General features: G+C 40.2%; 3 protein-coding genes across 5 annotated transcripts; all 3 read left to right on the forward strand.

The window, feature by feature from the left end:
* The first annotated feature begins 1343 nt into the window (after positions 1 to 1343).
* LOC127627034 (transient receptor potential cation channel subfamily M member 4-like) lies at positions 1344 to 61469 on the forward strand. 2 transcript variants are annotated; one of them, XM_052103236.1, is made up of 28 exons: positions 1344 to 1583; positions 3601 to 3662; positions 4102 to 4279; positions 4829 to 5009; positions 5680 to 5849; positions 7687 to 7855; positions 10530 to 10594; positions 10678 to 10911; positions 11173 to 11275; positions 11442 to 11563; positions 11982 to 12218; positions 27021 to 27122; positions 27642 to 27770; positions 27873 to 28002; positions 28105 to 28250; positions 32191 to 32303; positions 32606 to 32710; positions 32832 to 32878; positions 33173 to 33414; positions 40894 to 41009; positions 49361 to 49493; positions 50046 to 50220; positions 50316 to 50481; positions 50866 to 51047; positions 55573 to 55705; positions 57975 to 58047; positions 58129 to 58222; positions 60420 to 61469. In XM_052103236.1, exons 1-28 carry the CDS (start codon positions 1527 to 1529, stop codon positions 60446 to 60448), a joined length of 3693 nt encoding a protein of 1230 aa, XP_051959196.1. In that variant the 5' UTR covers positions 1344 to 1526; the 3' UTR covers positions 60449 to 61469. The 2 variants fall into 2 exon arrangements, with proteins under 2 accessions (XP_051959196.1, XP_051959197.1); XM_052103237.1 differs by having other exon boundaries at positions 1504 to 1583; positions 4061 to 4279.
* A 4104-nt stretch (positions 61470 to 65573) lies between these two features.
* On the forward strand, positions 65574 to 76593 carry LOC127627082 (sarcoplasmic reticulum histidine-rich calcium-binding protein-like). Its single transcript, XM_052103320.1, has 6 exons — positions 65574 to 66623; positions 69524 to 69624; positions 74246 to 74314; positions 74832 to 74886; positions 75875 to 75911; positions 76082 to 76593. Exons 1-6 carry the CDS (start codon positions 65756 to 65758, stop codon positions 76101 to 76103), a joined length of 1152 nt encoding a protein of 383 aa, XP_051959280.1. The 5' UTR covers positions 65574 to 65755; the 3' UTR covers positions 76104 to 76593.
* Positions 76594 to 93550: 16957 nt separating this feature from the next.
* LOC127626989 (carbonic anhydrase 4-like) lies at positions 93551 to 101979 on the forward strand. 2 transcript variants are annotated; one of them, XM_052103167.1, is made up of 9 exons: positions 93551 to 93621; positions 94024 to 94096; positions 94276 to 94302; positions 94409 to 94579; positions 96568 to 96719; positions 96828 to 96929; positions 97021 to 97093; positions 100039 to 100205; positions 100316 to 101979. In XM_052103167.1, the coding sequence occupies exons 2-9, from the start codon at positions 94024 to 94026 to the stop codon at positions 100523 to 100525; spliced, it is 975 nt and encodes a 324-aa protein (XP_051959127.1). In that variant the 5' UTR covers positions 93551 to 93621; the 3' UTR covers positions 100526 to 101979. The 2 variants fall into 2 exon arrangements, with proteins under 2 accessions (XP_051959127.1, XP_051959128.1); XM_052103168.1 differs by lacking the exon at positions 93551 to 93621 and adding an exon at positions 93793 to 93913.
* The last annotated feature ends 9778 nt before the right edge of the window (positions 101980 to 111757 follow it).

Consider the following 111757-nt stretch of genomic DNA (forward strand, 5'->3'; position numbering starts at 1 on the left):
TACTATATAAAATTTTGTAGGTCTTTGATAGACTTTCTTTAGGCTGCTCTTATTGTATAAAGATGGTTGTATGTATTGTAAGCAAAGATTGTATATAAAGATGACAAAAGTATTAAAATGAATAACACAGATTTTTAAAGACTTCATGGGTCCAAAAAATTGCATCCTATGACAGCTTCATCTTGCTTGTCTGCATAAGTATTGATCAGTTCAGGGTGAAATAAACCAGGGCTTGGAGCAAAATGTTTACTTAAAAACAAAACAAAAAAACATGTTATCTAACATTCAATAAATAGCTCAAAATATTCTGTTTTAGGCCTATCTAGTTTTAGGTTTACTGCATCAGCAGGCACTGTATAGTGAGCTGTGGCTGTTAGATATTTCTCTTCGCTGTCCCAAGAGCAATTATTGTTGCATGTGTAGCTACTACAGGCTGATTATTTTTTTTCATGAGAAAAAATTTAAATCAGCTCTAAAAACATACAGAAATCACACTTTTAAAGGGACAGTACACCCAAAAATGAAAATTCTCTCATTATTTACTAATCCTCATGCCATCCCAGATGAGTTTGACTTTATTTCTTCTGCAGAACACAAACAAAGATTTTTAGAAGAATATTTCAGCAATGTAGGTCCATACAATGCAAGTGAATGGTGGTCCAAAAAGCACATAAAAAATTTTGAAGGACCAAAAAACACATAAAAGCAGCAGACAAGTAATTTATCTGACTCCAGTAGTTATATCCATGTCTTTTCAAATATGTGGCTTAGAAAAAGTTCAATATTTAAGTCCTTCTTTACCATAAATCTCCAATTTCACTTTCACATTCTTTTTCTTTTGTTTTTGGTGCATTCTTTGTATGAATCACTACCTACTGGGGAGGGAGGAGAATTTATAGACATGGATTAAACCATTGGAGTTGTGTGGATTATGTTTACCCTACCTTTATATGCTTTTTGGAGCTTCAAAGATCTGACTCCCATCAGATTTGCTAAAAATCTATGTTTGTGTCTAGCAGAAGAAAGAAAGTCATACACATCTGGTATGGCATGAGGGTGAGTAAATGATGAGAGACATTTTGTGTGAACTATTCGTTTAACTTCAAAAAAGGAGCTGTATTCCGATCTAGTGCCAAATAACTGTTTGTGCTTATCTGCATAGTTTACAGCTACTGTATGCATTGTTGATTGTTTTATATGGTAAGATACGTGTGTTTTATATTTTGACCAGACTTGTGCTCATAGCGACAGTCAGTTGGGAATTCTGTCTCTCATGACACGTCATTTCTTCTTACACACACAAATAATGAGACCAAGGGCAAGTCTCTTCCAGCTCTTCCTTCGCTAACCACACCCTTACAACAGTGGTAGCTCCTGAACGCACAGGTAGAACAACACAGAGTTCTCGTGCGATATACCGGACTTCCTCAGTCACGGACATGGACGTTATGCTCGGCTGCAAAGCGCTTTAAAGTGAAACTTACGACAAACTTAAGTCATATTAAAAATTACAAAACCACACAGAGATGGATGAGAAGGACATCGAACAAGGTGGAGTGGGCGCAATGTCGAAAACAGATCTGGTAGGTCTCTCAGAAAGTTGAAAGCACCTTCGTTAATGGAGGGATTCTACTGTACATGCTATTGTAATGTTACGGGGAAAATTGCTGATGATGAATTCACTCGCACCAGCCTGCATAACACAGCATCGTGAAAGTTGGCTATGAGCAGGATTGCTGGAAGTTTCTTTAATCACCAAGGAGTAGATACAAGAATATACTGTTCACGTGCTTCTTGAAGCTTGTTATTGGTCACACTTTTCTGCTATGGTTATGTTACAGTGCAATTACATTTGTTGTACTTTTGTAATGGAACAACTTGCATTTAAAGGAATATTCTGGGTTAAATACAAATTAAGGTCAATTGACACAATTTGTGGCATAATGTTGATAACCACAAAAATAATTTCCACTTGTCCCTCCTTTTCTTTACAAAAAGAAGCAGCAAATAATCGAGGCACTTAGAATGGAAATGAATTGGGCCACATTTTGAAGGGTTTAAAGACAGAAAGGTGAAGCCTTTTATGAAAGCACTTACATACATTTTCTGTAAAAACTTGTTTATCACAAACAAGAGATTTTTAGAAGAATATTTCAGCTCTGTAGGTCCTTAGAATGCAATGGTGACCAGAACTTCGAAGCTCCAAAAAACACATAAAGGAAACATAAAAGTAATCCATATGACTCCAGTGGTGTAATCCATATCTTCAGAAGTGATATAATAGGGTGTATAGTATAATGTGGGTGAGAAACAGATAAAAATGTAAGTCCTTTTTTACTCTAAATTCCACTTTATCTGTTTACTATACACCCTATTATATCGCTTCTGAAGACATGGATTAAACCCCCTAAATCATATGGATTACTTTTACGATTCCATTATGTTATTTTAAGTGCTACAAAGGTCTGATCACCATTCACTTACCTTTCAGACCGACAGAGCTAAAATATTCTTCTAAAAATCTTCAATTGTGTTCTGCAGAAGAAAGAAAGTCATACACATCTGGGGTGGCATGAATGGGATTACATATTTAAAATACAAGTAACGGTATTCCACTACAGTTGCAATTTAAATCATTGTTAATTTGAATAAAGTTACATTCAAAAAGTATTTTGATTACTGAAGAGATTACTTTGCATTTTAATATTCCTTTAATATGCAGTGTTGGGTAAAATAGTAGTCCACTGCAAATTACTAATTATTTTTCACTTTAAATGTATTTATTGTTTGAAAAAGTAATCCCATTACTAATTACAGTACTTTACCTATATAACAATTTTAACAGAAAAGTTTTTATTTTCAATCAACAAATTAATAGTAATGTGTATATTTCCACAGAAATACAAACAGACGTATACTGTATTTGAACATAATTCATGTTTTGAATGTTTTACATAAATTATATTATTTTATAAATATGTAATGCTTGTAAACTAAGTAATGTACTGAAAAGTAATTAACATAATTGAAAGTCAGTAAATGTAATCTTAAAATGGAAGTCACACTACTTTTGCCTAAAAGTAATTAGATTACAGTAACTCATTACTTTGTAATCAGATTACACCCTTGCCTATTTTTGCCTATTTTGTGTAATGGCAAGCCTATTGAGTAGATCAAGGAAAGTGGGTGTTACATAACAGAATGGAGACATGAGAATGGTGATTGGAAAAGTAGGGCTTGGTGATGTCAGTCAAAAAGGAACATTGTTTCAGAAGCAGAACAAGTCATATATTTTCATAAAAGATTCCAAAAGGCAAACATTTGTTTTATTTGGAATAATAAGACCACAAAGGTGCAATAAGATAGTAAATATGGTCCATTTAAATTTTGTGATGACTTCAGTGAGCCTTTATTTTGAGCTGTAACTGATATCTGTTTGAAGTGATCATTGAATTGAATTACTAATGCATTTTTTGAAAGTGATCCCTAAACAAACAATATCACAAACACTTGCTGAAGTATAGTATCAATATAGTTAGTTTTTTTGTATTTTCAGTGTACATGTTTACCAGTGTATGGAAATTATGTTTCTGATTTTAGAGCTGGATTCCAGAATTCTTTAAAAAGAGAGTGTGCACAACATTTGTGGAGGACTCTTTCAGGTGAGATGTCTTGATTTGGAGTTTGCTTTTATTCGTGCTATGTGGGAATAACTGTACACATCAGTATAAAGACAGTCTTTACATCCAAACACATTCTCATAAAGAAACTTAGTGACCCGTGGTCCATACTGTAAATGTCACTCTGGTGCATTATTCACTCGTAATGGAGCATTTTTGTCAAATACATTATTGTGAATGTACCACCTGTTATGTGTTTATATTGTTGAGAAGTGGTTAGGTTAGGGATGGGGTTAGGGGATGGAAAATGTCTATATAATAGTATAATGTAGCTATACCAATTATGATGTACTGTAAGTATACTGTAATAAAACATATTCTGATAAATACATAATATCTGAAGATTGCCAAGCTTAAGACGGAATATGCTTTGTGTATAGCTACAGTATAACGGATTGAGCCACCTTCTATCAATCTGTAGTAATGGACGTCTGTGTCAGTGTGGGCTCGCACGAGACACTCACCAGTCTGTGGCTTTGGGCGATAACTTCAGCACGGCCATGGTCAGTCACTGGGACAGCACACAGCACTCCTCAGAGCAGCCAACGGACGCCTTTGGAGATCTAGAGTTTACCGGAGCCAGCAAAAAAAACAGATATGTGTGTTCCCACTAAACAGGATAATGATCTGTTCAAATGTAAATTTTGCTATACTTTAATTGGCCTATATGAATCAAGGACCATATACAGTATATAAACCTTCCTGGACTGAACTTTCATGTCATAGTGTGCTGGGCCATATGGATCATTTGTGGTCAGCTTTTATGCTGTTATTTATGTGTTATGCATAGAAACTTGATACCTTTTTATATACAGTAGGTACAGTGTGAAAAATAAATTGAATAATCATCATGAATTAAAAGACTCCACAAGTTCAAGTGCAAAACCTGATATTCCAAATAGCAAGGGAAGCAAAGAAATCTGACCTTTTGAACACAAGAGTTCGAACGTTCGGATAGACCGATTTTAGCAAACAAAACAATCAGAGGTGAATTCACTTTTGCGCATGCTATTTCAGTGTAAGAACCTGCATCTAATTCACTAACCGCCCACAATCTAGTTTAAGCAGGTGTGTCAGATTGCAGTGGTCTGCTGCATCCTCCAAAAATGTATTTTTTGAGATTTAGATTTTTACTCCCTTTCCCACAGTTTTTGCGTCTCTCCAGTAGCACACCCCCTTCTAGGGTCTTTGAAATCATGAAAGTACACTGGAAACTGAAACAGCCCAACCTGGTGGTGTCAGTTGTTGGTGGTGAGGGGAAGTTAAAGATCAGAGGCTGGGTGCGAGACTTGCTGAGGAAGGGACTGGTTAAAGCAGCACAAAGTACAGGTGCCCTCGCTTTCCTACCACACATTATATTATTCATGATCTCATTTTTTTATTCCTATTGTCTCCTGTACGGTCAAAGGTGTGAAAGTGGTCATATCTGGTATAAGTTTTAGAATTATTGTCAAGTTATTTTAGAGTTTAGATTCTCATGAATGAGCTTATTTATGTTATTTATACCCTTTTTTGTGCAAAAATGCAGATGCCATGTGACTAATTTCCTGTTGAGATGTCACTTGAATGCACTGAATAGATTGAAATGAGAAGTGTGTAACCACAGTGACTTAAGGAAACCCCTGCCATAACTGTGCCCAGTATTGTCAACTAACAGGATCCAAGCAGTTATATGAATCATGCATTTATTTCTATACTAATTGCATATAATTAAAGTCCCAATTTCACAAATTAATCCTGGATTAATTATATAGTCAACCAGGATTATAGTTTTTATTTTACACTCTAGCAGAAGAGAAAATCTGCCCACCTGTCTGCCTGTCTGTCTGTCTGTCTGTCTGTCTGTCAATGAAATAGTAATGAAGAATATTTTTGTGTATTATTATATGATAAAAATAAAATGTCTTACATTTTGGACAGATGAGGCAAAAAGAAGTTAAAATAAAGTTAATTTTGGACAATGTATGTGATGTGCATATATACTGTATACTGTACACAGGAGCATGGATCATAACTGGAGGACTGAAGGGAGGCATTGGGAGGTGTGTAGGAGAGGCTGTGAGGGATCACGTCCTTGCAACGTCTTCTGTGTACCTCAATAAAGTAGTTCCTATAGGCATCGCTCCATGGGGTCTTGTACAGAACCGCCAACAGCTCATCAACCCTGAGGTAACACAACATATTTATAATTATATATGTAATTATTATTATAATATACTGTAAATTCAAGTTGTTATTATATACATTTTAGGGACAGCTCACTGAAAAATGAAAATTTCTCACCTTAAATTTTGAACCCCCTCTTGACTTTCTTTTTTTTGTAGAACACAAAAGGAGATATTTGGCGTAAGTCTCTTGTGTGCAAAGCGCAGTGCTATGCGTTACGATTGTTTTATCCAATTTTCGTGACAGCGCTAATTCTAAGCTCAATTTTAATTGCCAGCGCAAAGCCGACTGGGCATGGGTGGGAGTGTTTGTGGGTGTATTTTATGTTAATGAAATGGCGCAAAACTTAATTTGCTGTTTCCTGATAATTTGGTCATTGCGTTAAGACGTTTAAATACTAGCTCTTATCTCAGCGCAAAGTCTAAATTCATTTCCAGCATTTGCAGTTTGGAGATTTCACCAGCAGGAGGTGTTGAAGCAAATATGAGATATGTGTAACATTTTCTAGAGGTCATGGCTTTCAATTATTATTATTATTGCTATTCTTATTGTAATGTTAAAGTCACTGCAAAAGGGGACGGTGGAAGGAAAGAGAAACATTTTTTGATTTGGTATGATTTTTTTGACCGCCTCGTTATTTTGATTTTACTTTTATTTCATTTGAAGTGTAATTTGAATTAAGAAATATTTTTGAATAAATTGTTTTGTGTTTCCAAAAATTTATTACATTTTTCAAAATCAATGTCGACCTGTAGAAGTGAAGTGCGTGCCGATACAATCACTGTTAATACTAGCCATGATTTGAGTGTCAGTAGATGAAAATGATTAGAAAATTACCTTGAGCAAGGCCCTTGAACCTATCTGGTCCAGGGGCGCCGTATCATGGCTGACCCTGCACTCTGACCCCAGCTTAGCTGAGATATGTGAAAAATAAATAATTTCACCATGTTTATGCAGAAATGTATGTATAATGTGTGACAATTGATCAATTTAATTATTTTTTTAACATTTTCCTTGTGTATCAAAGGTTCCCTTTTAACAATTACGCAAAAAATAACATAATCCATATTTTTATTCTTCCAATTCATTGCATACAGTCCATTTCTTATGAGGTTCTACCATCTTTGTTTATATCACTGGTACTTGACAGGGACTGAACTGTATAATAAGACGAAGACTGTGCCAGGGAAGAACCTGATTGACCTGATTAGCGCCTTGCCAAACCCACTTGCGCCTAGACTTAGCAACACTTCATGGCCATGCCCATTGACTTTGCTCTTATGAACTGAGACATTGTGGTGCACTTAATGCTTATGCGTTTAAAATAGGGTGCAGAATGTTAGGGAGCATTCAGTTTCTTTGCATCTTTTGTAATACAATGAAAGTGAAAGGTGACTAAAACTGAACATTCTGCCTGACATATGCATTTGTGTTCCACGGAAGAAAGAAAGCCAGATGGGTATGCACAAATATGATAAATAAAAATCATAGAATCCTTTTAAGAAAATATTTTTATATAAATTTAGATGTTGGCTCAAAAATTTCACAACTTTTGGCAATCTAATCAAATTATGAGTCAAGAAAGAGATCTTAAAAACATTTGATTTCTTTTCATTTATCACATTGAATTTTTTTTGGCAAATGTAGTAAATCGTCCACATATTCAGTGCAAAATGTACATAATCTGTACAGTATATGCTACTTTTAAAGGTACACTGCTCCAGAAGAACTCAAATGCTTATAATCATGAACCAATTTAAAGATAAACTTGCAAATGGATTTAAACACAGTTCTCAATCCATCACAAAAATGGTTTCTCTCTTTTTTCTGCTTCTATTAGGGAAGTTTTCCTGCAAAGTATTTTGTCTCAAACACATCTCGTGACACTTGTTATCTGGATAATAACCACATGGCCTTCCTCCTTGTGGATGATGGGACCACTGGCCGTAGAAATGGTGAGGTCAGCTTTAGAGTGCGTCTGGAGGACTACATTTCGCATCAGCGTCCAGGTACAGTGAGGATTATAGAGAGTATTAAGAACAGTTTTAAAATATAGAATTACTTACAACTATGCTCAGCCCAGTTTCATTCTAAATACTACATCTTATCTATATAATATCTACAGCTTATCTATGGTCTATCTACTTTCTATGGTCTGATGTTTAGATTATTTGGCCACCTAATGGTGATTTGGAGCTATTGCAAGAATAAGAGATCATAGAATAAAAGACAACATGGAGGATTATCTGTCAGAGTATATGACCTGTACAAGACATTTAGAAATGGACACAACTATGATATCATTTGATGAAGTCTGACAGTGTTTTAGTTTGTAAAAGGTCAAAGAGTTTTCAAGAGAATGTGTAATTTTCTATATATCTTGAAGACATTCTTTTAAATATTTTATAATCAAATGACAATACTAACAATATCAAGTTAACCTTCAAAGTATTGTAAACATTTGTTTTATCATCTTCTTTTAATTGTGTGGAATAATTTGTGTGTAACACATCTGGGCAAAAATAAGTTGAACTGGAATTGTATTAGTCCAATGGAAGTTTTGTGACAAAATGTAAATAATTATGCCATTCATTTTGACTGATTATGTCTATTTATTTCCTGATATGAAGAATAGATTTGTGATGTGTATAATTAACCCATCCTATGTGTTCAAAAGAACAAAATCGTCACTTTCGGAGAAATAGTAGTAACTGACTTTTATTAATAGAATACTCATGGTTTAGAGCACACAGACAAAACACTGTAAATAACGTTCATGTCTCATGTCTGGGAGCATTATGTGTGTGCGTTCCTCCTTCCTTATGTCTTTGCCATGCTGATCTATAATATATTTTTCAAGTGTCAGTAAACCTGCTTTTCTGCTCATTTTAAATTTTTGACTTATTTGTTCTTCAAACTCTTAGCAGGCATTAGATTTTCTAGACACATTTATGTCAGGATGACCACAGCAATATTTCAGATATAATGATTGGTCTGCTGGTTAGTCCAGAAATGAACGAGTTATTGACCAAGTTTACGTGCATTTAAGAAAACTGTTTATTGGACGTGGACGTGATGTTGGAGAAGTTTGGCTATGTTATCCACTATTGTGTGGATCCTCTCAGCGGTTAAACCTGAAACCCCACGTGATCTTTTAAGCCCATCTGAGACTCAGCTCACAACCTCAAACATCACTTCTGGATCAAGAGAGGAACATCAAACTGTAATGAAGGAACTCGAACAGTCCAGACCGACTTGCCTTTACAAAGACGAATGCTTCGTTTCGTGAATGGCAGTGAGTTTATGGTGGTGTAGAGAAAGCCACACTTTTATAAATCGATGATGTGTATTGACATCATTAACAAATGTGAAGAAAGTGGTACCTGCTTTTCTCAGTTTTTTAACCTTGACATTTAATATCTCTGTTACCTCCCTGTTTCCGCATTCATGCTTTCATTTCCTGCGTGCCTCAATCACCTCCTCTGTACTTGTGACAGTGATTGTTGATGCATCTTCATTCAGGGAGATGACGCACATTTTTAAATTTAGTAAGAGACTTAAAGATTGGCTGCCGGGCGGCTATGGCTCAGGTTGTAGAACAGGTTGTCCACTAATTGCAGGGTTGGCGGTTCGATTCCTGGCCCACACTACTCATGCCGAAGTGTCCTTGGGCAAGTCACTGAACCCCAAGTTGCTCCCAATGGCAGGCTAGCCCCTTGCATGGCAGCTCTGCCGTGATTGGTGTGTGAATGTGTGAATGAGTGAATGAGACGCAGTGTAATGTGCTTTGTGGGTTTTTGCAGAAAGCGGCATTCGGAAACATCATGGAAACAAGAATGCAAATTTGTTAATGCCATTTAAGGGATTATGAGAAAGCGATTTAACACACATAGGTTTCTCCTCGAGAACGCAGCTTAATGTGGCCATGTAAAGGCATAAGCGGCGTTCTGATGGATGTTTGAAGAGTACACACGTGCGTGAACAGACCGAATAACAAACGTCATAGGATGGAGCCCAGCAATAGTGGGAAAAGCACATACACTTTTAATTATACCCATTTATATACAACAATGTAAAATATTGACAGTCCCTCACGTCCATGTATATGCAGTTGTACATTGGGGGAATTCCAGAGTTGTATGTAAGAGGGAAACCACACTAATGCAGTGCAGTTCCACTGCAGGTCACGATGAAAAGTTAATGAAACCAACACAGCAACAACTCTGGAATTGAAGCAATGGAGAATAAAATAGTGAAGTCTTCCTCAGATAGCCTGTTTGTTTTTTAAAGCACTGCAGATAAATTACTGTATGTTGATGTGAAGAAAGCTGCTTCCTGACTTGACTGCATGTATATGGGAGTAAAGAGGGTGCTGCTTATACAGTGCATATAAACCTTAATTCTGATTTATCGAAATAAACCACTTTCTCGTAATAAGCCGCTTTCTGGTGTCCATGTAAATGTAGTCATTTAGTCACATGACTTTTTGATGTACATCTTGTATTACTATTACATTCAATAGGATTTTATTTGCATCTTGGTGTTTCCATCCAGATGTTTTAATACGCTTTCCCAAAATGTGCATAAAAATAAGTGGAAGAAACCCAGATATTTTTTATAAATAGCAAAGAGGGCTGACCGATAAGCCTATTGATTACTGTAAATTTGTATTCTCTTGAGCAGGCAGTGCAACTATCGACATTCCTGTACTTTGTATGCTGATATCTGGAGAAGTTGCCATGCTAGAGGTGAGCAGGTTATAGTTATACAAAACACACAAGTTTTCTCTTCTATGTCTCAAACTTTCACTTTCTGTGTTTCTTCACCTCAGACAATAGATTTATCCCTTAAGGCTGCTATGCCTTGGTTGGTCCTTGCTGGTTCGGGCGGGCTTGCCAATTTTGTGACCGACATTGTGGAGAATGTGCAGTCTGCTTCAATGTCTCCATCTGGAGGTGCTGAGAAGGAGGAGGGGAATGCTAACATGGAGCTCAAAGATCGACTAGCAGAAAGAGTGAAAAAACATTTTCCTGCAGCGAACGAGACCGACAAACTGGTTGATAAGGTAAATATCATAGTTAGGGTTCTTTTTCCCTTGAATATATCAATCTGCTATGATATCAAAGAACAAAAGTGAAAGGTAAAACAGTTGCGAATCTTATCAAAGTTGGCAAGAACTTATGTTTTTTATTACCAAATTATTAACTTTTATAATTCAAATAATTGTAGTGACAGCCCTGGTTATTGGTATGAACTACTGAAATGTTGGTATCGTAACAACTCTACAGAAAGGTGTCTTTTCTGTTTCTTGGCTGATTCCCGATAGGTTGTAAGCATCTACCAGAACAAAGACCTCATCTTTATTTATCACGCAGAGCAAGATGGGGCAGATGATTTTGACACTGTGTTGCTTAAAACTCTAGTTCAAGGTAAACACACCCATCTGCAGAAAGTGATTGAGATGTACACGCAGAGTGCTGGTCATTAGTAATATCTGCTATCCCTCAATGACTGGGCTTTAGTCTACTGTGGATTTAGATTTTTATACATTCTATTTTCATGTATATAATTTCTGCCGTGTGTGTTTTGTGTTAGCGAGTAAACAGCGTGTTGCGGAGAGTGCTAATCCTTACGCTGATGAGTTGAGGCTTGCTGTAACTTGGAACAGAGTGGACATTGCCAAGAGTGAATTCTTCAATGGAAACATCCAATGGAAGGTAGGGCATTGGGAGAAATTACATTTTGTTATAAAACTAGGGCAGTAATTTTATTAACTCTTGTTGTTCAAACCCATATGACTTTATTTTCTGTGTGGAACACAAAAGGTGAATTTTTAATGAATATCTATGTCCATCTGTTCAGTACAATGTCAATGTCAGTTTAATGTTGACATCCATTTCGTGTTCATGAGCACTAAGCTTTATTGTTAAAAACAATGCAAGTTCTTGCATGAACTTGCTTGACACAGAGAAAGAGCTTCTCATGCAGAAAGTGGAAAATGGTCATAAAAAACATATATTGTATAATGTTTGTAAATTACTTTAATAACTGTAATAAATTAAAGTTATTGCAGTATACACTGTTATGTAATTAGGAATGTGGTCATAATCTGGTACTTTTCACATGGCAATGCAGTATGGAGACCTGGAAGATTCCATGACTGATGCACTTGAGAACAATAAACCCAAGTTTATTCGTCTCTTCATTGAAAATGGTCTGAACATTTTGGACTACCTTACTTATGGCCGCCTGGAGAAACTTTACAAATCCATCCCTGAAAACTGTCTGGCCTACTCACTGCTTCAGAATTTCCTCAATGTCCGCTTGAATGAGTCCAGCGCTGATCAACAATACAGTGTCAGTCTCTATGAGGTGAGGATAAAAGATGAGACATTACAAAGAATTTGTGTTTGCTATGATGACCAACATTTCATTTGCTCTACCAAATTTAAAAAAAGAGAAAATAAATTATTCTGCTTTCCTTCCATAATCTTGGCTTTTTAAAGCAATAGAAGTCAAAAATATGTGTGATTTCAAGTTTATTTGCAAATAAATTGGTTAAACTGCTGATTTCATGTTTAAGAACTATGCTAGCCATAATTCTAAAGAGAGATCCACCAATCAGAGAAGTCACTGTTACCATGGTAATGAGAATAGCACCATAAGAGCTCTGTGTAAGCCCGTTTTGTCCATGGTTTATTAATTTTTTTCTCTCTTGTTTTCTCGTGATCACAACCTAAATTTCTTGTGATCTCGACATAACAAATTTTGTTCAATTTCCTTTCGTTGCAGACCGCTAGCGGCAGTACTGAAAGCACTAGAGGAAAACTCTTGCACTTGCACTTTTACCAAGAACCCCCCTTTACGCATGACATGTTTTTAGCAATAAAAACCCCTGAACACGTCAGCTCGACCTCTACTTCATTCTCGCTTCACGGAATTGATTGTAACAATATTTTATGCAGTTTGTTTTTGAAGAGTGCTTCAGCTGACATCCGCAAAATGTTTTGTCACCATGCTTACGAATTGGATTACGAGTGGTTTTCTCCACTGCTAGCTACCAGTAAGTGCGGTTTATGAGCGATTTTCTCCGGAATTCGCTGCTCGCTATCTGGAAGCGCTGTTTACGAGTGTTTTCTCTAGGGAAGCACCCGTGAGATGGTCTTGTGCTTCTGAAAGGTTTCAAACTTCTGGTTGCCTGTAAGTTTTATACCTTTGTAAACATATACCCTCTGAAGCCCTGGTTGCCTAGGTTTAATAAGCACTGGATTTAAACTCATTGGATTGCTTTTAGGTGAGTGTTGAAGTTAATATGGATACATTTAGATGTTCTACATGCCCTAATGTGATGGATATCATGGATGGACATAATCAGTGCCCTGCCTGTCTTGGTGCGGACTATCTTAAAGAGATGTCTGATCCATGCTCTGAGTGCTCTATAATGCCTCTTGTTGTGCATCGAGTGTGACTGGCATGTCTGCATTCCTCTGCAGAGAATTTGCTGCTTTCTTCAAGCATCCCTATGTCTGATCGTAAGCAAACACTTCAGCATGACAAAAGGAATAAAAAAACTATAGAAGAACTTTGGTTCTGTAGAACTTCTGCTGCTCCTGGCCAGAGCTCAGCCTACAACAGAGGCACAGGATAAAGTGGAGCCAGAATCATGCACACCATTGTCACCAGCTATGTATGCAGAACAGTAGTTAGATGCAGTGTCATTGGCTGCCTCTAAATGGCTTTTGGCGCAAATCCGGTCACAACCTTAGTGATTGGTGAAAGTCTGCCTGCGACCCAGTCACACCACTCTGACAGTGATAATGTGTCTGACAAATCAGGGGGGTCATCTTCAGTGGTAACGATCTTGGAGGGAACGTTGAAAGCGATGCTCACCCATATTTATCTGGAACCCCCACAACTAGCAGTGGGCTCTTAGAATGTTTTTCTGCGACATGCATAAAGAGCCTCCTTTATGATTCCTCATTGTCGTGATTTTACATCCGTAATGGTGTCTGCATGATGGAATTCAAGACATGTCATGATCAACTGGCCGCACACTGGCTGTGATGCATGACCCGGAGGTAGTGGGTCTAGGCAGCATGATACCTGTAGGACCCAATGTTGCTGCGCTCATCATGTCTCCTGATGAGGCACTCCGTGATAACATGTGCTGCCCCAATGTCGAGTGCAGACACAAAGATGAACTGCTGTCATGGGTATACAACTCTACAGCATGTCTTGGTCCTGTTTCTAATTCTTTGGCGCATATGCTTGTTGTGTTGAACTCCTTCCTGAGTGCAACATCCTCTGACCCATTAGTGATGGATCTAACTGAACTTGTGAACAGCTTTGGGCACTCTGGTGCAAGCACAGCCCCAGGTTTGTTTGGCCAAATCCCCTTTGCCAGAGGTCTGTCGGAAGAGTTGCCGCTAGTACCTGGTTGAATCTTTGGACCTGCAGCACAGGAAGCTCTGGATCGGTGTGTTTCAGTCTCAGAGACTCGTTCCCTTCATGTAGGGACAGCTTCAGCCCCCAGTGCACCTGCAGCAACCCCTGTTGCTCGCTATCAGATTGTTGGTGCAAAACCTACATTTAAGCCTTCTCATCATTTTTGTCGACTGTGGGCTGTTTTATGGAAAGTCAGCTGGCTCATTGAGGGTCAGTAACAACAAACCAGTGGCTGCTGACTACCCTCTCAAGAGGCTATCGTATACAGTTTCGCTGTCAACCCCCTGTACACACTGGTGTGAGACCCACAGTAGTTCACGATCCACACCAGGTAAAAGCCATAGAACTTGTCAAACCCCAAGTTCATATGGGGGATTCTTTTCCACTTATTTTCTGGTCACAAAGGAAGACGGCGGGTTTCGGACAATCTTAGATTTGTTTTATTTTTATTGGAAGACAAGATGGTAACATTTACATGTGACAAATACTAAGTACTCATGTTACAGTGAGGGAGATAGAAAGGCAGCAAGGTGAATTTAAAGGAATTTAAATCATTTCCTAATGTTCTTGCCATTCCGAATGTTGCGCACGGCAGATGTTTTACAGGCCGTTATGTCTCAAGATTGGTTTGTGATGATAGATTTAAGGGACGCCTACTTTAATTTTCCAATTATTCTGGAACACAGACAATTCCTTTGATTTTTCATTTATGGGTGAAATATTTCAGTTCAGAGTTCTCACGTTTGGCCTCTCTCTGGCACCAAGTTTTTTTTTAAAGTGTGTCCAGGCTGCACTACTCTGTGTGGCATCACCACAGCAGGCAATGGATCAAAATGTCCAGTTGCTGGACCACACTACAGCTTTGGTGTTCACAGTGAATTGGGACAAAAACATGCTTATCCCAACTCAGTTGACCCATTTTATAGGTCTGACACTCAACTCTCCCACGAAGCTGGCCTCCCCCACACCGGAGAGGGTACTTTAAATTCTGACAGCATTGAAGCATCTTTGGGTGTGCCAAACGCAATGCTACATTACTTTAATGAGTCTCTTAGGGAAGCTCACAGCTGCAACAGCAGTGGTGCTACTGGGATTGCTATGGCTGAGACTCACACAGAAAGAAGTTCATACTTCATGGTAACAGAAAGAAGTTCCTCCTCAAAAGAGTTCCACTGGATCCACCACCTTTATTGTGGGAGGTAATAAGGACAGATGCCAGTCTTCTCAGATGGGGTGGAGTCTGGTGCTGGAGAGTGAATGGCACTTGGAGTGGGGCTTTGTGCACAGCACATATAACATTTTTGAAATTGACTGCAGTGTTTCTCACTCTACTCCATTTTCAGACGGTGCTCAGGGACAAACATGACTTAGTGCAGATGCTCTCTCATGTTGCAGGGTGTTACAGGGAGATTGGAGACTACACCCAGAGGTACTGCAGATGATATGGAAGACTTATGGGACCACAGTAGTCGTTGTCTTTGCAGACAGTCAGACAACTCACTGCCCTTGTTGCTGCTCTCGGATGGACGAGCCAGGCTCAGTGGGCCTCGATGTACTGGCTCACGATTGGCCGGACATAACATTGTATGCTTTCCCCCCGTTACCATTGATTTGGAGAACCCTGTGCTTTGTGCATGACTGCGGCCAACGTCTGCTGTTAGTTGTTCCTCAATGGCCTGTGATGCCATGGTTTCAGACCCTCCTGTCATTGTTAGCAGAGCCAACTTGTCCCCTACCCAGCAGATCAAATCTGCTAACTCAGTTGGAGGGGAGAGTTTGGCATCCTCACCCAGACTGGTTGGAATTGTGGGTGTGGATACTGTGTCCCCCGGGCCTCTCTTTGAGTGTTCACAGGGAGCCAGGGACAATGAAAATTGTATTCTAGTAAGTAGAAGGTGTTCTGTGACTGGTACACCAACCATGCCACTTATCCACTACACTGTTCTTTTCTACACTGTTCATCGTTCTGTAGGACGAATTTTAGATTTTTCGCAAGATCTTTTGGTGCTTGGATATTCTGCATCTACACTTAAGTTGTATGTAGCAGCTTTGGAAGCCAACCATTCTGAGGTGAGCGGTGTCTCACTTGAGTCTGACCAGTTAGTTGTGGCCTTTTTGAAAGTGGCTAACTGTCTGTGCCCTCCGCGGGGTGTGCGAAGCCCAACATGGGACTTGAGTGTGGTGCTCAATTCCTTATGTTAAGCACCATTTGAGCCTATAAATGGCTGTCTTTAAAGACTGCATTCCTCTTGGCCATTACAACAGCGAAGTGTGTGTGTGAGCTCCATGCATTATCAGTGAGCGCTTCCTGCTTGTGCTCGGGGCCTGATTTTAATAATGTTTCATTGTGGCCCAATCCAGCATTTTTACCCAAGACATTGTCTCCACAATTTAGGAATCAACCCATTATTTTGGCTGCTCTGCTGCCAGATCAGACTGACATGTGGGTTGAGCGATGGGCCATAAGGTCTTTGAAGGTTTACATTGACAGAACAGCAGCCTGGTGCAAGACTGACCAACTGTTTATTTCCTTAATTGATGCACGCAAAGGGATTGCACTCTCCAAGCAGAGCGCAAGACTGAATGTGACTCTCCTGCAAGCAGTGTGTGCTGCGGTGCTCTCTACCTGCTCTCATGACTGCTTAGGTATTTGTCTTCCACTAGTGCTTTCAGTACTGTATCTGGTGGTCTGGAACGAAAGGAAATAGAACACTGGTTACATATTTTACTGTGGTTCTATGACTGAGTGGAAGACCGCCAGAGTCTCAGGTCACTCGGAATTTGCAGGAATGATCTACAAATCGAGCTGACGTGTTCAGTGATTTTTACAGCTAAAGACACATCGTGCGTCATGGATGCTAACTTTATCATTCGATTCTCAGTCCAAGCGCAAGAGTTTTCAACTAATGCTTTTAGTCCTGCCTTTGGTGATCTTCCACTCAGTCATAGAACCAAAGTTACATACGTTACCAGCATTTTCTTGTGATCACAACTTAATTTTCTCTTGATCTCGTCATAACAAATGTTGTTTCTCATGATCACAACCTAATTTTCTTGTGATCTCAACATAGCAAATGTTGTTTTCTATCAGAAAGTCTTGTAGACTTTGTAAAGTTGACATTACATTTATTTGATGAAATGATATTGAACCACAGAACATATTTTCTATTTTGGCGGATGCCCCATCTGGCGGTCCGATGAGATTGCTACTCGAATCATCAGGAGACAGGAGGCAGGGGGCCAGGAACCTACACCAAAAAGGTTAAGAACTGGGTCTTTGTGGCTGAATTTCCATTCTGGAGAAGAGAAAAAGAGATGTGATAAATGAAATACAATGGTGTGAGAATTATGCAATAACCCACCTGTTTGTGGATTATCTTTGCCAAAAGATGAACAACATAACATAAAGCCCTATAATAAGGGCAGCATTGTAGTGCAATACTTTTTGTTGAAATATGAACAACATTTACGCATGAGCCCTTTGATAAGGGTGAGCTAGGCTTGTGCAGTACCTATGCAAAAGAAAACCATGCTTGGGATTGTGGAAGCCCTGGCGAGGAGGGCAGATATGATTGCATGATATCCTTGCAGGAGGATAGACATGCTTGAATTTGATAATTGTGTGAAATGGAATGTGTGTGGATGTAAAAGTGAGTGGCCCCTGGCTGCCACCTGATAAGCATGAAACTTATGTCTGATGTGATGATTTGAGGGATGGGTTGAATGTGTTTCCGGTATGATGAGGAAGGTTAAGCATTTTGATTGTGGATTCTGATAGTCCTTGATGAGCAGCGGTTGTGGCCGCAACGATTTTAATATAGTGAATAGGGAAGGTGGGACAGTGTTTGGGGGGTCAGATGTGAAATGTGAACTAGTTTGCAGATATTTAACCATGGAGGTGTAGGGGGCAGAAGGAGCTAGAGATTATAGATATCATTATACTATGACTGCACCCCGAGTGTTCTGTTTTGTAGTGTTTGAGAAACGGGAGAAATTAGTTTGGACTGGATGAGTCTTTTCTGCATGGATTTTAGCAGAATCTAAATGGGGGAGGAGTGAGGGGCTTAGTCATACAGAAGGTCTGAAATGTGTAGTGAGGGAATAGGAAGTGTGCTGGTGGGGGGACAGAGTTGATGAAGCTCCTGAAAATAAGATAGAGAGTCAGCGATTGAATTGAAAAGGAGACAATGAAGTGCAGTTGATGCTTTGCCATGTCAGATGTCTCAGTAGGGGCATAATGAGCCTGGAGGAGGACTGGCCTTATAGAGCACAGTGGTAGCAGTGTTGTCGCAAAAACAACGACATGTTTGCAGGCAGAGAGGGGACCCCATAATACGCTGATGATGATGATGGGGTACATTTTGAAGATGCGGATGAAGGTGAGCTGAGCGAGAGAGTGCTAAATTTGTGTGGCCATTTCCCTATGAACCATGTTCCTATAAATTAGCCTCCAAGACCTACGGAGGGTCCGCGTCCATGAAAAAGGACATGCCGTCTGAGGTTTCTGGGTTTTCATTATGAAAAAGGGAAATTGTGTTCCAGTGATATAGTAATTGGGACCAAAATCGGAGCTCTGATCAGCAGCCATCGTCAATAGATAAATTGTTTGAGTGTTATCAACAGAAAGGGCTAGTGTGAGAAGGTGAGAGATGGAGCGGCCTAAGGGACTGGAGATCACATGTGGAAACTGAAACTGGCGGGAGTAAGGAAGTGCAAACTCGGAAGTTGAAGCGCGAGTGCAATGACGGAAAATACGAGCAACGTAGAGGGGCTTTTTTTCCTCCTCCATTGGAGAGGGAATGCCCAGCTTGTGAGAAAGTTGTTTAAACATCCAGAGTGGAGCTGTCAGTGGCACGGGAATAGAGGAGCAGAGGATTGGACCGGGTGTGTATGTACGGGAGCTTATAATATTGGAATGATCCAGCATAAGCCTTACGACAAATAATTAAATGTGTGGAATACTTCTACACCCAATTGTAAGCTGGAAAGTAAAATTTGCCACATGATGCCAAAATGGGCCAGTCAGGGGGTGAATGGGCATGACTTTTGGAAGCGTCTTGATGTCTGCTTTGGTGAGGAGGGTGCCGTGCCCAGCCTTGGATGGGGTTGAAGTATGTAGATGCAAAAGATGATGAAGAAAAGTGATGTTTGAAGGCGAAGCTCCTGATAAAACCTGGCAACTTACATGTCATGGACCATGCTTCACAAGCTTCAGTCGACTGAATATTTGGTATCTGCTTCGCAAGAAGCTCTAATCCGGCACAGGTTTTATCCAAGAGTGTGGTGCGGAACAGGTAACGTGGCGTTGGGAGGCACTGTAGTGTCCCGAGGCTCTGGTGCTGAGAATAAACTCAAAGCACTCCTCCGCGCACCCGGCGGGGGGCGGGTTCGTGACTGAGGAGGAGGTCTGATGCTGGAGTCCTCTGGACTCGTCTGAACTGGCCGGCCGGGGAACAGTCGTGGGGCTGAGGGCGTGGACACCGCTTCCAGGAAGACGGAACTGTTGAGGCCTGAAAGCAGAGTGCCGTGAGAATGGCATTTGCGGGCCATGTGACCCAGAGGTAAAGGAAATAGCTCTTTTATTGAGAATTTGGGTACCGCAGCCCCTGTTAGGTGGTGCGGCAAATGAAAAACAAAAGATTCTCCTCCAGGCCCTCCACTGGGGGACGGAGCGGTCTTACCACCTCCGGAGCTAACTTCTTGCACGCCTGGGAGCCTTCCGGGTCCTTGAAGGGGTCCACGAGACAGGTTGCGTATGCTTCCCGCGGTTTGCTCGACGCCGGGGCTGAGAGCTGGGCCCGGGTGTAGGCAGAGCAGGAGGTCTTCTGGCCGCGGGAGGACACCCTCGGTGAGCAGATGGGGCCTGGGCCATGGCGGCAGGCTTGCAGCGAGGCATGATGTGAGAAATGCCCTCCGTCTGCTTCTTCACCAGGGAGAACTGCTGGGCAAAGTCCTCAACGGTGTCGCCGTAGAGGCCGAACTGGGAGACAGGGGCTCTGAGAAAGCGATTCTTGTCAGCTTCACGCATCTCATACAAGTCCAGCCATTGCTGACGTTCCTGGACCACCAGTGTGGCCATCGCCTGCCCGAGTGCCTGTGCTGTGACCTTCGTCGCTCTTAGGGCAAGGTCGGTCGCTGAGTGCAGTTCCTGCAGCGTGTCGGGATCAGGGCCACCCCTGTGTATGTTTCGCAGTGCCTTGGCTTGGTGGGCCTGCGTGAGAGCCATGGCATGCAGGGCGGAAGCGGCGCGTCCGGTAGCGCTGTAGGCCTTCGCGGTGAGCGAGGATGTTGCTCTACAGGACTGGGAAGGGAGTACAGGACGACCCCGCCAGGTGGTAGCGCTTCCGGGGCATAGGTGGAGCGCAACAGCCCTATACAGGGAATCTCCGTGTACCCGTGGCGCGTTCCGCCGTCGAGGGTGGCAAGGGCGGATGAGCAAGTGGCAGTGTGACGAGTGGAGAGGGGTGCTCTCCACGAAGACGTCAGCTCATCATGCACCTCTGGGAAGAAAGGAACCGGGGGGGGCGAGGCTGTGAGCGGCGCCCAACACCCAAGAACCAGTCGTCCAGCCGTGATGGCTGTGGGGAGGATGGAGGGTTCCAATCCAAGCCCACGCTGTTGGCAGCCCGGGAAAGCATATCGGACATCTGTGCGTCGGCCTCTTCCTGGCCGTGCAAGCCCGAAGGCGGCAGCCCAGAGGAGTCCTCAGCATCAGAGCCCACGCCCTACGATTTTGCGGCGAACTCGTCTGCTTCCATCGCAAGAGGGTAGGTAGACTGGCTGTGAGGCGAGTCGCCGCCACCTCGAGCGGGGACGGGAGTCAACGAGCGTGCCGGGGCGCGGGTGGTCCGAGGGGGCGTACCCGGCGGAGCTGCACCCGCTGCCATCCCCGAATCGCCTCCATCGCCAGCCGCATCGTCCTCAAACCCGTGGAAAGAAGGAGCGACGCGGGGGGCGGCTGGAGTGGCTTGCTTACGGTTGTAAGCAAGCCGCGACCACAACGTTGTCATGGTCATGTTCTCGCAATGAGAACATGAACCATCCACAAGCGCAGCCTCGGTGTGATCGCTACCCAGACACACGAGACAATGCCTGTGGCCGTCGGAAGCGGAGAGTACTCTACCGCATCCAGGAACAACACAGGGGCGGAAAGGCATCTTGAAAAAGACGCGTCCTTAAGAGGACGTTCAACGGCGCTGTGTTTCACTCTTTTAGAGGAAATTACTCTTTTAAATGAAATCACTCTTTTATGATAAAAACTCGTGAGAGTTCTTTAATCTGCACTGTCGAAGCACCCAGGGGCAGGAAGTGCACAGCCGTGCAACAAGAGAAAGCCGCTGTTGTGCGCCATATAATCCAACAGCATGCAGCAGAGGGATAGCAGGAACTCGGTGTGTACACGCAGCAGTTGCAGACACGACCATCGGCTCCGAAGAAATTTTCTGAATGAACTCCCGTATTCCGGGGGTGGGACATGCAAATACTGGTCAATCTCATTGGCCTTTTTTCATAGTTCAGAGGTGAATATCGGCGCTCAAGAGAGACCCCTAGTGTTGCTTTTCTGACACAACGTGGAGAGAGCGACAGAAGGGGAACTATGATTACCGGAGCCTCGGGCCGCTTCACTGCCTCCCGACGCCGCATTACCTGTTCCGCACCGCTATGAAGTGAGTTTAGAGGCGTGGCTCTCACTGCCCAACCCATCACGCTGTCTGCACCGGACCATTCGACTCGGTTACGCAATTCAGTTTGCCAGGCCTCCGCCCCCCTTCGTGGGCGTCCATTCTTCCACAGTACAGAAAGGCGGCGGCTTACGACCGATCTTGGACCTGCGAGTTTTCAACCGGGCTCTGTCCAAACTCCCATTCAAAATGCTCACCCAGAAAAAAAATTCTATCTGCCGTCCGGCATCTAGATTGGTTCGCAGCGGTAGACCTGAAGGACGCGTACTTCCACGTCTCAATCCGCCCTCGTCATCGACCCTTCCTAAGGTTCGCGTTCGACGGCCAGGCGTATCAGTACAAAGTCCTCCCCTTTGGCCTGTCTCTGTCCCCTTGCGTCTTCACGAAAGTCGCAGAGGCAGCTCTTGCCCCGCTCCGAGAAGCCGGCATACGCATACTCAATTACCTCGATGATTGGCTCATCCTGGCCCCCTCGCGAGAGTTACTATGCGCGCACAGAGACCAGGTGCTCAGGCACCTCAGCCGCTTGGGGCTTCAGGTCAGCAGGGAAAAGAGCAAGCTAACCCCGGTTCAGAGCATCTTTTTTCTCGGCTTGGTGTTGAACTCAGTCTCAATGACAGCACGTCTCTCCAATGAGTGTGCTCAGTCGGTGCTAGAGTGCCTCGCTTCCTTCAAGTCAGGCATCGTGGTCCCTCTAAAACGATTCCAAAAGCTCCTGGGGCATATGGCATCCTCCGCGGCGGCCGTGTCGCTGGGATTGATGCATATGAGACCACTTCAGCACTGGCTCCAGACTCGAGTCCCGAGACGAGCATGGCGCTGCGGCACGCACAGTGTGGAAGTTATCACCGCCTGCCGCCAAACCTTCAAACCCTGGACAGACCTCTGCTTTTTACGGGCAGAAGTACCCTTGCAGCAGGTGTCCCAACGCGTTCTGGTCACAACCGACGCCTCCAAACTGGGTTGGGGCGCCGTGTGCAACGGGCGCGCAGCCGCAGGCCATTGGAACCGGGCCCCGCTGCGTTGGCACATCAACTGCCCAGAGTTGCTGGCTGTTTTCTTTGCCCTGAGGAAGATTCTCCCGTTAATTCGAGACAAACATATCCTAGTCAGGACAGACAGCACTACAGTGGTAGCCTACATAAATCGCCAAGGCGGAGTACGCTCCCTCCACATGTCACAGCTCGCCCGTCGTCTCCTCCTTTGGAGTCAGTCACTCAAGTCACTGCGCGCCACTCACATCCCCAGCAACCTCAATGTGATAGCGGACGCGCTGTCAAGACAAAGCTTGCCCAGCGGAGAGTGGAGGCTCCACCCCCAGTCGGTCCAGCTGTTTTGGAACCGGTTCGGCAAGGCCCAGGTAGACCTGCCTGGAGTTCGGTCTGGCAGACACGTACGTGATCCTAAGACTGCGACCGGGCTACGTGCCCAAGGTTCCTACCACGCCCTTCAGAGACCAGGTAGTGAACCTGCAAGCACTGCCCCGGGAGGAGGCAGACCCAGCCCTTTCGTTGCTGTGTCCGGTGTACGTGCTTTGCATATCTATTTGGACCGCACTTAGAGCTCTAGACGTTCTGAGGAGCTCTTTGTCTGCTTTGGGGACAGCAGAAAGGGAACGCTGTCTCCAAACAGAGGCTCGCCCACTGGGTTGTCGACGCCATCTCACTGGCTTATCACACCCAGGCCGTGCCCCCCCACTTGCGGGTCCGAGCTCACTCCACCAGGAGTGTTGTGTCCTCATGGGCACTGGCCAGGGGCACCTCCCTAGCAGACATCTGCAGAGCAGCAGGGTGGGCAACACCCAACACTTTCGTGAGATTCTACAATCTCCGAATTGAGTCAGTATCGTCCCGGGTTTTCTCAGGTCCGAGCCCGTAGAACTTGGTAACACGCTGACGTTCTGGCCGGGTGAATCGCTTGTGCCTAGCACCCTTTCCCTCAGCCGAGTTAAAATAGTGCACATTTGTTCCCAGGAGACCCCATCCTCGGGTCCCTGGTTGATACCTCCCTAGCCTTTTTGGGTCCGCAGTTCAGTGGAGGAGCTCGCCGACTCAAGCCACTACGGGTACTCAATCTACCCTGTACTGGAATAGGTGCTCCACAGGTTAAGGCCTCCTGTTCGGACCCCCCTGTGTGTAATTCCGCGGTACTGTCCCCTCACGAGCGGACTCCCGTGTCTCCCTTAGGCAGTTACAGCTGCCTCGGTTGCCGTGCTGTAAGCTTCCCCCGTCTACGAGGCTGGATCTACCACTGCGCCAACTTTCCCACATAGGTCCTAAGCGGCCATGTGATGTATTCACCACTCTTTGCCTCCCCTGCAGGGTAGGTGTAGTCTCCGCAGGGTCTTCTCCCCCTGAAAGAATAGGAAACGGGGTATGACCCCCTTCCCTTAATGCATGTAAGGGCCCCGGCCGTAGTTGCTCTATGCGAGAAACATAGAGAGAAAAGAGGCCCAGCCAGGCTTGGCCCGTTCCCAGGTTGGCAAGCATCACCTTGTTCCCCTCACTAGGGTAACCAGAAGGATTCTGATGGATTTTCTGGGGCTTTGGGGAAGGGTACATGCAGCCTGATACAGCTGGTCACCTTTGCACGTAAGAAATACCTGCCTGCTCCTGTATCAGCAGTTCACGTACACGGCTCAGCACATGGCACGTTTAAAAGTGGACCCCTAGTGTCGCTTCTCTGACACAACGTGGAGAGAGCGACAGAAGGGGAATGTCTGGGTTACGTATGTAACCTCCGTTCCGTGATGGAGGGAACAAGACGTTGTGTCTTCCCTGCTACGTCGCTGAGCCGAGCCACTGTTGTGGCCGGACCATTTCCGGCTCCTCAGAAAAATCCTGAATGAACTCCCGTATTCGCCCTGCTTAAATACCCGTATGTCCGGGGGCGGGATATGCAAATACCGTCTGCCAACTTCTCATTGGCCTTTTTTCATAAGACAGAGGTATATATCGGCGCTCAAGAGAGACCCCTAGTGTCGCTTCTCTGACACAACATCTCGTTCCCTCCATCGGGGAACGGAGGTTACATATGTAACCTAGACAATTTCTTGTGATCACAACTTAATTTTCTCATGATCTCGACATAACAAATGTTGTTATTTTGTGATCGCAACTTAATTTTCTCATGATCTCGACATAACAAATGTTGTTTTCTTGTGATTGCAACTTAATTTTCTCATGATCTCGACATAACGAATGTTGTCTTGTGATCACAACTTAATTTTCCCGTTATCTCCCCATAACAAATGTTGTCTTGTGATCACAACTTCATTTTCTTGTGATCTCCACATAACAAATGTTGTCTTGTGATCGCAACTTAATTTTCTCATGATCTTGACATAACAATTGTTGTTTTCTTGTGATCGCAACTTAATTTTCTCATGATCTCGACATAACAAATGTTGTTTTCTTGTGATCGCAACTTAATTTTCTCATGATCTCGACATAATGAATGTTGTCTTGTGATCACAACTTAATTTTCTTGTGATCTCCCCATAACGAATTTTGTCTTGTGATCGCAACTTCATTTTCTCATGATCTTGACATAACAAATGTTGTTTTCTCATGATCTCGACATAAAAAAATTTGTTTTCTTGTGATCGCAACTTCATTTTCTCATGATCTCGACATAAAAAATATTTTCTTCTTGTTATCGCAACTTAATTTTCTCATGATCTCGACATAACGAATGTTGTCTTGTGATCACAACTTAATTTTCTTGTGATCTCGACATAACAAATGTTGTTTTCTTATGATCACAACTTAATTTTCTCATGATCTCGACATAACATTTTTTGTTTTCTTATGATCGCAACTTAATTTTCTCGTGATCCCGACATAACAAATATTTTCTTGTTATCGCAACTTAATTTTCTCATGATCTCGACATAACGAATGTTGTCTTGTGATCACAACTTAATTTTCTTGTGATCTCGACATAAATGTTGTTTTCTTATGATCACAACTTAATTTTCTCATGATCTCGACATAACATTTTTTGTTTTCTTATGATTGCAACTTAATTTTCTCGTGATCTCGACATAACAAATATTTTCTTGTTATCGCAACTTAATTTTCTCGTGATTTCGACATAACAAATGTTGTTTTCTTGTGATTGCAACTTAATTTTCTCATGATCTCGACATAACAAATATTGTTTTCTTGTGATCACAACTTAATTTTCTCGTGATCTCGACATAACAAATATTGTTTTCTTGTGATCACAACTTAATTTTCTCGTGATCTCGATATAAGAAATATTTTCTTGTTATCGCAACTTAATTTTCTTATGATCTCGACATAACAAATGTTGTTTTCTTGTGATCGCAACTTAATTTTCTCATGATCTCAACATACAAAATGCAGTTTTCTTGTGATCCCGATATTAATGTTGCTTTATTATGATCACAACTAGTAAGCTGCTGTGGCTGACAACGTTTTTAAGCAATGAAATGCATTATTAATGCTAATATGCCATTTTCCTCTTTTGTTAACTAAAGTAAGTGTTTATAGATAAATATGTAATAACCAAGTGAAGGTTTAAAGGCTTCATATATGAGTTAAGAAGTTTCTGTGTTTGGTTAAAAAAATGTCTGAGAGTAAATAAACAACTGAATATTTACACTTCAGTTGTGATCTAGAGAAAATAACTTTTGTTATTTTGTTATGTCACAGTCTTGAGAAAATTAAGTCATGATCATGAGAAAACAAGATTTTGTTATGTTTAGATCATGAGAAAAACAAAAAAGTTATTAACCTGGAGAAAGCGGTCTCTGTGTGTCAGTCGTCCTGTACTATGAAATAACTTATGTGTTTGTATATATTTGAATATTTTACAATAATCTTGTAATACAATAATAAATATATTGGATTTTATAATTCAATCAAAAGCTTAAAGACAATTTCTTTTATATTTGACTCTCATTTATTATATGATTAATTTGCAATGCTTCATAGAAAGAGAGGTTAATTTGCTCATAAAATAATTTAAATACCCTGTCTTGTAAGTTATTGTTATAAGTGTCACTGATTTCTCTCCTCAGGTATCTCAATTGTTGGAGAATCTGTTAGGGGATGTCTGTCTGCCCTTCTACACAACCTTATTTGAGCTGGACACAAAGTCCTCCAAAAGAAAAACTTTTAAGGTATCAGACATCACTTTTGATCTATCTGGTTTGAAAATTCAATTTGTACACTATATGGCCGAATTAAGTGGACACTCAAACATCACATCCATAAGTGCTTGTTGAGCAATTACTATCAAAACCTTTAATGGGGAGTTGCTCCTCCCTAAAAGCTTCCACTAGTTGTTGAAACGTGGTTGCAGGGATTTGCAGGGCCTGTCTCACAGTAGCCATTATTTCATCCCAAAGGTGTTCAGGTCTGGGCTTTGTGCAGGCCAGTAAAGTTCTTTCACACCAGACACATTTACCCATTTCTAAATAGACATTACATACTAGAACAGACCCATTCTACTAAAAATGCTTCATTTTAACCACCTGCTTGAAATGGGTGTAGCTGAAATATCCATACCCATTAAATAGAGGGGTGTCCACGTACTTTTGGTTGCATGCTTCCATATTTTTTCACAATATCCGATCACTACCTGCAAATGTATGTCATTAAATCTAAAGTACCATCTTGTCTTGAAATACTACCTTTAGAAAGCATTTAAGTTGCTGCAGGAGAGTTGCTTATATCGTGATATACCCTGTAAGCACCCTTGGTTATGTCTCTTCATCTGGGCAGTGCTACAGAACCGATGTGAGATGGCTGTCTTCTTCTGGGAAATGGTATGCTTTTGATCTTGTCAAGCCAGTATATTTAGCTTGTCTTTTCTGAGATTTAAATGTAGTGGCATTACCGTACTCACCTGTACCTTCACAATCTCTCAGTGTGGTGAGTCAGTTCTGACTGCTCTGGGAGGTTGTAAACTGCTGAGGGAGCTCTCAAAACTGGAGATTGAGACTGAGACCAAGCTTTCCATGAGGGATTTGGCCCTGAAGTTTGAGTATATGGCCCATGGTAAGAAGCATGCAAGTGTTTAGTTTTTTATGCACACCTTCTAAAACCAGTAATAAACAAGAACGTTTTAACCCTCTTTCTTCCTACTGTCATTATTGACAGATGTGTTCAGCATGTGCTACCAAACCAAAGCGTGCCATTCCCTTCAGCTTTTGATTCGGAAGTCTCAGCTGTGGGGTAATGCCACCTGTCTGAAGATGGCCTTGGGGGCTGATGCTCGCCTTTTCTTCAGCCATGATGGAGTGCAGGTCAGTCAGCAGTTAGGATGGGTTAGGATATTCAACTTATCGTCCAACAACTGACTTGTCCAGGGGGTCTTCAAACTGGGATTCGAGGACCCCTGGTGGGGTGCTGAGGGTCCATGAAACATTTCAGAGAAAAAAGGGCACAAAACCAAATATTAAAAAGTAAACAGGTTAACATGTGACATTATTACTGTTTCATTCTGGTTTCTAAAAGGACTGGATTTTTTTTTTTTTTTCAATTGACAGACATAGTTTTTAAAGGGGTCATGTCATGAGGAATCAAATTTTCCTTGATCTTTTGACACATAAAATATCATTGTACTATAAAAATATACTGTAAGTTTCAGAACTCTAAACTTTAGACGACTATGCTCTGACAATGCATGATCACTGTGGTAGAAATTTGCTTCTGACCGCCTCCACAACAACACATCAACGCCTACTTTACCTTTAAGCACTTCCATAGTCTGTCTAGTGGCAGTGAGCAGTGAGATGGCAAGGAGAGCAGGTCAGTCAAGAGCAGAGTGCTAATCATAACAGTGGAAGTTTAATGTCAAGCCTTAAAGGAGAAGCAGCACCACAACCAAGTGTTTTTGACAGAGGGTCAGGATGAGGGTGGAAAATTACCTTGTTTAGGAGGTGGTAAATCTGACATGCTCTGCTTCTATCCGTTCGTTTCACCTCATAATCGATTTTTCCAATTCGCTCTGTGACCTCAAAGGGTCCTTGCCACTTGGCAAATAATTTAGAGCGCGTTGTGGGGAGCAATACAATGACTTTATCTCCCAGTGTAAATTCCCGTAGCTGAGTACCCCTATTATACAGCTGGATTTGATGTTCTTGAGCCTGGAGAAAATTATCCTGTGTTAATTGCCCCAGAGTGTGGAGTTTGGCTCTCAGGTCAAGAACATATTGTCAAGAACATATGGTCGTTTTAGCAGTTTGAAGGTCCCTCCTCACAATTTTCCAATAGGATTTCGAGAATGGCGTGTGTCGCCGCCCATACAATAATTAAAATAGGGAGAACCTCGTGGAGGCTTTTGGGATGTCTCGAAACTGCAAATAATAGGGGCTTGAGCCACTTGTCTCAATATCGAGCATCCTCGTGCAGGAACTTACGAATCATTATTCAGGGTCTGATTAAATCGTTTGACCAAGCCGTCCATTTTGGGGAGGCAAACGCTGGTCACAATAGATTTTATCCCCAATAATCCGTACAGTTCTTGGAGGGTACGTGACATAAACGTAGTGCCCTGATCATTGAGGATTTATTTTGGAATCCCCACTCTGGAGATTATTCTGAAGCATGCCTCCGCAACATTTTGCGCTGAAGTGTTGCGCAGAGGCATGGATATCACGTTGCGTAATCCAACAGAACCAACATAATGCAATGCCCACATGCAGTCCGCTCCAATGGCCGGATGAGGTCCATGCCAATTCTTTCGAAGGGGACCTCAATTAGCATGAGGGGATGCAATGGCGCTCTTGGGGTTGCTGGCGGATTCACCAGCTGGAATTCATGGCAGGCCCATGAATGCCTGGCCAAGAGAAATGGGCAATTAGATATTTCAGTGTTTTTTCCTGCCCTAAGTGACCCTCCATCGGATTATAATGAGCTGTCTTGAATAACATTTCCCAATGGCTCTTCGGTATCAACAATTGGGTTGGATCATCCTTTGAGTGTCCTGCGTGACATGAGGTTCAGCCATAGGTCCGGGGTCATGGCTAATGACCACTCCTGGTGTGCCAAGTTCCTTAGCACCTGCTGGTCCTTGAGCCTGGAGGAGCACCTGGAACCGCTGCTCCTGTCCCATGTGCAGCTCAAGCAGAGACTGATATTGGACTTGGTGGATGCTGGCGAAGGTCTTGAATACTTCAGCCTGTGGTGAGGACTCCATGACAGCATTTTCTTCCTCCTAATTCCTGGGTTTCAGCACCACTGTGATAAATCTCATGTTCTCTTCTCAAGGAGGAAGCGAGGGCCGGGTAAATGTCCAAATTAAGTCTTTTTATTACATATTTTTCAGTGTAACAAACAGGTTTGCTTTCCAGCACAACATAAATGAATGGACACGTGATAAATCTCATGTTCTCTTCTCAAGGAGGAAGCGAGGGCCGGGTAAATGTCCAAATTAAGTCTTTTTATTACATATTTTTCAGTGTAACAAACAGGTTTGCTTTCCAGCACAACATAAATGAATGGACACATCAACACTGCTGCTTGTCTCTCTCCCCTCTGGTGGTTTGGACTGCCCTTTTATCCCTCTCCAGCTCTCACTGCAACACAAAACAGCTGTTAGAGATAATTTTCCACAGGTGTCAGTCCTTACCGATCTTCCTCTACCTGCCTCAATCACCACAGTCCTTGATCGGTCACAACCACATCACCACAGTTTCTCTTCTGGTTTCTAAATCAAATGATTAATTTATTTTGTCTTTAGTGCAATAAGGTATAAAAGCCAGTTGTTTAATAATAACATGTCTTTATAATATCATGCCAACTTTTTTTCTCACACAGTATAAATATATTTTAGAATGGGGCACCTTGCAAAGTTTGAAAACCCCTGAACTAGTCGATTATTGACTTCGACTAGTTAGTTCCTCTAGATTTATTTTCTAGTTGTAAACTTGTTTTTAGCAGTATAATGTTTTTTTTTATTGATTTAAAAACATTTTGAAACTTCTCAGAACAAATTTTAGCATTCTAATAGTAACTTCTGGACTATTGGCAATGCAAGAACCTTATCTGAGAAATTAGATCTCTCATTCAAAGCAACAACTTTGTAAAAAAATTAATTGCCATTTCAAGACTTACTATCGGACTTAATTCTATATTTTTAATTGTTGGTCTATGTTTTTTTAATCCTCAGAGTCCCTAGCTTGGACATGATGATATATTTATTTTTAAAGTGTTTTGGGGAGAATTTTGTGTGACATTAGCAAGATCTTGCCTTCAATATTTTTAATATTTGTATTATATATAGGGTTACATGCCTTTTATTGCCAATTTTCTCTTTATTTTTTGGAGTAATTTCTGTGTCTTTTTTCTCCTTGCCAAACGGAAAAAAACAGTACAGAGTGTCAGCTACCTGTAACGTTCCTGTGTTGTCTGCCCTATGTTCTCTGTTTCACCCATCACGTTTATGTCATGTTTCCGTGTGGTCTGCTCCGTGTTTTCCGTTTCACCCGTCACCGATCCCGTTCCATGTCACGTTTTCCCTGTTGTCCACCCTGAGTCTCACTGTCTGTGAAGAAAACTTCAATTCCCACAATTCCCGGCCTCCCTAACTGCCTGCACTCATCATTGTTCTCACCTGTGTCTCGTTTAGTCTTTATTGTGTCCTTGTGTATTTAAACCCTGTTTGTTCCTCCATTCCCTTGTCGGTCGTTGTATTTGATGTTCCATGTTTCCAGTGTTTTATGCCTGCTCTTGTTCCCTTGTTTGATCGTTCGTGGATGTTTCGTGTGTTCGTGTGTTTATTTCATTTTCCCATCGTGGACTTTTAATTTGTTCCAGTGTTTTGTGTTCCTCTTATTATTTAATAAAACTGCTTTTGGATCCACACCTCTCGTCTGTCTTGTCCAGCTTCCACACCATTCGTGACACTACCATTATGTGTAGTTTTTAAATATTTCCAATAAAAGAAAAAAGGTATTATTTAATTGCTTTAATTTAATATTGCCTGCATTCTATTCCATTCTACTGTGATTCGTCCTGATGTTTTTTGAATGCAATAACATGTCCTATGTAAACGACCCTTAGGAAATTAAATTATAAAGGTCTTCCTTAGAACCGACTAGATGATTAGTCATTAAGGCCACCGATTAGTCGATTTTGAAAGTGTTTAGTTTTTCACATCCCTGTCAGCATGCAAACAATTATTCATATATATATATATTATTTTTACATAAAGTGTGTTCACAAAGGTGTTCTTTTTTTTAGTCCCTGCTGTCACAGATCTGGTGGGGTGACATGGAAAGAAGCACTGAGGTGTGGAAAGTCATCCTGACTATGTTCATTCCTCCACTCTGCTACACCAACCTCATCAATTTCAGGTAAGCAAATCACCAACATTTACTTCACAGTTCAACTTTATTCACATTTATTTCTGTCTGTCTGAATTTATCAATGATTCTCCCTGCTGGTCATTAACCTGGTAGCAAGCCTACCCCTGGTCAACCAGCTTCATTGGAGAAACAATGCAACCTGGTCAACCAGCATTTTTTGCTTGTGCAATACATGCCTATGCTGGTCCACCAGCCAGACTGGCAGCAAACCCACACTAACCATTATAAACCTGTTTGTAGCAGCATAAAAATTCATGCTGATCTAAGATGATCTGTTGTGTATTTCACAGGAAATTGGAGAATGTGGAAGAGAAGATAGTAACACTGGTGGTACCTCTTACCTCAGAAATAGACTGCCACAACAAAGTCTTCTCCTTTTCTGAAATCAAAAACAAGTAACATTACCTTTTATTTAATAAATCAGGCATAGATATAATATAATATAACTCTGTGTTTGAAATATAAATTTGTAAACACACATGTCTTTATCTGTTACCATTTTACTATATTTATCAGCGAAGTTGAGCAAGAGGACTCATTTAATATCCGACGCCCAACAAAAGGTTTGAATTCTGATTTTGAAACCCATGTGTTTGTTCATTTACATCATTCACATTTATTCAAATCTTATTGCCACTAGTCTTTATGCATTTTGGGCATCATTTATAAAATATGTGCAGAACAATTTATGTATGTGTGTGTGTGTGTGTGTGTGTGTGTGTAATCATTCGTAAAACCATTCTAATGTAAATTGTTACATTCAATGAGGCACAATGGAAAAGCTCATTATCTTTTACAGATATAATAATAGGTGAAATGATTCCTTATTGTCTTTATTTATTCCATCCTGCAATCAGGTACTTCGGTTGCATCATTCCGCCAAAAAAATCGGCCCTTTGTGGTTTCCCGCTGGAGGCAGTTCTGGTACGCCCCTATCACCTCATTCCTCGGCAATGTTCTGATGTACTTCCTTTTCCTGTTTCTGTACGCCTACGTGCTATTAATTGACTTCAAGCCGCCTCCCCCAGATGGCCCTGCCACCTCAGAGTTCATGCTGTACTTCTGGGTGTTCACTCTCGTGTGCGAGGAGATTCGAGAGGTTGGTGTTCATTTTATGGTGTGCACTTTCATTAACCCTCTCCTCCATGGTGCCCACTACAGTGTACAGACCTTTAAAAGCCATTTTTATCAGTTCAGGGTGTGATGTTACATCCAAACCATAAGTGAACACATTATAATTCTCTATGACTGTCCTCTTTATATATCATGTCTTTTATAACCACATAAATTAAATGTTCAAATTCAATATGATGCCAAAAGTGGCGATGAACTGGAATATTTAACATTGTCTTGAATTGTAATGGACAGATGTGTAACTCTTTTCAAAATACATTATTTTGGTAAATAATTTCAATTGGGAATTATAATATTCTTGTTCTGAAGAAAAAGAAACATACATTTTTACCTTTGAGATTTAAAGGAGTAGTGCTCTAAAAGATGAAAATTGTCATCATTCACTCACCCTCATGCCATTTGACTTTCTTCTGTGGAACACACACACACACACACAAAAAATACTGATTGGGGGATCTGGGCTGTCAAGTAAAAAAATGACAAAAAATGAAAGTTTCAGATAGTGGTTTCAAACTTGCCATGTCACGATCTGTCCTGTAACAAGTTGTCAGTAGTCGCTTTCCCACATAAAGCCTTTTCCAGAAAATTACCTGCATTCGGGAGGTAATGCTGATGTAAGACGGACAGAATTCAGTTACTCTGGAGTCCAAAAAATGTCATCAAACTGGACAAATAGTGAAATTATTCAATTTAATCGGAGAATACAAAAAATATTTTATATTTTACAGCTGACTATAGAGGAAATATCGTAGAGTATGATGCTCCATGACTCAAATCTGAAGTCATATGTTAAGCAGCCAATGAAAATTGACCGTGCATGGCCACAACACTGGACCATGAACTCAAAAGTGGATGCTCAAAGTGGAAAAAATATTTAACGCCACTTGGATCTAACTTGAGTCACAGTCTCCATCTTTCCTCCAAAGACAGCACCCAAATGAGCTCTGCCCATTTCTTTTGAGACTCTGAACAGAGAAACAGCAACAATAATGGCAGTTCTCCCTTACATCCATGTTTGATGTGCCTAGTTGTGCCCAGTTCCCCTTCTGTCGCTCTCTCCACGTTGTGTCGGAGAAGCGACACTAGGGGTCTCTCTTGAGCACCGAATATACCTCTGATCTATGAAAAAAGGCCAATGAGAAGTTGGCAGCTAGTATTTGCATACCCCGCCCACGGACATACGGGTACAAAGGCGAGGCAAATACTAGAGTTCATTCAGAAATTTTCTTCGGAGCCTATGGTTGTGCATGCTGTTCGCGTGAGATCACACCAGTTCCAGTATTCCTCTGACGCTCTGCATGCTGTTGGATTGATGGCGCATTACAGCGGCGATTTCTCCTTCTTGCACGGCAGTGCAGTTGCCCCTGGGCGCTTCGACAGTGCAGAAACCCAAACTCTAAAGAGTTGTTTAAAAGAGCAATACACAGCGGCGTTGAACGTCCTTTTCAGGACGCGTCTTTTTAAAGATGGGTTTCCGCCTCCGTGTAGTTTCTGGATGCGGTTGATTTCTCCCCACCTCCGATGGTCATAAAAACTGCCTGGCGTACCTGGGTTGCGATTACACGCAGGCAGCGTTTTTTATGAATGGTCTATGTTTTCAGTGCGAGAACATAGCCATAACGGCATTGCGGTCACCGGCTTTCTTTTGTCATGAGAGAAAGCCACTTCAGCCGCCCCCCCGCACCTCGCCTCTTTCCCACGGGATTGTGCCGCGGGCGATGAAGGTGATTTGGGGGCAAAGACGGGCTGTGTTCGCCGGGTAAATCCCCGGGAACCTCCCACCTCCCCAGTACGCTTGCTGGCTTCCGTCCGAGCTCGGGATGAGCGATTTCTCTCCAATAGGTTATGTTCTCAGTGCAAGAACATAACTGTGGCAACATTGCGGTCACCGGCTTTCTTTTGTCATGAGAGAAAGCCACTTCAGCCGCCCCCCGCGCCTCGCCTCTTTCCCACGGGATTGAGGCAGGCGGCGCGGGTGATGAAGACGATTTGGGGACAATGACGGGCCTGTTCGCCGGGTAAATCCCCACGAACCACCCGCCTCCCCGGCACGCTTGCTTGTTCCCATTTGCTCGGGAAATGGGAGCAAGCTGGTCCCTAGAGCTCCCAGGATTGGATGACGATAATCACCGCTGCATTGGAGAGCGTTACAGCGGCGTCTGATGTTGATGACTCGTCTGCTCCGCCACCTCCGGGTCTGTGCGGCCAGTCTGAGCCTGATGCACAGAGGTCCGATATGCTTCCCCGGGTACCGCGAGCGCGAGGTTGGACCGGAGAAATCCCGTCCCCCTCAAGACTATTTGATTGGTTCCATGGGCATGTGCGCCGCTCACAGCCACGCAACGCCCCCCCCACACTCCCCCAAGCTTCCTTGCTCCTCCGCTCTCACTATCCTCGGCGGTAGAGCGGTCGCAAACCACTCCCCCCTGCACGCCATGGCCCCCTCCTGCAAGTCCACTGGCCCAAGGCACTCCAAAATTTGCACTTGGGTAGTCCTGTTCTTGACGTGCCGCAGGAACTGCACTCGAACAGGCGATGGCCACCCTCGTGGTCCGAAAACGCATGGACTGGACCTGGTCGCAGTAGAGGAGGTAGACAAAGCAAGCTTTCTCAAACTCTCCCGTCTCCCAGCTCCGTCCATTGGGCGACACCACCTTACGACTCCACCCAGCAGTCCTCAGTGGTGAAGAAACAGACGGAGGCTACTCACACATCCTGCCCTGCCGCAAACACCTGCCGCCAGGGGCCATGCCCTGTCTGCTCGCCGAGGGCGTCCTCCTGCGGCTTTCAAGAAAGAAAGAAAAGCGGTGCTCCGCCTCAACAAACATGGGCTCAGCTCTCAGCCCCGGCGTCGAGCTCCCCGCGGAAGATGCACGCCCCCTCATCTCACGGACCCCCTCAAGGACCCGGAAGGCTCCCAGGCGCTCCTGAGATGACCGACCCAGAGACCGAGGCGTTAGCTCCGGAGCTGGTAAGACCACTCCGTTCCCCGGTGGGGGGCCGGGAGGAGAATCTTTTGTTGAATTAATTTAATTTGCCGCTCCCCCTAACAGGGGCTGCGGTCTTCATATTTTCAATAATAGATCTATTTCCTTTTTTGTCTCTGGGTCCTTTTTTGTCTCCTGACTTTTCCGCCAGGCCTCAACAGTCCCAGCATGCTGGACGCGGCCACAGTCCGCCTACAGCCCCACGACTGTCCCCCGGTCGGCCGGTTCTGACGAGTCTAGAGGACGCCTACAACCGGACCTCCTCCTCCAGTCACGGACCCGCCCCCTGCCGGGCGCGGAGCAAGGTAAGTGCTTCGAGTTTGTTCTCAGCACCAAAGCCTTGGGACGCACCTACCACACTACCTGCTTCGCCCCACTGCGAAGCCCCTGCCGGGTATGTCCAGAATACTCGTCCCCTTGGTACCCCCAGCACGTAGTTTGGAGGCGTGGCTTTCACTGCCCAACCCGTCACGCTGGCTGTACCGGACCATTCGACTCGGTTCCACAATTCAGTTTGCCAGGCCCCGCCCCCCTCTTCGCGGGCGTCCGTTTCCGCAGTAGACGGCGAACATGCCAAATCCCTGCGCAAAGACGTGATAGGGCCTGTTCCCCCAACCGAAATGGAGAAGGGTCTCTACAGCCCTTACTTCGTTGTACCCAAGAAAGGCGACGGCTTACGACCAGTCTTGGACTTGCAAGTTTTTTCATTCCCCCAGTGAGCCTTATTGCACAGGTGCTGTGCAAGGTCAGGGAGGACGAGGAGCAAGTCACACTAGTGGCTCCATACTGGCCCACCGGGCCTGGTTCTCGGACCTCGTACTCCTCGCAACAGCCCCTCCCTGGCGAATTCCCCTGAGGAAGGACCTTCTTTTTCAAGGGCAGGGCATGCTCTGGCATCCTCATCCAGACCTCTGGAAACTCCACGTCTGGTCCCTGGACGGGACGCGGAAGATCTAGCTGACCTACCACCTACTGTCGTAGACACGATCAACCAAGCCAGAGCCCCTTCCACCAGGCAGCTCTACACCCTGAAGTGGCGCTTGTTCGCAAATTGGTGTTCTTCCCGGGCCGAAGACCCACAGAGGTGCGCAGTTAGGTCAGTGTTCCTATTCCTGCAAGAGAGGTTGGAGGGGAGGCTGTCCCCTTCCACCTTGAAGATGCAGTAGACGGCAAGTCCCTTGGTAAGCACGACTTAATCATCAGGTTCCTAAGAGGTGCCCAGAGGTTAAATCCCTCCCGGCCAAGCCTGTTCCCCTCCTGGGACCTCTCGGTAGTCCTCACGGGCCTCAAGAGACCTCCCTTCGAGCCGCTAGAATCAGTTGGACTCAGGGCCCTCTCTCTTAAAACTGCCCTGCTGATCGCGCTCGCCTCCATCAAGAAGGGTCGGGGACCTGCAAGCGTTCTCTGTCAGCGACACTTGCCTGGAGTTCTGTCCGGCAGACACTCTGTGATCCTAAGACTGCGACCGGGCTACGTGCCCAAGGTTCCTACCACTCCCTTTAGAGACCAGGTAGTGAACCTGCAAGCGCTGCCCTGGGAGTAGGCAGACCCAGCCCCATCGTTGCTGTGTCCGGTGTACGTGCTTTGCGTACCTATTTGGACCGCACGCAATGTTCTGAGCAGCTCTTTGTATGCTTTGGGGAACAGCGGAAAGGAAACACTGTCTCCAAACAGAGGCTTTCCCACTGGGTAGTAGATGCCATTTCATTGGCTTATCACACTCAGGCCGTGCCCCCCCGCTTGCGGGTCCGAGCTCACCCGACAAGGTGTGTTGCGTCCTCGTGGGCACTGGCCAGGGGTACCTCCCTGGCAGACATTTGTAGAGCAGCGGGTTGGGCGACACCCAACACCTTTATGAGATACTATAATCTCAGGGTTGAGTTAGTTTCATCCCGTGTTTTCTCAGGTCCGAGCCAGTAGAACTCGGTAACACGCTGATGGGCTGACCGGGTGAATCGCTTGCATATACGCCCTTTCCCTCGCTTGAGGTAAAACTGTGCGTCTTTTTTCCCAGGAGATTCCACTCAACTCGAATCCCTGGTCGATTCCTCCCTAGCCCTCATGGGTCCGCAGTTCGGCGGAGGAACTTGCCGACCCAATCCACTGCGGGTACTCAAATCTACCCTGTACTGGAATAGGTGCTCCACAGGGTGAGGACTCTTACGCGGACTCCCCCTGTGTGTATTTTCCATGATACGGTCCCCTTGCGAGTGGACCCGTGTTTTTCTTGGGTAAGTTTCGGCTGCCCTTCGGTCGCCGTGTGTAGCAACTCCCCCCTCGCTGAGGCTGGATCTACCACCGCGCCACTTCCACATGTCGCCTAAAAACACATGTGATGTATTCACCACCTTACCTCCCCAGCTGGGTAGGGGTGGTCTCCGCAGGGTCTTTTCCCCCTGAAAGAATGGGAAATTGGGTAAGACCCCCTTCCCTCAGTGCGTGTAAGGGCCCCGGCTGTCTATTGCTCTATGGGAGAAACATAGAGAGAAAAGAGGCCCAGCCAGGCTTGGCCCGTTCCCAGGTTGGCAAGCGTCGCCTTGTTCCCCTGTGAGGGTAACCAAAAGGATTCCGACAACTTTTGTGGGGCATTGGGGAAGGGTATGTGCAGTCTGATACAGCTGGTCGTCTGGCACGTAAAAACACCTGCCCACTCCTGTGTCAGACCACCTACACGGCTCAGCGCATGGCGTAATTTAAATTGGACCCCTAGTGTCGCTTCTCCGACACAACGTGGAGAGAGCGACAGAAGGGGAACGTCTAGGTTACGAATGTAACCTCCGCTCCCCGATGGAGGGAACAAGACATTGTGTCCTTCCCGGCCACGTCGCTGAGCCGAGCCGCTGTAGTGGCCGAACCATTTCCGGCTCCTCAGAAAAATCCTGAATGAACTCTAGTATTTGCCTCGCCTTTGTACCCATATGTCCGGGGGCGGGTTATGCAAATACTAGCTGCCAACTTCTCATTGGCCTTTTTCCGTAGATCAGAGGTATATTCGGTGCTCAAGAGAGACCCCTAGTGTCGCTTCTCTGACACAACGTCTCGTTCCCTCCATCGGGGAACGGAGGTTACATTCGTAACCTAGACGTTTTTGTCTTTAGCCATTTACATAATCGGTCGGTGTGTGATACCTAATATTTATATATTCTGTTCATATTTTAGAAGTTGTGTAGTGTAATTCAGCCTAAAAATGCATATCTTCATCCGAGTGGATGAAGAAATTTGTTGATTGATAAAAAACTAAACACATCTCAAGAATTTAATAGCATTTTGGAGCTGATGTATGAATGTTAGAAAACGGGAAAAAGATAGAAACCGTTGCATGTGTGAATAGCAGATGTGGTACATTTACCAGTAAAAGCATTTCAAGAGTGTTAATGCAATTTACTAGATTGCATGTGTGAAAGGGGCTAATGTCAAGACATGTTGCATCTCAAGGTGGTGCATTTAACCTCCTAAAACCCAAGCATAACTGCTGCGTACATATTCCATTTCCCTTTTTGATTTGTAACTAGTAGCACCTAATAGCAAATAGTTTTTAGTGAAATTTTAAATAATACCAAGCTATAGAAAGTCCAGTGTGCTGTCTGTCTTCACTGGCCTCAGAACAGTTTGAAATGCATATTATTTTCATCCAAATCCTCTGAAAGCATGAATTTCAGATTAAACTAGAGACTAATCTTTTGACTCAAACAGGTTTCAGTGTAAAAACTTAATTAGGTTTCTTACCAGAGGCAGTTTTGTTGGCGTTTCCCTGAGACAAACTCCGCTGTGATCGGCACCATGTTGTTTGGTCACATGATTCCGTATTTCGAAAGTTGAAACCTTTCCTGAGAGCCCAAAGTCTTCTAAACTAAGGTTAGTCGGTTTAAATTAAATTATGTATTGCGTACAACAAAGCCAAAATACAATGCCACGCATGTGTTCGCGGGGTTGCCCGAGGTTAAATAGATGCGGGCAGCAGAGGGCAACATTTCCAGTGAATAATGCCTGTTTGCCACATAAAAACATATTGATATATATGTTGAATTTAATGCACAAGCTGTGTGAACAACAGTTATGAATCATTTCTGGTACTTTTTGTCATTTTGGAGCCAGATTCCCATTCAGTCTCATTATATGGAAAAGAGTGGTCAGTAAAGTTCAGTTCTTCAACATTTCTTCTTCTGTGTTCCATGAAAGAAATCAAGTGAAATGACATGACAGTATATTATGACCATTTACATTTTGGGGTAACTGTCTCTAATTTCCCATGTACAGAAAAAAAGAAAAAAAGAAAACATAAGCTTACAAAGGTCACATGCATCAAAATATTTCAATATCAATATGTGCATAGTGAGTGTAAAGATCAATAAAGGAATGTAAGCCTTTCAAACAACAAACACAGATTTGGTAATTAGATGCTTGTGGAAGAGGTGAAAGGTCATCGCCCATTAATTGTCTTCTTTTACACTCAACAGACATTTATTGTGGGCAGTAAGACTGTTGGTCAGAGGTTGATGCTGTATGTTCAGGATGTGTGGAATAAGTTTGATGTCCTTGCTATCTCACTTTTCATCGCTGGGATGTTCTGCAGGTAATGGCTCTTTACAGTAGTAAGTCCTGCATCTCTGAATGGAATTAGGAGAACATGTCCACTAGGGGGCAATTCTCTATATGTATACAATGAATATGATGAATCACCAGCCACATATAGCTGTGGGGAGATCAGTGAGGAAAATTAAGTTTAATGCAAACACTAAAACTAAATTTTCCTCACCGATCTCCCCACAAGTTATATGTGCCTTTATCTAATTTAATAGGTCTGTATAAGTTATTTATAGGTTTATTAATATTATTTTAACTAATAGTTATTTAGTGTAATATCAGCATCAGCATTTGGAATGTCTCCCCATTTGCTTCAATGACAGCATGAACTCGAGCTAATATGAACTCCACAAGTTTGTGGAAAACCTAATGTTCCCCTTCTGTCGCTCTCTCCACGTTGTGTCAGAGAAGCAACACTAGGGGTCTCTCGAGCGCCGATATTCACCTCTGGACTATGAAAAAAGGCCAGTGAGAGTTGGCAACCAGTATTTGCATGTCCCGCCCCCGGACATACGGGTATTTAAGCGGCGCAAATACGGGAGTTCATTCAGAAAATTTCTTCGGAGCCGATGGTCGTGCATGAACTCTGCTGCGAGTTACACACCAAGTTCCTGTTTTAATCATCTGACGCTCTGCATGCTGTTGGATTTGACGGTGCACAACAGCGGCTTTCTCATTCGTGCACGGCTGTGCATTCTTGCCCCTGGGCGCTTCGACAGCGCAGACAACTTGAAAGAGTTATTCTAAAAGAGTAATTTTCGCTCTAAAAGAGCAAAAAACACAGCGCCGTTGAACGTCCTTCTCAGGACGCGTCTTTTTAAAGACGATTTTCCGCCCCGGTGTAGTTTCTAGATGCGTTGATTCTCCCCACCTCTGACGGCCATAAAAACTGCCTTGCATTCCTGGGTTGCGATCACACGCAGGCAGCGTTTTTATGAATGGTCTATGTTTTCAGTGCGAGAACATAACCATGACAGCATTGCGATCGTAGGCTTTTTCTTGTAGTGAGAAAAAAACGCTTCAGACGCCCCCCACGCCTTGCCTCCTTCCTACGGGATTGAGGCAGGCGCCGCGGGCGATGAAAACGATCTGGGGACAATGACGGGCTCCGTTTTCGCCGGGTAAACCCCCTCGAAACCCCCCGCCTCCCCGGCACGCTTGCTTGTTTCCGTCCGAGCTCGGGATGAGCACTCTCCAATGGGTTATGTTTTCAGTGTGAGAACATAACCGCAGCAGCGTTGCGATCTCTGCTTTCTCTTGTAGTGAGAGAGAGCCATTTCAGCCGCCCCCCGCGCCTCGCCTCCTTCTTACGGGATTGAGGCAGGTGCCGCGGGCGATGAAGAACGATCTGGGGAGAATAACGGGGTGCTTTCGCCGGGTAAATCCCCTCGAAACCTCTCGCCTCCCCGGCACACTTGCCTGCTTCCCGCGAGCTCGGGATTAGTGCGCGGCCTACCGTCCGGTCCCTCGAGCTCCCCGACATTTGGATGATGAAATCACCGCTGCATCAGCGAGCGTAACAGCGGCGTCGGATGCGGATAACTCGCCTGGGCCGCCACCTTTTGGGTCCCTGCCCAGTCTGAGCCTGACGCACGAAGGTCCGCTATGCTTCCCCGGGCTTAATTGATTCCACGGGCATGTGCGCCGCTCACGTCCGCGCCCCCCCGGATCCCTTCCCGGACATGCATGACGAGCTGAGCAAGCCCAGCTTCCTCGCTCCTCCGCTCTCGCTACCCTCGGTGGTAGAACGGTCCCAGACCGCTCTCCCCTGCACGCCATGGCCCCCTCCTGCAAGTCCACCGGGCCAGGGCACTCCAAAATCTGCACTTGGGTAGTCCTGTTCTTGATGTGCTGCAGGAACCGCACTCAAACAGGCGATGGCCACTCCGTGGTCTAGAAACGCAACGATGGACAGGCAGTATAGGAGGCAGTCAAAGCACGCTTTCTCAAACGCCCCCGTCTCCCAGTTCCGTCCATTCGGCGACGCCACTTGACGACTTCGCCCAGCAGTCCTCAGTGGTGAAGAAACAGACAAAGGCTATTTTCACACATCTTGCCCTGACGCAAACCTGCCCCCAGGGGCCATGCCCTGTCTGCTCGCCGAGGGTGTCCTCCTGCGGCTTTCAAAGAAGAAAGAAAGTGGTGCTCTGCCTTAACTAACAAGTGAGTGGGCCCAGCTCTCAGCCCCAGCGTCGAGCTCCCCGCGGAATTTGGACGCCCATCGTCTCACGGACCCCCTTGAGGACCCAGAAGGCTCCCAGGCGCCCCTGAGATGACCGACCCAGAGACCGAGACAGTAGCTCCGGAGCTGGTAAGACCACTCCGTCCCCCGGTGGAGGGCCGGAAGGAGAATTTTTATCGATAGAGCTATTTTCTTGTTGTCTCTGGGTCACATGGCCCGCAAATGCCGTTCTCACGGCACTCTGCTTTCAGGGCTCAACAGTCCCGGCTTCCAGGACGCGGTGCCCCCGCCCTCAGCCCCACGACTGTTCCCTGGCCGGCCGGTTCAGACGAGTTCAGAGGACGCCAGCATTAGACCTCCTCCTCAGACACGAACCCGCCCCCTGCCGGGTGTGCGGAAGGTAAGCGCTTTGAGTTTGTTCTCAGCACCAGAGCCTCGGGGTGCCATGTTGCCCCCCGACGCCGCATTACCTGTTCCGCACCGCTGCGAAGCCCCACCGGGTACGTCCAAAAAACTCGTCCCCATGGTGCCCCTTGCATGGTGCATAGAGGCGTGGCTTTCACTGCCCAACCCGTCGCGATGGCTGCACCGGACCATTCGACTCGGTTACGTAATTCAGCTTGCCATGTCTCCGCCCCCCTTCGTGGGCATTCGTTTCTCTGCAGTGCACGACAGACACGTTCAGTCCCTGCGTGAAGAAATCGCCTCCCTTTTAATCAAGGATGCGATAGAGCCTGTCCCTCCAACCGAAACGAAGAAGGGTTTCTACAGCCCTTACTTTGTTGTACCCAAGAAAGGCAGCGGCTTATGACTGATCTTGGACTTGCGAGTTTTCAATCGGACCTTGTCCAAACTCCCGTTCAAAATGCTCACCCAGAAAAAATTCTATCTGGCGTCCGGCATCTAGATTGGTTCGCAGCGGTAGACCTGAAGGACGCATACTTCCACGTCTCGATTCTCATTCGACGGCCAGGCGTATCAGTACAAAGTCCTCCCCTTCGGCCTGTCTCTGTCCCCTCGCGTCTTCATGAAGGTCACAGAGGCGGCTCTGGCCCCGCTCCGAGGAGCTGGCATATGCATACTCAATTACCTCTACGATTGGCTCATTCTGGTCTCCTCGAGGGAATTACAATGCGCACACAGAGACCAGGTGCTCAAACACCTCGGCCGTTTGGGGTTTCAGGTCAACTGGGAAAAGAGCAAGCTCACCCCGGTCCAGAGCATCTCTTTTCTCGGTTTGGAGTTAGACTCAGTCTCAATGACAGCACGTCTCTCCAACGAGCATGCCCAATCAGTGCTGAAATGCCTCGCTTCCTTCAAGCCAGGCGATAACAGCGTTGTCGGATGCGGATAACTCGCCTGGGCCACCACCTTTTGGGTCCCCGCCCAGTCTGAGCCTGACGCACGAAGGTCCGCTATACAGCTCCTGGGGCATATGGCATCCTCCGCGGCGGTTGCGCCGCTGGGGTTGATGCATATGAGACCACTTTAGCACTGGCTCCAGACTCGAGTCCCGAGACGAGCATGGCGCCGCGGCACGCACAACGTTAAAGTTACCACTGCCTGCCGCCAAGCCTTCAGACCCTGGACAGACCTCTGCTTTCTAAGGGCAGGAGTACCCTTGCAGCAGGTGTCCTGACGTGTTCTGGTTACGACCGACGCCTCCAAACTGGGTTGGGGCGCCGTGTGCAACGGGCGCGCAGCCGCAGTCCGGTGGAACCGAGGCCCACTGCGCTGGCACATCAACTGCCTAGAGCTGCTGGCTGTTTCTCTTGCCCTGAAGAGTTTTCTTCTGTTAGTTCGTGGCAAGCATGTCCTAGTCAGGACAGACAGCACCACGGTGGTGGCCTACATAAACCGCCAAGGCGGAGTAAGCTCCCTCCACATGTCACAGCTCGCCCGTCGTCTCCTCCTTTGGAGCCAGCAGTGACTCAAGTCGCTGGGCGCCACTCACATCCCCGGCAACCTCAATGTGATAGCGGACGCGCTGTCAAGACAAAGCTTGCCCGGCGGAGAGTGGAGGCTCCACCCCCAGTCAGTTCAGCTGATTTGGGACAGGTTCAGCAAGGCCCAGGTAGACCTGTTTGCCTCCCAGAAAACCTCCCACTGCCCGCTCTGGTATGCCCTCACAGAGGCTCCCCTTGGGACAGATGCTCTGGTGCACAGCTGGCCCGCGGGGCTGCGCAAGTACGCTTTTCCCCCAGTGAGCCTTCTTGCACAGGTGCTATGCAAGGTCAGGGAGGACGAGGAGCAAGTCACTCTGGTGGCCCCCTACTGGCCCACCCGGACGTGGTTCTCGGATCCCATGCTCCTCACGACAGCCCCTCCCTGGCAAATTCCCCTGAGTGTGGAGCGGAGGGGGGGCGCGGCCGATCAGAATATCGCGCGCCCGGTCCCCAATCGGCCTGATGAGGCGCGCGATGGATAAAGGCCGCCGGTGACGATGGTTCGAGAGAGAGAGAATTATGGGCATGTCCGTCGTGTGTGTGTTTGTTTATGTGTTTTGGTTTAAGTTTTCATTAAATTATCATTTATATTGACAAGCCGGTTCTCGCCTCCTCCTTTCCCATCCTTTAACTATTTTACATTGGTGCCGAAAGCCGGGAGGGAGGAGGGATGCCCGTCGCAGAGTCCTCGACACTGCCGTCCACCCTGGGGAGCGCCGCTGCCATCTTCCGGGTGACGGAGTAGCCCGACCGCCCGGATGCGGGGAACGGTCGTCGTCCGCGGGGCAAATGGGGACTGGATAACCCGACTGCCTGGAGCGAGGGAGCCGCTGCCGGGGCGGAGGAGTGCCCTGCCGTCCTCGAGACGCGGAGGGGTCGAGGGAGACCGCCGTCCGCGAGGGGAGGAGGGAATACTCTCCGACCGCCCGAGCGGTAGAGCCGCTGCCAGGGGCGGAGGAGTGTCCCCATTTGCCGCCAGAAAAGCGGAGGCGCTGCTCTGCCCGCTGGGGGTCGAAGGTGTCACCGGTTTGCCCGGGTTGGAGCGGCTGTCGTCCGCCTGAGTGTGGAGGAGTGTTCGAGGACCACGCTGACGGTACATCGGAGAACCGGTGAGTGAGTTTTTTCTCTCTCTCTCTCTCCCTTTCGCACCGTGTTGGCCTTTTCCCTCGCCTATTTTGTTGTTTGTTTGTTTTTTTCTCCCTCCTCTCCTCCCAGGGTGAGGAAGGCGGGATGACCACGCTGGACGCAAGATACACCCCGCCCCAGGGATGGGGGTACGTCATGCCGGTGGCACCCCGCCTGAGATAACGCCGGGAGGAGTGTGGAGCGGAGGGGGCGCGCCGATCAGAATATCGCGCGCCCGGTCCCCAATCGGCCTGATGAGGCGCGCGAGGGATAAAGGCCGCCGGTGACGATGGTTCGAGAGAGAGAGAATTATGGGCATGTCCGTCGTGTGTGTGTTTGTTTATGTGTTTTGGTTTAAGTTTTCATTAAATTATCATTTATATTGACAAGCCGGTTCTTGCCTCCTCCTTGCCCATCCTTGAGCTATTTTACACTGAGGAAGGATCTTCTTTCTCAGGGACGGGGCATGCTCTGGCATCCGCACCCAGACCTCTGGAACCTCCATCCGCACCCATGAACCTCTGGCCCCTGGACGGGACGCGGAAGAGCTAGCCGGCCTACCACCGGCCGTCATAGACACTATCAACCAAGCCAGAGCCCCTTCGACCAGGCATCTTTATGCCCTAAAGTGGCGTCTGTTCGCAGACTGGTGTTCTTCCTGAGCCGAAGACCCACAGAAGTGCGCGGTTAGGTCAGTGCTCGTGTTTCCACAGGAGAGGCTGGAGAGGAGGCTGTCCCCCTCCACCCTCAAGGTGTATGTCGCCGCTATCGCGGCCCACCATGACACGGTAGACGTCAAGTCTCTTGGTAAGCACGACTTAATTTTCAGGTTCCTAAAAGGTGCCCGGAGGTTGACTCCCTCCCGGCTTAACCTGTTCCCCTCCTGGGATCTCTTGTTTGTCCTCACGGGACTCCAGAGACCCCCCACTCAGTTGGACTCAGGGCCCGCTGTCTCAGGACAGCCCTGCAGATCGCGCATGCCTCCATCAAGAGGGTCGGGGACCCGCAAGCGTTCTCTGTTAGCGACTCTTGCCTGGAGTTGGGTCCGGCAGTTACTTCCATGATCTTAAGGCCACGACCGGGCTATGTGCCCAAGGTTCCTACCACACCCTTCAGGGATCAGGTAGTGAACCTGCAAGCGCTTCCCCGGGAGGAGGCAGACCCAGCCCTTTCACTGCGGTGGCCAGTACGTGCTTTACGTATCTATCTGGACCACTAGACGCTCTGAGCAGCTCTTGTCTGCTTTGGGGGACAGCAGAAATGGAACGCTGTCTCCAAGCAGAGACTCGCCCACTGGGGAGTCTCTGCTCCTGCATCAGCAGTTCACGTGCAGGGCTCAGCGCATGACACTTTATAAGTGGACCCCTAGTGTCGCTTCTCTGACACAACGTGGAGAGAGCGACAGAAGGGGAATGTCTAGGTTACGTATGTAACCTCCGTTCCCCGATGGAGGGAACGAGACGTTGTGTCCCCTGCCACGTCGCTGAGCCGAGCCACTGTTGTAGCTGGACCATTTCCGGCTCCTCAGAAATATACTGAATGAACTCCCGTATTTGCGCTGTTTAAATACCAGTATGTCCGGGGGCGGGACATGAAAATACTGGTTGCCAACTCTCATTGGCCTTTTTTCATAGTCCAGTGGTGAATATCGGCACTCGAGAGACCCCTAGTGTCGCTTCTCTGACACAACGTCTTTTTCCCTCCATCGGGAACAGAGGTTACATACGTAACCTAGACGATTCATGTCATCCAGCATGAATTGAAAATGTTCCAAAAGAACATCTTGTCATGAACATGGTCAATATCACATATTTGTTTATATGTTATATTCATATATTATGTTCATATATTTTTCAGTATCCTAAAACCTTTTGTTTATTTCCAGGTTTTTATTTGTTTTTTTAGGGCTGTCAGTCGATAAAAATATAATCGAATTAATTACATGGTGTCCCGATTCATTAATCATGATTAATCACATATACAAATATTTGCTGAGAAAGCCCCTCATATAACAATAACTCAATATATAATGATTATACATATTTATATCAATATATAATTATACATAGTTATCTTTAAATATAAAACAATGATATATATATATATATATATATATATATATATATATATATATATATGTATGTATTCAGATAATTAAAATGCTTTACATTCTTGTAACAGAAGAGTTAATCATTGATAAGACAATACAAAAAGCGGCTTAAGAATACAATGTATTGTTTACTACCATATTACTGATCCTTCAATCATTGGCATACAGTTCACAGCAATCCATTTCACAAGTGAATTTGTAAATCAGTTGGAGATTTATTATGAGGGCTTGTTTAAGGATCCGTCAATTTACACCTACGTCAGACGTCTCGGTTTGTTGCGTCATAAACATAAAATGTTTAGGTCACTGTTTCAAGTTAAATATAGTTTAATACTCAATCTTTAAACACATCTTGAGATCCCTTAGATTGCATAAATGCGGATTGGATTGACATACCACAATTTCAAGCTACATGTTTGATTAGAAGCTGTGAGATTTCCTCACTCAGTCTCTCGGAAATGTTGTGAGGGGTCAAATCCTCACCCCTGTATGTATGTGTTCCTCAATCACTCAAAAAAAAATTAAGAAAATTAAAAATGGTCAAGCAACTTATGTTGAACCATTTAAGATGGATTAACCCCATCAGAAGGGATGAATTGAGTGGACTGACATGTAAATGTCAAAATCTTGTGACGATTTCTGACAGTCTTTTAGACAAACATATATTTATTTTTTACTTACAATAATCAAGTAACTTAATCATAAAATATGTAAATTATAAAACAATTTGAAAGTTATATTCACTGTCCTCTTGGCTCAAAAATCTGAAGGGGCATGTTTGAATAGGCATGATGCTTCTGATTTCCTTCCTAATTTTTTATTTAATCAAAAACATATGATTCAGCCTTCTCAAAAATAGCTATTGTTGGTGCAAGTGTTACAATTTAGCAATTTTTAATCAAAACTTAGAGGTGAGCATTATTCTACATTTTTGTGTCCTGGATTCATGTGTGTATGTGTAAATGTGTCTGTCTCAGGATGTTCAGTTGGTCATTCAACATGGCACGTGGCATATTGTGCATGGACTACATGGTCTTCACACTCCGACTCATTCACATTTTCACCATTCACAAACAGCTGGGCCCGAAAATCATCATATTGGGCAAAATGGTGAGGTGACCAACTTCAGTGAACTGAAAAATGTTAAAATATACAATGTCCAAAGTATAACCATAACTTAAACATTATACAGTATGTGATAGCATGAATCTGTGATCTGTGATTTAAATAGTTTAATATCCTTGTCTGTGCAAAGTTATATGTAATTTCCAGTTAACCTGATAACCTGCACGCAACTTTGACAAAGACATGAGTTGCACATTTCTGCATTATTTTCTAAATTAATTTCTGTGGCAATTGGCAGCAGGTCACATAAGCTGTTGATGGAGCTTAACTTGTTTTAAACCCCCCCAAATTCCTTTAATCTGAAGAGATCTTAATGATAAAGTTTCACTGGGGGTTAGTGAATTTCTATCATTACTTATGTTAAGTTGTTAAGACTGTTAAGAGTTGTTAATGTTAAGACTGTAAAAATCAGCCAAATATCAGTCAAAATAAATAAATAAATAATAAAAATAAAAAAAATGTTCTCTGGAATAATTTTATAATCAAGTATCATTTCTCTTTTCTTTCTGTTTCGGGGTACATTTTCTTGAACAACAGATGAAGGATGCATTTTTCTTCTTATTCTTTCTGGCTGTGTGGCTGTGTGCGTATGGAGTGGCCAATCAGGCTCTACTGTACACATATGATCCGAGACCTGATAGGGTGTTTCGACGGGTGTTGTACAGACCCTATTTGCATATATTTGGACAGATTCCTGTGGAGGAAATAGACAGTATGTTAATTTCTTACCATGAATACTAAGACTATTTTGCAGTGTTTTTGTTGGCATACACTGACTCAGATGTTTTTCTGTGTGTGTGTGTTAAGCTGGTAAATCCTGGGAAAGGCACTGCACAGATAATCTGACGTTGATTAATGAAGGAGAAGAGCCATGTAGAGATACCAGCCACAACTGGCTTGTGGTCATTTTGCTGGTTATCTTCCTACTGGTCACCAACATCTTACTTGTCAACCTGCTCATCGCCACATTCAGGTATTCATCTCTCTGTTTATCCATCCTACCAGTTTAGCCAGTGTTCTACACAGTGAAAGTCATTTTCTTCTTAATCAGTGTGTTTAAAATAAATTTTTTACAATTTACAGTTTAAGACCTTGAAATAAATCTTGAAATAAGGTAATATTTCTTACCCTGTTAGAAAATAATTGTTTCTGGTTCTGCGCATAAACCTCACAATTATTTTTTTAGATTTAAGCTTAAAGTAACATAAAATTGCAAAGTGGGGTAAGAAAAACAAAGATATATTCTCTGACAAAAAGTTTTATTTTCAAGCAAATGTATTTTTTTACAGTGTATTCATCCACCTATCTGTGTATTTTGAAAAGGAAAATTCTCTCCTCTTTGTGTCTGTCTCTGCAGCTACACCTTTTCCAAGGTTCAGGAGCGCAGTGACACATACTGGAAGTTTCAGCGTTATAATCTGATAGTGGAGTATCATTCTCGGCCAACTCTCGCTCCACCATTCATCATCTTGTCCCACATCAATCTCTTCATCAAAAGAAACTTACGCAAAGTGCCATCGACCAAAATCCACCATTTTGGTAAAGTTACAAAATTATTACAACCAGGCAGAGCAACTTGCTTAGTGTTTGGTAGAGACCACCAAATATAATTTTTACCCCCACTACAATACAGATTATTTTTATGTTATGCAGAAAACTACTTAAGGGTTAGTTGCTTGTAATTGTGCATAAGTGACTATTATTACTATAGTAAATACATATAATAATACATAATATGTGTAACAAGGACACATTAAAATAAAGTGTTACCTTTATTAGAAATACTAAATTATAAAACAGAAACAGGCATTATATAATTGATTTTTGGGGGGATCTGTCAAACTGTTAAGCTATGTGTTTCATACTTGAAAATAAATGACTATTATGTAAAAAGAGTAACTTATGCAGAAAATACATTAACGCTGATGTGTAATTTCTACATCAATAGTGCCACTAAACGGAGTTTCAAACAGTAACTTTTTCAAAAATATTCCAAAAAACACCCCTGTCTTCCATTGGTTGTACAAACTAATAGTCTCACGCAAAATTAAACAATGGGGCAATGTAGCTGTCTCAGGCTGGTGAATGTTTTGGTAGCGCCACAGTGTTATACTTTTAGGTGAAACCAATCTACTTATAGATATATTAACCTGGGACATGTGAAAACATTATGACAAAAAAATTCACACATCAACTTTGTGTAACTTTCATTACCTGTGAATATAGTTGTTGGCATACAGTACTGAAGTGACTTATTTATTATAGCGCATCTGGAAAGTATTCACAGCGCTTCACTTTTTCCACATTTTGTTATGTTACAGCCTTATTCCAAAATTGATTAAATTCATTATGTTCCTCAAACTTCTACAAACAATACCCCATAATGAAAACATGAAAGAAGTTTGTTTGAAATCTTTGCAAATTTATATATAAAAAGAATGAAAAAAAAATCACATGTACATAAGTATTCACAGCCTTTGCTCAATACGTTGTTGAAGCACCTTTGGCACCAATTACAGCAAAGATTTTTTTTTTGTCTAATGCTGTGGCACATCTATTTTTGGTCGGTTTCTCCCATTCTTCTTTGCAGGACCTCTCAAGCTCCATCAGGTTGGATGGGGAGCATCGGTGCACAGCCATTTTCAGATCTCTCTAGAGATGTTCAATCAGGTTTAAGTTTGGGCTCTGGCTGGGCCACTCAAGTACATTCACAGAGTTGTCCTGTAGCCAATCCTTTGTTATCTTGGCTGTGTTCTTAGGGTTGTTGTCCTGTTGGAAGATGAACCTTCACCCCAGTCTGAGGTCCAGAGCATTCTGGAGCAGGTTTTCGTCAAGGATGTCTCTGTACATTGGGGCATTTATCTTTCCCTTGATTCTGATTAGTCTCCCAGTTCCTGCCACTGAAAAACATCCCCACAGCATGATGCTGCCACCACCATGCTTCACTGTAGGGATGGTATTGGCCAGGTGATGAGCGGTGCCTGGTTTCCTCCAGACATGATGCAATGAGTTCAATCTTTGTTTCATCAGACCAGAGAATTTTGTTTCTCATGGTCTGAGAGTCCTTCAGGTGCCTTTTGGCAAACATCAGGTGGGCTGTCATGTGCCTTTTACTGAGGAGTGGCTTCCGTCTGGCCAATCTACCATACAGGCCTGATTGGTGGAGTGCTGCAGAGATGGTTGTTCTTCTGGAAGGTTCTCCTCTCTCCACAGAGAAATGCTGGAGCTATCAGAGTGACCATCGGGTTCTTGGTCACCTCCCTGACTAAGGCCCTTCTCCCCCGATCGCTCAGTTTGGCCGGGCAGCCAACACTAGGAATAGTCCTGGTGGTTCCAAACTTCTTCCATTTACGGATGATGGAGGTCACTGTGCTCATTGGGACCTTCAATGCTGCAGAAAATGTTCAGTACCTTTCCCCAGATCTGTGCCTCGATACAATCCTGTCTCGGTTGTCTACAGACAATGCCTTGCACTTCATAGCTTGGTTTGTGATCTGACATGCACTGTTAACTGTGGGACCTTATATAGACAGGTGTGTGCCTTTCCGAAACATGTCCAATCAACTGAATTTCCCACAGGTCGACTCCAATCAAGTTGTAGAAACATCTCTTTTTTTTGTTTTTTATTTTTAATACATTTGCAAAGATTTCAAACAAACATTGTCATTATGGGGTATTGTTTGTGGAATTTTGAGGAAAATAATGAATTTAATCCATTTTGGAGTAAGGCTGTAACAACAAAATGTGGAAAAAGTGAAGCGCTGTGAATACTTTCTGGATGCACTGTATATTGTAGAACAATTAACAGTTTAAGAAGAAAAGTGTATAAGTAGAATAGCTGTAAATAATATATATATATATATATATATATATATATATATATATATATATATATATATATATATATATATATGTATATATATATATAGATATATATATATAGATTGTAAGATTTGGAAGGAGGACATGGTAGGCGAGTTGCTCCTCTCAGGTAAGGATTTTTAATCGACCTACTGCAGTGCTCACAGCTTCACAACAGTGACTCTTCAGCTTCACAATAATAGTTTACAGTCTCACAATAACACTCATATATATATATATATATATATATTCATATACACAGCATCACAATCGTTCAGGCCCCAGACTCTCTCTCCCGACTGCTGGTGACGTGGGTCGTTTTATCCGCTCTCCCCGTGCTCACTGGAATTAGAGACAGGTGTTAGATATAATTTAGCTCAGGTGTAAGTGCCCTTACCGCTTCTCTCTCTCTGGACGGGCACTTGACCACGCCCCCGCTGCCACATAGATATATACATACATACATACATACAGAGTGCATTGAAAAAGTATTTGCCCTCTTCCTGATTTCTTCTGTTTTTGTGTATTTTTCATACTAAATTGTTTTAGATCTTCAAACGAGATACATCATACAACAAAGGCAACAGAGTAAACACAAAATACAGTTTCCAAATATTTGTTTTTATTGAAGAAAAAGGTTATCCAACACCTATATCACCCATGTGAAAAACAAACTGCCCCCTTAAACTTAATAGCTGGTTGTGCCACCTATAGCAGCAACAACTGCAACCAAACGCTTCCGATAACTGGAGATCAATCTATTACAACGCTGTGGTGGAATTTTGGCCCACTCTTCTTTGCAGAACTCCTTTAGTTCAGCCACATTGGAGGGTTTTTGAGTAGGAACTGCCCGTTTAAGGTCCTGCCACAGCATTTCAGTCAGGTTCAAGTCAAATTTTAATTTAGCTTTTTATTAGACATTCAGAGGTGGACTTACTCATATGCTTTGGATCCTTGTCTTGCTGCATAATCCAATTGCATTTGAGCTTCAACACAGACTGATGACCGGACGTTCTCCTTTAGGATTTTCTGTTAGAGAGCAGAATTCACGTTTACCTCAATTACTGCAAGTCGCCCCTGTCCCTGAAGCAGTAAAGCCTCCCCACACCATCACACTGCCACCACCATGCTTGACCGACTGTAGGTATGATGTTCTTTTTGTGGAATTTTGTGTTTGATTTACATCAGATGTAACACCTGTCATACAAAGAGTTCCACTTTCGACTCATCAGTCCACAGAACATTCTCCCAAAAGGTTTGAGGATCATGAAGGTTTGTTTTGGCAAAATTCAGACAAGCCTCAATGTTCCTCTGGGTTAGCGTTCGTTTTCAACTCACCACTCTTCCATGGATGGCATTTTTGACCAGTGTCATGAACAGTGACCTTTATTGATATGAGAGAGGCCTGCAGTTCCTTGGATGTTGTCATTGGCTTTTTTTTTCTTTACCTGCATGAGTATTCGCTGTGCTCTTGGAGCTATTTTGGAAGGTCGGCCACTTCTGGGAAGGTTCACTACTGTGCCAAATCTTCTTCATTTGGAAATAATGGCTCTCACTGTGTTTATTTGGAGTCTCAGAGCCTTTTAAATACATTTGTAATCCTTCCCAGGCTGATGTATTTCAATCCCCTTTTTCCTCAACATTTCTGGAATTTATTTTGACCGTGGCATAGTGTGCTACTGGGTGAGACCTTTAAGCCAAATTCATGCTGCTGAAAAAGTTCTATTTAGGTGTTGATTTGGTTGAACAGTGTTGGCAGTAATTCTGCCTGGGTGTGTTAAGTCCAGCTGAACCCAATTGTGAATGCAGTTTAATAGATTTTGGAATTTAGTAACTAAGGGAGAAAATTTTTTTTCACACAGGCCCAGTTGGTATTGGATAACTGTTTTGCTTCAATAAATAACATTATCATTTATAAACTGTATTCTGTGTTTACTCCGTTTGCCTTTGTTTTATGTTAGATTTTGTTTGAAAATATATATATATATATATATATATATATATATATATATATATATATATATATATATATATATATATATATATATATATATATATATATATATATTTTATGTTCTATATATATATTCATTTTAGTCTATCACTAGTATTAAGGAACTATGCAATTCCTCAAAATGTATTTTAGATTAATTATGTCAATTGATTTAATGTTTATGTGTCTTTCATTTTTCTTTTTAAATAGCCTTAGATTTGAAGGGTAAAGAAGCTAACAATTTGGTGAAATGGGAGACCCTGCAGAAGGAGAACTTCCTGGCTATCGAGTACAAAAAACAAAAAGGGACAGACTCTGAGAGGCTAAAACAAATGTCTGCCAAGTGAGTACCCAACCAATGCAAACTTTTAAAGAGTTAATATAAAAAATGTGAGTAGAAAAGACTGCAAAAATGGCTTCTACAAATTCCTAACATCAGACAGATACATTTACATCTTTACAGTGCAGTTTTAAAATAAATTGCGATTTGTTACTTGTCTGTGAGCTTGCTTGTGTGAATAATCCAATGTTATATCTTAGATGTTCAGAACACAATTTGTGGTCCAGAAGGAAAAGCATGCTAAACAAATGATCATAAATATATATTATCGACTATTGATGATAAATATTATACATCATTTTGACACTTTCTAATGACTGATTGAGCTTCTAGTCCACTCAGATATGGAGGACTAAACATGCATAAATAATAAATGAATAAATGTAATAATACAAAAATAAATAAAGGAATCAATGTCTTGATAAAACAAATATAATTAGTTTTTAATTAAATTTATTCCTTAATTTATTATTGTATGACTTTATTCCTTTATTATTTTCTATATTTATTTTTAACTTTATTTTTTATTCTTTTTAGCTTTTAATTATTTATTCATTTATTTTGCATATTTTTTTATTTATGTGTGAAATTATTTTTAATATTTATTTATTCCCACATATATTTATTTCCATATTTATATATTCCCATATATATTTATTTATTTATACATGTATTTATTTTTACTTTTCTGTGTGCAACATGTAAATGAGGGAGGCGGTCCTTGCGGAGCTCCAGTGCATCATTGGTCGATAGCTCAATAGTATTATCGGAAGCAGATGGATGTCCCACCTCAGCACCCCCTGACTCGCACAGATTTTGAATATACAGGGAAAGGTTTTGCAGAGATTTTAACAATCCAGGATGTGCTTCTAAATTCATACCGGCATACAGCTCTCCTAAACCATCAATAAGCACCTCTACTCTAAATGAAACATTTATTTGATGCGTGATTATCCACTTCATTAGCATGGCGCGCAACTCTCTAGATATATGTGATGCGTCAGTTATAGATTTATATACATGCATAAACGATCAGGGAAATTAAGCATGGTTGTATCTTTTACAAAGAACAATCATAATAACAGAAAACAATATTATGGATTTGCAGGCATCAAAATATGAAGTTATATACACAGAAAAAAAAGAAAAGGACAAGGTTAAATCATATCATTTATGAAACTTGCTAATTTTGTGGATTTGTTGAAGAAACAGCTCCCCATTTATTTTGTGATTTTAGTGTAACCAATAAATCTCGGATTGACTTAAGCTCTTATGATTTTAGCCCCACAAATAGCTGTAGTTTACACGCGATATGTCTATGACCTAACGTCACATCAAAACAAGTCAAGAGTAATCGAGCACACGCTTCAATCTACAATAAGCCAATGGTAAGCAGGACCCGCCCACATCATTATCATACAAGAGACAGAAATGTAAGAATAAATACAAAAATAAATACATGTGGGAATATTTAAATATAGAAATAAATACATGTGGGAATAAATAAATATAAAAATAAATGAATGCATAAATAAATAATTAATTAAAAAACAAAAAAAAACAAATGAAAGAATACATTTTTTTTAAAGAATAAAAATAAAAAGAGAAAATAATAAATAAAAAGAGAAAATAATAAATAAAGGAAAAAAAAGTCATACAAAAATAAATTCAGGAATAACTTTAATTAAAAACGAATTATATTTGTTTTATCAAGACATTTATCCTTTTTATTTTCTTATTACATTTATTTATTTATGTATTTATTTATTATTTTGCCTCCATACTCAGAGGCCAAGATATTCCATGAAACAGTGGGGTTGGTGCATGAACTGGAAATTAGACTGAATGTCTATGGACGAGCACATCTGTGAGGGCTTAAATGCGTTAAAGTGCCACCTACATTTCAGATTGGTGTTTTGTGATGGAAGCTGATAGTAGTGGATAAAAATAAGACTTGTTTGAGTGAGGTGGAGTGAACAGAACCAGAATTACATGCTTGCTAATTTAGGGAAAAAAAAGAAGTTTGTTTTATTTTTGATTCCTCAAAGCATATACTTTTATGAATAATTGTCTTTTTATTTTATTTGAGATGTATGCATTGAGTACAGTATATGTAAATGGTGAGCTTTAAAATTTGAGTGTGAAAAATTGTTAAAGAGGTTAACAGATTAACAAAAGCAAATAAGGTCTTACAGTACAATGTTATAAATACAATGTTGTTTCTTTGAGATACTGCAGAATGTTGACGTGTCTATCTTTGTGCATGTTGCAGAGTGGATGGTGTTCTCAAACAGGTTGCAGAGATCAGAGATATTGATCGCAGACTGAGAACACTAGAATCAGATGTAAGAGCACATGCTGTGATATCTATATTAAACTTGATATGTAAATCTGCAGTTCAAAGCTAAATACTCACCTATATGCAGATGGAGTTCTGTACATCTTCTCTTCAGTGGATTATGGAAACTCTGTCTCAAAGCAGTGGAGCAAAGACCAGCAAAGTGCACCCTACTCGAAAAGGTACTTCTGCTTTTTGTGTCACATTCATAAGTGATGTTCACATATACATGATCTGCTGTGACAAAGCGATTGAATGTCATGCATTTCAAATGAGAATTGATTTTTGCCAACGTGAGTGACAGCGGCCCTTTACTCTGTGAGAATGTGCATTGACAAAGTTGAGAGGAGTTTATTTAAGTGAGCAATGACATGTGGTGGGGACTACCAATGGGAGTGAAGACATTAGAGTTCATCCAATCTGTCTCCTCTGAGATTATGTATTTGAGTTTAGGCAAGATGGAGAAGTTAAAGGAACAGTTTACCCAAAAATTTAAATTTACCCTCATATCGTCCCGAACCAATTTATCTTTTTATATTCTGCAGAACACAAAAGGAGGAATTTTAATTGAAGCCCCATTTGCTGAATTCAAGACAATGACAGTTGATAGTGACTACATTTAAATCTTCTTAAAAAACATTATATAGTGTCAAAAAATAGTATGTGGACCATTTGGAATTAGCTGGTTTTCTGTAATAATTGGTCAAAAATATGATCTCATCTTCATCAAAATCACAAAGTATAGACAAACAACAATGTGCTTAAGCTAACAACAAACAAACAATAATAATCTTTCATGTCTTTATTAAACACATTCACAGTGCTGTGGAAAAAGTAAGTGAACCCTTGGATTTAATAACTGATTAATCCTCCTTTGGCATCAATAACTTCAACCAAGCATTTCCAGTAGCTGCGGATTAGACCTGCAGAATGTTAAGAAGGACTTTTGGTAACTGCTTCAGCTCAACCATATTCTTAGGATGTCTGGTGTCAACGTCCCTCTTGAGTTTATTCCACAGCATCTCTGTTGAGTTAAGGTCTGGGCTCTGACTGGGTCACTCCAAAAGCCATTCTGAAGTGGATTTACTTCGATGTTTAGGGTCACTGTCCTCCTGCCTCACCCAACTTCTACTGAGCTTCAGCTGGAGCACAGCCACCCTGACATTTTCCTGTAGGAAATATTGATATAATTGGGAATTAATTTTTCTCTCAATGATGGCAAGCAGTCCAGGCCCCGAAGCGGCAAAGCAGCCCCAAATCATGATGATCCCTCCACTGTACTTCACAGTTGGGATGATGTTTTCATGTTGGTATACGGTGCCCTTTTTACCACATATGTTATGTTGCATGTTCTTCCCATATAATTCAACAGTGGTTTCATCAATCCACAAAACATTTTCGCAGTAGCATTGTGGTGTAACAAGGTGGTATTTGGCAGACTTCAGGTGTGCAGCAATGTTTTTGTTGGAAAGTATAAAAGACTTATGAACAGAGATGTTAACCAGTTCCAATGATTTCAAGTCTTAAGCTGTCACTTTAGGGTTCTTTTTTATATATATTTATTTTTAACCTCATTGAGCATTCTGCGGTGTGCCCTTTGAGTCACCTTGGCTGGACGGCCACTTCTAGGGAGAGTAGCCACAGTAATGAATCATCTCCATTTATAGACGGTTTGTCTACCTGTGGACAGATGCATATCTAAGATGTTCAAGATAACTTTGTAACCCTTTCAAGCTTCAAGCAAAGCAACAATTCTTGATCATAGGTCTTCTGAAATCTCTTTTTTGTGAGGCGTGGCCAATGTCAGCAGATGCAAACTCAAAATGTCAAAGTAGCTCTAACCCACACCTCCAATCTCGTTTCATTAATTGGAGTCCAACTTCTGACTCTAATTAGCTTGGGGTTCACATACTTTTTCCCAAACTAAACTGTGAATGTTTGAATGATGTATTCAGTATGTACAAGAACAATACTTTATGACAACAATTTGTGTGTTATTCGTTAAAACAGATTGTGTTTTTTCATTATTGTGGCTTAAGTGAAGTTCAAACCAGGTTTTAAGACAAATGTATACAGGGTTCACATATTTTTGTTGCCACTGTACAGAAAATGCATCATATTTCTGATCAGATTTTCAAAAGCTGTGTCCAATTGTGCAGTCCACTATTAACATTAGTGCATCTAGCATTAGGAACACCTACTAGCGGCTAACAGTCTAGCAACCTGTGCTAAAATCACTGTATGTGTTAACGGACCATTAGGCTATAAGTCTTAAATACATACATTAGTGAATGCATTTGACATTCACTGACAGTCAGAAGATTGTATTACATTTTGAATATAAACTGATGTGGTTTTGGTTCATCATCTTTCCCACAGCTGTAATTTCAGCCTCTCTTGAGAAATGAAAAAGAGCCTTCTTCCTGTACTCTGTTGTCCCACACTCTCCCGGACACATAAACCAAGAAGACGCAGAAAGCCAGTGAAAACAGGGGTGGTGACTTGTAAAAAATAAACTGACTGTATTGTTCTGCTTTCCATTTTTAAATCGGTCATCCTGGCCTTTTTAATGGCTCTTTCTACTCTTGACAGTTTAGTACTCCCAGGTGACCTGTCTTCTTTTCCATCTGAATGTGGAAAGGCACAGAATGTCGTGAGTTTATTGTACACTCAAAGGTCAATTATGTCATGTTACATTTATAGATGAATCAAATGAGCATGTTCTTAAAGGAATATTGTTCTTAGGTTTACATCTTTTTAAAGTCAGAGTGTTATTCTGTATTGTACTTATAGAATCTGATTTATAAAGCTAATGAAGCATAATTTATATGAATAAGAAATATGCTTGTCCTGTGTTTTAATTAATGTCTTTAAAAAAAAATATAAAGTAGTGTGGCTTAAAAGCAGCAACTGGGAACAAACATACTGCTCTTGTGCGCTTTTAACATACATTTACATCATTGTTCAATTTAGGTCAGTTACTGTTTGTGAACGAAAGACCTCAACAATTTGCATTTATTATGTAATTCTTGTAATAATATTACAGTGCATGCAATGAGTTCAGTGTTTAACAGAGTTTATTGTGTTATGTTTATTATGTTAATGACAGAGAATATTACTTAACATACAAAATTATTTAAATATCTAGCGTTTCTAGCACTCAGATATAAAAACCAAACAAAGCAAACTTTGTATTGCCCTTTAAGTACGGCAATGCATGTTTACATTTAAATGTGTTTTATCTCATGGTATTTTTCAAACCTTTTTGTAAAATTCTACTGTAGTTACATCCACTGAAACTGTAGTTGCATGCTGTTAACAGTGTTTTTTGTGGACTTTGTTGGGAATTTATATCACATTTTTATTGTGTTTTTATTTAATTTTGCTATTGTTTTTTAGACTACATTGTGATTTTTAATACAATTTCTGACACCATAACATGTAATGTCTTTATTTAAAGGACTGTAATGTTTTGGCAACCTCATCATAACTGAATCCGCAGCTGAGACAAGAGAGATAGACTGCATGAACTGCATTGCAATTTTGCCTCGTATTTCAGGGACAACGATGATCCTTCTCTCTTTTCCCTCCACCCCAGCCCCCACTCCTAAAATATTACAAAACTAGAACTATGCCCATATTCTCTGGACTAAAGTAGACTAAAGCAGTGATTCCAAACTGTACATGTAACATAGGGATATTAAGCAGGTTCCATATGGTACTTGGAAAGATTCAGATTTTGCTTTATTTAAAGTTGTTTAAATTAGATTTCTCAATAGAAAGTTTCTCCATGATTTCCTCTAAAACTGTCATAACATAAGCCAAACAAGCTCACAAGTCCGCATTTCACACACATAATATATTATTTTAGTTAAAATGTTAAAAATGGAAATAATGGCCACATTTTAAAGGTTAGTTAAGTCAAAACAGTTTTTATAATTTTTTGTATTCAATTTTCCCTCATGTTGTTTCAAACACTTAACCCTTGTGCATCCTTGTGGACATTTTTGGCTTTTTCAGTTTTGTTTTTTTGATAACTTTGTCTGTGTTAATGCTAACTGCATAAAATTTTCCACAGGTGTGAATTTTTATTGGAATTTTAATATTTCACCCTATTTTCTTTAAAAAAATATTTTTTTGCACTAGTTACACAAAATAATCCCACTTAGCGTCGTTTTGGACAAAAATGGCACATTGAAACCCATTAAAACTGCGATTTTTAATCCCAGTGCCATAAAATTATGCAATCTTGTTTAACATGCTTTCATTATATTTTTACCAGATCGTGCCATTTTTTCAGGTTTGGCATATCATCGCTTTTGTTGTTGTTTTCTGCTGTTTTTGGCTTATGCATAATATAGAGCCAATTAGATTTATGAATATATAATTGTGTGAGTGTGTTGGTATGGATTTCAGAGTGTGGTTTGTATGTGTCTGAGGCTCTAATAATAAAAATAAAAAAAATTCTGTTTAGCATTTATTAAATTGAAAATAATTATAATTATTATATTTTTTATACAAAACAACAGTGGCATTATGTAAACAAACCGGCGTTTAAAGTGTTAAAATTCTGAAAATAAATGAATGTTTGGTAATTATGATTAGAGCTGATGCTGGTTAAAATATAAGTCAGTGAAAGTAGAAAAAAATATTATTCTATAATATTTTTATGACACTTTTTTGACATGGCCATTTTTGTCCATTATGGACCTAAGTGGTAGCTTTTTTTTTAAATCTGATACTGCATAAAAAATATAAAAGCATCAAAATGAATGTTGTTGTTAATCATTGACATATCCGAGGCTCTAATAATCAAAGAAAAAAATTCTGCTTAGCATCTATTAAATTGAAAATAATTACTATTTTTCATTTTTTCCTAAAAAAACAACAGTGGCATTATGTAAACAAACCAGCGTTTAAAGGGTTAAAATTCTAAAAATGAATGAATGTTTGGTCATTATGATTAGAGCTGATGCTGGTTAAAAAAATTATGTCAGTGAAAGTGGAAAAAAATATAAATCTATAATATTTTTATGACAGTTTTTGGACATGGCCATTTTTGTCCATAATGAACCTATGTGTAACTTTTTTTAATTGATGCACAAGGGTTAAAGGAATAGTTCACCCCAAAATGAAAATATCATCATCTACTCACCCTTATACCATTCTGGGTGTGTATGACTTTCTTCAGCAGAACACAAATAAAGATTTTTAGAATAATGTCTCCGCTCTTTTGGTCCATACAATGCAAGTGAATGAGTGCCAACATTTTTGAGCTCCAAAAATCACATAAGCCAGCATAAAAGTAATAATATGATCCCAGTCGTTAATTCCATGTCTTCAGAAGTGATACGATAGTTTTGGGTGAGAAACAGATCAATATTTAAGTAAATTTTTTTACTAAAAATTATCTTCCCTGCTCTGTCAATGTCCACTTTAACTTTCACATTCTTCTTCTTGTGTTTTTTGGTGATTCACATTCTACATGTATACGCCCCCTACTGGGCAGGGAGAAGAATTTCTAACTAATATTGACTTTTATTCATCTGTTTCTCACCCACACATATCATATCGCTTCTGAAGACATGGATTAAACCACTGGAGTCTTATGGATTACTTTTATGCTGCCTTTATGTGCTTTTTGGAGCATCAATACAATTTGGCACCCATTCACGTCAGAGCTGAGATATTCTTATAAAAAATGTATTTGTGTTTTGCAGAAAAAAAACATCATACACATCTGGGATGGTATGAGGGAAAGTAAATGATGAGAGAATTTTCATTTTTGGTGAACTATTCCTTTAAGATAAATGGGGACTGAAACTCTTTGCCTAACATCTTAGGTTGTGTTCCTTGGAAGAAAGGTTTCTGTAGCCAGGGTCATGGGTTTGATTCCCAGAGAACACACAAACTAATACAAAAATGTATAGCTTAAATGCACTTGGAAAAAAGCAACTGCAAAATGCATAAATGAAATATATGTTTGGAACAACATGAGGGTATGAAAATGATGGCATAGGTATACCTGGGTGAAGTGTCCTGGTAATATTAATGATTATGTTTAATTATATCCAGAATGAGTCAATAGGAACATACTTTTGCTTTTGTGGGGCTGTGGGGTATCTATAACTAAGCTCAATTTTAACAAATATAATTAGGTCTGTCAATGGAATAACATTTTGAATCAATGAATTACATGATATGGAGATTTATTAATAAAATGTATTGCAAATAATCACTTATCAACATTTGCTGAAAAGGTCCACAAATAAAGATAATTCATTATAATAATCAATTATTATAAATATATAATAAATTATATTAAATTATGCTAAAAAAAAAAACTCACATTATTGATGTAGATGAGTTAAACATTGAATAGACAATACTAAAAGCGTCTGCAGAACTCAAAATTGGGTAATACTTTACAGTAAGTTTCAATTCTTCAACATTAGTTAATGCATTAGTCATCATGATCTAACAATATATATATATATATATATATTTTTTTTTTTCTTAATTTATGAATCTTTGTTAATAAAAATACTATTGTTCATTGTTAGTTCATAGAGCATTAATTTTGTAACAAAAACATCTTAAAATGTATTACTCTTATGTTGAAATTAGCATTAACTAAGATTAATGAATGCTAAAGTATTCGCTAATGTGAACAAATGGAACCTTACTGTAAAGTGTTACTGTCAAAATATTGTTTGGTTTATTTCCATATCATGTGTTAAATCGACAGCCTTCAATATAATATAATATAATATAATATAATATAATATAATATAATATAATATAATGTTTGGCATCAGTAAGGAGATCATTGAGCCTAAATGATGGGGCTGTAAAAGTACATACTGTTAGACAAATAAGGCTGAGAATCAAAATGAGAACCCATTAAAGAGAATTTCTATTGTTGAGAGGGGTTTTTGGATGTGAAATTAATTTACAAAGTAAATACTAATCCATTTAATTGAAAAGCATGTAACAGATATAGAGACCAAAGGCAAAAGTGTATGATCAGCAAAATGGATATAGGTGCCCTTTCGAAAAGGACTGTGTATAGGGAAAGACAGAGAGAGAGAGAGAGAGAGAGAGAGTGGGATGGAGTTTCAGCAGCTGAGAGATCTATTGAAGGTCAGATCATGCAATGTACGGCTGCTTTTGAGAGCCTCTTTATATAGCTTCACACCCACCTGCCAGACCTTGCCAGGCCTGAGAATGGTCAAAATGGGGTAGATTTCACTGCATTTGTCTGGTGTTGGTCCTAAAGCTTATTTGTGCCTTCCAACCACTCCCATATTCGTCTGATATTGACATATCTCGTCAGATCTTGTTTATCTCACTTTCTCTCCAACCCAAACACTCACATAGACAAAGATGTAATAAAGGACATTAGAAGCCTGTATTGCGCATGTGGCCCTGTCAATCATCTCAGTATGTTCCTCTGTTCCACACTGTCCTCTGAATGGTGTCAGGGTACATGTGACCAAACAACAGAGGCCAACCCCCTCTCTGGCAATCAACTAACTCTTTCTAATTCTCTCTAGAAGATCCAACAGATCACGGGTTCCTTTTTGCCTTTGACTCTACGTGATCTTGCTGCAGTTTAACTCCTTAAAATCTGCTCTTCTTGGGTGGACACAATTGTTTTTAAATAGGACTGTTTGTTTTTTCCTGCTTTAGTTGCACTTGTCAGTAACTGCAAAATGGTAGCTTCACGTGGTTGGTTTCTAGGGCTTTTCATTGTCCTGTTTAGCAGTGGAGCGTTTAAGGATTCTGTGCAGGCTGAAGAAGGGCTGCAAACTGAGGAAGCTAAGGAACTGTGGGGTTTGGACATTACTGAAGTTAAGGAAGAGGATGCAGCTGATGATGAGGAGGTTGGAAACACGTCTGAGGAAGCCGCTGATGACACAGGAGAGGATGAAGGAGGAGATGTGGAGGCAGAGGAAGAGGATGATGGAGAGGAATGGGAAGCTCCTGCTGGTGACGTAGAGGTAGGGGTGTCTGGGGAAATGAAAGAGGTGGAGGAAAATACTGAAGACGAAGAACAGGAGGAGGAAGTAGCAGAGAATGAGGAGGAAACTGAAGGAGCCACAGATGAAGAGGAGGACGAGGAGGACGTAGCAGAGAATGAGGAGGAAACTAAAGGAGCCACAGATGAAGAGGAGGATGAGGAGGATGTAGCAGAGAATGAGGAGGAAACTGAAGGAGCCACAGATGAAGAGGAAGATGAGGAGGACGTAGCAGAGAATGAGGAGGAAACTGAAGGAGACACAGATGAAGAGGAGGATGAGGAGGAAGTAGCAGAGAATGATGAGGAAACAGAAGGAGCCTCAAATGAAGAGGAGGAGAAAGCAGCAGAGGAGGTGGTGGAGAGAGCACCAGTTGAGGAAGAGGAAGAGGTAGAAGTGTTTGCTGCTGATGAGGATGAAGATAATGTGGATTCTGATGAGGAAGATGAGGAAGAAGAACAATCAGAGGGTGTTGAAGGACTAGTTGAGGAAAAACAGGAGGCTAGAGAGACTGAGAAAGATGAAGATTCTGTAAATGTTACCACTGGGGATGACATTGAAGGTAATTACTAAATTGATCTTTCAATACCCTCTTTATCTTAAGCCAGATTCAAACTTTCTCAGTTCACAAATACTTTTAATTATTACATGCAGTTTGGTTCAGAGGTAAAGGTCCATCAGCATGCATATGAGAGTATTCAAAACAAAACTTCTCTATTATTTCTGGCTTTGTTCCAAAATCTAGTGAGCTGCCTTGCTCTCTACTGCCTACGAAGGAAGGTGCTTGTGTGCGTTAGTCATCTCTAGTCTGCAGATTTTGGGCCAGTCGTAGTTGACAGATTTCACCAAAGTTGTATAGTGTACGATGGGTACAGACTGATTTCTTGCCCTCAGAAAATGGTTCCATCTAGTAAGAGAATGTCAAACATGTTTGATATTTTTGAGCCGACTATCCATGACTACAAAGGAAATCTCATTGTACATTATGCTCCATGACTGAAATCTGAAGTCAGATGATGAGCCGACAATGAAAATTATACTAGTATGTGGAGCGACTAAGCTCAAGAAATGGATATGGCGAACAGGCACTCAAAGTGTAGCTTCACCTACAACATGTAATGCAGTCTCTAGAGACCATATTCACCCCGTCTTCCCACCCATTACCACAACCAAATGCGTTGGGCCAGTGTCTTTCACGATTCGGAATACAGAGTAGCAGCAACAATAAGAAGAATTCTCTCATACATGTTTGTTTACATTTGTTATGTTGCTCTTAGAGGGAAGGGTGTGTATTTTGGGTGGTGCTTGATCCTCAGCCGTATAGTGTGTGATGGACAGTTTTAATCTTTAGCCATTTACAAAGTCGGTAGGTGTATAATACCTAGCATTTTTAGAATCTATTCAGATTTTAAAAGTCATGTAATGTAATCCAGCCTTAAGGCATCCTAACCCAAATAATTGTTTTGACTGTGACTGTTGCTGACTGATGAATGCTCAACATAGGCTGCAACTCATAGGATGTGTCATTCATATATTGCTCCTCATGTGAAGTGCACGAGAGACTTGACTTACAATCAATTTAAATATTGTTTGGTGCTAGAATATGAAAAATAATCCGAAAGTCTAATAATACTCTAATAAAAATCACACACAAATATTGGGTAAAATAGTACATTTTCTATGAGATTTCATTTTAGTTATACTTTTCAGTATTGAATGAATTATTTTATTTGAGTTTTTTGGATTTCTTCCCCTTTTTCTCCCAATTTGGAATGCCCAATTCCCAATGTGCTTTTAAGTCCTCGAGGTGGCGTAGTGATTCGCCTCAATCCGGGTGGCGGAGAACGAATCTCAGTTGCCTCCGCGTCTGAGACCGTCAACCTGTGCATCTTATCTCGTGGCTTGTTGAGCACATTGCCACGGAGACATAGCATCCCCACTCATCTCACCACAACTGAGAACAAACCACATTATAGTGACCATGAGGAGGTTTCCCCATGTGACTCTACCCTCCCTAGCAACCGAGCCAATTTGGTTGCTTAGGAGACCTGGCTGGAGTCACTCAGCAGACCCTGGGATTCGAACTAGCGATCTCCAGGGGTGGTAGCCAGCATCTTTACCACTAAGCTACCCTGGCCCAGTTTCTCACTAAGATTGTCGTAATTGCTTTCACCATGAAGCATTCTACCAAAGTCCCTTCAAGGCAGGTCAAGACCACTCTGCGGATGTTCTTAACACCTCTGGGATACCATTTTTTATGGATACAAGAACAGCTTCTTTCTATTTGATTGGGTAAAGACCGAAATCCAGTTAGTCAAGATTACGATCATATAAAATTGTCAAATCAGCAGTAAACCATGACAACAATCATGTTATACATTTTTCTTCTTTAGCTCAGATAACTTTAAAAAAAAAAAATGTCATGCTGGTCCAGCTAATACACATGAATGTTCTCAAGTAAACTGACAAGATACTATCTTTTAACTGTAAGGTGGGACTTCAGTTTCTGACAGCTGCCATATTCAGTATTTCAGTCTCTGATTCTAATTACAATCTGTCCAAAAGGAGTTATATTGGAATAATTTTGAACAGGCTTTGCATCTGGAGCATAACCATGTTATGGCTACGTAGGCAGTTCACTAGGTTATGGGAAAGAGCAACTGTCAGCTATGGAAAGTCATGTGCATATCCCACAGTGGGTCTGTGAAGGCAAACCTCAGCCCTAAAATAGCTCGCTATATCTGAACAGCTAAAGCAGCTGAAATATTCCAGCCGTTTTAAGTCCTTTCTGGTTGAATGCTGTTGACATGAACCTAACACACAGCATATATTTGTCAGGGTATTGCATGTCTGTATGACCCCTGGTGAATCCTAAGATATGTTACCTCCAAATCGCTAAGATAAAGTTACGGGCTTATTGCAGTTCATTTATTGCTGCTGTGTCAACTAAACAATGTGTGCTCAGTGGCACACACTCAATTGTCATTTGCTTTTCTTTTATCACTGACAGATGAGTAATGGTCTTACCAAATGTAATGGCAATTAATTGGTTAATGGACTTTATTCTAATAAACAATGATTTGATGTTGAGGCCAACCCATATCATAAAGCTATAGGCTAATTATTGTTCATAACACAATAGTTATTATATAATTACTATAAATTGATAGTATAATAAAGTCTCATATGACTATGTACAGACCCCATCAAAGCAAAATCAGGTTTTTGTGGCATTAAGTATGTCTTTATGCTCTATTGCTATGTCCCACCCCAAATTATTTCTTGGGTCTTTATGACAAGTTAATCTGAATATTGGCATTTACATTTTATTTGTGTATACTCTTTTGTAAATGTTCACTTGGACTATGTTCAAGTAACATAAGTCATTCTTTGTCCATATTCTTTCCTTACCCATTACTAACAAAGATCATTTGTTTAAACTCATCTTTCCCTTACTTACAGAAGATGCTGAGGAGGTAAATGTAGAGGAGGAAGAAGTGCCCCCCACAGAAGATGCAGAGTACAGTTCAGGCTCTTTCTGTAACCTTTGCTCGGTCTGTGAGGTAAACCACCCTTCAGACCAGCAACATATAAGATGAGCAAAGTTCTGACAGCTCTTACATTACTGACATAAGAAATTACATACATTTGAAGGCCCTCTGGCTAGCCAGCTGTATGAATGAGTAATGTGTGTATAAATGTCATCAAATGATCTATAAAATATATTCTATATACAGTTAAAGTGAGTTTACATACACCTTAGCCAAATACATTTAACTAATTTTTTCACAATCCCTGACATTTAATCGTAGAAAACATTCCCTGTCTTAGGTCAGTTAGAATCACTACTTTATTTTAAGAATGTGAAATGTCAGAAAAATTGTAGAGAGAATTATTTATTTCAGCTTTTATTTCTTTCATCACATTCCCAGTGGGTCAGAAGCAAGGGTGTAGATATCCCCCGCACTCTTTAAAAAGGTGATTTGGTCCCCCGCAGTTTTTCAAGCTAAACCCATACCAAGTCCAAATGGTAGATTTGTATACAATATTCTTTGCGTTTTATTACTTTGAGCTGATTGAGCAACCATCCATCAAATCACAGGTGAGTTTCATGAGCCGAAACTTCCCTTTCATAATAGGCCGTCAGTCAAACAGTCTAATCGTGGCTCCGTTCATTTAAGTTGCTTTCAACAAAGCTCATTTATCCATTTTTTAATCTGCACTGATGTTGCTCTAAATTAATAATAATCTAGAGATGAAGAACACACAAACGAGAGTTATTTATTGGCACATCATTCTTGATTGGCAGCATTACGTGAAATGCACTGCAGAAAAACAAAACAGTACAATCCTTCTTTTGAGCACACATTGTAAGTGTTTATATCAGCGCATGAGTCTTTATTAAGTTATTCTTTTTACATTATGTTTGGGAGGTGATTGGTTTGATCGGATCTTTTATGCCAATTTAAGCAGATTACTAGATCTGTGTTAAATATGTAAAGCTATACATCAGCTCCTATTTATGACCTCTATGATGATATGCAGTCGACAAACTGTAGGAAAAAAGATTGATCTACTGTGTTCTTAGAACAATAGATACTGTAGACATGCTTTTTTTATACATGTAAATGTACAGATGTTATTGAAACTCATAATAATTATTATAAGACTATTAATGTTAACTTTTGATGAAAGTCATGCTCCGCAACTCACAAATTGTAGGGAAATTCTAGATTTGCTTTGTTCTTATAATGCTTAAAACCGCTACTGACATCTCTTTGTAGGCCTGTAGTCATACACATTTTATAGGATAAAAAATATGTTATGATCGTTGATTCAGCAACTAACTAATTTCAATTGAAAAAAAAATCATAAAAATATATTCATTAAAAAAAACAAAAAATACATTTAAATCTCACAATGCACAAGCACAGAGTAAAACATTTAATTGTGCACATACACAATTATCATTATTGATTAAATAATGTAGTCAGTCCCAGCTTGTGCTCAGTCTTTTATTGTCATGTGTGAAACAGAAGCAAGTGTGTGTTTGAAACTGAAACAGAGTGCTCCACAAGATGCCCTTTATTTTTGCAGAATTTAGCAAAATATTGCAATTAATTTGCAATACTTGTATATTTAAAATACTACAAATACAAGTATATTATACTTATATTTAAGCAATATCACATGAGCAAGAGTGCGATATAGCTCTATATCAGCACTGATGTGATTCAGCTGCAGGTGAGCTACCTACTCACAGCTGTACCCCACACTTTTAAAATGACTGCTACGCTCCCTGGTCAGAAGTTTACATATACTGTGTTAGTATTTGGTAGCATTGCCTTAAAATAGTTTAATTTGGGTCAATTGTTTTGGGTAGCCTTTCTCAAGCTTCTCAAAATAGGTTGCTGGAATTGTGGCCCATTTCTCCAGACAGAAACTGGTGTAACTGAGTCAGGTTTGTAGGCCTCCTTGCTCGCACACGCTTTTTCAGATCTGCACACAAATTTTCTATCGGATTGAGTTCAGGGCTTTGTGATGGCCACTCCAATACCTTGACTTTGTTGTCCTTAAGACATTTTGACACAACTTTGGAGGTATGCTTGGGGCCACAACTTCCTTGCTGATGTCTTGAGATGTTGCTTCAATATATCCACATAATTTTCCTTCCTCATGATGTAATCTATATTGTGAAGTGCACCAGTCCATCCTGCAGCAAAGCAACCCCACAACATGATGCTGCCACCCTCATACTTCATGGTTTGGATGGTGTTCAGCAGCTTGCAAGACTTTTTTCAACATAACGATTGTCATTATGGCCAAACAGATACATTTTTGATTCATTCATTTTCCAAGCTGCTTAAAGGCACAGTTAACTTAGTGCATGTAAACTTCTGGCCCACTGGAATTATGATATAGTCAATTAAATGTGAAACAATCTCTCTGTAAACAGTTGTTGGAAAAGTAGATGCCCTTAACAACTTGCCAAAACTATAGTTTGCTAATATGAAATCTATGGAGTGGTAAAAAAAATTGTTTTAATGACTTCAACCTAAGTGTATGTAAACTTCTGACTTCAACTGTATATATATATATTACAGTGATGTCATCGCATATACAGTAAACGTTTTAGGCACTTGTGAAAAGATGCATAGTGAGTATGTCTTCAAAAAAATGCCATGAATAGCTTTAATTTATCAATTAACAACATACAAAGTCCAGTAAACATAAAAAATCTAAATCAATATTTGCTGTGGCCACCTTTGCCTTTAAAACAGCCCCAATTCTCCTAGGAATACCTGGACACAGTTTTTCTTGGTTGTTTACAGACAGGATGTTTCAAGCTTCTTGAAGAATTCAGCACAGTCTCAATTGCTTCTGTCTCTTTATTTAATCTCAGACTGACTCAATGTTCAGTGGGGGACTCTGTGGGGGCAATGCCAACTCTTGCAGAACTCCCTGTTCTTCTATTCTAATATTTTCTATATGCAAAAGTAATGTTTGGGAGTCTAAAATGTATTTTTCCTATTGACACACTAAAGATAAAGCGGTTATCTGAGTTATTGTAGACTTTGTCAATTCAAACCAGTCAGGCCATTCTCTGTTGACCTCTCTCATCAACAAGGCGTTTCTGTCTGTAGACCTGCCACTCACAGGATATATTTAGTTTTTGGCACGATTCAAAGTAAATTCTAGAGACTGTTGTGTGTGAAAATCCCAGGAGATCAGCAGTAACAGAAATACTCAAACCAGCCCATCTGGCACCAACAATCATCCATGCGATTATCTAATCAGCCAATCTTGTGGCAGCAGTGCATAAAATCATGCAGATACGGGTCAGGAGCTTCAGTTAATGTTCACATCAACCATCAAAATGATCTCAGTGATTTGGACCGTGGCATGATTTATGGCTAGATGGCTAGATTTTCACACTCTCTAAAATTTACTCCGAATGGTCCCAAAAACAAAAAACATCCAGTGAGCGGCAGTTCTGTGGACAGAAACGCCTTGTTGATGAGAGAGTTCAACAGAGAATGGCCAGACTGATTTGAACTGACAAAGTCTACGGTAACTCAGATAACCGCTCTGTATAATTGTGGGGAGAAGAATATTTTCTCTGAATGCTATTCTGAGATAACATCTCAGCGCCAACCCGCATCTCAGCATTCTAAGATGCGGGTTGGTGCTGTTTTGGCGGCACGAAGGGGACCTACACAATATTATATAAATAATATTTATATACAGTGCTCTGAAGTGACATGTGAGTTAGCAGGACATTCCAATTTAAAAATACATCTTGCTTCGATTTCTCCATCCTCTTCGTCCTATCCTTGCATCTTTTCCTCGTTTCCTAAGAGGGAGGAGCTAGGAAACGAGGAAAGGAAGCAAGAAAAGGAAACGAGGATGCACAGTTTCAGAAATGAAAAGGACCTGTGGATTTTGTGTGGAGTTCAGGTTTGGTGAACTTTGACAGGCGATTCGTGGAAGTTGCTCCATTTGGAAGTGACCTCTGTGTGGGCGGTGTTTCGCCCACAGCTACACTAGATATTCACAATGGACAAGGATATAATTTTAGCAGCAAGTTTATTTTTAACTTCACTATTCCAGAGTATAAAGTGCAGAATTAAGAAGAGGCTTCTTTTCTTTTTACTTTTTCCCCCCGTTGTTTTAGATGCATCCAAAGTGAGACGCTCCACAAACTGTCCATCTGATGCACGATTACAAAGACCAATGGTTAAAACTAGTGATAGGGTCCACTAATGTCTGACAACCAGAAAGTGTTCAAATACTTTTTTTTTTTTATTTAAAAAAATAACCTATATCTATTGCTTTTTAATAAAGTATATCAAACTTCTTTTCTTTTTTTTTTTTTGTGAAATGTTTTGCTAAAAATAGAGTGCTTGGGGCCACTGTAGCTCTGGTGTAGTTTAAGCTCTCATACATATAGTATTAGTTACATATAGTATGTTTCCACCTCAGTAAAGAATGAATGTTCCTATGTTGCTTCTACATCATAAAATCATTATCAATCAAATTTAATGGAAACAGGACCTTATTTCAATGAACTTGCTGAAATATAGATTTGGTGTGTTCCTTTTCTGTGCTTTCCCAATAATGAGATAATGAGAAGCCTTACTTAAAGCACTCTATCTCTGTCTGCCTCTCTCTTTCTCCTCTCAGCACTGTGGTATCTGTGATAAATGTCCCTGTGAGGAGGGAGACGCATCAGTTCACTGCAAACACTGTGAAGTAAGTGTAGTTCAATGTACAGGGATAACTGTAAATAAGCCAATTTGTATGTCAACTTCCCATATAGAGTAAACACTGGTTTCAAAACCCTGTTTCATTTGAATGGTCCAACGTGACAACTTCTGGCTCAACCAATGGCATGAGTTTGTTGTGTAAGGAATTGTTTGGATGAACAATGGAGAACATGAGGCAATAGGAAGGAGTGGTAGAAGCCTGGGAATCATTTTTGGAAATAATAATCATAATAATCATTATTTTTTGCAATTTCATTTGGTGCCAATAGTGGCACAGAAACTCACAAAATAATGACTGTTACAAAAAAGTTACAAACACTACCCCATCTGCCATTGTTTGGCCAAAAAAGTAGTCCCACCCAAACACAGGCCATTAGTTAAGCCAGTGATGTTTTGTCCAGCTTAGTAAAGCCAGCCATACTGGTCATAAGTCATAATATGCATTTTAAATTAGGAAATACAAAACATGTACTCACTGAACTGTTTCGTTTCTCCCTTGACAGCATTGTTCCTACTGCTACGTTTGTCCTGTTATCTGTGAGACAGTCTGCCAGCCAGGTATGATGATTCAAACATCAGTGAAACAAATGTCTGAAAAACTGGACTAGTATGAACTACACGTTAAATTACTAAAATAGCATACCCACCTAAAATGCAGTGAAATAAAGCAATAAGATACTCATCACCGTGGGGATTCTGATGCACAGCTTTGAGGCCATTATTGTCTTTACAAAATAGCAGAAACAGCAATATGACATAAGACAGTGAACTAGTGAAATTGGAAACAAAAGGTTGGCTTTTCTTTAGCTAAAATCGGTCTCTACTTACCAAAATGAGAAGCACTGCCCCAGTGGCCAAAACGGTAACTGTTGTTGGGCTCATGGGCACATGTGAGCTCCATTCTCCAGGTGAAATGTCCACAAACAAGTTGTGAAGCAAGGTATTTTGTGCTGTACAGGCTGTAATACAGTGAAGAGGAATGCATATTTTATAAACTGTACCACCAACCTAAACCCCAAACCTAAACCTAACCACCAGTGGAGTAAAATGTGTGTTAGAGTGAAAAATGCAACCTTCGAAAATACGCTTGTCACTGATTATGTAAAAGCGGTTACTTTCTGGTTTCAATGCGGTATCCGAACCGGGGTCTCCATGATGCTGATAGAACATGCTTCTGTTCGCACCACTGGTCGAGCCGATGCTAAAAGCTACATTACCCAGAGTCACTTATTATTATTCTCGGCGATTTTACCAAAGAAAATTTGTGATATGTTTAGAAGATGTTAATTAGGATGTGATGCTTTCAAGATGAAATGCTCTTAAACAAACTATGACTTTACAAGTAGAGAATTTTAAAAAGTATTTTAGTACTAACTGTACTGTTTAGATGAAACCATCAACCAGTTTCAAAGATTTGGAAAATTATATAACACATTTAAAACTGATCTAAATACCAAATATTTCAGCAATATGTAATTTATATGATTGTTTTTCATCTTTTAGAGTGATTTTACTGGAACAATGTTTGACTTTTGTTTGTTTTTAGGAGGGATTATTGACATAGTGAGCGGTTCTCTCTACCAGTAAGCACACCAAATCTGCCCAACACCCTAATATCTTAGCAGAATGACCATGTTATAAATTATATTTATACATTTATTAGTATAGGTTAAGGCTGTTGACTCATTCCCTCCTTTTCTCTCTTTTTTCCCTTCTCACCTCCTCTGTGCTTGTCCTCCACGTTACCTCACAGGACTGTGAGCACATTACTCTGAATACTCTTCTCTTGTGCTGAACAGCGGAACGACAGACTAGCAGTCAATCCATACACTTGTAGGCCTATTGGAAGTTCGGTTAGCAAGATCTAGGAATGTTTGCTTTGTGTCCAACTATGGGAGCAAATTTGGACAACCTAATCCTAGATATAACTGGGGAACTTACTCCCAGGACTTTAATGTTTACCATTAACAGGCACATAATGGTGACTTTACAGACTGCATTAAATAAATAAAAGCAAATCCTGAAGATTCAGTGCAAAGGTTCTTATATAAGACTACATTAGTAATTATTGTCATTTATAATAGATATCTATGTTTACAGACCAACGATATGAAACAACAATATAGAAATATTGAAAAAATAAACATTCAGATCAATCCTAATTGTAAAGAATTTGTGTCAGTGCTGTCTGTAACTGTATACTCATACTGGTTTCAGATTAAGCAATTCAAATAAATAAATGGGTATAATTTGTAAGTGTGTGTTGAATAAATACTTGCATATTATATAAATACACAACACAGGAAGCCTCCATTTGTAGTGAAGAAACTAGATTAATTCATGTATGCATGTTTGGATGTACTTACACTAGTGCTTTACTTTGCATTAATTTCACATAGTCAAATTAAGTTTTGCTAAAGTCTTTCTTGTAAGTCAGTCCACTGTCGGCCATCTTTGGAATGCTCTTGGGAAGCTATTTCCAGTCATGCTAGTGCAGCTCCAATCTACTTGAATGGAGAAAGACCAAAATCTTAAAAACGGTTGGTCAAGAATACGATCAAAGAACATATTTCAAATCAGCAATACAATCTGACAATACTGGAATCATAAACTGTGTTTCTTTACCTCGTATTATGCAAAGAAAATGCAATTTTCCCAGCTTGTATGGCTAATGCGTATTCTAAAGTTAATTGACAAGTAATGTCTGTATCTAAAAGGTGATTGGCTCTTTTACCTGTAAGGTGAGACTTCCTTTCTACATCAGTTGACCGTTGGGCGCTCAGAGCTCCTTGGTTGAGTGTTCCAATTTCTCCCATTTATTTTAATAGAAGTGGCCCATCTCTGCTAAATAATCTCTGGTTTTACAAAGTATACGGTGTATATAAAATATTACAGCAATAAAGATTTAGAATCATTTGTAGACTTTGCAAAAAATTTGTATATACAAAGACTATAAGCATTTGTATAACAATGTGGCTTTGGTACCGATAACCGATTCTTGTCCAGAATGGTTCCATTTAAAAATAAATAAATACCGGAACCATGTGATTTTCATGAAATTCGGTTCTGTTAATGGTTCCTGCATGTTCAATTTTACGCTGCAGTGCTGCCCTCTACCCTCTACATCAGACGGAGTTGTTACTGAATTATTCTTATACTGATGTGCAAGTTATAAATGTCCAACTTAAAATGAAATAAGAACTGTTAAAGGTGCACTCAGTAACATTTGTCTTTATTCATCTTGGACTTGGACTGACATCTAGTGGCTTGGATGCAGCATCATTTAAAATCAAGTTCAGTAGAAATGTTGTATTCACAGTCAGTCATGATTACTTTAATCAATGAGTGATTCTAACATGGCTGCCCCATGTGCAGACCCTTTCCATGTAGAATAAAACAGCTTTTATAAGGTTACTGATATGCGTCTTCATTTTAATGTGAGTGGTCATGATTTCCTACTATATTGCAAAATTACAATTCATGTTTTTAGGAATGAAACTTTTTAATGAGGAAAAAATGACTGAGTGCACATTTAAAACCTCACAAGCCTGAAGTACAACATTAGATTAACACAGTGTTTCCATTGATCATGGTATCAATAAATGTGATTCCCCACATCCCCCTAGAATCTACACCCCTGCTTAAAGTAGTTAAAGATAGGTTACACAAAGTTTGTTGTTATGAGTAGAATTTTATGACAGAATAAATTTATAAATTAAATATTCTAATCACATTTCTTGATTGCTTAGAATTTGTATTTAAATCATAGTTAAGATAAATTGTTGTATTGCATGTATGCCTCTAAAATGTCTGCGAACACAATTTAAAAGAAGTGTTTTAAATATTTCTTTTTATTTGTTATATCTGCTCTGAAGAAATTGAAATGATCTCATCATTTGGCAACAGACTGCACAGGTTAGTAAATGCAACAAGAATTGTATTTCATATTTCCAAATAATTCTTCATCAAAAGTACTAAAAGAATCATCACTGGAATCATTAATGGAGCTGTTAAGGAACCGGAATCCTTAAGAGAAATTGGAACCAGGATTGGAATCGTTAAATTCTTTATGATCCCCATCATGTCAGCACATCAACAACATTTCTAGCCCTAATGAAATCAGTGAAGCAAACAATTATTTTAATCGTTTTCACTATGCATATTATGCATCATCTTTATTATACCTTTTTTTTTTTTTTTGGTTTATCAAAATCACATATTTACATTTTTCCTGAACTTCACTTAGAATTGTTTAAACTATTCCACTAGTTTGTTCTACTGGTTAGTTAGTAGATAGTTAGTACTTCAGATTATTAGGGTTTTAGATGCATTTATCTCCGATTTAATGTGAAAAACGTTTTACATATGACTTGTTTCTTCCATAAAAGTATTCATTTCAGAAGACATTCTCTGATTAACTGAAGTTGCATGGATTACTTTTATGCCGCCTAAATTTGACTTTTGGACCGTCAAAGAGCTGGCACCTGTGTACATCCAAAATAAGGGCCTGACGGAGATCTATCTTCTAATAATCTTCATTTGTGTTTTGCTGAAGAAAGACACATCTGGGATGGCATCAGGGTAAGTGAGCAATTTTTGGGTGAACTATTCCATTATGTCTCTACTTGACCACAGACTCACATAAAAGCCAGGCATTACATTTCATATTTGGAAAAGTGTTGCCTGAAGCAGTTAATACCGTAGAGCTGACCTTGCTTTCTTTTTAATTTCATTTTAGATTGGTGCTACTTTGGCTGTGGTGAGCAATATTACCGTGCATTTTCATATAATCATTATAATCAAATATGTTTTAAACATTTCTGAATCTTTGGTTATTTACTTTTTTTTACATGCACACAGAATAGAATAAAGGAATAGCTGTCCTAAAAATGAATTTTCTGTCATTATTTGCTCACCTTTATGTCGTTCCAAACTTGCATGCTGTTATTTTTTAATTCAAGCTAAAAAAAAAGGACAAATAAGTTGCTGCACCTGGGACATTTGCCCTAGCGGCCACTAGAGGTCACTAGGTGTATTTAGAGACTTTTAGTGTGAAGTTCTGCGTATTCCTTGTCTTGTCAAGTGATATCCTGTTTCCCTCATGTTCATGTGTCCAGTTCTCATTGGTTTATTGTATTGTATCAGTTCTGTTCTGTTATTGGTCCCTGTTTCGTAGTCTTGTTATCTTGTTATTAGTTTAGTCTTGTCATTGGTTGTCTTTGTCATGCGTTTTCCTTGTCAGTCTATTTAAGCCCTCTTGTTTGCTCTTGTTTCCTCATTGAGGGTTGTTTGTTGGAATTCTGTTTCATGTTCCTGCTGCAATCAAAGTAAACTGCACTGGAGTACACACTCCTGCTGTTACGTTTCCGTCTGCTCCTGTGTTCATCCTGCTGGTGTGTTACAAAAGCACAATAACAGCTCCATAAAAGTAGTCCCTATGACTTCATATGACTGATGAAGTGAAATATGGAGAAATGTAACTGATACATTTAAAAAAATTCAGTATTTCCATGCACCACGTAACACTGGTAGTTGTGCACAATATTTTGAGTGCATTTACAGACAAAATCAGACAACAGAAGAAAATCACATTTACATGAGATTTGATATCCTTGGGTTATTCTGTTTTTGACATCAAAATGTATATAGGCATGTGCACAACACATGCACACAGTGGATTAGCCTCTAAGAGTCAAGTTGTTTACATATAAAGCAAAATCAAGGCAATGGACAAAAATCTACAACTGTCAATACTTTTTTGCTTTAACCATTAATGACATGAAAAAAGAAAGCCATTTAAGCCAATTACGTCACCTTACACGTTGTCTGCTTAAGTATAATTGGTGTGAGACTGCACATGTACACATGCTCTGTGAGGGCATTTTTGGCTAACCGTTATAAATTCTTAACCAAAATATTTAATATATTTGCAGAACTGTCTACAGGGATGTGCTTTGGCCTGACCTGGGTGTTTTTGAGTATTCGCAAAGCTTAAGATATTTTCCAGCTGTTTTCTGATTTCTAAGCTAGGAAACAAAGTTAGATTTATGAAGCTCTTTTCTATGGATCAGCTCTTAAAGGGCTCACCAAGTACTATCACTACAATGGCTCTCTGACCACCCCTCCCTGTAATGAAGCAGTGGTATGGACAGAGGTGTATTAAGGGGTTCAGGGGCCCATAGGCTGCTCCTTGTGTGAAGATTTCTTCTGCAGATCTTGAAGTATACAGTCAATTTAGGGATTTTTTTTCAGTATATCTTGGTCACGTTATTCCTTTAACCTTTGTATTTTCCGTTTTTGTGCTCCACTATCGCACTTTCTTTCGGATATTTTGCCGCTATGCCGTCTAGCAATAACAATGACTTGACCAGCAGCTGATTGGACAGATGTGACCCAAATCACAACTATCCAATCACTTGCTTATTTTTTATTTTTTTTTATGTTTCTTATGGGCCAATGAGGGTCTTTTTTGTTTGCGCTGAAGTAAATTTAAAATAAAACAAAATTGTCTGGCCAACCCAGGGCCCCTGCATACGTAGGGCCCCTAGTCTCCAGCCTATGTAAGCCTGTGCGTTAATCCGCGCCTAGGTATGGACCATCTTCATGGAACCAATACGGATCAGCAGAGATCTGGTACAGGCAAAGTGTTAAAGGGGTCATGACATGAGAAACCAAATTTGCCTTGATCTTTTGGTATATAGGAGGTCTTTGTATCATTAAAACGTCCTGCAAGTTTAATATTTTAAGACGTCCTCCCCATTCTAAACGAATCATTTATTTAATCAAGCTCAAAATACAGCTCGTTCTGGATTCATGGTTAGAAGTGACGTACCAGCGTTTGCATATGACCGCCTCCAGCACAAGATAACTACGCTTTAAGCGCTAAGACAACTACGCTCATTTCAGTATCGCCGTGCGCCTCACAAGTGTTCAGTCGATGGACAGCGAGCTCTGACAGAGACTACTTGTGCACAGGAAAATCGATGCCACACAGATGTGCTGTTCCTGGCTGTGGTCAAACAAAACCTCTGAATAAGCTGCCGAAAGATCCAGGCGTCAGGGAAAAATGGATGCAGTTTATTTTTTGCGGACGTCCCAGTCATTTTAAGGATGACTGTTTTGAGAACAAATCTCAATATGATGCTGGCTTTGCCAGAAAACTGTTGCTCAAAGATAAGTCCGTGCCGACTATTCTGGGAACAACGACGACGTAAACTGTAAGTAATCTATTTTAAACTTTAAACTACTTTTTAAAGCGCAATTTCATTCATTATGAATAATCACAGTGTTTTTACTTAGTTTACTTGCATATTGTTCTGGCTGGGGCGTCAATAATTGATACATAGGCACTGGCGTTAGCCAATCATAACAGTGGGCGTTAACACTGAAGTCTTAAATGGAAACGCCCCAAAACAGACTGTTTGAATCAGAGGATGAGAAACAGGGTGGGAAAAGGTCATAAATCACTAGATTTTAAAAGTTTTTCTTAAAAAAAATATATTAATACTATAATTGCACCTAAGGGAACATAATAATACAATAAAAAAAACTATGTCATGACCCCTTTAATGTCCAATTCCATCTGCGCACAATTTTACAGATTTCTATTAGTTAAAATTTCCCCCTAGTTTCAATTAGGCTCCATTAAGCAGAAAGACTTGCTGCCTTCCTCCACAAGTGGCTATAAATGCTCATTTTGGTAATTTTATTTGCATCTTGGTGGTTCCATCCAGCATTTTAATGCAATATCCCAAATTTGCATAAAAATATGTGGATGGAAACCCAACATATGGCAGTGATGGTCAAATCAGGCCACCTGTTGATCTGAGTTCTGTCCAGCTCTACAGTATGTGTAGTTCCAGACGTGTCATCATCACTAGGAAAAAGAGATTTGTGCACAGGAGTTTGTGGTGTATCACCTGCCACACAGGTGATACACCACATCAACTATCTAGAATTACAGCTGGTTTTGCAGACCTCAAACATTTCCACTCATGCTGGAATTGACTGCATGCTCTTGTTCTGACCAAACACAAATGGATCTACAAAATGCCCAGATAGTGTTAAATATTCTAAATATTTTCAGTACAATTAGAAAATAATAGAATATATTCTAATATTTGTTTTTATATGTTTTATTTTTCATTCAGTTTATCAAAGAGAAAATGCAGAAAATACAGACCAGAATTAATTTCTTCTACACTGAAATGTAATTAAATTAAACACACACAGCTCACATTACACTGTAATATATTTGGGACTAAAGTTATGTATGGTCTTTTATAGTTTATGTTCTTGTCTTGTTTCTGTTCTCCCCTTTCCAGCAGTGTCTTGCTAATGAATCTTAACCTTGTTTCATCGTGTACTTATTGCCCACATGTTTTGTGTCTTTGTTGGTTCTTGTCCTTGGATGTAATGGTTTGTGTTGCGCTCTAGTTTATATTGTGTCTCTCCAGTGTTTCTTATGTTTCTAGTTATTGAATTTATAATCAAAAGCTTTCGTTTAGATCCATGTTCTCTGCTCTAAAACAAAATAAAAATCAAATCTTTGCAAATGAAACTTTGACACTGGCATAGCATAATTAATAGACCTCACCAAAATAAGGCAAGCAACTATTGTAACTTTGCTGCCTGTAATTACATATGAAATAACACAATACAGAATCAGTTTTAACCTCAATAAGCATACTTTAATGCTCAAATTATAATTTTATGTACAGTATATAATTTTTGTCATTTGTTTCGCCTTAATCCTAACCTTACTATTATATTGTAGTTGCAACAAAGAAAATCTGTCCAGAACAAACACGTTTAGCATGCTCCTATTTGCATGCATACAGTGCTGTGAATAGGTGTTTGCCCCCATTCTGATTTCTTCTGTTTTTGTGTTCTGTATCACATAATAGTTTTTCAAAAATTCAAACTAAATCTAGCATAAAACAAAGGCAATCTGAGTAAACACAAAATACAGTTTTTAAATGATAATGTTATTTATTGAAGCAAAACAAGGTTATCTAATACCAACTGGGCGTTTGTGAAAAAAGTATTTGCCCCTTTACTATATCCCCAAATCTATGAAACTTTACTCATATTGGAATTCAGCGGGACTAGACACACCCAGGCCTGATTACTGCCAGCCCTGTTCAATCAAATAAACACCTAAATACAACTTTTTCAGCAGCATGAAGTTGGCTAAAAGGTCTCACCCTGTAACACACTGTGCTGAAGTAGAAAGAATTTCCAGAAATGATGAGGAAAAAGGTGATTGAAATACATCAGTCTGGGAAGGGATACAAATCTATTTAAAAGGATCAGAGACTCCAAAAAACCACAGTGAGAGCCAAAGGAGAAAACTTGGCACAGTAGTGAACCTTCCCAGAAGTGGCTGACCTTCTGAAATTCCTCCAAGAGCACAGCTACGGCTTATCTAGGAATTCACAAAAAAGCCAATGACGACATAGAAGGAACTGTATGGCCCTCTCGCATCAATAAAGGCCGCTGTTCATGACTCCACTATCAGAAAGACACTGGTTCAAAAATGCCATCCATGGAAAAGTGGAGAGGCAAAAACCACTGCTAACCCAGAGGAACATTAAATCTCATCTGAATTTTGCCAAAACACACCTTGCTGAACCTCAAACCTTTTGGGAGAATGTTCTGTGGACTGATGAGTCCAAAGTGGAACTGTTTGGAAGGCAGGAGTCCCATTACATCTGGCTAAAATCCAGCACAGAATTCCACAATGAGAACATCATACCTACAGTCGGTCAAGCATGGTGGTGGCAGTGTGATGCATGGGGATACTTTGCTGCTTCAGGGACAGGGGCGACTTGCAATAATTGAGGTAAACATGAATTCTGCTCTCTACCAGAAAATGCTTAAGGAGAACGTCCGGTCATCAGTCCATGAGTTGAAGCTCAAATGCAGCTGGATTATGCAGCAAGACACTGATCCAAAGCATATGAGTAAGTCCACATCTGAATGGCTAAAAATAAGCAATACACGTGGGGCCCCTAGGCTCCAGCCTATGTAAGCCTGTGTGTTAATCCGTGCCTGGGTATGGACCATCTTCAAGGACCCAATTCGGATCAGCAGAGATCTGGTACAGGCAAAGTGTTCATCGGGATTACACCCCTACTCTTTACGAGAAGTGCTCTGGGATTTTTAATGTCCACAGAATGTCAGGACCACGGTTTAACGTCTCATCCGAAGCACAGTGCCTTTTTACATATAGGGCCGGTTTCCCGTACGGAGATTAAGCCTAGTCGTAGACTAAATGTCATTTTAAACCTGGATTTATTGAAGTAGCTTTCTCACACATGAATTACTATAGTCTCAGACTTGCACTAGTCTAGACTTAAACAATCGGATTTCTAGAAGTAGGATTAGACCTAATTCAGATCTAAATGAAGTCTTAAATTAAACCTGGTCAGAAGCAGGTTTAACCTCAGATTAAAAATGTCTTGCCTCAAGGCTCACGTTCACAGTAGCAGAAAATGGATTACCTCGACTATTTCAACGACAATCAGAGACCACCACCAAGACCAGAAAGAAGGTTTGCTGAAAGACAGGAGCAACCCACTAAATGATTTTGATGATTTACATTTTCTTGACCGTATGTCAAAGGAAAATGCAACAGAAATAATTGGTTTGCTGCAGCCCAAGCTTTCAGGTGACTTAGTCAGGGGCACCCCTATTTCTCCTTCCTTACAAATATTAATTACCTTTAGGTTTTTGGCATGTGGAACCTTCCATCGTGAAACTGGGGATTTGTGTGGTGTAGGTGAATCAACAGTGTGCAAAATAGTACACAAAGTCTGCAGTACTATATGTGAACTGAAAAAGGATTTCATCAAATTCCCAAATGCTGCTGAACAGGCCACCTACAAGGTAGATTTCTATGAATATGGGAACTTCCCTGGAGTCATTGGTTGTATCGATGGCTGCCACATTCCCATCAAGTGTCCCTCTACAGCAGATGCTGAGGAATTCAGAAATCGTAAAAACTGGTTTTAAATAAATGTACAAGGAGTGTGCACTCCCACTATGCAGTTCTCCAATATTGTTGCACGTTGGAAAGGTTCAACTCATGACTCAAGGATTTTCCACAACTCCTCTTTGTACGGTCAGTTTGAAACAAGACAACACTCTGCAATTGTACTTGGTGACAGTGGGTATGCACAGACAAACTTCTTGTTCACCCCTTATCTCCATCCAGTCAGACCAGAGCAACAGCCCTATAACCAAGCTCACATGCTCACCAGAGGGCTAATAGAGCGCATGTTTGGTGTATGGAAGAATCGTTTCCAGTGTCTCCGAAATACACTGCGGTTTGAACCTAGAAGGTGCTGCATTGTTATTATTGCAACAGCAGTGCTTCATAATTTTCTTAAACAGTGTGGCTGCCCAGACCCTGATATTGAAGATGATGATGACCAACATGTCCCTATCGCTGAGCTAGCCAATGACAGAAATGGATTGCTTACAGAGATGCTTTTGCTTTGCAGCACTTCTCATAAATGAGCCTTGAGTGATACATAAATGATTGGCATAGACAGGTAAAAAAATTCAGGAAATTATTTATTTAACTGAGATTTTGTTCCAAAGACAATTGACACTGCTGCTGCTTCATGTCTCTCTCTTTCATAGACAACTCAAGATGAAGAATTTTCATTTTGACTTCATGTTCTTCTTTTAAATATTGTAATTTACGTTCATGGAACTCTATGGCAAGTTTCTCATGAATGGTCATCCTTTTCCCTCTTGACCTGCTGCCTGGATTAGAGACTGCTGGATGCTGACTAATGCTACTACAGGAGACTGGATGCTGCTGCATGTTGGTGCTGGCTGCTGCTGGATTCATTTGAGCATCTTGACTGTTCCCTGCGCCCCCCAAGTCCTGTGTCAAGATCAGGTCATCTTTGTATGGAAAAAAAATGTAGCATTACATTTGACTTCAACAATAAAGGTCATTACCTAATTTTTGTTACAAGACATGACTTGCATTTAATTATGTTGGATGGGATAGCACATGTTACTGTAAATGAGACGTGTCCTATAAAATGAGTCTTTGAAAGATTCCTCATCTGAACTGTCCAAATGGTCATCATCTGGAATACCTTCCAGGGGTTGCTGACTTTCAATAATCCCAGCCAACAAGTCCCCCAACTCCTCTGTGTCTGGTGGAACTGGGAGTCCCCACCTGTCTTGAAACGCTCTTGACGCGTAGCAGCAGTTGTTTTTTTCAGGTTTATTTTTATGTTTTTCCACAGGACCTTTACAAGATAATATATACTCTGAAGTAGGAGTTCTATATAATATTGTTTTCTTTTTACATTTAATTAATGAAAACGTTTATAATTGACTGATTTGTAAGAATGGGGCAACAATAAATCTTACCTGAACTTGTTGGAGTGTCTGTTTGGTTACTTTTTCATTTGAGTTGAATTCATTCAATATGGAAATCCATGCCTTCTTCTGCTTGTTTTCTGTCTTCTTGTTTTCTGTACCTGAATCATGCTGTTTGTTTTCAATTACAGGATAGTTTGATGCAATTTGTTTAAAAAGGGTCTTCTCAAATTCACTGAAGTTTTTTGAGCGTTTTCTTCGGCCTTTATCCATTTTTTGGTTAAGTGTAGTGACTCCTGTTCCACACACTCCTTAAGACTAATGAATTACAAGTATTCCATACCAGGTTTTTATAGCAACCTCTCCTTAGCCCCATGTGCATGCCATTAATCTAATCGGGTTTCCAAAAGATGATCTCACTTGTCCTTGATTACCTTAATCTGAGACTCTGTAGTCTAGAACTAGTTAATCCAAATTTAAGCAACATCTCAGAAAGTCAGTTGTTTAGTGTGGATTAATTTAAGTACAATTAGCCTAGTCCTGGTTTATTTTAAGCCCTTAACGGGAAACCGGCCCATAGTGTCCCTGTCACTATACTAGGGCATTAGGACCCAGAGATGGCCAAAATTACTCCATAGCGTTGTAAAAGACTGATCTCCAGTTATCGGAAGTGTTTGGTTGCAGTAGTTGCTGCTTAAGGTGGAAAAAACAACTTTTAAGTTTAAGGGGGCAGTTAGTTTTTCACATGGTGATATATGTGTTGGATAACTTTTTTTGCTTCAAAAAAAATAAATTAAAAAATAATTAAATACAAATAAAATAATATATATTATTTGAAAACTGTATTTTGTGTTTACTCAGGTTGCCTTTGTTTTATATTATATCGCCTTTGAAGATTTAAAACAATTAAGTATTAAAAATACACAAAAATAGAAGAAATCAGGAATGGGGCAAATACTTTTACACATCACTGTAACTGCTTTTTTGTCAAGTTCTTTTGTATTCCACCTTGTCACTCAGGTGATGTGTTTATCATCTGTTCTATTTTTTACACTGTTGGTATCTTTTCTTTTCACATGCCATCTCGTACATTATCCTACACATCTTAAAATTCCTTTTGGCAGCAGGTGCAGTGAGCATGTGATCTCATACACGTGCCTCTCCAGACAAAATGCAGCCAGTAACATTATGTAAGATGCCATAACATTTTCAGTTCAACCCCATTACCTTGTGACAATCTATTCAACAATGCTATTGCCCACAGCAGTTTCTGAATAACCGTGTGGCCTTTATATCAGCTGCTGTCACTTGACTTTTCGTGACTTGCTGGTAACTGTTCATTTCAACATATATGCAAAATTAGAATTTTGTTTATTTGCAACAAACCCAAAATTACTATACTTACGGTATTTTATTCATATGTATTTCATAACTATTTCCTGTGTTTCTCTCCATACTTTTCTTAGGTCACCCAACTGGGCACATCCGTGTACTTGAGAGTCCTAATCCATAGTAGAAATCATACAGACTCCTTGTTGTGGGGCCCCGGCCTTTAGGATAACGCTTAGCACCAGTTACGACAAAGTTTATGTGTCAGATGAGCCACCTTCACATGAAGTCTCCACAGCAATAAGGTTCTATTTGGTAACATCACTAAATGCACTAGGTGTCATGAACTAACAAAGGACATTTTTAATCGCAATTAATAGCGATAAACCTTTGTAATCTATCTTATTTAATTACATTACATGCCAAATAATTAATTTTGTATGATTGTATTAATACTTGCTGACAAAGCCCTTCAAATAAAGATTATTCAATAAAAAATAATCCAGAATAATTAAAATAATTTTAAATCATATCTTGAGATCCCTGCATTCTGTTGTGCTTGATCTAGCTGTCAAGTTCATGTACTGTTGGAACTGGCTTTCATCCTGTGGCTGCACTGCTCTTTTTGGTTTAGGTTTGTTGAGGGGCACTGACTGCCCCCTGCTGATGTGGCTCCTAAAAACACATTTACTGCAATCTCGAATCGCAAAGATAGTAATGAATGCGTTAAATCGACAGCCCTATTAAAATGAATTAGTATGTTAAAAGGAACATTGACCAAGTTTTAAGTGCTGTAATGGTAGTTTATTATTAGTTAATGTAAGATAATATATTTAATGTAAATGAATACCACCTTATTGTAAAGCATTACCATACAAACAAACATGAAAATATGCAAATATTTAATAAATATTTTCCAGAAAAAGGTGGTAACATGTATGTAATGTCAACCTCTCCAACAGCCCTATTTTATTATTCTCTCCATGCATTAATAGATTAATGTAGCCTACATTAGTATAAACTGCCCAAGGAAGGTCTACAAGCCTTTTGTTTGCAGAGATACTCATGTCAAGACCAGTTAAGGCCATACAATACAAACATCCATTATGTGGCAACCTTTATAAATAAATGTATTCAGATCTGCTGTAATATCACCATCACATCACCATTACACAGTGTTTATCACACTTTAAACTGCCATGGCACACTTTTTATGACTAAAAAATTACTATCCCACATAGGCTAACTATCGTCAATATTTTTCCTTTTCAAGAACTTGTCCATGTTTTCTGTCCATCTTAGTAGCATGTTTACTTGATGTTTGAAATTCGGCTATGAAAAGAAGTCACATACAGGGCTTGTGTTAGGCTTTCTCATCATCCATTATTTTGACGGATAGTCGTAAAATTGACGTCATAATCTATTATTACCCGTCATTTTAATTGTCATATTTTAATGATGATATTAAGACATTTAATAGCTTTTATATTCGTTCACATTTTCATTTTGAATCATGAATTTACAGGACGAGCATACAGCAGATTAAGCATGTATTACAGAGAACAGATGAACAACAGAGACACCACATGAAGCAGATGAATGTTCGCCCCCACCCTCAGTGACAACGGAGGCCACTAAACACGACGTATGAACAACACAATATTACAAAAACAAATACGATTAAAATATGAACAAAAACAGGTAAAAAATGAACTGAACAGAACTCAATCGACAACTCAAATCTTCCTCCTGGTCCGCGTTGACTTAAACTGGCTGCTCGTCTGTGCGTAATCAGGCGCATCAAGGAGACTGATACTGCTGAGGTAATTGTCATGAGATTTTGTGTCTTTGCCTCAGACAGATGAATTCTCTTCTTTTAATTTGTTTCTGGAGGCTGAACCCCGCATTACCCTCCACATGACAAGAGTTGCAGAAAGCGTCACAGAGGGCCGATTTTACGAGTTTGTTACATAAAAAAGCAGGAGGTGTGCAAAATAAACAATGAAAACATGTATTTGGAAGAGAGAAAAAAGCTTGCAGTTGCTTTGATAGCAGAAAGTTATACAATGACTCGTTTGTGTTTTAGGTGTGTTTTCTTGGTGAATTTAAATTATCTCAATAACTGGGTATATGATATTCGGAAACGATAAGGTAATATTTAATTAAAATAAATTAAATGTCTCTTCACAAATTTGGACAGTTTTAAAATATTTCTTGTTGCTTAATACTCTCAAAAACATTACTGGTGAAGCAAAAACGTGTGTGACGTCACTTCATAGACTTCAGTGTATTCTGCAGCGCTGACGCGAGTCACGTGAAAGACCCTTATTGCGTATAAAATCACTCCCTTTTGCACATTAATAATTTTTCATGCATTTATTTATTTTGTGGAATTTGATAATTTTCCACGGCACACCTGACAATCTTTCACGGAACACTAGTGTGCAGTGGCACAGTGGTTGGGAAACATTGCCCTGACAAATGGTCATCATCATACAGGTGGTAGTAGGTACAATTATCATTGATCAATTACCGAACATACAAAAATGCAGTAAACATCTTACAAAGATCTTATTTAAGATTTAAGGATGTTGAAAGGAAATGTTTTGTCAGGCATCTGGTGATTGAGAGGAATCCTGTCTGTGGTCGAAAGGAGACTGAAGCAGATTTAGATCTTAGATATATAGATAAAATAACTCAAAGAAAGAATTACTTATTGCTGAACTGAAATCATGTGGTAAGCATAAAAAAACACATGTGACAATTCAGGAATGTGTATTTTTTAAGAATAAAAAAAGAAACCATTCTTTATTGTTATCTTTCAAACAGGACAGTGTAGTGTTCAGAAACATTCATTCCTACTCATACAGTATAGAAGCATTTCCTTGATGAGAGCAATTTTGATCAACTAGAGTTTTGCTTTTATGGCATTGTTTCATTTTCCTGAGGATTAGTTGGTCCTAGATTGAGCCAGACTAGATCCCATATGTGAATCCAACTGAAATGTGTGTTCGATATTAATGTCCACAGATTCTCTCAATTTGATTTGGCGGAGTCAGCACACACATTTGCATTGTGGATATTGTTTTGCCTATCCTAAAATCTACATGTGCAAACTCATATATTCATGAAGATGCATGACTGTAAATATTTACATAATAATTCTGTACATGGCAATTTGAGTGACAAATGTAAGTCCTTCATTCTGGAATTAAACCTTTTTAATAATTTGATTCATAAATGCTAAATGTAGTTATTAATGTCACAAGACGTTAGGTAATAATTTTTTCTATTCTTTTCTCCCCAATTTGGAATGCCCAATTCCCGATGCGCTCCAACTCCTCGTGGTGGCGTAGTGACTCGCCTCAATCCGGGTGGTGGAGGACGAATCTCAGTTATCTCCGCGTCTGAGACAGTCAATCCAATATCAGGTGGCTTGTTGAGCGAGTTACCACGGAGACATAGCGTGTGTGGAGGCTTCACGCTGTTCTCCACAGTATCCTCGCACAACTTGCCACGCACCCCACCGAGAGCGAGAACCACACATTATAGCAACCACGAGGAGGTTACCCCATGTGACTCCAACCTCCCTAGCAACTGGGCCAATTTGGTTGCTCAGGAGTCACTTAGCACACCCTGGATTCAAACTTGTGACTCCAGTAGGGTACTCAGCGTCAATACTCACTGAGCTACACAGTTAGGTAAATTTTTGAGCAAGGAGGGTGAAATATTTGGAGCAGATGCCCCCCTATTTAGAGTTTAGATTAGGTAAATGAGGTAAAAATGAAGAAGCATTTGATGACTGTTACCCAAATACTTCAAAGAATTCTGCTATCCTTAAAATCACTGTAAAAACAATTGTTACATTTTATGGTAAAATACCAGCAGATTTGGTTGCCAGAAATTTACCTTAAAAAATATGGTGATGTTTCAGGCTTTACATGTTGTAATTATTAATGCCTGTATATTTTACGGTTCACTACCATTTTTATTATTGAATGATAAAACTAAATAATATCTAAAACTTTAGATATCAACTTTCTGGAACTGTAAATGTCAGATTGTTTCCTTTAAAATGCATTGTTAATCACCTAAGCAACTACATAAGGCCACATGATTACTTAAAGTTCATCAAGGGTGGCTCTTCCAGGAGCAATTTTTAATTAACATCAGGGTAATGCATTTGAAACTAAAATAATGTAATAAACATTAACTAAATGACATAAAATATAACACAGAACACCCCAATGTACATAACTTAAAAAGAAACATATCTATTACGATAAAATATAACGAAATATGATGTCATTCAGGTACTCCTGGGGCCTCTCAGTTTTTGCTTTTCACCGTAATTTGTTAATTATAGTACACATTTGTGCCGTTAATTATATTGCACTATACTATTTATACTATATATTACCATACAATTACATGTATCATCTTGTTAAATATGCTATAATTTTTTATCCTTTATTTTTAGGTAACTACCAATTAACCATCCATGCATCATTTAAAGCTGCTTGTCCTGTCTAGAGTCGCAGGTAGTGCTGGAGCCTATCCCAGCTGTCTCAGGCGAAAGGCAGGGAAACACCCTGGACAGGGCTAACACACACAGACATTCACACTCTCACCTATGGGCAATTTAGAATTTTACCCATTAACCAATTAACATTTATACATACTTTTTAAAATGACATACTGTTAAAATTACAGACATTTTTAGATGTGCAAAGCTCATATACTCAAGAAGATCCATGTACATTTCTAGAGCAGGGGTGGTGAAAGATGTGGAGCTGATGTCTGCCTATTTAGGGCCTAAATGAGGTTATAAAAGAAAAAGGAGGAAGCATAATAAACAGCAAACAAGTAATTCATCTGAAAATATTTGAGACTGCCCTGAATATTTATGAGGGTGTACAATAGCTGAAGGTAGTTTCTGTTTATACTGTGTCTATGAAACGCACATGTACTGTGCTTTTTAATAGGCTGTTACATAAACATCTCTCGATTAAGAATAACAGTGAAGTGTTACGTAAGACTGATCTGTCAACACATTTTTTGGTTTTCCCTGTTTTGGTTCATGTAAATAGCTAAACAGCATATTTTTAGCTCTACTATTATATGTAGGCAGATTTTGATCTTTTGTGCGTTCTGAAGTTGGGATGTGAATCGACATTTTTAATGTTCTGTAACTTTTGTTATAGGCTACAGTCTACTTTTGATGTAAACTCCGTAAAACTACCGAGTTCTTATGATGGATTTAAAGAAAGAGAAATGTGCCGCATCACGAGAAGCTGCGAACTTGTGCAAGCTGATGCTGAAGTGCAGGTCACAGCAACCAAAAAATATTCAAATATGGTTTATTGTACATCTTTTTGTAATCTTTGAGAACAAAAGATATCTATCTAGATGATCACAAGTTAAGGTGCGTCGTGCCTCGTGACGGTCTGATAACGATTTGATCTGAATTCCGATTGTCGTCAGTGCAGACGCAAATACAATGTAGGAGTTGACACACCTACATACAGGTGAGCAGCCATGAGTATTAATAGTCGGGAATGAAGCCAAGGCATTATATTTCTGCACACGGACTGATCAGTCACCTGAAAGAACAAGGTAAGACAGTTTGTATTCAATCCCACATATAATGCAATCAAAATAAAATACATTTAAAGTAAGCTGAAATTAAATTCCAATAAAGCTAGGGTAAAAAATTATTAATCTATTAATTTTTAATATTATTAATCTTAGGAGTGGTGGTGTAGTGGCTAAAGCACAGTACTGTTAACTAGCAAGGTTAATCAGCAAGGTCACTGGTTTGAACCCCACGGCCACCACCATTGTGTCCTTGAGCAAGGCACTTAACTCCAGGTTGCTCTGGGGGGATTGTCCCTGTAATAATTGAACTGTAAGTCGCTTTGGATAAAAGCGTCTGCCAAATGCATAAATGTAAAATGTAATCTTAAAAATTGTACCTCAGGAAGTTTGTACAATAGTGTACATTTTTGTTTAATTTAGATGATTGTCTTGCTGGTAACATGCCTTGCTGCCATTCTGTGCCCCACTGCTCACAGTTCAGACTCCACAGTGGGTAAGAAGCTGAACCTCATCATCATTTACTTAGTCACAATAGACCTTTTTCCCTTTTATTATTATTAATATTATTTATTTATTTATTTTAGGAGTACTGAGAATTATATGCTTTTAGTGTCACATTCCAGCTATCTTTTCAATTAATATTTGTTATTACTGTCATTTCTCTCTAAACAGAATGGTGCTATCACGAGCCAGCCTGTAGTAAGTTTTTTTTGCACACTAAAATCTTACTTTTGAATTTACTTATTATTTAAATTGTGATGTTTTCATAAGCAAAAGCAAATTTTCTGGTTTTAATTTGTAATAGATTTTACCACGTGGCCCAAAATTGTCTCTGACTTCTGCAATGGATCATCACAATCTCCCATTGATATTGTGACTGCAAATGTTCAGGCAAATTCCAGTCTCACCTCATTCAACTTTACTGGTTTTGGTGACAATGCAACCTTCTTGACAATTATAAACAGTGGCGAATCTGGTAAGGGGTGCTGCCCACCAGGAAATTTATTTTGATGTTTTCTGCATTTATTTGACACTTTGTACAGAACAGCCTTACAATCAATTGCCAGTTTTCACAGGGTTTGCTATTTTTTACAAAATATTTTTTAGTTGCCTTACAATTCATTCATACCCTGACCAGTATTTTCATTATAAGCAACTGGCTTATTGTGTTGTTAATGGCTTGCTAAACAAGGAATTAATTGATCAAACAAGTGATAAAGCAGTCACATTACTTACATTTATTAATTTAGCTGATGTTTTATCCAAAAAGACTTGAGAGGAATACTACAACAAAAGCATTTCATTCTAGGTTCACCGTAACATTTAAAGTGCCACAATACAATGTTAAAAAATTGCTCAGAAAAGTACATTAGTATAAGCTCTTGTACAGAGATGTGATATACCATGCCTGATGCTTAAAGGTGCACTCAGCGATTCCTGAGAAACACTGTTTATATTCGAGCTCTACTGCCAAAACCACCACACCCCTTCCTTCAGTGCTCCTTTGGAAGCCCTGCCCCCAAATTCATGCACAAGAGACGGTTTTACACTCACCAGCTCCAGACACTCACATCTCTCCTGCTACTAAATCTAACATCACAACAACAGCATATATGGGTTCTGTGAAACATAGCAACATTTATTTTACACACCTATCGAGAAGAAAAAGAACAACTTCTGCTTCCGTCTTCGAGCCTTTTACCTCTAAGAGGTATCTCCACCGCTGAAAAGTCTTGCAGATGTTGATGCGGCTCCTATCCCTCGACTTATCATAATCCTTCTTTTTTCAGTTTATATTCGTCTGACCTTTTTCTCTTGGCCTGTTTCTCAGCCATTTATCCTCCTTGGAGTTTAGAAATTTCGCATCAGCCAGATTTGCTGTTGCTCTTCTAATGAATTTCACCCCTAATACCCCCCAGCCCCCCACCCCCATCCTCTGCACATGCAACAACCACCCCCTGTTGCTGATTGTAGGAGTAGTGTTGTGTGGATCGGTCTGTTCCACTTTGTTTTTGTCCCATTTAAAAAGCAAGGGCTGTGCACAAATACTAGATTTTTTTCAGCCCACCCACAGAACGGATAGCTAACAGACTGTAACAGATATTTGCAGAATTTCACAAAGTGTATTGGATTAGAATTACACATTTATAGTGCACCTAACGCACCTTTAAAATGATAGTTCACCCAAAAATAAAAATTCTCTCATTTACTCACCTGTACGCCATCGCAGATGTGTATGACTTTTTTTCTTCTGCTGAATGCAAACAGCTATTTTTAGAAGAATATCTCAGGTCTGTAGATCCATACAATGTAAGTGAATGGTGGCCGGAACTTTGAAGGTCCCAAAAAAAAAAAGGCAGCATAAAAGTAATCCACACAACTCCAGTGGTTAAATATACATCTTCTGAAGTGATATGATAGATGTGGTGAGAAACAGACCAATATTTCAGTAATTTATTTGATATGAATTCTCCTCCCTGCCCAGTAGGTGGCGATGTGCTCAAAGAATGTGAATCGCCAAAAATAAAAGAACAAAAGTGAAAGTGAAAGTTGAGATTTACAATTAAAAGTACTTAAATACTGATTTGTTTCACACACACACACACACACACACACACACACACACACACACACACACACACACACACACACACACACACACACACTTATATCACTTCTGATAATATGGATTTAATCATTGGATTAATACAGATTACTTTTGTGCTGCCTATATATGCTTTTTGTACATTCAAAGTTCTAGCCACAATTCTCTTGCATTGGCTGACAAGCTGAGATAATAATAATAAAAAAACAATCTTGTTTTGTGTTCAACAGAAGAAAGTCATACACATCTGAGAGGAAATGATGAGAGAATTGTACATTTTGGGTTAACTATCCCTTTAATATCAGTGTTGATATAGTATGTGGTGAACCTTGTAAGTAATATATTAATTGTCTTGTCAGTGGTGGTCAAACTGGATGATAGTACAATGATGGTGAATGGAGGTGGTCTTCCTGGTATGTACAACTCTGTACAATTCCATCTCCACTGGGGTAATGGCAGCTCTGCACCTGGCTCTGAGCACACCGTGGATGGCAAACGATTCCCAGTGGAGGTATGAATAGGATAAAAAGTAATATCTGAATTAATGAATTCATGAGTATGTAATCAATCATTCACTGAATTTACACTCCATTTCTGTCACTTTAATTCTGTCTCTCAGCTGCACATTGTGAATGTTCATTCAAAGTACAACAGGAGTGTCTCTTCGGCAATAGCTTCTAATGACTCATCAGCATTGGCTGTTCTTGGTTTCTTCATTGAGGTGAGGAATGCTACCTTTATTACATCCAGAGAAAGGAAATGTAAACCTAAAAGTTAATACATTTTATAAATGTACTTTATTTAACCATTAGGGAACCAATGACACAAGTAACTCAAAAAGCTGGGAAACCCTAACATCTTATTTGTCAAACATCACCAACGCAGGTAAGGAAATGTTTTTTACTAACTGCGGCCCTTACAGTTTGAATGCTTAATTGAGCTGTTCAGCCAATTCAAGTTCAAGTAATGTTTATCAACAGACCTTATTTTACTTATAAATCCAGGCTTTATAAAAACCTATAGGAAAATCCAGAGGGAACCAACAGCGAATTCTCTACTGGGTCTTTGAAAAACAACCTGAACGGCTCTATGGGGCACTCAGTATTATTTTGAATGTCAACTGAATATGTAGAAATTCACTATTCACAGTAGGGCTGAATGATTAATCGAAATATAATTGAAATTGCGAAATGACGGTGTGATTATCAAACCACAAAGACTAAAATTGAATTCAATAAATAGCCTGCACATGCTGCACTTACTGTTACACCAACTCAAAGCACGTTTGAGGCTTAATTTGACTGAAGTGCAATATATCTACAGCACTCTAGATTCACATTTGCACATAGGCAAATCTAAAGTAACCTCATATCACTGGGATTTTGTAGACAGAAGAATTGACGAGAGCATTTCTCTGCATTAAAAGGCCATTGTGAACTCACAAACAGAAATGTATCACCAAAATAAATGCCTGCATTGATATGCCAGATACAGATGAAGAAAATATAGCATAAATATGATGCTGTTTTATAATAATAATAATGATAGATTTTTTGGCGTTAATATTATACAAATATATATTTCCATAAATCGGTCAAGAAATGCAAGAATTAGATTTGCATTATAGGGTCCCAGATTTGCATGGTGGTGGAGGACCCCATTTTGTGTGATAGCAGCGCAAATGGTGATGTTACCCCCTCGCTGCCCTGGCACATTGGTGATTGCCCTGTGTCCAATTACATTTCTCCCTCTTCTTCTTGTTTTCGCAAGGTTAAATCCAGCCTCATCCACATATATAAATTCATGTTGAATTTCTGCTGCATCCATTTGCAAGACTCTCTGAAACACATTAAAGACAATAAGATGCTATTCAATATCTATTGCACAGTATTTTTTTTTTGTGACAGAACATTATGAGCAGTGCACAATACCACACCATAGTAAGATGAACAATACATACCTCCACATACTCATTGCGCAGATGTTTCACTCTCTCTGAATTTCTGTCAAATGGTACCCGATACAGTTGCTTCATGTATATTTGATTTTTCTTTAGGATTCGACCTAATGTTGACAGAGAGACTCGTTGGATGTTATTTAAAATATTGTAATCATTGATGATATTGGCTTGGATTTCTCGCAGCCTGATACAGTTATTGGCCAAAACCATGTTCACAATGGCAGCCTCTTGTGCACGAGTGAACATAGGGCCCCTTCCACCTTGGTGTCCTCTACCCTCAATCCTATGTAATAAAAAATATATATATATATATATATATATATAAAAAAATACATATGCAGCCTACTGTCAAATGTCACAGTAAATATTATTGATGTCAAGTACAGCAAACTTCAGTTTCAATGTACTGTGTGGTTAGCTTACCTGTTTTCTCTATGAAATGTCCGAATTACTGACGCAACAGTATTTCTGCTGAGATTTGGTTGAACTCTTTGTCCAGCTTCCATCACTGTCAGTCCATGGTTGATAACATGGTCAATAAGTGTTGCACGGATTTCTCGAGTCAAATTTGGTCCTCGTCTTCTTTGTTCAGGTTCTATCAACCCTTCAAGTCCTTCTCTACCTCTTCCTCTATCTCCTTCTCTTCCTCTATCTCCTTCTCCTCTTCCTCTACCTCCTCCTTCTCTTCTTCTACCAAGGCCTCTTCCTCTATGTCCTTCTCCTCTTCCTCTATCTCCTTCTCCTCTTCCTCTACCGCCTTCATCTCCTCTTTGAGCTCCCCCTCTCATTCTCACTCTTCTTCTTCTAACTCCTTCCATTTTTGTTGAAGACAGGTGTACTCACCTGCTGCCTTTTATAGCACAACTGAGTGCTGCGTTTTCAAATTAGCACATGTGTGCTTCCACACCTGGTGGTTGTGATTATCCAATTCATTCATTAGTGTGGTCATTGGCAATCCAGTGCTTTGTAATGACAAGGAAGTAACCTCACAATCCTTATCTGTGTCTAAGGTGTGAAAATGTGTTTAGAGTTTTACAAATCACTGTGTGTAATGTTTTGCAAAAAGGGTGAAGCAGACATTGTGTGTAATGTTGTGCAAATCTGTGGAGGTGTTTTGCTCATTGGAGTAGAATTTTGCAAATTTTGTGGAAATTTTTATTTTAGTGTGTAAACAATCGTAAAAAACTGTAAAATATAAGATTGTAACAGGTTCGTTCAGTCATGTTAAAGAGGAAGTGGGAACCAGTTGAACACTCCAACGTCAGACATTAATTAACAGAAAAGATAGTTTTACAAGCACCAACTCAAAAATTAACTAGACAGAGCCAGAACTCTGGTATGGGTCACTCTTCTACCTTGTCTGTGGACTCGGGTGCCTTTTTATGTCCCCATCGCTCTGTGAACACTGAACATGTAATTAGCAATAATTCGCCCCAGGTGAAGGTCCTTAATGCTTCCTCTCTCCCTCAGATGATCACTTGACCATGCCTCCACCTCCACAAAGATACTGTAAAAATAGTTATATAAACTGACATTCTGATCATTCACTATCAACTCTGCTTGGTAACTACAATGTCAAGGATAAGGGCTTTTGCGACTTGGAGATACAGACAGCATTTATTATTAGAAAGTGGACAAATTATGCTAGACGTTTTCTCAGAACTAACAGCCCTTTTCTGAGCTATTTTTGCAATTGCTTTTAAGTTTTAACCAAGTGTATGTATGAATACACTATTACTATTACACTATACTACATGCACTGTATACTAATGTATACTCTCTTCACCTACATAATTTAGCAAACATACTCAATTTAATTGAAGAGAGATGGCTAGCATCCTTACAACCTCTTGAAATCTGGTATATTTAGGTAATGCAACAACAGACATCATGAATAAAATTACAATGGACAGTCTGCTTGGAAATGTGGACAGGACAAAATATTACCGTTACAAAGGCTCCCTTACCACACCCAGCTGTAATGAAGTTGTGATCTGGACTGTGTTTAAAGACACCATCAAAGTCAGTCATGAGTTGGTAAGTCAATGCAATTCTATGACTAACATTAGAAAAGAATCATCTATTATTGGTTGAGAATGTTTCATTCTTCACATTCTAAGATCATTTTAAATTATCTCTCCAAACAGATCAATCTCTTTAGTAAAACTGTCTATTTCAAGAAAACAAGCCCACCAATTCAGATTACAAACAACTTCAGAGGTGTTCAGTCTATGAATGGCAGAGTTGTGACATCACAGGTGGCAGAAACTGTGACCTCTACAGGACCTTCATCAGCAGCCGCAACTACTTTCTGTATTATCACAGCACTTCTCTTCTCCAGTTCAACCTGGCTGTAAAAACTAGGGTTTAACATGTAGAGTAATAAAGTATATTCTTAGTAAAATAATTCCCCTGAAAATGAATATTCATTATTTATGCACTCTCACATTGTTTCAAACCCATATGACTTTATTCTGTGAAACACAAAAGCAGTTGATTAAGTCCAAGTCCCCATTAACTTTCACTACATCTTTTTTTTACATCCAATAAAAGTGAATGGTCATTCTGCGTAACATCTCCTTTTGTGTTCCACAGCAGAAAGAAAATCATACAGGTTTTCCAAACAACGCGAGAGCAAGTAAATGATGACCGAATTTTCAGGGTTTTTTACATTATGCTTTTATTTATCTTTTGAATAATGTGTTAGCTTTAACATGTGTAATCATGGTTGATGTCTTCCAAATATATGTTTTGCGAATATTTAACTCAGAATTGTATTAGTTGATGATACTTGACTATTCCTATTTCTAGGTTTTGTAATCATAAACATACACTGTAAAAAGTGGTAACTTGCAATTGTTACATAAAGAGCTATTTCTACCTAATCTAACCCTTAAAATGAGTGTTTTTGGTGTAACCTAATGCATTGAGGTTGATTCAGTGACATTTAATAATATATTTGACTTTAATAAAACCAGTTAATTTAGATGTTACCACACGAAGCACATTCTTAGGTTAACATTTTTTCAGTGTAGTCTGGAGTTACGATTATTTATTTATATATATATATAAGGGGGATGGCAGGTTTTAAATATCTGGGAGTTTCTTTGGGGACAAACGAGTACAGAAAGCAAAATTGGGAGGGCCTACTGGAAATGGTTGCTGCCCCAGCTGCCCTACAGGGGAAGGGTGCTGATATGTAAGTCACCTCTTTGGCAGAGGGAAGAACCACTGCTTTTTAACTCTGCACTGAACCTGGATATTTTTAAAGACACATCCCTGAGGAAAAGTCTTGCAAAATCACAAAAGTTGGATATTTAACATCTGAGGGTGAATAGATATCAGCTGTTTTTTTTGCTTCAAAACTGGGTATAAGATCAATTTGAGTGGCCAAGACATTTTTGACTCAAATAGTTCAGTTTTTGCCACTGAGCTATAGACATTCCTCAGAAACACATAATTGGGATTTTCAGCTGAGACTGTAAACTGGGAAGAAATTGAGGGTGGCCCATTATATTTAAGACACCTCAGCTGGGATTTTTCAGCAATACAGGGAAAAAAATCACTGTACACACTGTTGTAAAGATACTGCATCTGCATGCTCTTGCAAACGAAAAGGAGTCCAAGAGGCTAGATAGAATAGGTGCATCCCCCAGGGGCAGCTGGAGGACCTTGTACAAACCTCCCATTGAAAAAAACATATGGAGATCTTCAGTGCATTGAGGTTAGTGCATGGTATAATAGTGATGTTGATTCAGTTCTAAGGGGTTTAATGAGATCACAAATAAAAAGTGAATATATGTATTATTAACTGGTTACAGTTTTTCTCAATCGATTTGGTACATTTCTCCAAACTCAGGTAACTGCTCTCAAAACAGTTAACACAGCAAACTAAACACACTCTTATGTTGGCGAAACAGTTAAGTATTCACTGCACAATGAAACACAGCATTTTATTCTAGTAATGCATTTATTAAAATTCAATATTAACACCAAAACTAAAAGTGTGTTCTCTATTGATTTGATAACAAATTCAGCTGAAGATACACAAAGAAATAAATACAAATACATGTTTTTCATTAACCTCTTAAGATCCTTGCCATTTTTGGGGATTTCCGCCTGGATTTGGCCTACCCAAATTAAAAAGCTTCCCATTCCCACATACTTTGGCCTAAATACACAGTTTTGGTGTCATTTTACAGGAAACCCTTTGAAGTTGCATAAAACACTGCTAAAAACTAAAAAAATTAAATATATGTTGTCTGAACAGTAATAACCCTCCTAAAAAAAGAGGCGCTTTTTATTTTGTTTATATAAATTCATTTTTGAAAGTGTATAACTCAAGCCCTGTAAACCCTAGCAGCAAGCAGACAGTTTTGGCTGTTTCCACTAGATGTCAGCAAATACCTGAAAAAGGAATTTTGTCTGTATCATGTTTTGTTTAATATCTAATTCAATTTATTTGAAGGGAGGAATATTACCTTTTTTTGGTGTACTTTCCGCCTACCCAAATCTAAAGTCTCCCCATACCCATATACAGTGCTATAAATGCAAAATCCCAGTGTAATTTTACAGAAAACCCTTTGTCATTACATAAAACACTGTTGAAAGTGGTAAATGCGCTCTGGTGTCTGGTGAGACGCGTCTGTGTGTTTTGCGCACGTAACCTACCCAGTGATCACTTCACAGTCAGGATGCAATATCACAGCCCCTGATTGGTCTATTTGATCTTGAGAGACATTGCCGGAAAGCAGAGGGTCTAAGCTTTACGGCAATATATGCTTTATCCGGATCGGATGTTTACATATTTTCCTGGATTGTTGAATATCATATAACATTACTTTGTGGTGTTTCTGCACTCGAGGGATTACTTTGGCACACAACCACAGAAAACACTGAAAAACGGCTCATTTTGCAGAGAATAACCTAAGGTAAAGGATTATGTAGCATTTGTGGCTAACTGTGCTGTCTAGTGCGAGTAGCACGGCAAATATTCAATAATTTCACTTGTATGTTTACAAATGTTGATTGTATACTTCATGATTCATTCGAAGTGTATTAGATATGTGATTATACCTCAATAAAAAGACTTATTGGAACTTCTTACTGGCAATGAGAGCTTTCATTTGATACATGGTTTGTACATGTGCGTCATATTTGAGCGATATGAGAAATATGCGTATTCAAAAACGCACATAATTATGACACGACTTTTGATGGGTTGAACTATGTAATTTATTGTAAATAAGTTACTTAGTGTAAAACAAATGCCAAAGTGATGCATATCTCAAGAAAGTAGACATTCTAATCTTTTAAATGGTACCAGATATGAGCTTATAACTCCTCCGCATACATTTAAAATTGGAAGTACATTATTACTGACGTAATTTTAAATCCCGGATCCGGGATCGTGGATTTTAAGATGTTGTTCTTTAATGATGAGTCCAGGTGTATTACAATGAGTTGTCACCCCACAAAAAAAAAAAAAAAATGCAAATAAGTACATAGGTTAAAAAAAAAAAAACTGCATTCATTGAATCAATTAATTTATTGATCATGCCTCTCAATTACATCTGGCCAGAGAATTTCATCAACATCACAGCAAATGTTTTCACGAGTCATGCATCGTGGGAAAAAACGCCTTGAATGCTGTATCCATCCTTGACATGCTTGTGCCCCAATATCTCCACAGGCCTCTTCCATCTCTTGAAGAAGACTTACTTGGTTGTAAGGGTTGCGGTCATGTACTTTCCATCTCCAAGAGGAGAAGAATTCCTCAATTGGATTCAGGAAAGGAGAATATGGTGGAAGGAACACCATCCTGAAACGTGGGTGATTCTCAAACCACTCTCGCACTAGTGCTGAATGGTGGAATTGGACATTGTCCCAAACAACTACAAAATTCTGCACCATTTGCTCCTGATCACCCTGCGGAAAGAGGATTTGATTGAGGAGATTTAAAAAATGTAGGAGCCTTGCTGTGTTGTGTGGTCCCAAGACAGCATTGTGTGCCACAACACCAGTTGTAGAAATTGTGGCACAGAGAGTGATGTTGCCTCCTCGTTGTCCAGGGACATTGACTGTAGCACGACGGCCGATCACATTTCTCCCTCTTCTCCTTTTTTTGTGAAGATTGAAGCCTGCTTCATCAATATACAGGTACTCATAATGAGTTGCACTGCTATCCAACTCCAAGATTCTCTAGAGTAAAAAGAACACAAGGTACAATACAGTAAGTTAGTGTTTTACAGTAATGGCATTGATTGCAGTCAATACTACTGTGAAACTGTTGCTGAAGTTTGAGTTCACACTTTGACGCAGCAGTATACATAGATATGCCTAAATCTTTTCACTTACAGTAGCATGGAATAGTTTGACACATACTTAAAATTCAGAAAAAATATATCTTTGTTTTGACAATAAAAGTGCAGTAATTGGGTTGCACATACTTGAACAAACTGGAATCGCAACTCCTTCACTCTAACGGAGTTCCTCTCAAAGGGCACTTTGTATACTTGCTTCATTCGGATTGAATTTCTCCTTAGAACACGATCAATTGTGGAGAGACTGCATTGGTGGATATTGTGGAACAGTTGATTGTCCTGTGTTATCCTTTGCTGAATTTCTTTGAGGCGGAGGGTGTTGTTCTGGACCACCATGTCAACAATGGCATGCTCTTGTTCAATTGAAAGAAGTCTTGTCCGTCCACCTGAATGTTCTCGAACTTCAATTCTGAAAAATGTTTGGACAAGCAGGAACATTTACTGTAGAAATCTAGACCTATGTCAAACAAGACTACATGGACTATCATTGTAGAAGAAGAATGATATAGTTACTTACCGGTTTTCCCTCTGAAATGTGTGGATAATTGAAGCCACTGTGGATCTGTTTATATTGGGCTGAACTCTCTGCCCAGCTTCTCTCAGTGAGAGACCATGATTTATGACATGGTCAATCAGTGTGGCTCTGATTTCATTTGAAACACGCGTGTACCCTATCCTTCTACCTCTCCTCCCTCCTCTTACACCTTGCCCTCCTCTTACACCTCGCCCTCCTCTTACACCTTGCCCTCCTCTTACACCTCGCCCTCCTCTTACACCTCGCCCTCCTCTTACACCTCGCCCTCCTCTTCCTCTCTGTCCATCTCTTCTTATATGTTCTACTCTTTCTCTTTCCACTATACCATTGCCCTCCAATCTATCCATCTCTTCTCCCTCTACTCCTCTCTCTTCTCCTCTTCCTACATCCTCAGCTCTTCTTTCTCTTTCATCGTCAGCTCTTCTTTCTCTTTCATCGTCAGCTCTTCTTTCTCTTTCATCCTCAGCTCTTCTTTCTCTTTCATCCTCAGCCCTTCTTTCTCTTTCTCCTACATCCTCAGCTCTTCTTTCTATTTCATCCTCAGCTCTTCTTTCTCTTTCATCCTCAGCCCTTCTTTCTCTTTCTCCTACATCCTCAGCTCTTCTTTCTCTTTCATCCTCAGCTCTTCTTTCTCTTTCATCCTCAGCCCTTCTTTCTCTTTCTCCTACATATTCAGCTCTTCTTGCTCCTTCTCCATCTCCTCTTCCTCTTCTTTTCCCTCTACCCTGTCCATCACCTCTCACTCTTACACCTCTTCCTTTTCCACTGCTCATTCTTTTTATTGTCTTTTCTCCTCATTCATCTTTGTTCTTCTTCTCTTCCCCTTTTGTAGTTGTTGTAATTAAGACAGCTGTGTAAACAATTAGGAAATTAGCTTTTTCTGTGTTAAGTGGATTATTAACTCATCAGATATCAATTTGGGGTTAATTGAGGACATAAGGTGTGCAACTGACTATTTTACAATTCATAGAGTTTTGTTTGTTGTGTTTTGAAAATGGTACAAAAATGCTTGTGATCTTTGTGAAGACCAATGAAAAAGCTGCAAAAGTTTTTCCTGGTATATTAAAGATTTGGCTGGCTGTATGAACTGCTGTGATAACATTAAGGAATTTTGTGCACAGTGTTTTGAGAAAATTATGCTTTTGATTTGTAATTTGTATGAAATGAAGAAGAATTTACTATCTGTTTAGGACAATTACGAAGTGTACAGATCACTGTGTTAAATGTTTTGAGAGCAGTTACCCGAGTTTGGAGAAATGTACCAAATCGATTGAGAAAAACTGTAATGACCTTGAAACTTTTAAATATAAATGGGATGTAAATCTATGCATTTGTTATGTTTTATTTGAGTAAGTTGTCTTTTTTTTGTTTGTTTTTCTCGTGATTATGTGATGTTCTAAAATGTGCTATTTAATTGCCTTAATGATTTTTCTATGAATTGCAAAATCTTTGTACTTTCTGGTATTAAAGTGTTTTTAAAGTAAAAAAAAAAAAAAAGTCTCTCTCTCAATTGCTTTATTGGAATGACTGTATTTGACAATGTTGCCAAAGCACTAGATATAATCAAATCAAACAGAGTAGAAACCCGTGTATAACATTAATCAACAGATTAAAACGGGATATTTAGAACAAGGTAACAACAAACAAATAAACAAATGCATTGTATGTAAATATTATAAGTCACATGTAACTATTACACAGTAATGTACAGTATATATAATGAAATAATATATGTACTAATGTATACATTTAAGTGAAAAATGTGCTTAAGTAGTGCAGAGTTATTTCTATCAGGTTATGATTGTGACAGATTTAGTAGCTGCGTGTCCTTTCTTTCCTAATATGATTTAAATGTGTTCAATTTCAGGCAGTTCACATGTTTCAGGTATAAATTCACGGCATTTTGAGAAGAATGTGTTTCAAATGAATTTATATTTTCTACAGTGGAGTAGAAAGTTCATCTCAACCGTTCCATTCTGGCAGTGAACAGATGTCCTGTTTTCTCTGGGGAGCCAAGACTTTTTAAGTCTCCCTATGGCAAGGTTATGATCACTCAGCCTGTAATTGGTCAGGATGTTCCTCTGTTTTACATCTCTGACAGTGGACAAATATACTGGCAATTCATATTTTCTTTTTAGGCCTCTATAGCATTATAATTTGTTGTGATTTAGTTGAATTCTCCCAATGTTCCAAATAGGTATTTTTATGGCGCTTAATGATTTGGCTGAATTTGATATGTTTTATATCAGGAGTACTGGCCTGTAACTGGTTTGAGCTGGTGAGTTTCGGATCAGCTGGCTGAGAGGACTGCTTTTTGTGTTCAGCTCTAGGTCTAAAAATGCTTCATGGTGGAGTGTTTAAAACCTCAGTAAATAGTCAAAAAAGGTTTTTTTAAATACATATGAGTGATTGAGAACGTTTTCATATTTCAAATGAAAATAATCATATTCTCTCCACTAATATCATGCCAAAATTATTCAACCTCCAACTTCAGTATTTTGTATGAATTGAATGCTTTGGCCAATAAAAGCCTTTCAAACTTATGAAATGCTTGTCAGTGTTTTCCAGTACACCATAGAAACATGTGAAAAAATTATCTACAAATACTGTAGCAGCAAACTTTGTAAAACACAAAATTTATGTCACTGTCAATACTTTTGGCCACGGCTGTAGAGAATGTTGTGTGTGCATATCCCAGTAGATCAGCAGTTACAGAAATACTCAAACCAGCTCATCTGGCACCAACAATCATGCCAAGATCCAAATCACTGAGATCACATTTGTTCCTCATTCTGATGGTTGATATGAATATTAACTGAAGCTCCTGACCCATATCTGCATGATTTTATGCACTGCACTGCTGCCAAACGATTGGCTGATTAGATGATCACATGGATGATTGTTGGTGCCAGATGGGCTGGTTTGAGTATTTCTGTAACTGCTGATCTCCTGGGATTTTCACACACAACAGTCTCTAGAATTTACTCCGAATAGTGCCAAAAACAGAAAACATCCAGTAAGCATCAGTTCTGTAGATGGAAATGCCTTGTTGATGAGAAAGGTCAACAGAGAATGCCCAAACCAGTTTGAACTGACCAAGTCTACGATGCTCTGTACAATTGTGATGAGAAGAATGTAATCTCAGAATGCCATTCTGAAGCGCTGTTTTGGCAGCACGAGGGGGAGCTGCACAATATTAGGCAGGTGGTTTTAATGTTGTGGCTGATCGGTGCATGTCCCTATTTTCTTAATTCTACGTTTTAATTAACGCTATGTTGTTTAAAATTAAAAGCAGTTTATGAGCATGTCATTGTTATTTTGCTAGCCACCTTGAACTGATATTTAACTTTATATATCGTTCTTTTTATAAACATAGTTAACTGATGAACGTAGTTACACGTAGGCCTATTTAGACTATACATAACAGACTGTGCATGTGCGAGAAGTTCATGAAAGAGGGATCCCTTCATGACACGAAAGCATGCTGCCCCAGAAAGAACTTTATCTTTTATTTGTCTTGTGGTTTACAGATCATTGTAAAAGGTGCATACCACTACCTACTATATTGGACCTTAATCACCTGACAGCCTAAAGGGCAACACATGTCTCAGTTAGATTTTGGGGTTGGTCCACAGTCCTTGAATTCCTTTGAGGGTAACGCTTTCACACTTTGTTTTTAAAGTAAGGTTTTGGCTGTTTATACTGTAAGAAGAGAGAAAACTGAAGAAAAAAAAGTTTATCTGTTAAGGATCAATCAAATTCATTATCTTGTCTAAAATAGTAAGATGTGTGTTGCAGTTGAATAAATATTTTGTTAAGATTTAACCAAGCAAGCAAAAAACTGTTTCACAGCATTTAACAATGTTTCAATTTGGTTATGTCACAGTACATTGTCTAAAAACTATCTAGAAACTACCAAAACAATGTAACGTGGCAGATTACGTATCTGGTTTAGCAAAAAAAAAAAAAAAAAAAAAGACCATCAGACCATTCCAGTTGCAAATATAGTACTATTTTGCAACAAATATACTTTTTTGTATGTTTTTTTTTAAAAAAGTTGCTTCAAACATAATTATACATGTTTTAATATAAAAAAAAAAAACTAAATTGGTACATTTGTGAAGTGTTTTAAGTACAAAAAAAAAAAAAAACTCCAATCAGCCAGAAGGTATGAAAAGAATGCTGGCATTTTCTGATATACATGAATCACAATAAAATATTTTAGATAGGAACAGTGATTTAATTTAAACTGTGGAGAAGAACTGATTTTCAAAAAATTGTGAAGTACATAACAGAACTGGGTAGGAATAGAGTTTATGAGGGATTTTCTTTGTTTGTAGAAGAATGCTTTGTTCATAACCTGCCTTGCAACAAGTCTTTTGCCTGTGGCCAATCAACGTTGCTCACAATTCACATTTGGAAGAGGATGTGTCCCCTGTGAAATAGTGCCAACAATGGATCATGGCTGAACGAGAGCCACCACCTCTCTCTAGCGTAAGTTACTTGTTCTGCCCTGAGGCAAACTCCAGAAGTAACTGGTGTGATTGGTAAACAGGCTGTTTGATGCATTAAATAAATGTTTATCAGTCATCTGATATCTGATGGGTTTACTTTTCATTATCAGATCATTATCAGACAGTTAGCTAATCTTTGCTGCTTTTTAATTTTTTTACTAATGCTCTATACAACACCTAGGAGAAAACATTAGTCTTTGCTGCTGTTTCGTGAGCCAACCAGCTACCATTTAAGTTAAAACTAGATTGCCAACAAAGAAGTAGTAATTAATGCCTATATGTGGAAATAGAAGATTTGTGCCAACAAACATTCTAGCTACCTAACTCGCATTTACTATTATAGTTCAACGATTTAGTATACATTATGCCACAAGAATCACCCTCTAAACTTGAAAAATGAAGTAAGAGTAAACTATCTAGCGAACTTGACATTACACAGAATGTGGTTGGCTTGTATTAATCGATCTCTCAAATGTCAACACTGACATGACAGTATGCAATTTTGTTCCTAACAAACACTTGTTTTTTTTTTTAAATGTGACAATTATGGTTTAATTTAAACTGTAAAAGTGTAACATACATGAAAATTGTTGTGCCAGATGTGAAGGAGTATAGAGAATATATTTGTGGCCTGTGGCCACGCATTCTACCACCATTATATGTAGGGTATTACATATATAATTAAGAGATGTGAACGGGATCAGTTAAAATGCTCACATTCTCACACCATAATATATGGGGTATTTTGCACGCATTCTACCACCATTATAAAGTAGATAAATTACAAATAACTATATTATTTGTCTTAATAGATTCTCCACCATTGAAATCGTAATACAACGTTTAGTTGTATAAGCTCACAATTTCTACTGTAAGGAATTAGCTTTAATAAGTGAATTATGATTAATTCACTTATTGGAGTGATATTAATCTCATGGCTTATTGAAAATAATATTACATGTAATTAGGTACAGCTTTGATGTGAAATCTTGTAGAAACAGGAATTATTTATCAAAATATACCACAGTCAAGTAGTCTTTGAACAAAGACAAACTTTATTACTATTCTAAACATAAATCTGGAGTGGTGGTGGCGTAGTGGCTAAAGCACAGGGCTGTTAATCAGAAGGTCGTTGGTTTGAACCCCACGGCCGCCACCATTGTGTCCTTGAGCAAGGTACTTAAATCCAGGTTGTTCCGGGGGGATTGTCCCTGTAATAATTGCACTGTAAGTCGCTTTGGATAAAAGTGTCTGCCAAATGCATAAATGAAAATGTAAATCTAATCTAACGCATATTTATGTGATACAGAAGTGTGAAAAGTGACAGAATGTGAAATAACTGATCAGTACAGTGAAGATGAACGCTGCGGAGTCTGTTGACAATACCTTAAGAACCATTCCATCCTTCTTTGAGTCTACATCGATTTGCTATCAGATTACCCAAATTATTTTATTAATACACTTGCACTTTGAGCACAATATTGGAGATGTACTTGCTTGTCTTTGTGGTGTTTCCTTGCTTTCTTTGTGTTGCTTGGTTCTTGGCGCTTGGTTGAAAGTTCGTTCCGTCAATGTTTTTGACTTCTGTATGATCAAGTTTATTGTCTGTATGAATGATGATTTTAGCTGTGAAGCGAGGCCTTCTCTTGGATTTGTGAACCGTAGAGAGTGATCAGCTTTCTTGGGACATCGAGTCCCGAGCTCCCTTGGACCTCCCGAGATCCCGAGAAGACCACTAGGGAAGAGTCAAAGCAAAGTCTGAGCAGTCAGGAGAGAAAAATTATTGTCCCCTTAGTGCTCCTCGCGCGGAGCTTGGACACATGGCTTTCACTTCTCAACCTGTCGCATTGGCTGGCCAGGACCATCCGACTCGGCTACACGATTCAGTTCGTGCTTCACCTTGTTACACGGCAAAAATGCCAGCACCCTATATGCGGAGATCACGACCCTTTTACTCAAAGACGCAATAGAGCCTGTCCCTCCAGCCGAGATGAAGAAGGGTTTCTACAGCCCTTACTTCATCGTACCCAAAAAAGGCAGTGGCTTGCGACCAATCCTGGACCTACGAGTTCTCAACCGGGCCTTGCATAAACTCCCATTCAAGATGCTCATGCAGAAACACATTCTAATATGTGTCTGGCATCAGTATTGGTTTGTAGTGGTAGACCTGAAGGATGCGTACTTCCACGTCTCTATCTTGCCACGACATCGACCCTT

The sequence above is a fragment of the Xyrauchen texanus genome, chromosome 33 (genome assembly GCF_025860055.1).
Source record: "Xyrauchen texanus isolate HMW12.3.18 chromosome 33, RBS_HiC_50CHRs, whole genome shotgun sequence".
NCBI lineage: Eukaryota > Metazoa > Chordata > Actinopteri > Cypriniformes > Catostomidae > Xyrauchen > Xyrauchen texanus.

Excerpts from the sequence above, each read along its gene's own strand:
- LOC127627034 (XM_052103236.1), top strand. The coding sequence starts at position 1,527 with ATGGATGAGAAGGACATCGAACAAGGTGGAGTGGGCGCAATGTCGAAA. Across the intron at positions 5,010-5,679 it reads TAAAGCAGCACAAAGTACAG|GAGCATGGATCATAACTGGA; the intron begins GTGCCCTCGCTT and ends TACTGTACACAG. Across the intron at positions 49,494-50,045 it reads TCATCATATTGGGCAAAATG|ATGAAGGATGCATTTTTCTT; the intron begins GTGAGGTGACCA and ends CTTGAACAACAG.
- LOC127627082 (XM_052103320.1), top strand. The coding sequence starts at position 65,756 with ATGGTAGCTTCACGTGGTTGGTTTCTAGGGCTTTTCATTGTCCTGTTT. Across the intron at positions 74,887-75,874 it reads TGAGACAGTCTGCCAGCCAG|GAGGGATTATTGACATAGTG; the intron begins GTATGATGATTC and ends GTTTGTTTTTAG. Across the intron at positions 75,912-76,081 it reads GTGAGCGGTTCTCTCTACCA|GACTGTGAGCACATTACTCT; the intron begins GTAAGCACACCA and ends GTTACCTCACAG.
- LOC127626989 (XM_052103167.1), top strand. The coding sequence starts at position 94,024 with ATGATTGTCTTGCTGGTAACATGCCTTGCTGCCATTCTGTGCCCCACT. Across the intron at positions 94,097-94,275 it reads CAGTTCAGACTCCACAGTGG|AATGGTGCTATCACGAGCCA; the intron begins GTAAGAAGCTGA and ends CTCTCTAAACAG. Across the intron at positions 94,580-96,567 it reads TATAAACAGTGGCGAATCTG|TGGTGGTCAAACTGGATGAT; the intron begins GTAAGGGGTGCT and ends TTGTCTTGTCAG.